We start from the raw sequence: 144,179 nt of genomic DNA on the forward strand, positions 1-144,179 counted from the left end.
ACTACAAAAATTATAATCTACATAGTGTCATATTTTCCCTAAGCGTAGAATGTGACCAATATTCTATAGTTCCGTGTATTTATAAACAAGGTTTCCGTTTATTGATTCAGTATCAGAGTGTTCTTTTTCTTATTCAAAGAATCAAGTTCAACTCCTACGGTCCTAGAGTTCCTGCTGAGTACCGGCCAAGTACCGGAAACACGGAGAACATGGTGTCCATTTTTCCCGGCTGGTCGCCAGGCACAGATGATTCCCTCCCCGCCCTAGGGATTTCTGCCAGTCAGCTCAGTCCACAGCGGAGGTGATTTTCTATCCTATTTTCAATTGTACGTAACTTTTTCAACTCGTAGTTAATCATTTATTTTGTTCATTCATTTCAAAGTCGGGTTCCAGTAATGAGTAAATGAACCTGATTCTACGTTGTTTCGCTCAATATTTAATTATTAAAGTTTTAAGTAAATAAATAATGGGTCAAATAACTCGAAACCTAAAACACCAAGGAGAGGTGTCATCGGAGAATTTTGACCCGAGTCCTACTCCGATAGACCCTGCTCATCTAATGAATATTAATTTTCACCTACCCAAAACAAGGAAAAAGATCTTTATGTACTATACCTATTGTTTTGTAAGGAGAGACCAGATAAATATTTTATAGTTGTGTTCATCCTAAAATCTACCATATGCACACACACACACACGCACACGCACGCGCACACACACGCGCACACACACGCACACACACGCACACACACGCACACACACACGCACACACACACACACGCACACACACGCACAAACACGCACAAACACACGCACGCACACACGCACGCACACACGCGCACACACGCGCACACACACGCGCACACACACGCGCACACACACACGCACACACACACGCACACGCACGCACACACGCACACGCACACGCACACACAAACACGCACACGCACACACACACGCACACACACACGCACACGCACACGCACACACACACGCACACACGCACACACACGCACACACACACGCACGCACGCACACGCACACACACACACACACACACATATATAATGTAGATGCACTCACTAGAGCAATATGACATTTGGACGGCACAATAGAACAGAAAAATATAAATAGAAAACACGTAAAAGGACACTCACATTCCACAGATATAGAACCTTCCTTAAAGAACTTTTTCCTATTTTACACGATAATGACGCTACCTCATTTCTATTTCCCCAATGTCCCTCTCTCATTTACAGATGACCCGCAAATTTCAGAAACATTCTGAGATCTATCAACCTTTTGGTGCACCCCCTGACGAATTTCCTCAACTTTTCCCTGCTTGCAACCGTCCCAGATGTAAAATACAGGGTTCGTCCGGAAAATAAGTGTACTAAGCTCAGGAAAAAAAAATTTATTACACTTTTACATTTTTTTTTTTAAGTTAATCTACCGGTTAAGGTAGGTTTTTGGATGGACGCAACTACCAAACAAATACTTTATTACTCCTAACAAAACACAAAATCCATCATCCTACTCTATATCAGGTCCCTCTTCATCTCTGAGTACTTTCTTCCTCCCTTCATCCCGTCCAACATCCCTATCCTGTTCCTTTCCTCTCCTCTTTTGCCCAACATTCTACCCTCTATCACAGTCTTCAACATCCCACTGCCGGTCAACACCCCCTTCATCCACTTTTCCTGCCTCCATAGGATTGCTCCCAACAAACCCCTCTCTTCGCCCACCATACCAAGTACTTCCTCACTTGTTTTCTGCTCGGACCATTTCACCTTCTCCATTCTTCTCCACACCCACATTTCAAAAGCCTCCAACCTACGTCTACCCTCCTGCTTCAATGACCACGTTTCCGCACCGTACATAGCTACGCTCCATACCAAAGTTTTTACGAGTCTATTCTTAACATCCTTACTCAAAGTCCCTGTCATCAACTCCCTCCTCCTTGTGAAAGCCTCTTTGCCTAGCGCTATTCTTCTCCTTACGTCCCTACTACTTTGACCGTGTTGGTCCAAAACACTACCGAGATACGTAAACTGTTCTACCTGCTCTAGTTTTTGCCCTCCTATTTTAATGTTAAGCTTGGCCTTTTTCTTTCTAGAAAATCGCATAACCTTTGTTTTATTAATATTGATTCTCATCCCATACCTGTCGCACTGAATTTCCAATTCACTCAGCAATGCCTGCAGCCCCTTGGCTGACTGACAAACTAAAGCTTGGTCATCAGCAAACCTAACTGATTTTACGAATTCCCCGCCCACTTTCATTCCTACCTCCAGATCTTCCTATGCCTCTTTGATCATTTCCTCTGCATACAGGTTGAACAGCGCCGGTGATAATGGGCAACCCTGCCTTACACCCCTTCCTAACACTGCCCATCCTGACTCCCCGTTCCCCACCCGCACCCGAGCAGTCTGAGACATGTACAGGTTGCGGATTAGCCTCCTTTCCCTCCAATCTATTCCTATCTTCTGCAATATACTCATTAGTTTTTCCCAATTCACTCTATCAAACGCTTTTTCGAAATCTACGAAACAGGCAAATACCTCCTGGTTGTGCTCTATATTCCTCTCGATTAACAATCTCATTACTGCAATGGCATCACGCGTACCTCTCCCCTTCCTAAACCCAAACTGATCCTCACCTAAGTAATCTTTTGCCCTACTCTCTATCCGTTTGTTTATGATCCTGAGAACAACTTTAGCTGCGTGGGATATCAAACTAATTGTCCTATAGTCCTCACATGACGTGGCCTTTACCTTTTTCGGAATAAGAACTAAAACTGATCTCACAAAGTTTTCCGGCCAGATTCCCTCCACATAAATACTACGGATCAGCCCATATAGCCTTATCTTAAGCTAATATTCCTCAAAATAGGACCCTTGTGAGTCGATACACTTGTTCCAGCGGCGTTCCCATTCCTGGAACGCTCCCGCGAAGGCATCATCGGGAACCTCTCGAAGACTCGTCGTCGACCTCTTCTCTGCCCTCCACGAACATCTTGTGCCACCGAAAGATCATGTTTCTGGACATGGCTGACTCCCCGTAAGCCTGGTTAATCATACCGACAGTTTCGGTAGACGATTTCCCAAGCTTTACCGCAAATTTGATGGAATAACGCTGCTTCGGCATCGCGTTCTGTGACGTGGGTCGAGCGTGGAGGTTCGCGTTAACAGAGCTCCTCACTACACCACAGCTCAGAGCCGACGGCCTTTTTCAGCGTCGCTTGCCAACATACCCCCCTCCAATCGCAGCCCGTCAGAGCGGTGCTGGGCTCGCCTGGAGCGGCGCGCCCAGCCCAGGAGTCAGTACACTTATTTTCCGGACGAGCCCTGTATGCTCGTTTATCAGATCTGCTCCCCTCTGCCTACATCCCCTCATTGTCATCCGTCATCCATTTCGTTCCCATGCTCATTGCCCCTCCAAAAATGTAATCTATCTCATGACATGCAATCAATAGTCATTACTCTACATAGGCAAATGCATTACCCCCTTGTCCATCCGCATGAACAATCGCCGATATACCTGTAATTCTGCTTGATTACTCCTATCCCTTCTCAAACGAATTTCCAAAACCTTTCTTCCGATGTTTCTCCGTAACAATCCTAGAATCCCTACCTGATTCAGCCACCAATGTAGAGGTGAGAACTCGCGAATCCGCGTTCGTATTAGAATTCCGACCCTTTGAGTTTCTCGGGCTCAACAGACGCCACTAGATCCTTACCGCTTTCCTCCCCTCTTTCCAGCACCCCCTGCGCTTCCCCCGCCACAGCCCTCGCATTTTCTGCGCCCGAAACCTTCCAGTTTTACCTGAAGGCCGAAAGCTTAAACTTTCTTAAATGTGTGAGTTTTCTATTTATATGTTTGTGTTCTATTGTGCCATCCAAGTGATATATTGCTCTAGTGAGTGATTCAACATCATCGATATATTTATGCATAATTAAATAAATAAATACATTTATTTAATCTCATATTTTCTCCTCTTTATAGCCGCTAAAATAGATCCGTTTTTGTTGGTAAACAAATCAAGATTGCCACGCTCCTTTCCGGCCCCAACTCTTTCTCTTCCACTCGCACATTATTCACCCTCCTCCCATTTTTAAGATCCCTCAAACTTCAGGGCCGTACCCTGGGCTGTCGCCAGCCCGGAAACTCAGAAGTCAACACGCACCTCTTACACTTTTCTCCCATTCATTTTTACAATTTTCTTACTCCAGCGAGTTCGCTATTTTTTCCCCCCACTCGTTCGGGTCACGTGACCCTCGTAACCTGCTCATGGCGTACGCGCCGAATCACAAAGGCAACGAGAATCCAGGCGGGAATAGCAGGGGGCGGGAAGGTCTTGTCTTCTTTCTTTGCGCTCACCCCCCACTCCCCCATAGGAAATCATTGACGAGACTCCAGTGATGATCCGCTTATGGGAGCGCGACGAATACTTCGAGGTCGTTACGGGCAGTTAGTGATTTTTTTTTCCTGTTCGGATTCGTCAAAGAGGGCCACAGGGATGCAGGCCGGATGCCAGACCGACGGAAGCAAACGTCATGCACTCCTCCCGCACTGTTTTGAGGAGGCGTCTCACTTCAGGTGCGATCAATCGAGACAGATCGGTCGGAGGAGTGTGTGATGCTGCAGACTGGGGTGAGCATTTGTGACCTTTTCATAATGCCACGCTCTGCATTTCCAGGGAAATTGCGGATAATATTAGGGGTTATTTTAATGACGCCGCCGAAGGAAAGTCTAAATGATGCAGTGATTACCTAATTTAGTCAGAGTGTTAACTTGGCGGAAATAGATTTTCAAACCTCTATGAAGGAAGTGTTTCTCATGTTCAATAAAAGATGTAAAAATAATTTACTTACTGCATACAGATAGCCCCACAAAAATCCTCAAAATAAATTATTGATGAGATAAAACACAATTCATAAAATTGCAACTCGTCACAAAGTTTCTAACGAAATCAACTTGAGAAATTAAAACTCATTATTCATAACAAAATCTGGTTTTGAAATATGTATTTGAATTGTTAAAAATATTGGCATTTATCGTGACTACAAGGAAACAGATCCAAAGGTTATATGCCTAATCATTTGGGTATAATATGTGTTCAAATCTCCATTTTATGTATTTAATAATTACAATGATATGTATTACTTTTCAAGCTATCATTACTAAATTAAAATTGTTTTTTCTTGTTTCACTCTATTAAGAACAAAATTTCATCTTTTTTAACGAATGAGGACTCAAAATCTATAAGATTAGCTCATTTAATAATGCATTTATGTAAATGTGTCTCATATTATCTTTCAATGCCGGTAACTTGGTTTAGAACGGCTTCAAAGATCAAGTATTCTTTAAGGTCATTGTTTCGGTCTAAATACGATGGAATTTTATGCAAAAATGATGAAATAAATCCGCATTTGTTAGACCTCGAAATGGCACAAATCAAAAGTCCCACAGTTTTTTTGCAATGCTAATCAATCATGATCATGACTACAAATAATTTCAAAGCAGTCTGATATTTATAAATTTCACTTTCAAGCTGAAGCATAGTTATAATATACGTAATTTTTATCGTGAAAACTAATATCAGTCAAATGAAAAATATCATTCAACTATTTACCAAGTTGTTTTAAAGAAGCTCCCTGTTGATTTACCAAAGGATTATTACTATTTCTTCGCCATTCATTTGATTGATAGACAATCTGGTTAGAGATAGTAAAAAACTCATCAAGTTCAATGCATAATATTTCTTATTGTGAGGATTTTGTTTACCTGGGCAGAAGAAAATTGAATGCAACGTTACTGGGATTAGAAAATATCCTTCACCTCAATTCATACACCAACACGTGCACACCCAAACCCTGATTCTATTATTATTTCATGATACCTTTGCCTTCATTGAACGCCGTTTCAATTGATATAATTAATCGAGGAATCACACCATCCATGTACAAAAAGGACCAAAACAACGTCCCTTGGCTGTTTAAATTTGCCAGTATTTGCAGAAAATTCAAATTCTGTGCATTTGAAGCGTTTCTTCACAATTTTACCTCAGTGCTAATTCGATATTTACGTGATGTCAGCTAACTTAAGATCCTACTTCTATTTCTTTCTATGTTTTCTCTTAAATTGGCTATCGTCACTGGTATTTCAAACCGAATTTGTTTGACTCCAGCCTCTTTCCGTTCTAATGTCAACTTCCTCCTTACCCAGCGTTAGACCTTCCGTTTAAACGTTTTTCTTTGCTTGGCTGCGACAAAATATTAAGGGATGCACAGGAGAGAAAAAAATTAAAGATATTTAAATGACAAAAAATTAACTTGATATTACTCAAAACTTATGTTTTTTTTACCGAGATTGTGTATCACCCATAACTTAAACCAGAACTATGGGTAAGCGTATGATTGTACTTCTATTTGTTTAACTATCAGTAATGTAAAAATTAAACATTGCCTAAATTGCAGTGACTAGCATACTGGATGAATCAATCTGAGTTTAAAAAAGATCGAGAAGACTGTGCATTAATGCTTACCTTTTATCTCGTACATCGTGATGTTGAGAGGATACTTTTTTTGCTTAATAATTTCCGAAGAACCCAAGTCTTCTTTGGAATTTTATTCAATTTTTGAGAATTATAAACAGGAGGCTAAACCCACGCAGACTCTAAATTGCTTTCCACTTTAATTTCCTCCTTATCTTTTTCGTGGCTCTCTGGGTAAAATATTTTTTGTCCAGGATACGAACCGCTGTTGGATTCGCAACAGCCACACCAGAAGCTGGAATTGAACGCGATCCGCAACATTCGGTTTACCAGTCGGGTGCGATACTCGCCACTTCAAGGATGCCTTGAGAAGGGAGTTAACGGTTTTGTTACGCTCATTCCAAAGGTTAAAAATTTAAAATTCCGTCCCTGTCACAGATGCATCCTGCCAGAGCCAACTACGCGGACGTTTCATTCCTCCTTCCAGGCCTCTTTTGAGCATGCCTCCTGAACGGCATATTTTGAATGAATTCCTCTTGAAATGCCGGAGATTCATCGGAAGTATCAAGAATTTGGTTAAGAGGGCACGGAATTCGATAGACAGGATCTCCGCTTGAAACATTCGATGGGGCGTTTTCTCACATTTCTTAGTTTCTCCGAGGAAGGCACCGCGGCGAAGTACTTAAAATACGCCAAAAAACTAATGAACCGCCAATTGAAGACCCCGATTCCTCGCTCGATCAAAGAATTTTATTCGTCATGTCGGAACTCACGCACACCAAAAACAACACATGCAAAAATCCGCTGGCACTGGAAAGTTTCTTTTCATGGACGACTTTTTTATGCGCTCTGGAAAGTCATCAGAACGGCAGCAGACAATCGAGACCGTGCCATCTTGTAAAATCATTAATAAACCTGATTGGAAAGGTACGTAGTGGTTGATTCGAGTTATAGAACGATTTCAGGAGTACTCTTAATGGACGTTTTTCACATATTGACGTTGGTTCAAAAATAATCCTGGTGAGGAGCTTGTAGGTCGATCGACTAGGCATGGATAAAGTCGTTGATTCGAGTTTTGCGGAGATCTGTACATGTTCCTTCAACTGTACATATCTTTTTTCTAGACAAAAATAGGAAATCGGATTTTATTTGCTTTTTCCATCCAAAATTTGGACTTAATTGGATATAAATTGGACTTGGGTATAAATATTACCTCACAGGGGACGTATAAAAAATGAGATGTTTATACTAAGTAATTTCATTTTTTTTGGTGGTATTCAATTAACCACTTGAATAGAGACAATGTGTAGCCACAGGTAATCCCACTTCATCCAAAAAAACATCCTTATTTTGTGTTTGACGTTGCGGTACTTCGGCTTCCCGAGATCATATCGCTCCAGAAACACCAATTTATCGAAACGCTGTTGACACGAAACGAGCCCCACGCTCAAACGGAGTTTTTAATTTTGCGATCTTCATGCTGACTTGGCGAGTACATTGCCCTTCACTCTTACCCATCTGGAAGGAGAATGAATATCCAGTCCAAGATGATCGACATGCCGCCTTTCTCATGAGCCTCCAGCTAGATTCCGAGGATCTTCCTCGTCCATCAATCTCACATTGGCCCAGAGGAATAAGTTGTACATTGATCTGTCTTATTTTCAGCCGCCATTGACATCGTTCGAAGACGCTAGGGATTGAGTCATTAGACTACAGTAAAATGATAGAGGAAACAGACAGCCGAGCATTGGTTTCCACGTCAGGCGTTGATCTCTTCATATTTTCGGGTTCTCATCGCGATCGTTGACTTGAATTAACAAGAATAGACAGTGAACAATATACATATATATATATATCGTCTTCGTAAGGTTATACGGGAACCGGTCAATTAGAGCGTAGCAACGAGCCTGCATAATGCTGGAAGAAAAAATTTGACCAGTGAAACAGACTTCCACATTCTTTTCCAGCCATCATTCACGATCTCGATACAATTAGATAAGACACGCGGATGCTCATTATTATTATTATGCAGTCTATTGTTTAAGGTGGCTTTTGGGTGGACACATAATAACCACCGAAATATTTCTAAGTCTCGTCGAAAAAAACAACCTGACAAACCACTTTACAATGAATCCCTCTTCATTGACGCTATTTTCTACCTCCTTTTATTCCATTAAACATGGTCATCCTTTTTCTCCACCCTTTATACTTGCCTAACATTCTGCAATCTATTATAATCTTCAACGTTCCATAGCCAATCAAAATGCTATGTATCAACCTTCCCTGCCTCCTTTTGATTTCTCCCAAAAGTCCTCGCCCATCTCTCACCATGCCTTCTACTTCTTTGTTCGTTTCCCTTTCCGTCCATTTTACAATTTCCATCATTCTCCACACCAGCATCTGAAAAACCTCCAATATACGCCTATCTTCTTGCTTAAATGGTCACGTTTCCGCACCGTACAAAACCACGGTTCATATTTAAGAGTTCTATCATCTTTTCTTAATATTCATACTCAACGAATGCTGTAACATAAAAACCAATGGAACGAAAACTTATATCGTTTTGAAAGAAGCTAGAGGAATATGTTACACTGCCAGGAGAGAAATCAGAACAAATGGAATCATTCAAATGCGTCGGAATCAGCATAATGTGAAATTGAAGAGGTTTGATAGACAAATTAGTTAGGTGTTCCGGGTGAGGCGGCGACTAAAATGCTTGATGAAGTCACGGCTACATAAAAGGAAGCAAACCGTGACAATTTTCGTGTTTATGGACCGGACACTCGGACGATTGGAAAAATTGGCAAGAGAAGAATGGGAGCTTTGAAAATCTGGTGCAGGAGATGGAGGGTGAAGATCAAATGAGCAGATTTAATGAGAAACAAATAATAATTATGAAGTCGAAGAGGCAAAGGAAACAAGAAGCATTAAAGAAAAGAGGATGAGATGGATCGGGCTTATCTGGAGAGAAGGAGTTGGTTTGTTAGGAACAATGAAAGGGAAGATACCACTTGGAAGACCATTGGCAAAGGATACGAGCCAATAAAGAGATATGTGAAATTGAAGAGCTATTATGACTTAGTGATGGGGTTATCATTAAAAAGGGACGTTATTGGTACTGAGATCAACCGTTCTTCGGATTGAGAGACATAAGATGGCTATAGAGTCTTGTTTGTCGACATCATGTTGACCCTCCCCTTTCCTTGAGCTCCGGCTATTATGTGCAATTCGTCGAGCGCACTTAATAGTTCGAGCAGGGCAAGGAAGAAGATTTTTTGTATCTTTTTCCAATTTTATCTCGACTTTAAGAAACCGATATCACATGGCTGTCGTCCCTATCCGCGATACGAATTCAGTTTTGCTGGGTTCGTATCGTGGGTGATTCGTGTCTGGATTCGCTCCTGCCAATACCAATGATGGTTACACCTTGTTCCCATTTGCGTTTTCTTTTCACAAGAGGTTACATGTTTTGAGTTCCTGAAATTACAAAATTAAATTCAAGCGTCCTAAAAACCTCGAAAACATGTCCTATGTAATAGCCCCAAGGGTATTACGCATGTACAAATAAGTATCTATAAATAAAAGGAAGATTCTTCTAGTATCTTACCAAATTATTTCTTAACGAAAGTGTTAGGCATAACTGGGAGGAAACATTGAAAGGTTTAGGGGAAACAAAAAAACTGCAAAATCCGCAATCGTGTTACATTGTTCATGACTCCGGTTTCATTTGCGAAGCAACGCTGGTTCAGGTGGGCCTTATATATTTTATGCAAACATCTCTTGTCTGTATGGAAGAACGTTTTGTGCAAATGTTTTTAACTCCGTCCCTCGCTCGGTGGGTGAAAACCCAATCACCTATTGGTCGGATGGCTGGTGAGAGTCAGTGGGTCGTGAAAACGGCGACGACGATTGGGCCGCAAACGGCGAAAACGACGATTGTTCGGCTTCTCCATGATGTCTTCCTTTCCGTATTCATTGGCTTCACCTTATGCATTAACGGCATAAGGACGCGTCAGATATATTTACTTCTACAAAAAATCAGTAGTGTACATCTGCGCTCTCACATCTCATATGGCTGCATTTTCCGAGACAGCCAGATTCATGTGCAGGCTTTCAAGATAATACTAAGCACGTATATTGAAGTACAGATGAGGTTCTTAAAGATTATTCCCCTAGAATTGATCAGAGAATACTTTGCGACAGTTTACTTCTGAGACAATAATCGTTTTTCATTGATCGTCGTTGCTGTCGGTAATATGGCTAATGTAAGCCGACCTATATACTACCTTGATCAAAAATTTCCAGGAATTTATTCAGAAAATTAAAAATACAAGTTTATTCATCTAAATCTATATTGTCCCCTTCAAAGTAATCCCCATCGACTGCAACACACTTATGCCAGCGCTTGATCCAATCCTCGAAACATTTTTTATATTCGGTTTTCGGTATGTCCATCAGTGCTTCCTGCGATTTTTCCATTACTTCCTCTCGGCTGTTAAAACGCGTTCCCCGTAATGGTTTTTTAACTCGATTGAACAGAAAGAAGTCACAGGGAGCCAAATCAGGTAAATTCGGTGGCTGTTGGATGGTATTTGTTGCATTTTTCGTCAAAAAATTACGAATAATGATAGCACTGTGCGACGGTGCGTTATCATGGTGCAGAATCCACGAGTTTTCTGCCCACATTTCTGGTCTCTTTCGGCGAATTGCTTCACGCAAACGTCTCATAACGCCCAAATAATACTCTTTGTTTACTGTCTGGCCTTCTGGCAAAAATTCATGATGCACTACACCGTTGTAATCCATGAAAACCGTCAGCATTGCCTTCTTTTTTGACTGAAAACGACGTGGTTTTTTTGGTCTCGGCTCATTTGGTGAACGCCATTCACTTGCCTGATGTCTGGATTGCGTGTCGTACTCATAAACCCACGTCTCGTCTCCAGTAATGATCCTTTTGATGAATGTGGGATCGGATTCAGCCTCGCAAATCATGTCTTTTGCGACGTCAACACGGTCTCTTTTTTGCATGAAATTGAGGTCTTTTGGCACCAACTTTGCTGCTACACGACGGAAACCCAAATCATTAACCACAATGTCTTGGGCGGATCCATAGGCAATGTTCAAGTCCTCCGCTATTTCTCTGATGGTTAATTTGCGGTTATTGACCAACATTTCTTTTACTTTATCAATATTTTCACCGACTTTCGATGTCGATGGTCTGCCACTGCGTTCATCATCTTCGATTGACTCACGACCACTTCTGAACCGCTCGTGCCACTGGTAAACGACCGTTTTTTTTAGAGAATCGTTGCCGAAACACTTTTCCAACATTTCCAACGTCCGTGCGCCACTAAATCCGTTTTTTACGCAAAATTTAATACAAGTTCGTTGTTGCAAATTTAAATCCATTTCTGCAATTGTAAAAAAATCGCCAACACACACAGAGATAGATGTACTCTTGGCTACGTAACTTTTGCAAATGTCAAGTTATGACACTAAGATTTAAAGGGAATATCAACAACAGATGTACCAATTTAACAAAAAAAACAGAACTCAAATCGGAACGATGGGAGCGCCACACGGTGGTTATTCCGGGAACTTTTTGATCAAGGAAGTATATAAACGAAAATATTTTGCCTATTTGTAAAATGGTAGGGTTCTCCAGTGAAATTGTACATTTATAATAATATTCGCCCTAATTTTTATTTGATCTATGTGTATTTGTAATTATCTTATGATTAATATTTATTTTTTAAACTGTATCTAAACATTTTCCCTTCTATATTCATTACATTTTCATTATTTGCACGATTGATTATATTTGAAATAATTCAATACCAGGAACATTTGTTGATTATTTAGCATATGAAGAGGCATTCTTCAGGAATCAAATAATGAAACTGACTTCATCATTGAATAAAATACTTTCTAACTTTCCACACTTCTCCGTACCTAGAGTGTGATTTTGACACGAAATTATGTGAAAACATCGAAACGGGTCAAGTGTCTTAATAAAGTGCGGAAAATTACGAGGTGTTTCTTTTTTTCAAAAATGAGTTAGTCAGTACTTATTCTATTGGAAAAAAATTTGTATGCTATATCTCTGAATGAGGGTTGGTCATATATTTAAAATTAATGCTCCGAAATCAGATCATGTGATTGATGGCCATTTATAAGCCGCCTATTCCATATAATTTACGTCAGGAGATAAATTAATATGTTAGAATTGAAACATATTGGTAATGAACATAAAAACACGTAAGCATGATAGAATAGGAATATGTTTTAAATCATGTAAGGAATTGTAGTGCTTTGAATTTGTAGTTATTTTTGCGCTCCCTTTAGCGATAAATTTTGTGCATGCGACTCTTTGCGGTAAGGAATTTATGAGAGTTGAGAGAGTAAAATGACGAGGTGCTCAACACAGAAATCCCGGCGTGTGATGAATGAAAGAATAGCGGTTCGGGTTTTCATGCGCGATGTAGTTGAAATTTTCAATGTGATATCTCAGGAGTGAGGTGTGAAAACGGAAGGAATCATTCAGAGCATGCAATAGGAGCGCTTTTAAGGATGCTCCGTTGGCATCGCGAACGGAATTTTATGCATTCACGAACGGCGGAATTTCCTTGAAAAAAACCCTTACGATATGTTGTAAAACTTATAAGCGGATCTATTTATTCTTTTGATATTTTTCAAGGTTCAGAGTGAACCAAAACAGTGGCCTACCGCTGACTGGGAAGTAAATCATAAACGACGGAAGTGTCTTATTTCGCGCTTTTTCATTTAGTTTGTTTGCGTGAAGAATCTGAAAGAGATCACGTGAAAGTACATATTCAACGCCTATTTTTTTACGGATATAAGGGTTCATGTCATCCTAGTTCTCGCCAAATCTTTGACTCGAAAGATAAAGTTACAGTTTGAAGAATGGCATTCGCATATTAAAATCTGAATATCGTATGGTTCTTTCCATGGGAGAGTTAATCTTATCTTTTTTTGCCAATGTATATTTCAAATAATTTACTGGTCCAAACTAAATTACGTTTGGGGAAAAATCTATTGACCGCGAACATTCAAAATGTATCACCGAACAATAACATTTCCTAATTATTGCATAGATTTTTGTCTCTTCATTCCCTTGATTAGGAAAGAGGGGTAAAATGTTTCACTCCAATTGTTAATTGGAACTTTAATTTTAGCATCAGAACGTATGCTCGGGTGGACTTTGTTTACTTTGAGTGCGTCATCTTCCTTCTTTGACCTCTGGCTATATTCGTCTTGTATTGTGAAGTAGGTAATGCCCAGGCCGACCGCGATTAAAGGAAGGTCGGAACTCCGAGGACCTTGTCTGCGGTCGCATCCTTAATTACTCGCATTTGAAAGGAAAAGAAACTTGAAAAGATGAGGCATCCCTCTCTTGATTCCTTCGCAGATGTTCTGTACAGTATGCCGGGTTTAAGGGAATCGTGACTCTTCGACCGGATTATTCCAATTATCCAACACTTTCTGCTGTTTAACTAACCACAGCGAGCGCGGAGGATCTCGTGCAAAGAAAGGGGATGTTGGTGGGTAGCTGAGCAGATATGGAGGAGGATTAAGTGAGAGAGCGTGGTAATTAGAGCGAGGAAATTGCGTGCCCGATGACGAGCCAGGTTCTAAAATTACTGCATGGTGGTCGAGTCAAACGTTCGATTCTTCTCCGCTACCTCACCGTTCCAAAGCCCCATGGTAAGGAACTATGGCCAAAAAAATACCTGAAATCGTAATATTGTGGTTTAAGCAGATAATTTCGTATTAGCTGAAAATTTTCAAACATTTCCAACATGTTCAAGAAATAATAGAAAACAATGAAAAGTCGGACGGTTATTTCTTGGTCATTCAAAAATTGAACCCTGCCAACGTTCAACGACAAGTAATTTAGTGATGTATGACGAATAATCTCTCCCCGTAGACAACACCTTGGACGAGGGCTTGCATGCTCTGATGATCTCCATGGCTGCGCTGATGGGAGTATTTGGTATGCACTTGCTCCTGGCTGGATCGACCATGCCATAGAGAGCCAACCGCAGAAGCCAGACGAAAAGTTGTCCCAGCAACGTCTGTTTCTCAGTGAATTTTTTCTACTTAATGATAAACTAGATCAGGTGGACCAGTTATCCTATTTTGGAATAGTTGGAACAAAAATGGTGTAAGTAATTGGGACATAAGAGAAAGAATTGCGGCAGGTAAGAAAAGCTGTTATAAGGAGAGGGGAGTCAATGACAGGGAAGTTTAGTAAGGACGTGGAGAAGGGAATAGTGAAAACTAATATGGGGCTTGGTTTTGTGCGTGGCAGAAACTTGGCTGTTGAAGCAAGATGAATATTGGAAGCTCTTAAAACGTAGGTGTGGAGACTGATGGAAAAAGTAAAATGGACGGAAAGGAAAACAAACGAAGTAGTACTAGGCACGGCAGGGTAGGGGATAGAGTTGTTGGGAGAAGTCCAAAAAAGGCAAGAAAGATTGGTGCAATGCATTTCGATTGGCAAGGAATATTGAAAACTAAGATAGGGGCAGGAATTCAAGCAACTGAGGGAGGAGGAGGAGGAAAAAAGAGGTTTGTTGGACGAAATGAAGGAATGCAGAATGTATACCGAATTGCAATATGGTTAACCTAATATTTAGAGTATTAGTATCCTTTTACTAACGATCAGAGTGTCCCGGGTTCTCATCCGAGCTTGTCTTTCTACAGCCGTACCTGTGCCATAGGTAGAAGGAAAGGGATTAAATTTGGGATTAGAGTAACCTTCTGGCTGCTCCAACGTAATGTGTTCACAGCCTTCCGCGATGAAAGACGTATTTTTGTAGTTCTGATGCCCCAGTTTAACGAATTCTCAGTTATCAAATTGCCAAATGATATCTTAATTACCAATTGCCCCCAAGGCGCCAGTGCTCCATCTGCTACTCTGCTTTCTCAGATATCGCTGCCGACGTCCGCACCAATCAAGCTGTATTTTTGACCTAACTTTCTCTCCGAAATATCTTCGAACGAGTGCACCTTATGTGTGGAGACAGATGAAGGGTAATTTGTGCGGCTTTTGTGGCGAAAGTCCGAGCGAGCGAGGATATTTCTGTTTCTCTCTAAGGGAGGGGGGGTTGGCCAATGGGAATATCAAAGTAATTTTTTGACGGATGATAGCCGGTTAGTGCGCGATGTTGTATTTGAAGGTCAGTGGTGTTTTCAGCCTTATGGCTGCAAGTCTGATCCGGTCAGGCACATCCTCCGATTCAGCCTTCGGAAGACATCTAAAAATGTATAATTATCCAGTTGCTGCTATGATATGTAATTTTGAGCAGATTATATACTTGTACTCTATCAACGAAAAAATAGAAAGGCTACGGGAGCTGAATACCACCGTCAGTTGATTTCCACTAGACTTGTCCCTCCTGGAGGTTGCTTTTTACAGGTGCAATTATACGATATTCGGGACAAAGGGGAGTTCCTTTCCCTGTGTCTACATTTGATTTACCAAGAATTTCCATTGAGGAGGGTGATTGCACAGCTTTGTAGTGTTTTCCTCAGATATTATTCGGGATTTGAACCCCGGACGCCGAATTATCGAAACTTTAATAAACTAAGCTGCCATGTCAACAGGAATCGACGAAAGGTAATTGGAAGAATTTCGCCATTTAGGTAGCAAGAACTTTAGCGATAGCAGAAGTAAGAGAAATGTACGTTGTAAGCAGAATAGGAATGACGAGAAGGTTTTCAATCAGAACCAACTAATTCTGATGCCAACTAATAGCATAATGGATCTATATCCATAATGGAGCAATTCACTAAAACTGTGGAGTGTGTTTTTTGCGGATGAGAGACGTGGGCGATAGGGGTGGCAGAGAAAAGAAGGTTGGAGGCGATGGATATAGTATGGTGCTACCGAAGAATGATGAAAGTGAATGAATAGAAGAATAGAATATGATGAAGAACGAATAGAATAAAATATGAAGAAGTACTGTGAAGAGAGGGTGAAGAGGGAAGCTTATGTGAGATAATCGCGAGAAGGCGAGATTCTAATCGCACATATAAGATGGCACAATAGATTACTGAAGATCATAACTGAGGCAGAGATATATGGGAAAGGTCAAGGATGAATTTTGAGAAGCAAATAATGGAGATTGTCAATTTAAGAAGCTGTGTGGTAAATAAGAGATTGGCAGAAAAAGAAACAGTTTGGAGAGCTATAGCAAACCAATCTTCGGATTGATGACCCGCGATAATTGATATTTAGTAAATGTGCAAATGGGGAATATTTTAATTGTGAAAGCCATGATCTGGCCCATGAAATTCATGAAAGCACTTACTTGAACCAACAAAACAAAGGTTGGACGGGGCTGGTATTGATTATAGCTGGAGATATTTCTCTTATTCACCGCTATTTTGACTTAAATAGTGCATGCAGAAGTGAGTATTAATTCATTTAAGGGCACTGTTAAAAACATGAAAACCTCAGACGATTCAATTTCTTTTGTTTCACTGCTTCCATATCAAAAAGAGATTTGTCTTCCACTTGTTGAATATGGGAAAGAATAATTTCGGAGTTAAGTATGGAGGCAGGATCTCCTAATTCATGAGCTGTTGATGACCTCAATCGTCTGTCCTCCGACCGCCTACTTCTGGTATATTGTAGTAGCTCTCCCTCCCTCTGAGGAACAAAACTCCATCATTTTTAGGGTTGAAAAAAAATAGTGCATAGCATCTGGTTTCACTACAGTCATCAATTTTACAAGGTGTTTTCAATCTGTTCATCGCGTTCATAATGGAAAGTAATTGATTCTGCAAACCAGGTCTGCTCCACGAAAATCCGCTTACGACCCGCTTGCGATGATTAATTAGTGATGCGGAATTCAAAATGCGTTTTCACATTTATTTCAATCTAAAAAAAATTCTAATTTTAAAATTTTATCAGGAAATCATCTTAACTTTCATACCATAGCCAGTATTACGATTTTTTATTAAATAAAATCAATGTCAAGTTGAAAGCCCTTATAAAACTTGTTTTGTCGCAAATTTTGAGGAACTTTGGAAACGATAAAAATCAACTTCGGTGCATTCTTATAAAAATTTATATTTTATCATTTGATTATATTATATCCCCACAGACTTCGATTTGGCGAGAAATATTCAAAAATTAATTTTCACATGTGAATATCAATTTAATTTTTTCTTTTTTTCCAAAAAAATGAAAATGGTGTATGTAAAATTTTATTAAAAAAACAATGAAGGATATTCCTTAAAATGGCTCATTGTAAAAGCGTAGGTTATGCAGATTAGGGGAAGTTAAGTTATAAATGAACCTAACCAAGCAAAGTTGATTACTTTTCATTTTACCAATTGGACGAAAATTCGCATTGCAGCAAGGATATTTAGAAACTAATAGTGTCATTTTCATCTATGCGTCAATTTTCATGTGAGCTTTTACACTCAGATTCCTTTAGTGGGCGTAAGGAGTCTTGTATAAGATTTACGACAGACTAACGATCATTAACGAACCAGGTATTCACAGATAAAATTGATTTTATTAACTAGACTTTAAGTAACTAGAATTGGTTCAAGTAACTAGAATTGATTTAAGTAACTAGAATTAAGATGTAGAGAAATGAATTTTAGAAGTTTTAATATATAAATAACAAAGCATTATTTAGTTCTAAATTTGAGTCATTGGGAGACGAAGGTGAGTGCAGATAGAAAGCCTTGGAAATGTGGATTAGGGGAAATAAGATGAAAATAAAAGGGGTACTGAGGAATACAAACGAATAAATTTTGTGCGAATTTGTACGAAACGAACGAATTAAATAAGTGTGGCAGGGGAAGAGAAAGTTGAGAATGGGGAAATTCGAACAAGGGAGGAGAAATGAATGGATGGGAAATCAAAAATTAATGGACTATTAAAGGCCATAAATATGGAAATATGGTAAAATATCACGTGAGCGAGCGAAAAGGAGGAAAATAAGGTATTTTAAGGTGGCTCCAACAAATTGGACCACATGGCTTCCAAGGCTGGAATGATCGTTACTTTTGTCATGCAATGAGGAAATTTTTCTCTTAAGCATATTACTATGAATACTATGGATTATTTTTTCCTGCAGGGACACTTATGTTTTTGCATTAGATATACACGTGGCTCCTTCAAATTCTCTCCAATCTGGCTCCGCGAAATAGATAGTTAACCGTCGCATAAAACTCGTGTGCCGATGCTGGAATCGCCTGGAGAAAACCGGAACTTTTGGCCTCCAATCGCCGTTTCGATTTCCATCCTCCGTTTTCCTCATTCATTAGCTCACATATTTTACCCTTCTATCAGATGATAACTATATGTCAATTATACATTAACCTCTTCCTGTTCGCGGGATCCTTTATCCTGTAGAGAAACACTGGGTCAAAAATCGCGATTATTTTTTCTAAACTTTGTGAAAAAGCCATTCTCTAATATTCTTTGTTGTTGTCTGTTAAAAATAATGCTTAAATCATCTTTTATCAAATTTATGCAGATTGTTTGGACGCGTGGACAACCGATAAACAGAGAGTTTGAAAAACTGTTACTCAATAAATGATAAATATGCAGTTCAGTATTTTGACTCATGTTGTTAAAACGCACCTGTTATTGCATTACCGTCAGGCATTAAAAGATTTTCCAGGAGATTTATTTCACTTTTATAAAGAATTTAGCAGGTTTTACTAGAGCTAGTAAGAATGCTAACACCGATAAAAGATGTATCATCGGAGTCACTTTAATAATTTTATTTTCGAGATTAAGAATATTGCTAAGATTATTATACCGGTGTCATTCTCAACCATACTGTCTATTGTTAAAATATGCATGAAAATCACTTGCAAGCGCAAGAGAATCATAACCGAGTATAACTACACATTTCCTGTAAAAAATAAACTGCGAGGATATTATAAGTAAATTTGACATATAATGAAACTTATAGAATATCAACACTATAATTGTAGTACTTCTTTGCCACAGTATAAATGCATAGATTATTTCTTATTCCCTGCGAAACTATGACAAATCGAAAAAATACTGTAGCACGCAAAAATTTCGAATAGTGCTCGACAGAAGGAAACCTTGGATGAGGATCGAGTTTCCGAAGCCCTTGAATTTCTCGAGTGCCATGTGAATTCTTCGTTTTATTTTTTCGTTAACTGCCCTGCCAAGAGTGACGGTTCCACTAACTCATATAAAACCTGAAATTTATTGAAAATAAAATTTCACATAAAATTAAAGTTTTTGAAAAAACGTTCATCGACCTTCGTTTATGTGGATTTTTTTTAAGAACAACTGCGAAAAGGTTGGTGAGAGAACAAGCCATATTGGAAGGGAAAAACTCTGAAGAAAGAATCATTATTTCATTCCCTACCAAGTCAAAGTGGACTGAAATGCCAAGGCAGTGTTGAAAAGCTCAGTGGTGAATTTCAATATTATCAATGAAATTTATAGATCCGCGCCACCAATCCAAAGGGGAATGGTGATGACCCACTGCTCTCACTCACATTCGAAAAGAAATGCACAAGCATCGAGCCCTCCCCGATCGTTTCCTAGCGGCCACCGTTCAAATCATTTCAAGAACGGGCAGGAAATGTAATACCGGCATAAAAGCGGACACGGACTAGGTCAAGAGACAAGTGTGTTGGGAAGGGATATGGGAGCTCTCACAGCTGGCAGCCGAACGCTTGGCTTTGCATTGCATCTTAGTTTTATCTTTTGGACCGCGACAGGAATATTCGGTAGAAATTAAACGATTAGGGTAACATTCATTCGTACAAGGATTCATGAAAACAAAACGTTGCCCTCGGACCTCCAGGCCAGAATCAAAATCGGGTTAGTACCTTGTATCTCCTCCACGAAATTCCCGATGAAAAACCCGCAAGGCAAAAAAACACTATTTTTGTTCATTGTATATGGCCGCTCATTAACAGCATACAGTCTTCTAGACTTAATAAAAAAAAGTACCCCGTAAGCGCTACAAAAATTTGCAAAATGTAGGATTGCGACGAAAACGGGCCGCTACAATTGACTGAACACCTTGGTTAAATCAAAAGAGATAGAGATGAAAGAGATTGCTTCTTCGTCAAAAGATTTACCTCTCCAGATTTAACTCGAAAAGATTTAACTCTACTCCAAACTCCTCCCATAGGAATGTTATATCCTGCGTGCATATCCTTGAAAGCTTTTCATTGCTGGAGAATCAAAATAAATGGTGCTGTACCTGGTATTTAAGGGATCACCTAAAATGACGGTGGTCAGCGAACCACGGGCCTCCAGCGTGCGCCGACCCAAACGCCGCGACACGTCGGCATTAGGATTAGTCGGTGTTAAAATCTTACAGAATTAGTTTAGGTTAGAAGGAGCGATGTAGTCATAGTCGTCAAAGCATTCAACACTATAATTAATAATTAAACGAAAGACCTGACCACCATGAAACTTCCTTCAGTGACTCAGTTACGTTTCCTCATCTACCCAGAATAATGTCATTGCCTACGCCGTATATTGTACATCCAATTTACGACCCAGAGGCAGTTGATGCGACTTAAACACTTGAATTGTGCTAAGCGGTTGGACAAACATGGACTTGTGTGCTTCATGCATCACGTGGGTATGTTAAAATATATAGATTCCGGACCTGTAGGAGTTTCGCTCGTTATGTATTACAAAACAATGACCTAAATGATAGTCCATAGGGTATAGTGTTGTACTACTGATCGGAGGGCCCGGGATCGATTGTCGGGCACGTCTCTCTGGGCACCCTCAGCTCCAGCCTAGCTATGTGATTTTTCGGCTACCAGATCGTCCTGGGAAACCATAGCCGGCGCAGGGAAAGGGACTGTCCCTCTACCCTGATGTGTGAATTTAACACGCCGTAGGGGTTGGTACTGGGTGAACTCCACCATCACCTACCAAACCGACCATCGGGTTTATTGCGGTTTGTTTTTTCTATAAAATCAGCTTTTCAACTAACCCATTCGTTGAATAGAAATTATTGGAAGTTGTCTTATTTCTCTCTCATCAAATATGCATTCCACGACTGAATGTGGATAATTTGGATGAATATGGCGTTTCATGTGAAAAAAAATTCAATTTTACCGTAAGTTCCTAAACTTCAAGAAGATATTCGTTAGAATATAGTAACTAACAATTATTGCAATCCCCAGAGCATTATTTGCCCATTTGACGTTTACTGCATCTCAAAAATATTCGATCCCTCAGTTTCTCTTGTCCCATTAGTACGACATCTGCTTTGCGTTCTTCAATTGTTCATAAATCCATTTTGTGCGATTCCTGAACTCATAATAGAAGCGTGTATTGCTAAATCCGTATAAGTAGCATGGGCAGACGTTGACGTCAGAAAGTAACTCAAGGTAAGTTATGACGACAAATTCCCAGTGTATGGGATAATTAATCGCATGCTGGAATTGGAAGTCTTTAATTCATTAATTAGTTCTCTCGTGGTGAAACAAATGGCCGAGTACGACATAAAAATGTTGACCCAGACGTTCAGACCCCTTCTTTGTCTGCAGCTTGTGAGAAATGTGCAATAAATTCATTTCCGAATCACAAAATCCGTTTGGAAGAAAGTTTTTTTAGTTACAGTCTGCTGCAATTGCGCAGAAAAATTATAGATTTCGTAAAGAAATCAGGTTTCCTTCAGGAAGAAGTTACAAGTTTTCGTGTTTGGGTTTATGTAAAAATTTTCGTGTGGCTTAATTGATTTGTTTAAAAATAAAATGAATATTTATTTCATATTTTAATGGTGAAGTTAACTTTTCGGGACATGGCTGAGTTTGAAGTAATAAACTTTTTCCGTTCTAATGAAAGAATTGCTCAAATCGACGCAGCTGTTAAAAGGTTTGTCGGCGTTTCATTTTATTATGTCTCTCTTATCTCTTGTAACAGATCTTGTGCTATGGTTGACATTATTTATTCGATATTTGTAGATTTTACTCGGCTGTAATGACTTAAAAATGTTAAAGAAGATTACTGTAAACAAAAATATCCGGCTAATTTTGCGATGGGAATGCTAAGGCATTTACGAGGCTCGTACATCTTTCCTTCCCATATGCCTCTTCATTTTATCTTCTAGTTGGTGTCTTCCACGAGTTCAGTTCTACTTTACTTCAATATCCGAAAATATAGAAAATTATTTTGCTCCATTAAATGCATACAGAAGTACTTTGGCCATCGCGAAGATGAGTAATTTCGCATTACCTAGGTTTTAACTAGTAGAGCTACAAGTTAAATAACCTCGGTATCTATTAATTAACATTGGTTCTTTAATTAAAAATTAGTACCTGGGCCATATAGACATTTTATAAGGAAACATTATATTGTGAATTGGTCAATAAAAGTGAAACACGTTTGTTAACGTCAATACGTTTGTTACACAGTAGCTTTGATTCTGAAGTTGATTCTATTTAATAAACTTTTAAATGATAATGATGCTCTATTCCCCATAGGCTGGTTCAGCATAGCTTCGTCATAAAACAAAAACATGCTCATCAATTTTCTTAGAATGCATCGTATTAAAAACGGTTATTTACACTACATAGGGATGTATTCGATGGTTTCTGTCAAAACTTCGTGGAAGTTCATGTTCATGGATTGAAGAACACTATGTATTTTTCCACTTTTCTTTATTTTGGTACTACTAGTTTCAACACTTTGGCGGATGATAAGGCGTAAGCTTTGAAACTAGTAGTACCAAAATAAATAGCAGCGGAAAATGAAATTGTGTTCTTATTTCCCCTACATAGAGATATTTAACGAAACAATATTTTAGACTTTTCTTTGCATAATGCACAAAATGTATCCACTGAGTGCATAGAGGATGGGAGGGAGGAGGAAAAGTGTTTGATGAATATAACTCACGTAAGAATTGTAAAATTGGTTCCTCAGAAAGGAACAGTGATGGACTGTAAAAACAATAATAAATGGAACAAATTCAAATAGTATTTTTCACCAAATTAACAGTTGAATACTGGTCAGTAGAAAAATATCAAGCAAAAGGGAATGTGTGCAAAAATTAGTGAGCTCAAAACGTTTTTCAGCAAAAATATAATGGCATGTAATTGTTCCAGAAACTCTTGCTTGAAATTACTCTATTAATGTAAAAAGAACAATATCAATTTTGTCATTAGAGAAATAGCTCCGTTCATTGATACTGAAAAAACAAGGCCTCTCCTCAAAATTTAAAAACATTATTTATTTTCTTAACCTTAGTCCGGAAACAGCACTTTACATCGGACTATTGAAAACAATGGTGACAATTACGAATACCCTAGCCTTACGTGGAGGAAAACCCACCCAGGCAGGAATCAAACCCGCAACCCTTGGCAGAGGAGGACGTTACCCTGCTGCCACTGAGGTCGCATTAGGTAGGAAATACGATTAGCGAGTCAGTATTAGCATGACCTTTCCCATCGATTACTACCTTGAGATGGTGGAAGGACTTGTGAGTTCTGATCACCCCTGGAGCTATGCTGGCAGAAGCGACGATTATTTATCCATGCTAGATAGGTCAAATGATAGGAACCAGATGAAAGATAGTCCTGGAAAAATGTGCTCCTCAGTGAGGTGACTGAAAAGGCAACTGTCACCAGTGGGATGACCATTGGGTGACGGTGTCCCGGCACCTATGGCACTCATCGTTTTAGAATGTGTGTCATGCCCAGAAATCACAGAGGCAAGGACTCAGCTGTCTTCATCTCATGAAATCCTTGTAAAGTAAAATGAACAGCAGCAGAAAGGAAGAATCCCAAATCAGTAAGAATAGGGACTTCGAAGGTTGGGACAATGTTCATAACAGGAAAAGTAGAAAATAGAAAGTGAGAGATGAAGAGAAGAAATAATGATATGCTAGGCCTTAGTGAGATGAGATGGAAGGTTAGCAGGATTACTGGAGTTACAGGGTAATATAAAGTGAAGGGATTAATAGCCAGTGAGAAGTTGCAATAATATTGAACAAAAAGGTTGAAAGAAGTTTAGTAAACATAGGTAAAGCAACTGGCCGAATTTTAATGGTAGAAGTAACAGCTAAATCAACAAATTTGGTCGCTGTTCAGGCCTACATGACACCATACACTCATAGGAAGGAAGACACACGATCAGTTAGAAGACATAATAGTGGTAGTTTCTGAAGGGAAACATGTAATATTGATGGGGGATTGAAATGCGAGCGTAGAAGAGATGCTAGTCAGGTAGGGGACTATGGTTTAGGAAAAGGAAAGACTAGTGGGGAATGCAAAAGAGTTTTTTCTGCAGATAAGGTTTAATAGTAACAACCTCTTCATTTTAACACAACAATAGGTGCATGTATGCATGGAAAATGTGCAGAGATTCAGAAGATATCATTTAAACTATAGAGGAAGAAAAAGATTCCAAAGATGAATGTGTGCCTCCTTCAGCTTCTCTTCCGGGGCGAAGGAAAACGCCACAGAGAAAAGGAGATGATTCCGGTGGTTACGGAAAGGAAACAAAACGAAGCAGGGAACCGACAAGAAAACCTAAACGAAATAATAATTCTGACTTTTCGGATGCAGTTTAGGAACTGAAGAAGTCTGGAGGGTCAAGAATATCATCTAGAAGTGACACAAATACCGTGGCTACGACGACACGCCGCGCGGGAGAACTCGAGGGAAATGGAAGGTCACCAGTTCGGCGGAAGATGATGATGAAGAGCCTGATGGGCAAATGTCAAATCCAAAAATAAAAGCATGGAAAAGGCCGAAAGAAATCTACGGAAAACTGAGGAGAAGGATGTGAAGCCGGAGGATGATTTTCTTAGCGTATTCTTTGTTTAATGCTGGTGACCTGTGCCATGGCAAGAGACTCTCTTCAGGAAACATACGAGAAGTCCACAGGAATTTTTTACGACAGCATAGGTGAAGCAGAGGTCTTCAACAGTGAGTGGAAGTTAGTTACTTATGTGAATCTAGCCAAATAAGAAGACAATGCTGACACCGCTATGAAATACGTATAGATCACGACTGACGAATACCAAAATTGACATAAAAATGCAACCTGGATACATCTCACGGGATGCAGTTCCGTAGTTTCTGGAGTGAAGTCTAAACTTCTTAAACTGGAAATAACACAACGAATGACTGCTCTAATTTCTAGGGGAAAGGTAAGAAGGAGGAAGGGAATTTTCAATTTTATAAGTGAAGTGAGCAAGGTACTCTATGGGACGCTAGATGAGGTCGATGCCTCTTTTAATACATGTATGAATAAGGTTAACCAGATGGAGAAGGAACGCTCTTAATTCCTAACTTTAGTTTAACAACATTTAATCTTATTAAATCAACCATCTCCACAGAGAATAGCACTTTATCGGACGTGGAAGCCAACAAAGGTATTTTGTCCGAGGGGTTTGGACAAATTGAGATATTGTATAAATGAATCAACCGCGGGACTGAAATTTCATGGTGCCTAGTTTTCACGGACATTGACGGCTAATGACCATCATTATCAATATATGATACAGGTATGACTCTATTAATCCATGCTGTAGATGATGTGATTCATAACTACGAGATCATCTTCGACTCTATTGTTGGTACACATAAGGGGGTCTAGCAGACACAGATAATTAGCCTTGACGGTGTGATTAATTTATTAATGAAGGAACAGCCAAATTTATCCAAAGGAATTTATCCAAATTTGCTACTACCACCAAGATCTGCACCGATAGGCTCGAGCCCGGAACCTTCTGCGCAGGTCGCCGCGACCTTCCTACTCGATCCCTCACTTTCCCCCGAATATGGTTTACACTAGCGCCATTGTAAAATTGTATACATTTGCAACGATTTCAGATCAACAAGGTTTTTCGAAGTTGGTATGTTGCAGATAATCAATGTAGTCCCTTAGTTTTGCGAACATCAAATTGTTGAATTAACCCAAACGATATGGGTACCTACCGGTTCAAGCGAATGGCTATGTGTTGCTCTCCAGCCCGAAAGTTTGATTAATTTATGTAACGAAAAGAATCCTTATGATATTGTTCAGCATGGACCGGGAAAATTGACTTTGGAGGAGAAACGGCTGTGATGTCTAATTACATTAATAAGGATTTCATTCCTCCTCTTAGCTTAAATTTTGATTGATGTGTTGAGGGACGGGAGCCTACGTTGACAAAACTAAAAGAACGATTACTTGTGAGAATTTTGGCCCGACAAGCGGCGGATTTACATGCAGCAAATGTGAAAGTAAACGATATTGAGAAGATAATTGAAAAGACAATATGTGAGAACACTCATTTAAATACTCATTTTTTTATCTCTCTGTGCTGGAATATCTCGTATATCTTTGCCTAGTCATTTGTTTTCTTGTGTATTGTTGTTTTTCCGGAAACGGGAGTTGTAATGGTTTTAGGAATATATGAATAATTTTCAAACCTAAGATTATCAGCGAATATCATGCTTCAAATTAACAAATACCCTCTTTCGTCGTTACGACTGGAGTAGGCTCTCATGCTGATGCCTTGGAATTATTATCCACTCTCCACCATTCCACGGGACATACCCATCCACAATCGCATCCAGCTATTTCTGGTAATATAAGTGGTAGAAGAAAATTAACTAATGTGTCTCTACCCTCTTAATTTGTAATAAGAAGGCTATGATATGATGTGCACGCATGAGTAATTAGGTATGTAATTAAATGTTATGTATATATGTGAAATGTTAAGCCGGGTGTCGCAATTTGTTATAATCAGAGGATAGTGTGCCATTACATGTTTGATGACAAGGGAAAAAATGCTTTCCACATATTCCTCTCCGGTGAAGGGGGAAATACCTTGTATCTGGGTAACAGTCATATGGTGATGCAAGTAAAGTCAGTGGTTGTGCCTTGATTGTGACGACTGATGGTATGGAGCGCTGTGTAACACTGACCAATGGCGTATCTACCAACCCTCTGATCATCGACCGGCCCTTATACCCAATTTACCAATGACTGAAGCCACCTTGGAGGGTAAAGTCAGTCGGGGACTCGTGATCGGGCGACTAGAATGGACTGGGCCCCTCTGGTGGTAGCAGATTGCAAAGGTTTGTGTTTATTCTAAATTTATTTCTGACCACATTAAAGTCTGTGGATGAAAACCGAGCGCCGTTTAACTACTTTTCCGACTCCTACTCACCGATACTCACCTGATTCAAGGCCCCCGTGAGGCAGCCGCTCGAATTTCTGAGTGACATTCAAGGTACCATGGCCTAAGGTAATAAACTCTAAGAAAACTAAGGAAATATTCAGGTTCATACTTCCCTCCGAGAAATAGTATTTGAAAATACACTTATTTACCGAATTCCTGATGAAACTTTCCTTACAGCAATTTATCGCCAATTAAGTTAGAACTTGCACATTATTTTTCGGGTCGCAAGGCATTAAATCATCATTGGGCTCATTTACTTGCATGTGTGTTACGGCATGTATTTGTAGAGTCATGGACAAACAATGAGACCAAAGTTTGGATTCACTGAATGGTCACACGATGGCTCGTTTAATGACGCGCGCGCATGTTTGGAGGGGCACGCAATTGCATTGTTGGCTGGTGGTCTTGGAGGCAGCTGTACCCACACTCGGCACTCAACCTTCCGGCGAGGAAGGGAGGGGTTACCTGCAGGACTCCAGTTCGCTCCAGTCCTGCCCTGCGAAGCCTGCGAAGATACTCGAAATGCGCACTTTCGGAATTGAAATGGGCTAGCAATTCTCACCGTCTCCTTTTCCATCGTCCCAATTCGATTTTGCTCTCTCTTGTGCGAAGTCTCCCACTCAATAAACACCCCCGGCCTCCCCCGCCTTCCCCCCAAAAACCCCCTCGCCGTGCTTGCCGACTTGCATTTGGTCTTGCCAGTTCGCTTTTAGAGCCGGGACGAGCCAGCCGGTCGAAGCGGATGGACTCATCGCTATCCCAGAGTTGGTGGAACCCGCGACTGCATATCGTCGAGCTACGAGTACTCTGTAGAAGACTAAGCGGTCGAAATCAAGGGCAGCTGTATATCAATGGTGAGTAGCGATCGCATACAAGCCCAAGTGCAAATATAAAGTGGTAGATAAGGCTTCTTCATAAACGTGCTCAGTGTATTAAGTTTCTAATTGTTAAGTTTCGATTATCTATATCTTCGGACCACTTTCCGAAATTGACGGTTCCATGTCGGAACGTATGTAGTCAGCCTACAAAAATTATTTTAAAGTGTGCTTTCTCTTGCTGGCATCCGTACATACGAACATGTACTTACACTGAGCAAAGGGCTGAAGTACGCGCTAAATCCGATCTTCAACTTGCCTCAGTTGCCGTTGGTTATTGTCCTAGGGATGTGTCAATGATGGTCCCGTAATTGTCATCACTGGGGTTTGGGATGATGCGGTGGGCAACGTACGATGAAGGTGCTTTGTGAAGAGCATTTAGAGTGAGTACAACGTCCGTCGTTTGGCACGTTAAACTGCGGACCAGTTAAACTGCGTCTTTCGTTAAGTGGGATTACTGCCGACTTTGGGTTTCTCTTCACCCTTGCTTTCTCATCCACCCCTAGTTGCGGTAATGACCTCCACTTTCGGCCACCTCCACAGGTTATCCAACAACATTAATAAACTCGTAGTTAGGCTTTAGTAAGTTAGCCTCTCCTAGTAATAAGCTGAATTTTTTGACATTCAATGATCAACAGGGTAATAATGGGGGCCTGTTCCTTTTGTGGTTTCCCAGGAAGATCTGGTACCCGAAAAATTCCACAGCATGGATGAAGGGCAGAGGGCCTCAAGAGGCATCACTCTGAATCAAATCCAGGCCCCCAGTGCAGTAAGCCAATGCGCTACCCACTGGACGTCCACACCCCCTGCTTAGTTTGAGTGTAATAGATTTTTCAATAAGTTAAGAAGTTAAGTTAAAACAAATTAATATAATTTCAGTAAAATCAGAATCTGCTATAATTCCTCACCTTAATTTAGCATAAGTATTTATATCCACTGTAAATGTCAAGAACTTGAAGAACTATGAAAGTTGATGAAAATTTTAATTACTCGAAATTATGTGGAAGTGTTATGTCCAAGTTGCTCTCATCATTTTTTCATCTTTTCTTTGTATTGAAAAATTATTTCAATAAGAATCACCTTTTGGGGGATAGATTTATTATTAATGTGTCAATTTTTGCCTAGTTCCTTCTTATAAAATGCAATTTGAAAACATCAATTGAAAAATAAATTAAATCACCAAAGGTTACTCAATTAAGTAAATTTTTAACCCTCTCATTTTAGGTGAAACTATCAGTCTCAGCATATACTTGTGTGCTAGTTTTTCAAAAAGGTCCTTGCATATAATCATGCAATATTGCAAGAGGATATTGATTTCAATCTCAACAAGAAACAATTATTTGTACATTCAATACCAAGGTTTTCAGTATCATGTTTAAAAGGATGATGCATAGAATATTGATGTTAATAATGTGTTCTGAACTGCACCCTATGATGTACTCTCTATTTTTTTCCTGAATAACAGTCCCTAGAGGTATTAAAATTCATGTATCTTTCTAGTTTTTGCTCAAGTGGAATCATATTGAATAGTGTTCTGGGGATCATCTGTATGCATGTTGTACAAAGTAAAATTTATAATCTTCTTACCACTGCTTCTATCTAATATATATCTGCCATGTCTTTCTTAACCGTACATAATATCAATTTTTTCATGCAAATAGCAATATTCACTCATTATCTGCTGGAAATCATAAAATCCACATAAGTTATCATAAATCATCAATTTCATAAAATCCTCAATGGTACTGGGTGTAATAATTTATAACAATACCAAACTGGTTTCAAATTGAAACTTGGGAAATTCCTTAAAATGAAGTGTTATTTTTTAAAGAATAATTTTTTAAATGACAAATAATTTTCGTGCTTGTCTTTGCATTACCAGGTTCCCCATCCGCGTTGGTTGTCTTTTGGTGAAGGCAGTTTCCCTGGTCATCCTGCCTGCATCTTCAGGGGGAAGGTATTTTTCTAACCTTACTTTTCCAAGACCAAGAAATATCAACATGGATGATGGATATCAATTAAACAATGTGTGGGAAAGGACTATCCAATTAGAGAGCTGTACAGATGAGCCCTATATAAAACAGACCAGAAAGCTTTGAAAAATACTATAAGTATATATACTATATAGTGTATATACTATATCCTCCTTCACTCATTTCACCATTTAAACGCACTCATCAACCAGGTTCTCTAGGGTGGTCAAATTTTTCCACTCTTTCATCCATGTCTCCCCCTCTCTCCTCGTAACCCTCCTCCCTTACATTCCCTCCTGGTCCCAGGTGGATGTCATAGTCTCCCATTGCACTTGCTTGCTCTCCACCACTTCCTGCGTCTACGTCTTCCACTCTTCATTCTGTACATTCCTCCATCTTGCCTTTTTGCCTGCATTTTTCTTTTGCTCCTGGCAGCCTCCTTCTCTCGAGCAAGTTATGAGTGGAGCTCTCTGGAGGCAAATGATTTTCACCAACTCTCGCCATCGATTTATATCTTAGTAATCGATCCGAAGGGATTTTTTGAAAGATGACAATGATTGTACAGCTTGCGATGAACTCTATTAGCCCACATGTAACTCTAGAATCCAATGAATGGAAACAATCAAATCATCTCTCTGTCCGATGATATGATTTTCCTCAATTTATGAATACCACATAATATTCCTAATTTAATTTCAGATTTCTCCAAATATATCGACCAGGATTTCATTCCGGGGACCACTTGACAGCAAGTAAAATTTTGGAGTTCTGGACTATCACATTGCATTATTCTATTAAGAATATTAATATAATATGTATAACAAATGTTTGGAGCAGTTAATTGGCAAGAAAAGATCAAGGCAGATAAGTTGCTCATTCTTTTCTCTTTTCAAGTATTTAAGTTAAAATACGTTCGGTGTGAAGATAATTACTCGCAGTCGAGTCATATATAGTATGTCATTTAAAACTGAAGCCACATAATTATGACCAGGTAAAAATTTCATTATTTACAACAATCGTTACATAATATTAAATTTTTAGAATGTTTTTGCATTCTTAGTTACTAACCAAATAACATGACATCCACGAAGGAGATAAGGTTGGTGCGGCAGCAAGTGCATTGGCTTACCATGCTGAATGGCTGGGTTCAAATCACAGTGGTGGCATAACTTTTCTAAGATATCCTGATCCCTGCTTGGGTGCCTTGCACTTTAATGGAGTAGTCTATCCATCAAATGGAGCATTAAACTGGGAGTCTATCCCTCAGCATTGACTAATGCTGACAATGTTGTCCTCTCTCCACCCCATTCCCAGATTTTAATCCTAAGGTATTTATTCAAGTATTATTTAAATTCGTGATCTTCTACCTCCAATTTTAGTCATTGAGATGAACCAACTCTGTGATCCTTTTGTTTGATTTTCTTCAAATGATCAATGAGGCTTAAAATGAAATATTTCATGTATTTCTATCAGGTCTGAGATGTATCACATCATGAGTGCCTATCTGTGCAAATTATGCAGCTTCTTTTTCACCAAAACTCTGTCAGCCCAAATGTATGTACCGAGTGATAGCTTGTATCATGGTTTGTACCATTCCACCATCCTTTTATTACTATTCACAAAGTATTTTCACATTATTATGCCATCTTCAGGTGCATGTGAGAAAGCACATATGAACAAATGTGTCTACTACTAAAGGAATACAGATGTAGATTCACTCACAAAATGTAACTGCAAGAAGTGCCGCACTTCAGTGTACTTGTTTAAGTATTTGGTAGTCATCTTGGGAAAGATTTTGTGGAAATAATTTTAATGAATTGATCATAGACCTGAGTAAATCAAAATATAATGAATTCTAATAATGTTGCATTTCATAGTAATTGAAAATAGTGTTACCGACAAGCATTGTAATCAGCATGTACTTCTTAAAACGTTTCAATGGTATAATACTTTAATTCAGGTATTGAACAATTTAGAGAAAAAAAATTCAAAACTCTCTAATCATACCCATCATATCAATCTGCATTCGAAAATCTTCCTTTTATTATTTGTCTTATTTTTATCTTGACCAAATTCATGCAGCCATCTACCATCAAGTTCTAATGCCATGTACTGAAAAAGTAAAAGAAATAATAGTTCAACCACTCAGATCCACAAATTGGGAGATATTTTAACCAAATTTCCTAGTTCCGTAACTTACTGTTGAATTGTTTCTTCATTGCCTTGACCCCCAAACTGTTCATGTGGTTGAATAATACTTTCTTTTATCACAAATTCCCGCATGCTGCCACCCTTCCCATTGTTGTACTTCTCTAAATTTGTACTTTCCATCTATAATTAAGATTGATGGACCTTAACTCTTACCCCAAGCCTAAAATGGACCTTACTTTGGAAGAAACCTTTTTGATGTCTGCAACATCTCCTATTCATCATCAGCATAACTTTGGTGTCACTATTTGTGTGCTCTCAACTAAAAGAAGCCATGCTCTGATGCAAGCTCGACCACATGTCTGCTGTGGCAGAAGAGGGGACAGGGAAGAGAGCAAGATTCACACCGTAAGAAGTGACTTAAGTTATTTTAAATCATCATATTTTATCCCTTCTGTGAAAATTTGGAGATATTTGATTTCAAGATCTTTGCAGTACTTAGAAGTAGTGAGCGTTTTATGTAGTAAGTGGCATGTCTCAAGCAAAATAGGACTATATGTTCTTCGATTAATTGAAAGCATTTCATTTTATTATTCAAATTTTGATTAAATTTTCTTTGTCTTAAATTAATCTTCCAATCGAAGAAAAGTATTTCCAAATCAATCTCATATTTCCCTTTAACTGGTTGGATAAAAGTCATCTAATGTGCTCTGTGAAATAGTTCTCTTTGAACCTTGGCATAAATTTGAGTTAGAGCACAGGTGTGGGCTGCTAAAACTACTTGCTTCCAACATTTGTGATGTGTCAAAAATTCCCCCTGCTATGATGCTAAAGGAAGAAATCAATTGAGCATATCATTGGGAGATGTGGCAGCACAGGAGTAGTGCTGGACTGCTGACTGGAGGGTCCGTCTTCCATTAGAAGTCATTTCTCTTAGGCACCCTCAGCTCCGACCAAGCTGTTTTTTTTTGGTACCAGATCTTCATGGGAAACCGTAACCAGCACAGGGAAAGGCATTGACCTACCTACTCTGCCGACCTTTTGCCGACCCCGGTGGCGGCGGGGTAACGTCCTCGTCTGCCATTCCAAGGGTCGCGGGTTCGATTCCCGCCTGGGTGTTTTCCTCCACCTAGGGCTTGGGTGTTTGTAAATGTGCCCATTGTTATCATTGTTAATAGTTTGATGTAAAGGCCAAAATGTGCTGTTTTCGAACTAATACCGAATAAATAAATAAATAAATAAATAAATAGACTAATAAATTAACACCCCATCGGGCTTAGTGTTGAGCGAGCTCTAACATCACTAACAGAACAAGACCTTTGAGTCGATTACTGTGATTTTTTGTGGTTTATATCCGAGTGGTGCCTAGTATCAAAGTATTTAGTGGTTTTTAATGACGTGGCTTGATTATTCCTTTGAATTTATAATTAATAAATTTATCCCTATTTGATGTAATCCAATCTTGAACATGAAGCATGTAAATAAAAGACTTTTCCAATCTATTTGTGGAGTGGTGAAATGTTTTTAAAAAATATTTAACAGGCAACCATTCATTTTTTGACTGCTAGAAACCAGCTGCAAACAATAAACCAAAAGAACAGAAAGGTAGGTAGATGCCGGTGGTTGAAAATATGAATTTCAGCTGATTAAATTGAAAGGTGATTGTGTTAAATTATGTAAGCTGGAAACAATATAAACAAACACCAATGAGTTTATTGCAATAAAGTAACCGTATTGAAGAATGTTATTGAGTGGCCCTTCATAATGGTCCTTTAAGATGCAGGAAACCCAAAGAGGCTTAATCACCCACTCATATGTAGATGGCTTACTTCTAATCGATATTTACTCCAAATGTTTTTTCCATTGATTAAGTTTTGAATTAACCTAGCATTATCCATTCCTGCGTTGAGTCAATTTTTTTGTTTTGGGAAAAAGGTTCCCAAAAGAATTCCCATTAAATAAAGATTAAAATCCTTCCACTGGTATTAAATATAATCTAGTACTTTAATTGACAGGTAAATCTGGTTCAATAAATTACTGTTCATTAACAGATTTGATAAAGTTAAACGATTCATAATCCTTTTTTTTGCTGTCAGATTCCATTTAATCAAACCTACTACTTGATTATAGTCATTTTATTTTAAATTCCTTGGGATCTTATTTTCATCGGATTACTACATTTTCCTATTCTTTAACATAGGTCTACTAATAATTATTATTATTATATTATCCTACCGGTAAAGGTAGGTTTTTGATGAAAACCGGCTACCAAACAGTACAGACACAACTTCCTTGCCTCACCTAACTAAAAACAATGTCCAACAGACCCCTCTTCAATTTATGTTTACCTCTTCATTCCATTCTAAGTAACCTGCCTACTCTTGCAACCCCCCCTTCCTCGCCTAACATTCTCCCTTCGATTAAAATTTTCAGCACCCCATTGCTAATCAAAAAGGTCTGCATCCACCATTCCTGCTTGATTATTCTCGGCAATCCCCTCTCCTCTCCCATGATTCATTGGAGCTCCTAGTTAGAGAGTTAAAATATGCTGTTGGGAAATTCATTGCAACTTAAATTCCATATGCCTGTGCAACTAAGTAAATGAATTTTTATTGGGTTTTTAATATGAATCCCATTGATAGGCAAAAATAAATAATTTTAGAATATCACTGAAATTCAATTTTCTGGCACAATTGAAAGCAGGCGTAATAATTTTTTCCAAGTTGTGGTGTTAGAGAGCAAATTATTCCTTTAACTTTTCGAGTAGATAACATATTCTGTGAACATTTTTCAATGTACTGCATTTGAATTTAGGTGACAGCCAAAGAAACTTAATTGGAGATGCAGTAATATTATCCCTGGAATATCAGGGACATAAGTTTTGCCCAACCCTGGGAGTCTTCAGAAAGAGTTCGGTTTGCTATAGAAGAAATAACTTATATATTTCAGACTTTTGTATTCTATAATTTTGACATTAATAAAGGTTTTGAATATATTCTTGCATTAATGATTCTTGTACATAATTGAAATAACCACTATGACTGCAGTAAAAAGAGTATGCGAAATTTGCAACCAGAGCAGTGGATAGAATTACAAACAACTCTTCTATACTTCACAACTTACAGATTTCATTGAAATAAAAAAATTACATAAATTACTGATTATGAACGGAGATATATGCAACCAATTAGGGTAGCCGCCCCATTTTTAATTTGGGCATTATCTAATATTAATCCAACTAATTTCTAAAAATTAACTCGTTAATATTTAAATATATAATGCAGTTTCATCACATTCTATCAGAAATTGCTCGAAGTAATCGGAAGGATGCGTCATATTTTACATTAACCTTGCCCCTAGTTCGCAGAAACCCCACTAGGCCAATTGCGAAATACACGATGCATTTGGTATAGCCACGTAAAAATTGAATTTCGAAAATACATGTTGGTTTCACTAGTGGGAAAAGGATGTATTAGGATGGTCTGGTATTTGAGGTTGTTTCAACTAGTGAAGGCATGCGCCATCTGTTGGCTAAATTTTCAACCAATCCGTTAATTAATTTTTTGTTCACTAATTTTCAGTAAATTGTCACCAGAGATTTTAACGGTAGGTTTAGGACGCCGCAGGAGATCAGGAAAAAAATTAAATATTGAATATTTTTGTGAGGAGGGCTGCCATTTTTTCCAGCCGGGCGGCGGGCGCCGGAAAAAATGGCAACCCTCCTCACAATAATATTCAATATTTAATTGTTTTCCCGATCTCCCGCGGCGTCCTGAACCTCCCGTCAAAATCTCTGGTGAATATTTTGTGCATATTAGCGAATCGAAAATATTTTGCGAAAAAAAAAATTTCGGCTGCAAAAGTGAGTCGAAGTAACATGCGCTATAGTCTCACCCCCACAATCCGCCTCTCATACCCTAGGCTACCAGGTTTCTTGTTAATTTGAGGTTCAAAACTAGGATATGTTCTGCAAAAGTACGGACTTAGCCGTTTTTTTCACAAAATGAATTCGAACTCGACAAGGCTCTCTCACTCGACGAATCCAAGGCATCTGCTTGCCTCGACACCTCTCTCGCCGGGCGATGGGCTCTGGACTTAGAATATTTTCGCTGGGTGGACTCGGGACTTCAGTATATTTTTCTCGTGGAGGATTAAGCACCTTACTTTGGGCCTCGCGGCACTCCGAGACGGCTCGTGAGCGGTTGGCTGTCGATGGAGCTACTCTTTTTTGAAGCGTGAGCCGGTTCTTGGAAAACATTCGATACCATGCTTTTTCGCATCTTATTATTGGACTATGACGTATTTTTGACGCGGTGCGAGCAACTGTAGCTCATATGTTTATTGTAACCACGAATTACACCATATAAAATAAAGAACAATTTTTCAGATTGCACACAATGTTGCTATGCAGGATAGGATAAAATTACTTAAGAATAATTTGGTAACATTTTAGGCTACCAACGTACGGATTAAGGCATATTTTACATATGCTACACATGATACAATCCTTTTTACAAATAGTAAAGCCACTACTTTTTATATTTTATGCTGACAATTAAAATAATGCCTTTCACGGTTTTTTGGTTTTCAAGCAATCATTTCGATAACTATTTGTTTCGAATATATATTTGCAGGAAATACCGTCATATCATTCAAGATCTAGTTATGTTTCTGTTTTAATTAATAACAAATTGGTTAACCCGCATTGCCGAATGCGAGTATGGCAGAGGGTGTAAATATAATCACGACTGTCTTGGAATATATTCATTTACAGTTACCTGTACTTTGTGACAATTCAAATCAACATTTTTATGAATGGTTAACCTCGGAAAATATTCTTGACTTTTTAGGTGAATTCCTGTATTTCTCCTTTAATTCTTAAGCAGCATATTAAGGCAAAATTAGTCATTCAAAAGTTACGAAAAGGGAGAGATTTAAAAATTAGACAAAATTCATTATGTTTCTTTCATCTTTATTGCTCATAAATACATTTGTTGAGATAGAATTAGAAATTGCATCAGTATTCCAAATATCCTTTTTTTAAACAAAACATTTTACTGAAACACCCTCATAGCCACTATCCACAAAGTTAGCCTCTGCTAACTTTGTGGATAGTGGCTATGAGGGTATAAGAGGAAGTTCATTCTATTCTGAGGCCTCATTTAAGGCTGACATCCACATGAAGTGCACTTCTTCAGATGCTGACAGCACTGTCCAACTTGGCACCAGCAAGGACACCTTCGTTCCTTGTTTCCTTCGCTGAGAAAGTATGCTGATTAACCTTTATTCCCATGGATGCTCCTCTTCTCTCACCCAGTATAAGCATCCAATGCTGGACCTGAGGGAAAACAATTAATTTGATGAATTTTAAGTTAATTTGGTTTTTTAAACTACTTTTATGATGTTTTCACCAAAAATATAAATACTTGTGTTCAAAAGGGCCATAGAAATATTTACTGGGTTAAGATTGGTTCCCCTTTAAAAAAATGGAAACTTTCACCCGAAATCTAAACATTTAACCACATTGAAATATCGGAGATATTAAGCTTTAATTAGAATGGAAATTAATTTCATACAAATAGCATTTTAGCGGGACATTCAATTCATCCACGACAATTTATTGTAAATTATTTCATTAATAACTGCTGCTACTTCACTTGATTTATACATTTGATTCATTTGTCCACAACTAATGGGTAGAACACCTTCAAATGAATATATCTGTGATAAACTATGGTTATGAATGGCTTGCTAAAATGAAAAAATTTAGATCACTCATAAATACCATGTAAGAATTTTGAATCCAAAATGCATTAATATGTTTGTACATGTTGATCAAATGATTTTTTTTAAAGCATTCATATTTCAAAGATTTCAAAATATTTTTAAATATTGTCACATTAATGTGGAAATTATAAGATTAAGTTAAAATAACAATGGAATCTCTTTCCTTTCGAGAAAAGGGAGATAAGGTACAATGGAATATGGAACGTATATTTTACTGTTTCAAATATGTTAATTTAATGGAAAATCACCTGGGCTAATAATGAAGTTCATAACAGTCTACCGACTTATTGATGGATTCATATTTTTTTCTGAAGTAGCTCCAACCACTGCTTAGCCTCCCCTTCCATCCTTCTCACCTGCCCGTGTGAGCTATATATCCCAAAAAGGTGACCAAATATGAACCAAGGAATGAAGAAGATTGGGATGAGAGGATAAGGACAGAATGAAAGTAGAGGAGAGTGTGTTGGGTGAGTCTAAGGCAGGAGAGGTGGGAATACAGTGAGGCTAAACAAGGAAATGTCTTGCCAGTTATCAATCATAATATCTGCCTTACTTAATATCCCTTAACAGAGGAAAGTAGCACTTATTTAAACAAATTGTGTCGTTATATTATCACTGAAAACCGTTGCTAATTCCAGTGGATAAGCATATATTGGAAGCTTATGAAATGGTACGGAGATAGAAAAAAAATCAAATGGGAATGAAATTAAAACTAAGTTTGCAGCATAGTGGGGTAGGTGGGAGAAGTTTTTTAGAAATAATTTGAAAGTGAGAATTATTACAGGGCATATTGACAGGAAAAAAAAATCAACATGCATGATAGAAGGAAGAATGCTGGGTAAGCGAGGTTGAAGGAAGTAAGTTTTATGTATTAAGGGTGCATCAACAGATTTTGCACCACTGTCCATTAATTTGAGAAAATGATGCTTATAAGTTGATTTAAAGGCATTGTAGATTAAATGGCAGAATGAAGGGAAAGAATTGATAATTTGGATGAAATTGAAAGTAGGTGTTAAATTTGTGTGGTCAAAAACCTGGCGCACAGTAAACATCGCAGCTTTGACAGAAGTGACCTAATGGGCATCACAGGAGGAAAACCACTAGTAAACATCAAGACCAGAATGTCTCCATCAGGGAAGAACACCATTCATAGGAGAATTATTTTAATCATCTGGTGAAATCACAAATTACCCCAAAAAAAGAAAAGAATGCAACAAAGAAATTGCACAAACAGTTGCTAAATGAATGAGTGGCCAAATAATGTTTTTAATACCCACCCATACCTATCACGTATGTCTTCAAATAAAGAAATTTACAAAATACATTTCGATGCTGTGAACATGCTTAAAAAAAGAGAAAAAAGTATGTAATAAAAAATATGCATTACAATTACTTTGTGCGAAGGTTTCCACAGTGTTGAATTGCTTGTATTTGCATTTCTGGGTTCTCCATCCACGTTGGTTGTCTTCTGATGACATTTTCACTGGCCACCCTGCCTGCATCTTCTGGCAAATATATATTAGATAGAAGCAGTGGTAAGAAAATTTTAATTAAACTTTGTACAACATACAGAGATGATCCCCAGAACACTATTCTATATGATTCCCCTTAAGAAAAAAGTAGAATGATACACAAATTTTAATACCTCCAGGGACTGTTATTCAGGAAAAAAATAAACGAGTACATCATAGGGTGCAGTTCAGAATACTACATTAACATCAATAATCTAGTTTTTATAAATATGAGAGTGCAGCACACCTCACAAAGGCCTAAGGCATGTGGGATTATAAAGTTTGACAGAATACACTTCACACCCAGTTGCAAAGGTGTTTAGCAAATTAGGGCATCAAGCCAAAATTAAGGAACTGAGATGACGCAGTTCATTTCCTTTGGCTGCCTGTAGTTTGCATGGATAACATCCTAAAAATATTAGAATTTCAGCGAAGATGGGAATTTTCCAAAGTCACTAGTAATCAGGGCTATCCCTTTGGAGTTAAACAGTCGTCCAATCCCTTGCCTACCACACCTCCCAGATGAAATAATTGCATACGAAATGTTTATCATTAGATTATGTTAATTTAATAATGAAATTTGAAAACGTGACTTTTTTCAATAAATGATAAGATATCAACGATCCTGCATCATTGGGATGATTACAAATTGGGCTTCTTTCGTTACTTTTCGGATCGTTTTTCCGTAAATGCTATGCATTCAACATGGGCTACTCTACTCTGTGAAAAAGGGTGAAAATATGTGGCAAATTGTCTCATTAGAGCCAGAGCAACCTTAAGTTATAAGATTTTACCCATATTTTCTCCTATCAGCAGCAGGAGGACATTTATTCAGGCGATTTTCCTGCAATAGGCCTAAGAGGAAATGAGGAGGGAAGCTTGACATGTTTCAGCCTAGGAGTGACCTCATCTGAAGGGTATCTGCAGAGAATGCAATTTGCAAATAGTATTTTTTCAAGACTGACAAAATTAAGGTGGGTAATTTCACCGAACTCCAACGAGCCGGACGGTTGCTTTGTTTTCCTTGTAGGGATTCCTGGGAAATACATTCCAGTCACTCGCAAACCCGACAATAGATTTGAGCGCACAGCCTCGGTGCTTGGATGGCGAGCGCGATACTAATTAGGGTGCCACCGTCGGGTACGAAGGAATGAACTACAAAATTCAGGCTGAATTTTAATTCACTTAACACGCGATCGAATCTGCAGTCCCCCCCATTTCGAATCACATGCCAAGCGAGGGGCGGACCAGAAGGGTAATCAGATTATAAATTGTGGATCGTCTACAATGACGAAGAATTGGACGTCGCTAATCAAAATTTCAATGAGTGTGCACACAAGAATTGACCGAGGATTGACAATATTTGTAATTTTAGGGGGGGGGGGCGAAAGTCGAGGCCATTAGCGCAACTAGAGGTGGATGAGAAAGGAAGGGTGGAGAGAAACCAGACGTCGGCAGTAGTCCCTCTTAAGGAAAGGCGCCAAAGGGTCCGCAGTTTAACGTGCCAAACGACGGACGGTGTACTCACTCAAAGTGCTCTTCACAAAGCACCTTCATCGCACGTTACTCACCGCGTCATCCCAAACCCCAGTGATGACATTTACGGGACTATCATTAATACATCCCCAGGACAATAACCAACGACAACTGAGCCAAGCTGAAGCTCAGATTTAGCGTGTACTTCCACCCTTTGCTCAGTGTATGTACATGTTCGTATATACGGACGCCAACAAGAGAAAGCACATTTCAAAATAGTTTTTATAGGCTGAATACATACGTACCAACATCCAACCATTAATTTCGGAAAGTGGTCCTAAGATCTAGATAATCGAAACGTGACAATTAGAAACTTAATACACTGAGCACGTTTATGAAGAAGTCTAATCTAACATTTAATATTTGCACGTGGGCTTGTATGTGATCGCTACTCACCAATGATATACAGCTGCCCTTAATTTCGACCGCTTAGTCTTTTACAGAGTAGCTCGACGATATGCAGTCGCGGATTCCACCAACTCCGGGATAGCGAGGAGTCCATCCGCTACGATCGGCTACCTCGTCCCGGCTCTAAAAACGAACTGGCGAGACCAAATGCACGTCGGCAAGCACGGCGAGGGGGTTTTTGGGTGGAAGGCGGGGGAGACCGGGGGGTTATTGAGTGGGAGACTTCGCACAAGAGGGAGCAAAATCGAATTGGGACAATGGAAAAATGAGACGGTTAGAATTGTTAGCCCATTTCAATTCCGAAAGTGCGCATTTCGAGTGGCTTCGCAGGGCTTTGCACTGAGGCGGACTGGAGTCATGCAGTTAACCCCTCCCTTCCTCGCCGAAAGCTTGAGTGCGGAGTGTGGGTACAGCTGCCTCCAAGACCACCAGCCAACGATGCAATTGCGTGCCCCTCCAGAAATGCGCGCGCGTCATTAAACGAGCCATCGTGTGACCATTCAGGGAATCCAAACTTTGGTCTCATTGTCTGTCCATGACTCTACAAATACATGCCGCAACACACATGCAAGTATATGAGCCCAATGATGATGCTAATGCCTTGCGACCGGGAAAATATCTTGCAAGTTCCATTTAAATTTTCGATAAATTGCTGTAAGGAAAATTTCATCAGGAACTCGGTAAATAAATGTTTTCAACTACTATTCCCTTGTAGGCAGTGTGAACCTGAATATTTCCTTAGTTTTTTTGAGCTTATGATATAAGGGCATGGCACCTTGAATATAACGGGGAGGGTGAGGAAGGGTTGAGGCGCTGGTGGAGCAGCATTGGCAATCTCGCCTCGGAAGTGCAATGAATCAACTGCGTCCCATCCGACGGACTGTGCATTGCACTGGGATATTTTTGGGTAGCATTCAATTCCTCTTTCGCGGTCACTCTCTCATCTCATAGGGTTGGGCTGAATCCCTTAATTCAAGTTCTGTTAGGATTATTTTGCTTCCCGTTCTGCTTTCTTTATTTCGGGGATGAAAGATCGCCCTTAAATCGTGGATGGTTGGGTTTGAAAATGAGCAGCCAGATTCGGTTTTTTTTTCTGGAGCTCAAAAGATGGAATTTAAATTTCGGTGGGAAAATAATATCCTAATCACTTGATTTACGAATTAAGTGACTTAGCGTACTGGCTTCCCACCCTGAGGGCGCGGGTTCAAATCCCGGCGGTGTTGAATATTTTTCAGAGGTATCTCGATCCCTACTTGCGGTGCTTTGTGGAGGGCACTTTGAGTGAGTACGCCGTCCGTCGGATGGGACGTTAAGCCGCGGACCCCTTGGCGCCTTTCGTAAAGAGTAGGCTAATGCCGACGCCGGGTTTCTCTCCACCCTTCATCCTTTCCTGTCCTTCCCCTATGGCGCAAATGACCTTAGCTGTCGGTCGCCTCCCCTCAAAACTACTACTACTAAGTGACTTAGAATAACCTTGAATAAGATTACACGTTCCACAATGTCATACTGATATTATTTTTATCATACTACGCACAGGAAAAGTATTACCAGATTCAATTTTTTTATGAATCACCGGATTAATGCTAAAGTAAATTAAATGTTCAACGCTGTGTTTTTTAAAGGACTTCTACATTAAAATAAAAGTTATTTCCAATCGTTAATATTCTGAGTGATTGTATTCAAATTACTTCCCAAGAAGATATCAAAAGTTTTCTTAAAGTAATATAAAAATAGCATAGGTCTTTAATATGTCAAAATATTGAATGATGTAAAACTGTGATTTCTCAAGATTTAAAAATTGAGCCGGCGGGCTTCGTCCGGACCTACTGCTCCCAAGCGGGCAGTGGTGTAACTATATAATCTGGTATTGACATTATGTTGAATTTATGAACCTCGTTATTGTGCAGGAATTACTTGTGAATAAAAAAGTATTTTTCATAGTGAAGACTTTTTCACGGAGGTTAACTATTATCCCCCGTAGTTTAACTTTCGATCTTATTGATATATTCACTGCGTCTATTGACCGACGCATTTACCTCACACTGTTAAGTATAGGTGGCAATACTTACGTAAATGTTAAAAAATACTCGTATTGACCATTCGGTCAGTGTGGATCAGTGAAAAAGTGAGTATTTATCAGCGAAATTAGCATTTAAACTTGTAAACACTGTTTGATCCTTGACCTTCAGAGTTTAGGAAATAAACATTGCCCGCACCTACTCAGGAGCCACCCTTTGAAATTTTGTATTTATCGTTAAGACTGTGACTTCATGAATTTTATTTCGATTAAATTTCACATTTTATTGATAAGAAATTTTTAAACATAACACCACTTATTCTAAACATAACGCAACATGTTTTCCCTGTAGTTGCGGGCGCTCTTCCTTATCCGCATGTGGTACTCGCGGTCACGTATCGATGAATCCATTGAGATCAATAGGATTGATTGTTGAGGGATTAATGATTTGCCTTGCCCACCATCAGAATTATGCGAGGGATTTTCGATTGTGCTTTTTTATTTCACTTTTGGCGCTAGATTAAAAGTGCTGCTAACCCTATTTGCCTTTTTAATTTAAACCGAATGGCTCGTAATTGATATTTAATCGGCTTCCGAGAAAAATGAAAACAATTTTTTTGCTGAATCGCTTTGTACCCGTAGTAAACGCTATAAACACAGCTGTCGCAATTTAACTTCAGCCAACAAAGCAAAATGTTTAGCATGGATAACGAACTTTTAGACATCCCCTGATGTTTCCATTGAAATCTCTACCCATGTAGAAGCGAAACCAGCTGATTCCGTATGTATGTCCTGTGCACACAGTCCTGTGAGGACGATACTTTTGAAATTCTCTAATTATTTTTTATTTCTCACATCAATTTGAGAGGCTCGTAAAATATACTCATCATTTTAATAAAAATACAACATTCGTCACATTTTACCAAAGTATGCCATTTATCGCATCTAGCGGGAAATCAAATTTTTTACATTTAAAAATATTTTCCATCTTTCCTATGGCACCCCAAGCATTTTTTTCAGCAGACTTTTTACCATTATATGTTCCAATTCAGTCTCTAAATATGCAATTTAAAGAATTTGTCACAAAAATTTAGGGACGAATAAATTAACTTTACTTTCCATTTGATAAGGACAAAAGTATATTTTGCAAAAATGCAATATTTGCATCATGCAAATATTGCATATGAAATAAATGGATACACAATGTAATACCAATATAAATAAATGAATGTTCCATGCTCACATAAAAAGGCATGTAATCAAGCATATAAATATTTCACCAAGTAGTCAAGATTATATCCATATACTCTTTATTGCTACCATTATTTTCCCTGAAAATCTAGTACATTTTTCTTACACCTAGTTTCCTCAAATTTTAAAAATTATTATTTGGACTACTTGGACAGTTGTGAACTGTTGACCATAATCTGATAATATAGGCATTGGAAAATGATGGGCTAAGAGTCAATAAAAGTAAATAAAACTAATTAATGTCATTTGCTTTAAACAATGCTGTTTTGAGGCTTGGCACCAATATTTCCATATTGTTTTATATCGTGATAATAGTAACTTGGGTTTTAGGTTATTCTAACAGCCAACAATTCACTAAAATGAGCACAATCTAAGAAAATTCATCTGAAAACCTAACCATTATATCTATTGGGGGTGTCAAGCCAAACTTGCTGGCAAGAGTACGGTCCTTGTTGGTAAGTTCAATGATTATTTAGTGTGATGAAGTTCCGTTATTATAAGAAGAACTTTCCCAATGTTGCACACTAATTTTTTCACTGAAATTGAAGAAAATAAAGTCCCATTTGGATATAGGGTTTGTATGATGGCTCTTTTGGTAAAGATTTGAATCCTGCTCAATGTCAGTTTATTGAGCTAAAACAGAATGCCAATGAGTTAATCTAATTTATTTTTTATCTATCTAATAATGAACTGAACACTGTAGATTAACCTCTCTGGAATACATGCGGTAATGAACCATAACACAATTTATAGTTCTAATGCTCAGAATATACCAACTCTTAATTTATGTCTCGGTTAAATGTGATTACAGAAGGGCAAACACTTATAGAATGTGACACATAAAATAACACCTATGTTCTTGGTTTACTGATGTACTTTTAGCTGTATGCTATTTACATTTTATGGTATTGTTTGTTTCAGGCTGAATAAAATGGAAGCAGTAAATTTGTGAAATTAGTGATATGTTCATGTTTAGCAGTGGTGTTAATTACCCTCTCATATAAGGGACATTATTTACACATGGACTCCAACCGATTGTCCTGTATATACCAAAAGTTTAGCCTTCGTAATAGCAATAATGTTAGTGGTAGCGGAAAGAAAGATGCTGAACGCAGTTCCTTTAGATCAAAGAGGAGACATCTTGACCTGATGACTGACTCGTCCCTTGATTACACCAGCAGTAGCAGTGACACTGATGGTGAAGTTTCCAAGTTGAGGGAAGAAAACAAGCGCCTAAAAAGGATGGCTAAGCATTACAGGAGGAAGTACCTTAACGCCAAGGAGAGGTACAAAGATGTCTCCAGCCTCAATATAGAGCTCCAGAAGAGGCTTTTTGGGATGGCCACCCCAGTGCAGGCAACCTATGAATCCACCTCATCAACTATGAATTATGCTATGCCACAGCCGCAGCCCGTGCCTGGGCAGCATTACCTTGTCAACCAAAACCATGACTCCGTGATGCAGTCACACTCCCTAGTGGTGGATGATCTAGAGCAGAGTCGTTCGCTTGCAGTGTACAGCAACCCTGATGAGGAGGTGAGAGATGTTCCCGAGGATGTGGACATGAAGGGGCATAGCATGTTTATGGAATTTGTGCCTCACACAGAGCCAGTGAGTACCATAAATTTATCCCTCTGAAATTTGAAAAATATTACTTGGAAATTCATTTGATCGAAGACACTTTGGCATAGTGGTCACAGGCAGTTTGAATGGTGGAAATCGCATGGTTGTCTCAGACTTCATTTTTAAAATAATCAAATGACTGCATGATCACATCATTCTTTTCTGTGGGTCTCTTCATTGAAAACTGATAGCTGGTTCTTCTCAAAGGTCATTTGCAACTCATTTATTATAATTCAACTGATTTGGCTAAATACTTTGCGTAACTGGTTCTGAATTGTGCTGCTTAGCATCAAATGTGAATAATGTCTTGTTGAGAGACTATCTCATAATGAATGCAAACTGCCACAGCAAAGCAAGCAAGACAAATGACAGTCTTTTAGCTCATAGAGGCGAGGGTAAACCATTTAGTTATAAAGGAATAATACATATGCCTTGTTGAGACAGCCAAGTTTTGCAATTTTACCAATACCATTACAATCTGAAACTGTTTTATTCAGCTCTTGTATTTCCTGGGAAGAGAGGGAGTGATAGTTCAATCCAATAAAGTTCTGACTGCTGTTTTTTTGGGTAAGAAGGATGAGTACACTTAACCCACACCTCAGTGCAGTAAAAAATAAATGGATGAATGCTTTAACGTCACTAAATTTTCTTCAAAATCTTCCTTTTGCTATTGATCAGTTCAGATAAAGAATTGGCAATTTAGTTTGTTTTTATAGAAAGGTACACCACAGAACTATCTATTGACATTATTTCTTCTGCCGAATTGGTGTAATTTGTTATTGAGAGATGTTGGCATTTTAGTTTACATGTAAATAGAGGAAGGAGAATTATTCAAGTCAATTTTTTTTATTCTTGACATGTATTAAAGTGCATTATTTGTAGTCAGTATGTGAATCGCACCCCACACTGCATGGAAAATCCATTAAAGTGGCATAACAGTTTGCATCACAAATTTAGCATATATTTTGGAGACTAAGGGGATTATGGGTCATGGACATCAGCATAGCAAGTTAATCAGTGTCAGTATTTCAATCCTAAGATTGCTTTACTGCAGCCCTCCATTGTTTTCTATTCAGTGCTACTTGTCTCATCCCCTTATAACTTATTTATATTAACATCCTTCTTAATTTGTCCATAATTCTTCCCTGGTCAACCATAGTTTCTTAGAATTTCCCCATAAGAATGTTTTGACAAACTGTTTCCTTATTTGCAAACTTGGGTTCTTGGAAAATCATTTCATCCAGGTGACAACCTTGGTGAGCGATGCACATGTTGAGTCGTTCAAAAAAGTTTTCAAAAACTCTTCTCAGCATTATTTTCGTTATTCCAGCGGTGACATCTGTAATTGCCTCCTTAAGAGCTTCCAAGGACCTTATTCAAACTTTGTAAACTTCAGTTTTGAGATATCTCCGAAGAAAAAAATCACATGGGCTCCAAAATCCAGGAAGCAAGGGGACAATGGAGTATCCCCTCGTAAGGAAATCAGGTAGCCGGGAAATGGTTGTTGCAGGATTTGGCATGAACGATGGGCAGTATGAGCCATGGCACCATCCTGTAAAAACCAAAAAGCTTCTGTGTCATATTCTTCGCCATACTCTTCCTTTTTGGGGAGTAAAACGTTCTCCAGTATCTGACAATAGCGCACAGAGTTAACAGTAACAGTTGAACCTCGAGATTCAAAACAGTAATGCCCAATAATGCCTATGGAGGACACAGCGCACCAAACAGTCACTTTGGGAATATGAAGAGGTCTTGGGTGAAGTTTGCAAGGGCTGTCAGTCGCCCTATAACGGAAAGTTTGCTTATTTACTGTGTCAGAGAGGTGAAAATGCACTTCATCACCAAAGCACCCCCTGCATCGCCACCACAATACTGTTGTTCTTAAAGAATGTTTCTATGAAAAAGCCTTGATGCTCACCAGACCACTGCATTGTGAATAATAAAAATGACATTGTTTTCTCCAGCTAAAACCACTTATTCCACTCTGCTAATTTAGCTGCACATTCTTCAGTGATTTTTTTGGAACTTGGGAGTCTATTCTGCCCAACCCTGGACTAGACATTAATTGAGATATCTATTTGTTTATGCATTATGTCATCCTGTGAAGCTGGTACGAGATATGCATAATTCAATGAATTTTACCTTCTTGAAATATTTTGATACATCCAAGCAAACCTATGATTGTATGAGAAATGTTTAACTATTTATTTGATTCTTGAAAATTAATTTCAAATAGAGAAATTAACCTTTAATATGTAACTGAACGTTGCCTATCTTTATCAGGTGTGTGAGATTTCACAGAATGATGACAGCAATAGTTCCATCCTCTCTGAAGAAAAACTCAAGGCAGCTTCCTGTGTGAGGAGTGGTCAAGCAGGAGATTCACTTTTTGTCAAGAATCTTGCATTAGCCATATGGGGGCCTGAGACACTCTCCTGCAGGAGTGTGACTGGGAAGAGATGCACAGCCATTCAAGATTCGGTGCCAAAACCTCCACTCTCCCCTAGGAAGTTGGATTACATCAAGGGTAAGATTTCTCCTATGCATTCATCCCTAGGTATTAACTATATGCTCTTATTCAAAGCAAATGTAATGAGACATTTTATTTATTCTTTGAAAATCCAGCAATATAGTTATGTGGGCAATTTATTTTTTTCCTTTTTAATGCCATTCATTTCCTTTAAGAAGTTTTAGTGAAAATACTTACCTACTTTGTTTTGTCATTCAATTCAGGCTAAAATGAAGACTAAAATGCCCAGCTAGACTAGTTAGCTTTGTTAGGGAGGTCCTATGGTAGTTTAGGTTATTCAGACTTGCAACGAGCGAAAAGACTAATTATGGTGGCCATAACACAAAGAAAAAAGATAATTTCAAGAATGGGCACTTATATACTTACTGTGTATTATAATTCCAAAAATTTAGTGCATTGCAATCCTGAGAGAGACTATCATTTAACCTAAGATTGAATTATTATTTAATGTATGAATTCCAAGACCCTAGACTTTGAAATTTATTGAAAAACCTAATAAGACTGATAATGATGTCCAAATGGGTATATTTATTCTGATACTCTGTATATCAACCCTGTTTACTGTAGTTGTTAACAATTCAATTTAAAAGTGACCTAAATATTGTGAATTAAACAGAAGCAAATTAATATTGGAAATATAAGATATTTACCTTTCCATGCTAAGTAATTAAAACCCTACAAACAGGTTTTTTCTATTTTATATCTCTTAATATTTATTATTTCAAAAACGTTAAGTAGTTTACCTCAGTGTAGGCGAAGAGTGATGCGGCAGGTTTATTTTTCCATCCCCTCCCATGATTCTTTCACCATATTTCAACACTGTGTCAGAGACTGCCATTGGTGCCAGATGTCTTCTCCAAATATGCACTCATTTGTATCCACTGATATATTCAGGTTGATTGAAAAGCACCCAATATATGCACCATGAATTGAATTGGAGCTTTTACTTCATCCAATGGGCTGCAGGTTTGTTTTCATCTTTTTCCTCAATATTTTCAGAAAAATTCATCCAGCGAATCCAACATAATGAGCCAAATGCAACCCAAGATGAAATCTGCAAGAGGGCCCAGAAGATTAGAATATATCTTGCAGACAAGATTGCCACACTCAACAGGAAGCCAAGCTACGTCAACTCATGATGCAGATACATGGGTATTGAAAAAAAACCCATCTTCATTGCCATCTGGGATTGTATTTTCCTTCTGATTCTAAGGTGCTATTACTGCGAAACAGTGAATAGTGAAACTTTTAAGTTTTGGGTGCATGTTAGTAAACAGAACATTAATTAACCTGCAGCTTAATCTGTATGCTACTGCAGTTTCACAGAGTCATAATGAAGGAAGGCAACAAATGAAGTTTTCCAGTCAGAATTATTGTTCATTATTTGTTTTTGTACAAAGATGCACCTGGATTGCTTTAATTTTTGCCGAGAGCAAAAATTTGACACTCATTATAATTCTGTTATATGTAATGAGAACTTTTATCGGGGTGAATTTGGGGATGGGAGAGAGAATATGTTTTAATGTTTATTTGCTGCGATACCCTCCCAAAATTTTTCATTCTGATGCAACTGTTGCATAGACCAGTTTTTTTTAAAGAAAATTGTATCTATTTTTGTTCTAAAAACGAAATAAATATGCAGGATATCTTTCCAAATTGACAACTCTCCTAAAGTTGGTAGAGTGGCAAGTGTATTTAGGAGTCACAATAGTTACTAAATGATTCTCATAGTCTTTTTATGATTGTGCAATAACAGTATTGGACTGTGGTGGCAACTGCTGATGCGAAAAGATTCCAGCCAATGAAGGTGCTTTCTGAAAGAGCCTACTGCCAATTAGTGAAACATTTTTCAGGGATGTGCTGCTTTTATTGTGCAGTCTATATTTGTGTTATTTTAAGGTGCAATGACTTTTTCCTAATTTCTAATGTAAGGAGGGTCATTATGTGAGTTGTTAATTGTGATTTAGAAATTTATTTGATAACTCGTGACCATTATAGTGCAATTATCCAGAGGTAAATCAACAAACTTGGGTAAAAACTGCCTCAACTCAAACAATGTAAAATAACTTCTTGAATGATGGAAATGTATGTTAAACTTCAATAATACTTTTTTAAGCTGAGGGGAATTAAATTGTTTTTTCCTGCCTCAATAAAATTAATTATTTCAAGCTATGGTGAAGATAGTTCTCTTCTAATAACAGTATTAAACTTAATATTATAGAAAATTTTGCAATTATTTCATATATTATTTCCCTCCATTAGAATATGAAATTGGCAATTCGTTCAAATAGAGACATTTATACAACTCCTTTGGGTTTGATGAAGATTTTTGGATTTTCTTTCTTTTAAAAGTCTTGTCAGGAACTCAGAAAGCAGCAATGAATACTCTTTTAATGACTACATTCAATCAGGATTTACTGATAGTGCTAATCAGTATTTACTAATTGTGCGAGGGTGGACCCAAAAGTAACGGGAATTGGGCTGTGGTGGGGAGCAAGAGTGCGGGAAGCCTTTGTTAGGCCGGTCGTACGTCAGGCTCACGCCTCCTGTGTCAGTATCCGTAGCGCTGTCGCTGTGACTGGATCGGTCCATTCTTGAGAGCTGTTTCAATGGAAACTTTTTTCATTACGGCAAAAAACGTGATGGCGGATTATCAAGAGCAACACGCTGCAGTGGAAATTTGTTTCCTGTTGGGGAAATTGGCCGCGGAAACTATTGTAATGCTCAAGACTGCTTAAGGGGAAGATGCCCTAAGCAAATCCAGAGTCTACGAGTGGTTTACAAATTTTAAAAATGGTGAAATTCAATAGAAGACCAACCCCGTTCAGGCCATCCTTCAGCATCAAGAACTGACAAAAACGTTGACAAAATCAATGCCCTCATTCATGAATACCATCACAGAACCATTCATCAACTCTGTGAGATGTCTGGAGTGTCATGGAATTCAATTCAGAGGATTCTATCAGAAGATTTGCATATGAAAAGGGTTGCAGGCAAATTTGTCCCTCACAATCTCACTCACTGGCTAATACCGCCCTCTCCGTGATGCAGTTTTTGACAAAAAACGGCATAACATCGATTGTCCACCCCCCCTAATCACCGGATTTAGCTCCCTGTGACTTCTTTTTGTTCCCCAGACTCAAAAGGTACATGAAAGGAAAGCGCTTTGACACTGTGGAGGAGGTAAAACAAAAATCGCTAGAAGGCCTATAGGAAATCCCAATAAATGAATTTCAGAAATGTTTCGAACAATGGAAGCATAGTTTGGAGAAGTGCATTGTGATCAACGGGGAATACTTTGCAGGTGAAGAAAATTTAATGTAAATATATTGAGAACTAAAGAATCTATGACAACATTCCTGTTATTTTTTGGTCCCCCTCATATTCTCAGCAGAAACAATGAAACCTTAAGTTTTTAGGTAAACTTATCACTAGGCAGGAAATCTTGAAAAAACATGCAGCACAAAATCCATTCTGAAATCACCATCTTCTGGTAATGCATGCCAGGCATTATGATATATCACAATTTTATCATTAAAATTGTACATATTTTGATGGTTTGCTGACAAATGTGACAAAGGACACCAGATGTCACTAAGTTATGGGCTAATTGCTTTTTCATTATCTTTTGAGTTAAGGTCCTGCTGTGGAGATGAGAGACAGGTTGGTTGGTTGTGTTCAAAAACCACTTTCAGAAACTAGCAAATTAATTTGCCATGACTACTTTTCATATGCAGAACCAGCACCAAGTAGAAACCTGTCATATCTTGGAAAGTATTTTAATGCCCAGATTTCTTCAGAAATTGGATGTGGTGGTTAATATAGCCTAATACTATCCAATTCTGTAAAAGGTAAGGTCTCTAAGGTCTGAGTTTAATATCCACAAAGGTAGGTTCAGGAAATTATGTTACTGGAATTTTAAAGAGTGATGTAAGTGCATAAACAATCACCTGGACTTAAAATGCATGGCACTGACATAAAAGACACATTATAAAAATTTTTCCAAATATTTGAATACAGAAGACTTCAGTGAAATTACTTTCACTGGTTGGCTATGGGCTGTTGGGAGGAGGCATATAATGTATGACAAAAGGTAAATCATGACTGCTGATAGTGATGTCGATCAACCATAGACGGATCATTTGTATGCACTGACGGCTGCATACACATAATTACACTAAAATTATACCTATAATGTAGATGAAATGGGTGAGCCCTGAAAATCCACGGCAGAAAATTTGTAAAATTTAAGAATGGGCTCCGTTTTTGGATGAAATATCGGGAAAAAATGTGTATTTATACTTAGTACAATTGCTGATCATATCCACAAGTTGAAGAGTTGTCATGGGATGATATAAGACTACCTTGAATACTGAAGAGCATAATGAATGACCTCCTCTACCTAACAGTAATAGGAAAATCCATGCTTTATCAGAGTTACCATTATGAGTAGGCTCCATAATCATTTCTTCCACTTGGTCACAAAATTCTAAATATATGCTCTGGGAAGTCCTCAGGAATAAATAAATTTTTTTTATAATGACCAGCGTTAATTGAAAATTCCAATCCATTCATTTCCATTGAAATAATACATCAAGGCTAATATAAACAAATGCTCTAGCAGCAATAGTCATCAGTCAGTGGCTTATTAACTTTGTTAACAACATCCATCTTTAGAAACTTCCCTAAAATGAAATTTAAGTAGTGTCAAACAAATTGTGATGCCACACCAAAGAACATTAGCCGTAATATTCTTATACAGGGTGAAGCGACATAACTTCCTTTTTTTCAAAAGCAAAACCCCTTTAAAAAAGGAAGTTATGTTGCCACACCCTGTATTTTAGCAACAACAACCAACTATGTGAGTAAATATATTATAATGGAAAATGGTGAAATTTAAGTATGCTGGTGAATAGCAGGGATTTTGCATCGCATAATTACAACTGAAAATGACTAAGAAAAACTGGTACCATTATCAAAAGCAAAACTTCAGTTTTAAAATGAAAAACTTAATTAGTCAACTTAATAATTGAAATTAATTCGTTAAATGAGATCTTTCAAATAAGTACTAGGGTTGTTTTTTTGAAGAAACTTATTCAACTGAGTATTTGCCCTTTTAGTCACTTATTCCTTATTTCCATATGGCGTATTCAACTTCAGCATTTTTTTAAAAGACAATGTGGATGACTATTTGTGCAAAATATGTTTTTAAAAAATGAATCAATGCATCATCAACAATTATTACAAGTCATTGTCAAAAATTATTAGGAATTATCTGATATTTTGCGGTAGAGCCCCATGGAATGCTTTCTGCATTCAATTCACTTGGAACAGTGGAGTGGGCAGCAATAGACATGGCAGCTGCAGCTGTTCCTGCTGCCACACACTCCGACTCTGGCAAATTTTTTAGCATTCCAGCACCAACACCAGCTGCAAAACTAAATAATAAGTTTTATTTTCGCCACTGCATTTATAAAAATGCTAACCAAAGTTTAAGTGCTTGCATGTTTGTGTTTATATATATACATGGTTTTGGATGAATATAGATTATACAAAATAATTTCTTTGCACCTAACAAGAGACACGCTGAAATCTGACACTATGTGACGTACCTATTACTGAAATACAACACATAGCTATATTTGGCCAAAAGTATCCCCACAACAAGGGTCTAATGAAAATGAAAAAAATCCAAAGTATGAAGTTGTGGTCCATTGTCATTATATGACTCCGCATGGATTAACATGCTTTATGCCATTTGAGATTGAACTTCTGACTGAATGCATGATATTACATAACCTACCTCATCAACAATGCCTAGGGAAGATTTTTCTTTCAAATATCAGATTTCAGTACCATTAGATGACATTTGCATAATTTTTATAATAATATAATGTTGATATTTCCAACAAAATTGGCAGTTGTTTGAGGAAGAACCTCTAATGGGTAAACTGGTAGACTTCTATAAAAAAATAATAGTACATAAAATTATAATTCTGTCGAACTGAGGTTCTCACCATACATTACATGTGCCCAGAATCAAGGAATGGCAATAGGTGTATCCTCTCTCTAATTGGATTATTGTACTAAATGTGGTATCTAATGAAAAGAAATGTGGAAAATGTCTCCTCTACTTATTTATAAGCTCTTTACAAAACCATTTCTGGTTTTATATGAAGGTAGAATTATTAAAAATTATGTTCCCGACATTTGCTTGTTTTTAATTATATACCTACTGCTCATGAAATATTAGTGGCTGAAACTTGAAAGTTTTAGCTAGGTTAAGAGCAATACATATAGATAACTGCTTTAAAGTGGACGTTATATCTATGACAGTATTAATGGCGGTAGGTACTGACCAGTCACCTGCTCCAGACACGCTCACGAAAGTTGATACAATTGGTGGTGGATAAAGGCGAGTTGTTGCACATTTGGTGCTACAGCATTTTATCAAGGGGTCATTAATGCTCCCTTTACTTGTAACCTGAAATGCAAGTTAAATCAATAGGATTTTTAATGTCATTCTGTTTTGAAATTTTTAGATATTTGTAATATGACTTATATACATATAAGCTAATATTTCAACATAGAGTTGAATATTTTTGATCTTGTTCCTACATTAAGTCCTTATTGGCATTACATTAAAAAAACTATTGAAGAAGGCAATGGGATAAATTGGTGACATTGGGATTTGATTAAGACAGGGGAATTATGTTTGAATGAAATATCAAAATAGGTCCTGGAAACTAAAAGACTTGATCTGCAGCCTGAATGTAGAGCCTGACAGCAAAGGATGCAAGGCCTCCACAGCTTTCACCTCACAAAACTTTTGCACAGCCAAGTGGATGACAGCAGACAGGAAGATAGGGAAGAGTAACACCATTATGGACATTGGGACTGGGAATTTTAGGATGATGCTAAGGTCAGGAAACTTGGAAGATATCAAGTGAGAAATGGAAGGAGGAAATTTAAACCTGTTAGAAATGTGTGAAGCAAGATGGAAAGGATCATTGGAGTAATGTTTCAGAGTAATGTATAGGTGAGGAGAGGCAACATGCGGTAGGTACAGTACTCATTAAAAAACTGGGAAGAAGGCTATTGAACACAGAAATGGTAGAGGAAAATATTATTTTAGAAATAAAAGCAAAAACAGTCCCTCCAGTATTAATCCAGGCGTGCACAGCCAACCAGCAATCATACAGAGGAAGAAGTACATAGTTTATATGGTCAGTTTGACAAGATGATTGTGAATGCTCCTGGAAGAAAACACCAAATAGTGATATGGGATTTGAATTTGGTAGTAGGCAAAAGAACCAAATCATAAGAAAAAGAGAGCTATGAGATTCCCAAGAAATAAGAAGGCTAAGATAAACTGTAAAGTAGGGGGAAATAAACAGGCAGAAAAGTTGGCTGGGGTAGGTCATTGCATGTCCTTGTATAGCAACTATGGTAATTTTGGTTGGACCTGTACTGGGAAATATTACCCTTTGCATGCAAGATGACCTTAAATATATATATGCAGGGTACTGGTAATAAACCAAGTCTTTATATGAGAGGTTTACATGGCGCATCACAAGGACCATTGCTGCTAATTCGTGTAATCCTCTTTTAGAGTTTGAAGATTTAGCCCACATGGAGAGAGGCACCCCAGAAGAAGAATCTAAAAGTAACATGAGAAAGGATAGAGATGAAGAATAATAAATGGAAAGAAGAACCTCTAAATATACAAAATGTCAAATATTTCTTATGAGGAAGCATAGGGAACTTAACTTTTTATTTAATTTGAAAATGTGTTCCTCCCAGAAATGTTTTATGCAGGATAACCCCCAGGAATTGGGTGCTGCACCGGCTGCACCTACTGAGATTGCAGTGGACACTTCGTTTTCATATGTGAAATAAATCAGGCTGGTTTGGTTCATAAGGGTAGGACGTTAAGAAAACACTATTCATTGAAAATCTATGCTGTTTCAGCTGTTCTTTCTGTTAAACCATCCACAGAGGAGGCTGACACAATAATACTTGTGTTGTCAGTATATAACAATGGGTCTATTCCCTTAATGGACTAAAGCTTATCTGATAGATCATCAATATAAATTCAAATAAAATAGGGCCAAGTACAGAACCCAGGGAAACACCCAGTGTTACTTCTGCACTAGGAGAAATAAATTTGGAGCCATTTCTTGAAAGTCCCACATGCTGATGCTGTTCACTAAGATATGATTCAATCAATTTGTAGGATGTGCCTCTTATACCATAACGTTTCAGTTTATACAAGAGTAGTTGATGATTGAAGAAGTCAAAAACTTAAGTGAAATCAAAAATAAATCCTTAAGTTTCCTATTATCAAAACCTAGATGAATTTGATTTACTATTTGATATGTGGCTATTGTAGTAAAGTGGAGAATAGGTTATGCATTTCAAGATATGATACTAGATGATGATAGAAAACTATTTCAAACATTTTCCCCAACTGGATCAACAGGGCTATTGGTCTATAGGAATTGGCACAATTTTGGCTGAGTTTAGAGGGCTTGGGAAAATTCCCATTTTTAAGGATTCATTAATTAAGTATAACAGCTAATCTTTAATTGCATGAAATGACCTTTTATGACAATCCCTCAGATGCCATCAAATCAAGGACTAAATTTGTTAGGGAATTAATTGATAATGTTGGTCTGTTCTATAGCTGAACAGGGGAATAGGTATAATGAATTTCATGTGTTTGGAATGTGAAAATAATTAGCTGAATTGACCAAAACTGTGGGATTTTGATGGAATAGGTAGAAATCATTCAGAATTGAGGCAATTTTCGAGTAATCTGTGATAGAATTCCCGGGCAAGTCATGCAGTTGAAGAGAGGTTTTTGGGAGAAATTCAAAGAAGGAAGGACAAGTGAATGCAGGAAATACTGTGGGAAAATTGGATGCTGAAAGCAGTAATAGAGGGTAGACAGGGTCAATAGACAACCAACCCTAAGCTGGTAGACTATTGCTAATAATAATGATTTATTAAAATTATGATAAATGATCAAGGCCAGGTTGGAAAGATAGTAGATACCTATGTACCCTATATTCTAAAGTGTGAATTGTAACATATGTATTAACTTTTTCTAGGTAAATAATTCCGCATATGGATAACAAAAACAAGAAAATGTTAACATTCTTGTATCAGTCGAAAATATTATAGTTTTTTTAAACGTTGCACATCATGATAAATGATTTATCTTAGCTTACAGTGTTATTGTATAACATTCTTATTTATTTTACGTGCTTTATTTTTTAAGTTGGATCAATTGCTTTTCAAAATGTTCACCCATTTTTAATGCATATGATAAATGAAAATACATATTTTTATTAGAGCCAAGGATTTACCTTAGATTGGAGGCTAAAATACAGACCTTAATATTTCTCAAACTATCACTGGCTTAAAGATATATCAATAGAACTTAGCTTGTTTTATTTTTAATTAACAGACATTAGTCACCACACTTGAAAACCACCTTTGGGCCTGTGTCATGATCCTTCTAATGATTACTTCAATTAACACACTACTCTAGGAAATGCCTTAGCGTTGTGCTATACAGCCACTACACCCCTGAGGTGACTAGCAGGACCTAATGCTGTCTAACATACTTGTGTAAGGACTGTAGTAGGTATATGCATTATAAAAAAACAAGCCCCTACTTCCTGCCAAAGTAACCATAAAGTTTTACATTGACAAATAACATAATATGTTATTTAGTAACAAAACTTAAAACCATCTTAAAAATTATTCTTACCATGACACCCAATTTTCCCAGAGTCACAAAAAGGGTATTCACTATGCTCATAGCCATGTGGCTCAATTCAAACGCCTCTTTCAATATGGCAGATGGGGGATCTTCTCTTGGAGTTAATTGGCTTTGAGAGGCACCTTAAAAAAATGATTGATTAATTATTACTGGTTAGAAAGATATTTTAAGAAATTATGGAATTTCACGGAATACCCACCTTGATTTTCCATAAGAGTTCTCAGTTCATTCAAATTTGGGGATGCAAAGTCAATAACATGGCCACTTATAAAAGCTTTATAAGCCTTCTTGGCATCAGTTGGTTCAAACCAAACTGAAAAAATACACACAGATAGTATTAAATACCGGATTTTAACATAAAGCTGGATACTAGCACCAACCTTTAAAGGTTTTCATAATATATCAACTCAAGGTAAAGATAGCAACAAATTCCCACAAGGTATCTAGAGGAAAATTGCTACTAACTTTTCTTTATTGTGCTTGCATTCCACTACATCACGCCTGATAGTACTCAATTTGAACTCAAGGAAATCATAATATTGTCCGAGAATGAAAAGTACAACATGGCAAGAAGGAACCTAATTTATTATGGTAGAACCGCATATAATATCATAATTTACAACGAGGGAACCGCGTATTTTGTAAACTTAGGTAGTGGTTACCGGTCTTTGAGAAGATAGATGGAGGATGTGAATAGGAAAGTGAAAAGAATGGCGAAAATTATCAGGAAAACTTAAAACCTGCCTAAGTGTATGTATAAAACGGATGCACCACACATATCTATTGGAAAATTCGGTGGTATGTTTGTAATGATAATTGCCAAAGAGGACTTCAATCCAGTCTTACTGCGTGACCAGAGCTGCCAGCTGATTTCGGAAAACACACGTATGACGTTATAACAGAAATTTATTTCGTTAAGTTCTCAGGTACTAATTATTTGTTTCCTTCCCATTTAACTGATGGGCACGTTTAAATTTTTATTGTATTCATTTATCATTGGGATGAGGAAAATAAACCGAAAATGGGGTTATTTTGGACTTAGCTCTTGTTTTCCTCAGAAATAGTTTTAAAAGACCCGGAAAACACACAATTAAAATTAGTAATCCCTCTATTAACAGCCATTTTAACCACAAACGACAAGTGAAGATTCAGTAGCGGAAATCGTCGCATCCCGCTTGGGCGTTAAATAAAATGGGCTACAAAACAAGAAATGGATTATGTGCTCTGTGTTTTTCCTTGTTTGGGTTTCTATTTGTTTTCATAGCATTTGTGACTCCATGCTGGTTAGAAACTGATGGGAAATTGGAAAATCCAAAATTTATCAGATTAGGTAAGCGATGTTTAATTTTTATAGGTGTGGCCGAATTCCACATTTAAATTTGAAAGTGGACTGACTTAAAAATTTAATGGCATTACATTCATGACTCTAGCTCCTAGAAAGTTCATTTTTAAATTCAGAGGTGTAATTTGCACCAAGGTATGTTCCTGAACAAAATTTTAGAAGAGCATTCATTTGCGTAAACAAATATTTGTAAATACGAGGTGTCAATATTAGCACAACAGTACTCAACGTTAACAACAACAGTTGCCGACTTGATATAATATTGCAATTGCAATAAATGGGATTTACTTGATAATGAATATCAATGTTCGTTTTAAATAGCTTTTTGTTATAATACTCATCTAGTAATATCATTTATTATTAGTAGTATACTGAATCATAAAATGTTAGTATGGGCTCTGAAATAAAATCCCTGTGATGCTTTTAAATATTAATCTTTATTTTAAATTCATGTAACTAGGATGAATCAACTTAAAATGGCTCATAAAATACTGAATCCGATGTGGTGCACATTACAAAGGAGGTACAAAGTAATAGGACAGTTAAAGTTTCATTGAACATAATAATTTTTATTTTATAAGGGCTTTGGGAGGTGTGCCTGAACAATTTTGAAGATCAACGTCATTGGTATGACACCAAATTTACCGGCTGTATGTGGATATTTGAAGAAGAGTACTACATTCTTCATGACATGCTCATGCCAAGTAAGGGATAGTGCAAGCTGTTGTGTACGAACAAATAATTTTCTGATAACCCCTGTAAAAAGATGGTTTTCTGATCTCCTTTTTTAGATTTTTTTGTGGCTACTCAGTTCTTCTTCACCTTGTCCTTCACGATACTTCTGGTGGGACTCTTTATGATCGCTTTGTTTATGTGCTGCAGCCGCGATCATGAAAAATTTGTGTTATTGCTACTCATGATCAGTTCTACACTTTTAGCTGCAGGTAAGTTATTTCACTTATGGCTTTTTTATTAGAAAATTCATCTAGGCGCAGAGATCCTTGAGTATTATTTTCCACAGTGGTTAGTTTAAGGGAAACCTTGTGTACTCAAGGAAGAGGGTGGTTAGTGACAATTTACCTGAACTGTTTTTAACGGTGGAGCATTTAAATTTTTTTCTGGTAATATTACATTCTAAATGACTTATGAACAGGCAAGTTTAAGGTGTTAGCAAAGATAAATGCTAATTTTAAATTAATTATCTTCTTGAGCCATTAAGTATATCAATAAATGGAAGCGTTTTTAAATAGATATTGTGTTATTTTGCTGAGAGAAATTGGGAATGAAACTTTTTTACTAAGTATTTGTCCGTAGCAACTCTAATTAAGGATTTGGCATAATTATCAGTTATGATAACTTAATGGATGTTTCAAAACCGATTTTCATGTACCAGTTGAACGACAGCTCAAATTTTCAATTATCTAGCACATTTAAAGTTTACATATGTAATGGTTATGTGGTTGGATTTACCATATTTTTTCACTTATGTAAGTGCATGATGGATTGCATTCAATCCTAATGAAAAGGAATGACTTTTAAAATATGTTTATGAGAAGGTAAAAAGTAGGAGCCAAATAAAAGTTTCACTCCTGAGTGGAAATCACTAAAATAGGTAGTTGTAAATGTACCATATGCAATAAGAATGAAAATTCTAAATTGATGATAATATATTTAACCTACAATTAAATTGACAGAGGGAGAAAAATCTGAAAGAGACAAATGTGAAAATACTGGGTACAGACAAAAGGGAAAGGCCAATGCACCATAGATTAGCTCGAAAGAATTTTCATATGGGAAAAAAAGAAAAAACTATCATAAAAATTTCATGATTTAATTTTTCATGATAATTGCTGGAAATTCACTTTCGTTTTGTGTTTTCAAAATGTTTCATTTCTACGTATTTTGAAAATCACCTTATTCCTATTTTTTAAAATTCAATATGCTTTGAATACTTATTAACTCTTTGGTCATGGAGACGATGTATGTTTTAATTTAAACTATTTTTATTCTAGTTTGTAATTATCAAATATTTAAAAAAATTTTGGTGTTTAAAGTGCAATTACTAATGCATTAACTTATCATAGTCATTACAGTTTAAAAAAAACTACCTGCATATAGCATTAAGTGTGAAATAGTTGTTATGTGTAAGCTAATGCATATTGACCTGAATATTAAAACATTTACTCCAAGACCTTTGAAAAATAATGATCTATCTGAAATTCCCAAACATGAGAGCAAAATATTCCCGTCAGAGCTGCATTAAAATAACATATTATTTGAGTTTCAAATGGAAAATCAATTTTTGGTGTAAAAAGTATTGAATTTATGTTTTACATTTTGCAGATTTGGTGAATTTCATAACAATGAAATTAAAGCTAAAAAAAGAAGTAAATTCCAAAATAGTACTGAATGATATATTAATATTATTTGGGTGAAGTGTTAATAGTTGCTATAGTGGTGAGACTCAAATGCTAGCAATTTTTAAATATTCATTGAAGGGTCAAGTAAAGTACTATGAGTATCTCCTCCAGTTTTTTTTTGGAATTAGTTCTTAATTTGCTTATGTGAAGTGAATTCATTGATTGATATTTATTTTCAAATGAACAGCAGTGCTAAATAAATGTCACTTATACTACTGTTTTTTAAAAATACATTACAGCTGTATCTGGAACAATAGCTGTGGTGACCTTTGGTGTTCGGGGTGATGGGCGGGATTGGATGCCCAACTGGGAGCACAACAATATGTCGTGGTCGTATGCTTTTGCTGTTTTTGGGGTATTATTTTTGTATACAGCAGGATTTCTGTTTTTAGTTGAGGCACGGAGATTCAGAAGGCGGAAGTTAGATGCTTTAGCTTCTCAAGCAGCGTACCACATGGAACAGCACCACCAAAGAACATAAAAAGCTTTGAAGAGTCAGCACAATTTGATTTCAATTGGAGCCATTAATTTTTGTACACTCATTTAAAATAAGTCATGTTACATCATCATTAGGAGGCAAACTCCTCGTTAAGGGTATCTCAGACCATTTTTTTAAAGAAAGTATTTCTTGTTCAAAGGTGTATTTTTTGCATCATTTGTTTATGATGGAAATGAACTGAATGCCTTGATATTTCATAATCTCACTTGTTAATTGTCATCGTTTTAATCTTTTGGGTATGAATGATACAATTATATAGTATAAATATATCAGTTAAGTTTGATTTTACATAGTTTTTGGATATATGTATTTTACAATGAATTTCTCATATTTAATTGAACATCAATGAAAGTGGAAAAGAAATCAATTTTCAATATTAATTTGTCATGGAAGTGTCTTATTTTCTTTTCATCACATCATTGATGTATTGTGGTTACTAAGTGCAAATACCCATGTCATAATGGAAAATTCTTTGCATATACTTATCATTAAACTTACTTAGTTTTTTACTAGTACTTGTGATGCAGAAAATATTTTGCAAAAAATGAATTTGCTATTAATAGCTACTTATATATACAGCTATTTTCAAATTACTCTCTGCATTCCATGTTATTTATTTTTGTGTTACACAAGATATTTTATACTTTGAATCTCAGAACCTTTTTTTTAGCCCTTTTGAGATGCATCCCGTGCATTTGTCTAAATAATGAATTGAGATGTGTTGGAATTGTCACAAGTAAGAATGCTTCATATTCAAAATCCCTTTGGAGTATTGCTACCATTAGAAGATATGTTGCTTCAATTTTGGCAATAATATTTTGTGATTTTACAGCTTATTGCTAGCCCCCGTACAGATTTTCTATGCACTAAAGGGCAATTGCTAGGCCCTTTTTTCATGGTAGCCATGGTTCCCATATTAAAGAAATAATAATGAGGAATGCATGCCTTTTATAGAAATTTTTTTTTATTCAGTGCCTTTTAGTAAGTAAGTTTGAAGTAGTCCGTCCATAAGAGAGGTGATATTATTGTTTATAATGTAACAAGGATAAAATGAGTGAATACTTGGAATACATTGTTTAGCTATTTTCCTGTGATTTATGCAAAATTTAACTAGACCGGCTTGTCTTTTTATAGATGGAAATTGGAGCAGTATTGAATTTATTTTTGACTCCCTATTTTATGATTGAGTATTAATTATATTTCAAAAGTTGTAAGTTCTTATTTTGTATGTATTTGGCACAAATGTAATAAACTATGTACATTTCCTTTGCATATTATTGAATAGGCCCCTTCATTGCCGTCTGATTTACTTTATAAGAAATCCAATGGTCCTCTAATATTATTAAGTAATCTACTTGTTAAAGTTGGTTTAAATTAGACACAACTACCAAATAAATATTTTGTGGTTCCTAACAAAACACCATCCAGCAACCTACTCTGCATCAAGTCCCTCTTCTTTTCTGAGTACTTCCTTCCTCCCGCCATCCAGTCCAACATCCCTATCCTTTCCTTGTTTGCCTTACATTCTCCCCTCTATTACAGTCTTCAACATCCCACTGCCGATCAATATGCCCTTCATCCATTTTTCCTGCCTCCATAGGATTTCTCCCAACAAACCCTTCTCTTCGCCCACCATACCAAGTACTTCATCATTTGTTTTCCTTTCGGTCCATTCTTCTCCACAGCCACATTTCAAAACCCTCCAATCTACTTCTATCATCATGCTTAAGTGACCACGTTTCCGTGCCATACATAACTATGCTCCATATAAAAGTTTTAATGAATCTTTTCTTAACATCCTTACTCAACATCCCCGTCATCAACTCCCTACTCTTATGCCTAGTGCAATTCTTCTCCTTACGTCCCGACTACTTTGACCGTGTTGGTCCAAAACACCTCCCGAGATATGTTAACTTTTCTACCTGCTTTAGTTTTTGCCCTCCTATTTTAATGTTAAGCTTAGCCTCTTTCTTTCTGGAAAATTGCATAACCTTTGTTTTATTAATATTGATTCTCATCCCATATCTGTCACACTGAATTTCCGATTCACTCAGCAGTGCTTGCAACCCCTTGGCTGACTGACAAATTATTTATTTTTAAACATTATTCACATACAGCAGTAGGGCTTACTTACAGTGACAAATATAACAAACATGAAAGTGGACAAAATGCAAGAACAGCATTACAATAAACAACGAAAAACGAACATGGAAAGGGGAAAAATTGAATTTGTTGAGAGGTGGCATGAAGCTTGGGTGGTGAGCTTGGTCATCAGCAAACCTAACTGATTTTATGAATTCCTTCCATCTCTCTTCAATCTTTTCTTGTCCAATTATTATCTTACCTGATTAAATCTAACTGTAAGCACAGATATTCCCTTCTTACTTCCTTAACCTTGCTGTATGGCGCACCAATGTCAGCCTTACTCTGCAACCATTCCATATCCTTGCACTGTCTCTCCCATCGTGCTTCTTTTGTTGCCCGTCTCAATTTATTATTTAACTCTTTGTACTTCATTCTGCCTAACTCTGTGTTAACATTCCTCCATTATCTTCTCTCATCCATCTTTGCAATCATCTCATCCATGATTCATGGTTTCCTTGTCCTTTTTCTGTTAATGGTTCCTATAGTGTCTTGGTGGCTTTCGATATCCCTTTCTTCATCTATTGCGATTTTTCAATAGTACTCAGCTCCTTACGTTCCTCCATGGTTTTCTCTACAGCCTGCTAGAACTTCTTCCTTGTCAATTCATTTAATGCTTCTACATTCCATTTCCTAATCCACCGTCCCTGCCTTATCTTTTTGAAATGGATGCTACATTTCATTACAACTAAATTGTGGTCTGAGTCTGCATCCGCTTCCGGGAAGCTGTGCGACCTGGCATTTTCCATGTTTACCTATGCCTTTTCTGGTATCTAAATTTCTAAGTATTGGTGATGACTAACCCCCGTCTCCCACGGAACTCAATTGCTTTCTCCCCGAGGTCATTCCTCGAACCTAAACCGTAGTCCCCCACAACATCACCATCTCTTCCTTTGGGTATCATCAGTAGTGGGAATTTTTTTTAGAGAAAGGCAAACATTTCACACACAAATAATTATTGATTCAGTACCAGAACATGCATATAAAATGAATAACATTTTAACTAATGACATTACAAAGTTCAGGTTGGTTTTAGCTAATAAAGAAAAGATAGTAACAATTTTCCACTAGATAAGTTTAACAGTACGACCGGGTTTCGATGTATCACATCATCTTCAGGTTATTGGTTGTAGATGTTCTCTAATAGTATGACATATTTTGGAGTTCAAGCACTCGAAAAATACCTTTCAAACTAAATTATTTTCTTAATCATCACTGACCATTGATTGTTATAAGCTAGTTCTCCACTCAGCCAGCTGATCTCCTCCAAGCATACACATTTCTTGTATGACTCTACATTTCATCTTAAGTTCCTATTCTTATCGTCACTTGGTAAAACTTAAAATTCTCTGTTATACTGAACTCAATTTACAACCATATTTCATCTAACCTTCATACTTTATTTGCATTATGTACATCTGTAGTTCTCTTTTCCCACAATACCCTGAATAGCCACATCTCAAATGCCCATTACCAATGATTTACACTCATATAGATTAGAGGAATGTAAATTTGTAGAAGAGTGTGATGATTGCAATATTAAAGAAACCAAGCATAGATAAATGTGAAGAACACAGAAAATTAACCCATACATCTCAAAAATCGACAGTATATTGGATAATTAGTTGAAGAATATATGAAAAGAAACATGAAAAACTAACTCCCATTCAGGAAAAATCTATGAGCAAGGGAAGTAATGGCTTGACACTGGAAGCACTTGGAATGGAATAGGATGACAAAAGCATAATCCATCACTCTAAAAAAATTAGGAAACCATGCAAATGGAAAGTAGAAGCCAAAATAGATAAAGGCGTTTGAAAGTATGTATATCTATAATAGGCAACAAAAGAAGCACAAGAATCAGGTGTCAAGGCCTCGTTTATGGAAGAGGAACAATGCATTTTTCAACTCTTCTTTATTTGTGCTGTACTCTTCCTTATTTCAATGTGCTTTACTTCATTTCACTGCTATTTATTTTTGTGTACTGTTCTTTATTATGCCTAAGCATTGAAACTATCAGTACCAAAATAATGAACAGTGAAAAAATACATTGTGTTCTGCATTTAACGCACATGAACTTCCACAAAGTTGACCCAGAAACCATCAAATGCAAGAGAGCAAGTGGAATCCATCCTATCTCGGCAGTAGTATGACTTTGGGTGGAAGATAGATCAAGTGAAAAATAGCTGAAGATAAGGTGTTCATGAAGAAGATGATACTACTATCTCAAAGAAGCTGAGGTTGCAAACATGGAAAAGTGCACCAGCAAAAACAGAGAAACTATCAGGCCGTACGGGAATTAATACTGAACTGAGAATAATAGAGGGTTGCAGTAAACCACTGAATTGATAGTTTACAGATGGAATCGAAATATTAATGATTGCAATGGCACAATTTATTGGTTCACAGACTGAAAAGGCCAGAAACGAAAACTCATAACCACAGCTTCAATGATCATCTTCCAGGGATCCCCTTCAAATGATATTTCAATGGCAAATGTCTTGAGCTCTGTTGTTGAACGGTGCTGCAAAAGTAGGTATTCTAATAAATTAATATGTCATGGAATACTGCAAAGCTGCAACAGAAGGACTTTGTTTCCCCTGGCAATGCTAAGGGTAGACACTGAGCCTAGGGAAGTAAAAATCCACCACAAATTATTTAAGAGTAAGAACAAGCTCCCAAGTGGCTCTATCAGGCCTAGGAAAATGTTATTATACAAAATGAACTTTATATTCTTTTGTGTGCACATGAGTATCATATGTTTCACGCAGGAACTTCACATTGAAGAAGGATACAGTCTATCATTAAGTACCCTTCACAAATTAGTCTTATCTCAAGGTCATGTGCGATTTTGTGTTTTTGCAAATAATGAGCTGCAAATCGAGGAAACAACGTAAATATGTAGATGTTATAAATAAAAAATTTGGATCATACTTCTACTAGTATCTGTTTAATGTGCAGCAACATACTCCACTTCATTAGCTTGAAAATCATTCATTCACGGCGGTACTCTACATTGACAGAATACAGTACTTCTTCAATAAGCAGAAGTCAATACGTAGACCTAATGATGACGTAAAACGTAGGTCGTGTTCTAAATAAAGTGTGTGGAATCACAGAGTTACTTTTTTAATTTCAATATGCTGAGTTCATTCCATTAATTTATGCCGGAGGCAACAAACCTGTGTTCATCTTCCTCACCAGAATACCCTGCATGAAGCTTCCAACACAGCCCATTGTACATCTACAAATACATACACATTTCTATCTCCTATAAATTTCCTCCTCTTTCACTGTGTTCTGTTGACTCCGTCCATCTTATTCTAACTAAAACCATAATATCAAAATCTGTCATCTATAACCATCATCTTTCCTCAAATAACAGATTTCAGCGTGCCAAAACTCATTCCAATGAATGTATTTTACTGTTTCCTCCTTCCATAGACAAGTGCTCATCACACCAATTCCCTCATCGTAAACGCTTCCTTTCCCATTGAAAGATTTAACCAATACCCTTACCACAACGCCTAATTTCCTCAATATATTGATAACATGACCATTTTTTAAATTTCCAACAGTTATCCGTTTTGAAATCTAATCTAATATGAACGGGGTAAGAAACATCCAACCTTAACACAACAAAATGCGGGCTTTAAATGAATAATTGGTTTTAAACATTTTCCATGGAGGAATAAAATCAAAGATTAATCTAATGCTACCTTCAATTAAGTCTCTTGCTACACTATTCACGGCTTAATTACTTTTATAAGTGCTGCACTATGCGTATGTTACGACACAAGTCTTCCACCAGTAATTTTCAAACGAAGAAGACAATGAAAATTTTCTGATTGTGTAATTCCGTGGGAATTTTCTATTTCCCACGGTAAGCTAATGTGGTCGTTGATGAATCACACACGGACAGCATTTCCAGGTCAGGGGCGAGAAGACGTTGAGAATAACTTAGCACATTTCATTTCTTGCACTTCTTCAGTATTTCCATAACCAACGCAGCGGAGGAATAGGCCGCTTGCTTTCTAAATTTCCTTATTTTTCTGAACCACGCCCTTCTATGATTTGAACAGAACAACTGACAGCATACGGCCGTCACCATAAGTATTGGACGCCATACAACAGGTGGCACTTTCCAATGGAGTAACGTTTCGCGACAATTGTATTATTTAGATTTTGGGCGTGGACAAAATATTTTGATTGTAGAGTGTTGTGTAGTCAATGGAGTAGAGCACTGAGAAAGAAAATATTGCGTCCCTTTCGTCCGTAGTGACTTCACATTTCTGTATTGGTATGGACTTGAGATACTTTTTCCTTTTCAGCGACTTCGCTGTTATTGCAAATTGGTTTAATTTGTGTTATGCCATTGTTAACAACTGGCGCGTATTTTTATTGCCTGACAGCATCTTTAATTCTTATTTAAACGTTTATGTATCTGAATTACTCTCGAGACTGTGTGAATGCCTGATTAATTTCATTCCCTGATTTTACATGCCTTCTAAAGATTTAGACTTGGTATTTATTTACTTCAGGGCCCTGACGTTTTCAACATGAAGAAACGATCCCTGGCCGGAAATGTAGGTGTTGGAGTTTTTGTTATTGTACTAGTTTTTACTGTGGTGGCCTTTTGTTCACCCAGTTGGTTGGTGAGTGACTATCGCATCACAGGGGCTAAGATGGAGAGACTTGGTCTCTGGACTCATTGCTTTCGTTCTCTGCGTGACCCATCAAATTCGGGTGTGGGACTATTCTTTGTCGGTTGTCGCTGGGTTTATGATCCCTTCACGTATGGGTATGACAAAATTCGTGTTTTCATATTGCCCCGTAAGTATTTTGTTATTAATTGAATGACAATAAAAATCATAGTTTGCCAATTTTTGCTTTAAGACTATCGTTTTATGGCGCTAATTATGCATAAAATTTGTCTTCCAGCATTTATGATCGCCACCCAGTTTTTCTACACTGTCAGCTTCCTGTTGGTGTTAATTGCCTTTGTCCAAATTCTTCTCTTCTTTTTATGCTGTGGCCCTGATCAAGGAAAATATACTCTTCTTATTTCTTTGATTGGATATGTTTTGCTGGTAGCAGGTTAGTGAAAACTTAAATGATATGGTTGGATGATTAGCAAAGATATTTTTCTGGTTCATTTAAGTTATTTATGAAAAATTCCTACCCTGAGCTAGTTTTTCCATGCTGTTCCATCCTTGTATGCTTCTTTCTCCTCAATTACATGTATATGTTGTTTCTTACATGCTCTTTTATTCCTCAGACTAATATTCCTAATCTTGCTTGCCTCTTTGACCACATTCACCCTAGACTGTCCAGCCCTTATCTCTCAAACCATTTTCTCTATTGTATACGTTCGGTGATTCTACTCTCATCCAGCCATCATCAAAGTTCTCCATTTTGACTACACCCTCAATCAAGGCAATATCACGGCTTCATTCATATTTGCACTGATGCCTTCCTTTGTCCCGATTACCCATTTCAAGGACTACTCATTTCCTTTGAATATACTTTGCATTTTTGTTTCATTTGCTATTTATGTTCTTTTCTTATTTTCTTTGATGACATTTAAGCATTCATATTGTTCTTGTATACTACTGATGCTATCTTATGTGCTTCTTTGCCGTTGGTTTCCATCATTCTATAACAAGTCTATTTCTTTGCACCCATTGCTCTTTGACCCCCAAGTCCCATGATATTTCATTATACTGATCACAGTTTCCATGCACCTTCAGTCATTCCTTTGAAATGTTTCCAAGCATTAGTCACACTTGCCTTTTTGATGTATTTTTTTCCTATTCCGCCTGATTAGAGGTTATCTTATTCTTCAAGTATGAATTTGCACTGATATGTAATTTTTTTGTCTTGCAGCTTTTCAACTTATACGGTCGCATGCTTTTGTTTTGTAAATTTCCTTGTTACCCTATTTCTCTCCAGATCTATCTGAAATCTGTGTGTGATCTGTTCCTAATTCAGAACCTTTCATGTCCACATATTAATCACTAATAGTCTCATCATATGCAATAAAATAATGCTCCTTCAATAATCCCTTTGCTGTGTTTACAAATGAAAATATTTTTGCTTAAACCATGTATAAAAGTCAAATGATGATTATAAACTTAATTTTACTCCATTATCATCCACTTGGGAATCACCAATGGCTGTATCACCATTTTAGAGGCATTCTTTCTGCTATCAACCCAACCATCTATGTTTCATTTGTAATGCTAGTATTTCTTCACGAGTATTACATTCAAAGCGTATATCAAAATTCACAGTACTCACATTGATACATTATTATTATTGGTATTCTATAGTTAAAGATTTTGGATGGATACAGAGTATGCAATGGTACAAAAAGTGCATTTATTTATCTCTCTTAACAAAACACTAACTGGCATCTGACACTTTTGAAATGAGCAATGAAAGGGATGACTGAAGAGAACCCAATTGAATTTTTCCCTTCACCTGTAGCAGCATCAAGTATAGTGAAAGCACGAAATTGTACTTTTTTTGCTCTCTTTGTAAAAGACTGTAAGCAAAGCCTCAATTTTTATGTAAAATCTCATCATTCCCATGGAAATGGCTCATTGATTTTTATTATATTTTCCACAGGTTTCATTGATAGTTACATTTTTATGTTAATATTTTGATGGGTATTAAAGGTGTGTATTAATTGATTTTTTAAAGGATAATCAGACAAGTGTGCACTGTGATCTGAACTACTCAAAACTTAATGGTTTTTTTTTCTGGGGGAAGCATTTTTGTTAGGGCCTCATTGAATGACGTTAGGTGCATGTTATTTCTTCTTAATATTGCTCTACAAAGAGTTTAAAAGTGAAAAAAACAATCTTAAAACTTAAGCAGGAGCTAGTAAGCCTGCTGGAAATATACACAAACCTGAGAACCTTCGTGTGTGAGAAGTCATGTTTCCAATTTTTCAGTGTTAGAGCCTGTGTGTTTAAATTTATGGCATGAGATTGAGAAAAACTTGTATATATTATTTATTTTATTATAATCTTTAGAGATATTTCATGTATAAAACTGAATAATGATATTTAATTTGCCATACTTCCCCCAACTTCAATGCAACTTGATTTTTTGGAACTTTTTCACTGTTTTCTATGCAATAATTCCTATTCATAGAATGGGGTACTGTTGCTATTGTTTTTCTCTATTTTGCAAAAAATAGAACTCATGTCAGTTAAAGACAACCTGATTGTGGTGTATTTGGAAAATTTGTGATTAATTTGGTACTCTTTATGGAAAGAAACATTCTGAATTAAATAGTAAAACAATGGAGAGGAAATGGACTATTGCCCTATGAACAGTCTCTTTCCTACCCTATCAGACTTGCCCATGGAGTGAGAACTACGTGGCGCTTGTGTTATTCAGTTTTGTATCAAATTGAATTAATCAGTGAATAGAAAGGTTTGAGGCGTCACTTTGTGGAAGCAATTCATATTGGAAAAGAAAATACTTTGTTCTTCCACTTATATTTTACAGTGCACGACTTAATTTTTGATTCACAAAGTCATCATCAGGTGAAGTACAGAGGACACAACTTTATATACTAGTCAGAGAAGAGGAGGGGGGAGTTACTGGTTAAGTGGGAGGAAGGGAAAGAGAATGGAAACTGGTGTGTGTATAGGAGGAGGGGGAGAGGGCGGTTGGGTATGCCATCAGGGGGGGAGAAGGGCTGTGGAGCCGAGCAAGGTCCAGGATGGGGGAGTACATTAGGTCATTAACCAATATACCCTTATAGTGACTTCCAAATTTCCAAACGTTCCAAGGCATCTAATCTTAAACCTTTCTTCTCCAAATGTAAAATCTAAGGAACATAGTCACTTGCGTGATTATTGTCCACTAGGTGCTTGGGCCTGTGTACTTCACCTGATGATGGCTTTAAAACCTAAGTCATGCATAATAAAATACATGTGGAGGAACAAAGTATTTTCTTTTTCGATATGAATTCATTGGCTTTAAATATTTAGATTGAATATTTTATTAATGTTATATGTTATGATAAATGCCCTTTAATAATTTAAATTTCAGGCATATTTGGAGGAATTGGTGTGATCATATTTGCATGTTTGGCCAATGGAGAGGGTTGGATGCCAGATCACCAGAATACCTTTTTGGGGTGGTCATTTGGATTGGCTGTTGTTGGCTCATTTGCTGCAGTAATTGACTCAATTCTCTTTCTAACCGAAGCCAAGATACAAAAGAAGAAGAGTGGTAATATTAAGGATTCTCAGACTCAGTTCTCCATGGAGGAGAGTAAAGCATGAGTGAAGGCGGGCACAGAGTATACTTCTGTGCCCACTGAGCCAACCAAAAATGAATTCAGTGAAACTCAACTCTAAGAAGTCACATAAATTGAACAAATGTCATGCCATGGGTGAACAAGAAATGTTTACTTTCTTTGCAATATTCAATGATTCAACGAATCATTGTTTACTCTTCAATCGTGTTTAGTTGAGCATTTTTAAAAGATATGTTAGGATAAATGCTTTTTAAATTTTACACATTTTTAATGATATTATGTTTTAAATTTAATTGTTCCCATTATTTTATCTTTGAGTGTGCTTCACTCAGTTTATGCACTTTGTTATGTTTTTCGTCCATCAACATCGTTGTTTTATATTATATTTTTAGTGAAGTGATGTATTTTGTTTGAGAACTTGCGAGAGAGGTAGTGTGCACCATATTGAGCTCAATCCAATGGAATGTATCCATATTGGGGAAAGAAAAGTGGTAATTTCCTACTTTTTAATAGACATGCATTTACAATGGATTTCAATATGCACTACCATTGTTACACTTTTGATGCAAACGAAAATTAATTATTGCAATGGATAGAACTTTTTGCTGAAGTGCTATTAAAAAAAGTGGACAATTACCATTATTATTCTGTCTGAACACAAATGTTGGTGAAAAGTGGCACTATTTAAAATTTCCTTGTGTTGACACTTTATGGGTGTAACAAACAAGGGAGCACTGGACCAAGTAGTGAATGATAATGTACACAGTAAAACACACATCACAAGAATAGTTGTTGTCATCAATAGAAGTATTGTTCACCCTATATAACTCAATTTAATTCAATTTAGGTGTCATAAAAGGTGAGTATTTTATGTATATGTAACTGTTGCACAGGTGAACTATCTAACTCTAAAAAAATGAGTGAATCAAATCAGTGATATAGCATCAATTTTGTAATTATATATACTGCTTAAGTTTATTGCCATGGGTAGGCATCTTTTAAACCACGTATATATGTGCCACTTTGAGTCAAATTTGAGACATATTACATATTTTGGTGTGTCATCTTTATTTAATATGCATGGTTGCAATTTTTTCATATTAAGTACTTCAATTAAGGAAGTACTGACTTCACACTATTTAGATATAATGTAAGCAATACTGTGCACTATTAAGCACGTGTTGTCATAGATATTATTTTTTTAAGACAATGATCATTTTGTACATGTACATATATTGGTTATGATGCATTTATTCAGGACCCATGAAGCACTTATTTTGAAATGGAATCTCTCATTAACTTTGATATCCTGTCTCAATGCATTTATGGCAGTCATTTTTACTATCTATTTTTGCTAAAATATATTGTTATAGTATAATCCGTCCATTTAAGCACTATTTCCGTCCAATGAAGTGTGAATTAAAATTTTTTTGAGCATGTTGTTAAAAGAAATATTATCTACTTAGCATTATACCACTGATTGGTAGAGGTAACCGAGCACCAAGCTAAAATAAGTAATTAAAATAGGCTTGTTTCTGTAACCTGTTCCCTAAAAGTTCCATGTTCAACTGTTCACAGCATGAAAAGAAAAATTTCACAGTCTCATGAATTATTTGCTATTGCACGCAATTTTGTAAAATGCTGTGATAAATGAGAGAAAAATGTCAAAATGAAAACAACTTGAAAGCTTGTGTAAACTGAAAATCCCGAGTGGTGGGACTAGTAAACATTTTTCAAAATCATGGTGCTCATCCAGCTGTGAATATTCAGACTGAAAATATTTTTTGAAGAAATGCCCTGCAAACCACATGGCATGCTAGTATTTTTGTGAGTGGGATTAAAAGTAAAGCTGAAAATAAATTTCACAATAGTTTAGCCACCGATATTAAAGACTAGGTGTTTGTCTGCCCTGTTATTGTGTTGTGCCATCGCTCAGTGGCTATCATTCATGTGAATAACATCAAATGAAAGCCATTTTTAATCTCTTACTGGCATAAGGCTAGAAAAATTTAATGCATATCTATTTCAATAAAATTATGTGTCCCAGTGGGTAGAGTGCTTGACTATGGCTCAGAGGGCCTGGATTTGAATCCAATTGATGCCCCTGGACACCTTCAGTTACACCCACCCTGTAAGATTTTTTGAGTTGCAGATCTTCCTGGGAAATTATAAGGAAAGAAACTGAACCCCTAACATTGATTTGTGAATTTCACACACTCTTAGGTTGAGGGCTGGGTCAGCTCTATCCTTGCCTATCAAACCAACGTTTTGGTAGATTACTGTGGTTGCTCATTTTAATTAATCATTTATTTTCACTGAAATATTTTATTTTCTTTGATTTGTATCATTTGTTATTCTATTACAAGTATGAATTTTTACTGGTAGCTTTGAAAATAAGGGAGTCCCACATTTATGTACAAATGAATTCTCACAAGGTTCTAAGTGTTTATTGAACCTCGTCCAGGTGTCTTTGAAAAATGTAGTTTTTAAGTACGTATGCATGTGAAAGTATGGTATGAAGACCCCGGAACACTTTTGTGTGAAGTATGTTCCCGCACTGTTGCTTAATCCAACAATACTGATGTAAATATTTCAAGAACATAGGGCACTTACTGATTTGGGCAGTCATTAAAATCAAACAATTTGGATATTTCGGTCTTAAATGCTCCAATAATTTACAATTTAGTCCATTGGAAATTTCTCAGTGCCTTTAGTTAATAGTATTCCACTTATTTTTTGGTCTCTTCTCCATTGTAATTAATAATTAGATGGTCATTACCATTATAGATAAGGATTTCATGCATGAGAAATTTAAAATTGTATACTTAATGTTCAATTACACAATAATGTTATTGTAATAATACCTAATAATACTGTATAAGTTAAAAATCATGCTGATAAGCAGATTGGCTGCTTGTAAGATAATGTATTGGCTCGTTTTTTCCTTTGCCAGAAAGATATCACGAGACCAAAACTTGCACATATTATTGAATACTTGTATAGCATTAATACTATTAGTAAATTGTATGCCTGCATTTTGCTGGATTATTTAAAATAAAATAATTAGGTATGTGTTGTGAAATGAGCCTTTCATTTTCCCCATTCTCCTCAAGTGTTACACAAATAGTAGTCATGACCCCTTAACTACATAGCTTTGAGTCCAACATACAGAATTTGCTACAGTCACTTCTTTGCTAGTCACTCCCAATCATTATGGCAAATGAGGTGTGTACCATTCCTGGACTCAACAGTTCACATGGTATAATTTGACACTTGTTATTTATTAACAAAGTCGGGATGAAATGAATGCTGTCATAAGGCAGTCAAAATCTACTATTAGGATAGACTATGCCAGTACCAAGCTTTCCTTGAAGAAAACATTTATTTATTGTTCCTAGCCAAATTTTGTCATGGAGCTTATCATCTCAATTATGAATAAATTTACCAGATATTTTGAGTATAATATCAGATGTAGATGACTGAAATGCAGGATCACAAGAGGAATGTCCGACACTTTACAAGGATGATTTAAAATTTTACTCATTTTTGTGTGTACTCGCAAACACCTTTTTTCGCTGTATGGGAGATTTAAGAGTCAACATCCCCCTAGATGTTCTTAAAAAAAGGACATGCCCACCCAGACCCTATTCATAAACAAAGCTTGAAGCTTTTAATATTTACCCCATTCCCAAAAATAGAGGTTAAATCCGGAGGTCTTACTTAACAACCTTGAGGTCTGCTATTCTTTCATTTGCATGTAGATCTGCTACAGCCCTCAATGGTTTTTATCATGGGACTAAGCATTGATAATTTTTCAGGGGCCATCATGAAACTAGGTACTTACAAACATGGTAGACTACTTCTAGTAAACCCTGGAGCAATGATCTATGATTAAAAATCTATCTTCTTGTGCAACAAGTTAATTTTTACTTGTATCTTACTATAACTGAGGATTAATGTTCAATTTTCAATACACATGCCTGACATAATTAATTATGACACTCTTGAGAGCATTTGAATTTTCAGTTCAAATGGTCCAATATTTCATTAATTTTTACCAAAATGCGACAGTATCTAAGTGAATTCCTCTTGTGTCACCATCCTCCTTATTTGCAGGAGAATTGAGCTAAATACAAGGATTCTGAACCAATTTGTTTATTTAGAACCTTTCATCATATTTTCTATCTTTTCATGCCATAAAATTCCTATTCTTTTACTCTAATCCCTACAGTTTTCTCTTCATAGCTGTCTAAATTAAAAATAAATAAAAAACGTATTTATAATTGTTATCCGAGCATATGCCTGGAGTAGGGGTGAAAAATAAAACATAATAAAATAGTAACCATCCGTTTGCTTGGAGAATTATTCTCCACGATTTCCATCTACTTCACGAGGGTCACATAGAGACATTAAGTCTGATTACTCTGCTAAAGGATCGCATAATTAACCATAATGGTCAAAGAGCAACATTCATAAACGTATAGTATCCACCCAATTAAAGTACCTGATCAACAATTTACAGGGGGAGTGTAGGGCAAATTCCATTAAATGATTAACATTTGGATCCATCACAAACAAATTTGCATTACAGTGGATATTGGAAAGAGAGCAATTCATTTGCCACATTTCACAACTCGTCAGCTGTGAAACACATCATTGCAGCTTCAATACCGAGGCGTTAACAATGTATATCAGAGGTCTCATCGAGTTCGTCAAAAAGTATTTCATACATGCAAATTTCTTCAGGTTGCGAATAAATTCTTCTAACGAGGAGATATTAAGATCAAATCATATTCAAATACATGAGCTGTATAGCACAGGTAAAACTGCATGGTGCCCATTAAATATACAAATATGTATTTGTCTTAATGGTCTGGTTAGGAATACCACGCTGCATTGAAGGACGAAACTTATTTATCGAAGTCCAGGAATTAACAAAAAATGAAAATGACACTTATGTAGATCACTGTAAATGAATGACTTACAATAATTCATATCAGACGACTTCCTCAGAGTTCATTACCAGATGGATAACGACATTAAGTATTAACGAAATACTAGCCCATGCCTTTTCTGTACCATCAATTATTCTTCCCCTCAACTTTCAAAATCAATACAATTCACGCTCAACTAACAAATTGCGATTCTTAATGTTCAAAATTTTAAAAATAATTTTGCGCTTAGACAATTTTACTTTCATCAACATTCAAATATTTTATTATTGAATATATCTCCAAATTTTACCTCAATAGGAAAATAGCAATCTTATCACAATCTCAGAGGTCTAATATTCCAAATAATAAATACCAAGCTCGCAACTTTCGAAACTTCAAAATTGTATAACATAACCGAAACGATATGCGATATAGGCGTGGTAGGTGCGATCCAACATGGTGGATCTGTTTTGAGCGGAGGAATTTATGGTAATCGATGACAACAGCCTCTAAAACTCTGCAATATTAGGCATTCTTCTTAAATCAAGTTAAATTATTGGATAAATATGTCAGTGGACGGAAAACAGGAGTACCATAAGGCGTCCAGTGAGTATTTAATCAATTGTACCTAATATATAACTTTCCTGGATTCGGAGGTTAATTTCGTATTGTTTACCATAATATTGTTTGTCATTTCAGATTCCTTGGTTTTTGGCGGAATTCTCACATATATATCATGCCTTCTCCTCGTTATGGCTTTTGCCAGGTAAAGTTTATGGCCTTAGAGGGCTATTTGAAGACTATTTACAAATTCCAGACCCTTAAGTTAAATTTAATTTTGGCTCATTTGCCTTATTTTTGTAGCCCGTATTGGATTCAGTCATATGAAGAAACTTTCAGCGACTTCAAGCACATGGGGCTTTGGGAGTACTGCTTCGAAGAATTCAGATATCCTTTTTATCAGTTCAATACCCTCTTTGATGGATGTCATTACATATTTAGTGAAAAGTATTACGTCCTGAGAGAATGGCTTTTACCTGGTTAGTACGAAGATTGTGTACAGTCTAATTCTCGTAGATAATTGGTGGTTCCATTTAACATGTTATTCTACCAACTCATTATTAACTCCAATCATTCATTTTAGGATGGCTTATGGTAGTACAAGCTTTTGTAACTCTAGCACTGATGTTGTCATTCTCCTCACAAATTATCATTGCACTCGAGCTTATTCGATGGCCTTTGGAGTTTGTTCTGATGTATGAATGGCTTCTTTCTGCCACCGCTTTCATTGGAAATGCACTTGCTGGTAAGTTATTGTTGTATTAACTAATGTGAGCTATTTTAAATTCAACCACGGGTGAAGATGTGAGACGAGGCTCACGAATTAAAATCATTCACCTGCTCTTTACAATTTTTTTCAGCGGTATTGCTTTTCTTGGCTGTGTCAATTTTTGGTGGAGAATGCTGGAGAAGAGATTGGCTGCTCTATCCAAACTTTAATTACTTATCGTGGTCTTATGGATTTGCTGTTTGCTCTATGTTTTTACATGGAATTGCTGCGTTCCTCATCTATATGGTAATGCGATACATTATATCATACTTTTTCTTAATGCCATTGGATTAAGTACAATACTCCTTCTTACTCTGACTTGGTGGAGATAGTTATTTCCTGAAGACAGGTTGCCTGTACATATTCTTTGAGGTTATAATTGTAGAATTATTGTACTGCTTGTACTCCCTACTCCCTGAGGTTTGTGTTCATGTTTGAATGAGGATATTTTTCATGGCAAAATATTTACGCCAGGTTTTTTTCTGTTCTCTTGGGCTCCAGTTAGTTGCTCAACCAAGAATTTCATATCTTAAAGATGCAATTTCATAGTTTCTGCTAGTATATAAATTCCCAATTAGAAGATCATTATGTTATAGTTGTGTTCTATCTCAAGTCCGGGAGTAAAGGGGTATGGAATTTTCAAGGAATAGACACTACACTTCCGAGCTTAAGCTTTTATGGTACAGAAACATGGTCGTTGAAGCAAGGTGATAGACATAGACTGGAGGCTTTCGAAATGTGGGATGGGAAGAATGATGGAGAAGGTGAGGGGGGACAGAAAGTAAAAAAAAACAAAGTGCTAGGTATGATGGGGAGGAGGGAGAATTTTTGGGAGAAAACCGAAGAAGGCAGGAAAGAGGGATGCAGAGCATCTTTATTAGCAATGGGATGTTGAAGACAGACTGAGAGGGAGGATATTAGGTGAGCAAGCAAGGCAAAGGAATAGGTTAGGGATTGGGCAGTGAAAAGGGGCTTATTGTAGAATTGGATGTTGGGTTATGTTTTGTTAGAAGAACTAAGGAAATTGTTGCTGTATGATTTTGGTAGTTTGTGTCTATCTAAAACCATCCGTAACTGGTTGATTACTTGACAGAATAATTGTGTGTGATAGCATGGTTAATATTGTTCTCCTTTGTCATACCCTCTTTAAATATGTTTTCAATTTAAATTGGGCTTTATTTGGCGGTAGTTTTATTTGCTATAAGACTCTTTGTTCCTTGGATTATTCTGGATGGATATATTGTTACACATTGAAATTAATTGTTCCGTATTTTATACTCTTGGTTTATTCGGCATAATTTTCCATTCAATCTGAGAGAATGCTGACTTTTCAAGGCTAAAAAATATCAAAAGGAGATGACTAGTAGTATGAATAACGATTTTTGTATTTAGTTTTAGATTTCTCATGCATTATTTCAGGATGCAAAGAAAGGCTGGGAATATCGAAAGGAGAGCAGGAATTTGGTGGTCCAAATGCATCCCAACCCTGGCCGAAATGGATACGTGTGAGAGATGCTGCAAATTATGTAGCCACTATTCCAAAGGCTGCAAGTAAAGGACTGCATGAAATCCTGCTTGCATTTTTTTGTATTCTTACCATTGTAGATTAGCCAAGACGATTTGATTCAAACACTGACAATGATATTATAATTCCAGCACGTAATTTAAAATGTTATTGAATTCACTGTAGATAGTAATAATAATGAGCTTATATTGAAATTTGTGAATGTTGGATTGAGTTCATCAGGTATTTCCAGTATAAGAAGACTTTTCATTTGTTATTTCTTCGCCAAAAGCATTTATAGAAATACCTAATATCTGGCTGACATTTTAACATGGAGCTTGTAGTAACATGACAAGGTATGGGATATTGAAAACAACTTTTAGTAAATGGTGCTCATTGTGATGATGTTATCTCAAGGAGTTTTGTGATGATAAGCATTCCTTTAGTAATAATGCCTCGTGGCTAATTTTTGTCCCTTAAAGTACTGATCCAAGTTATCATTCTATATGATCTGCTGGTAACAAAATTATGTCATAAGCAGTTGGAGCTTATGTGTGATGGAATTCTCATTGTCCATCTTTCCTCTTGCCCTCTGTATCCTCTTGTTTCCAGCTTGAATGTACTCATTCATTCTCCTTATCTCTTATTAATCAAGGTTTTATTCAAGGAAGACCTATAGCAATTTTTATATGGGTTCATTGCCGTCAGTGGTCTTTCACATGTTACATATGGTGCCTGATATTTTTGTTAGGGTTAAAAATATTTCTCGAATGAAAGCAATTTTTTTCAAACTCAAGGAATGCAATCAGTGTTAAACGAATCTTTTTTCAAGAAAAGTAAAGTGCAATTCTCTAAATGTTTCTTGAGAGTGTGTGCATTGCGTTAGGATGCAATCTACCTCCAGTTTCCAATTGTTTGGTAACAATACCATATTTAGATTGTCAATCATGGCTTCTCGAGAAATTTTTTTTCATGGGGTTTATTTATTTGGCAGTTTTTAAATGGCCTAAAAAATAGTGCTTTTGCAATTGCATATTGGAGGGTTAGAGAATCTCAGATAATGTTTTTAAATTGGTGTGCTGTGGTAATGTTTTGATATTATTTTCAGTTTTGCAATGATTTTTAAAAGCCTGTAAGCACAAATTTGCGAGAGGAATTTATAAACAATGCAGGGGATGGAAAAGGGTGATAAATTGATGACATGTGAAATGTGTTCAACATATTTCAAATGGTTCAGGATTATTTTAGCTAAGCATTTCAGATGTGTATGCCATATCTTTTTCATTTTTATCATTACTTATATATACATAGCTGATTTTTTTAAGATATCAGTATTTGATGAGATATTACTTTCCTATTAGCTGAATGTGGACCACTTATTTTGGAATGTTTCCGTCCATGAGTCTATTTTTCAGAAATATATGCCATTAGTATGTTTCCTTAAGAGTAGCAGAAGACTTTTTATAATGCACTTAACATGATGACTAATCAAGAAAAATAAATGTGTTTTTAGAAGTGTTTTGCTGCCATACCTTGGTATTAGATTTATAGCCTATTTGGAGTTTTATGGTTAGTGATATTATTGCACCTTTTGAATTTCTTTTTGTTATAAAATATGTTGCTGTTCTTTTTTATATAGTTGAATTTTGAAGTTCGTGTACAATATTTTATTGGTGTTTTATTTTTAATGGAAGGAATCAATGATGAATATGTCTACTCTGGTACATGTAGATCACCATTTAATAAAGGAAGTTGTTTGAGTGCCCTGGAAGTATCTCTGTTTCATTTCAGTGATGCATATTTCATTAGGATACCCATTACAAGGAGAACAATAGAAAAAGATTTGTACATGTTGTCAATCTATATTTGTAATGAGGGATGACTGAATGGTGTATTTCCTATTGATGAAAAATGTGTAATAGGTGTATGAACAGCAGATAGAATCCAATGTGAATGTTTCATCAGTAATTTGGCCAGAAAATGGTGCTGTATATTATGAATGAGATCATATTAGTTTTTGTTAAAATATTGTGGAATTCTGATCTACAGTATTAATGCATTGAAAACCATAAACACAGCAATCAACCTGAAGGTCAATTTGGTATGTGCCAGTAAAATCCACCCAAATCTAAGCCCAACGGCATGTGAAATGTACACATCAGGTAGGGGGGCCAAATCCTTTCTGTGTGCTACCTTTAATTTCCCAGGAATTTCTGGTACCCAAAAAAATCACACAGCTCAGATGGCCAGGATTCCAATACTACCCCTGGACTACCACTACCCCATTTTTCATAAAAGAACATTTTTAACTCAGTATTTCCTTCCTTGAACATGATGAACATTTTTAATATGCACAAGTTACTTTAGGAGGAAACAGGCCTAGTAATTGAATTATTCATGCAATTCAGATGCAGGCAAAAGGGAAACTTGAAATTTCCCAAATGACATTTATTCAATGAGAGAAATATCCTAATCCTCACACTAATGTCACTAATGAATTTTAAAGCAAAGTCCAACATCTCACCAAGGGTGTAATAATCCATTGCCTCTCATTGGTAACTAAGTGACACAATGACAGCTATCTTTTGCTCTAATTTCGACAAGACTTTTGTTACAATCCATTTCCATATTTGATGGCATATGAGACACCCTCATGTCAGAAGGGTGTACACAAGAAGAAAAGGTTTCAACAGTCCCTAATTTTTTACAAACAAATGATGCCACTCAGCAAGGAGAGCACTGTTCTGTTATAATCAGTTCTGATAAAATACAATCAAGTTTATTCAATTTTTTGCTTTCACCTCTTTCGACATCACAGAAGCAAACAACATGATATTCGTGTCACATAATATTGATGAGCTAAATAATAGCAATCCCAACGGCAACATTCTATTAAATAATAGAATGCTGCGGTTGTGATTATTGATAGCACACCCTTTCATCCTCCCAAATATATAAGTAAAAATAGTGACCTAAATATGATATAATCAAATAGGCAGTGCTGACCATATTGGTAAAAATAACATTTAATATTGAACGTGAACTCCTGCAACCTTCTCATATAAGATGTGGATGATATTTTGAAACATAATTTTGGAAAAAAGGTGCATCTTATATGCCATCAAATACGCTAGATTGACAGGAGCACCTCAAATTGACTTTAGCGTTGCAACCGTGTACTTGGACATCAAGTGCATAAGGCTGATTGTTGCTGAAACGGAAACTTGCATGGATGAAAGGTGAAAATTTAGAATTTTCATCTTATATTCACCACATTTGAGCTCTCTAGAGCTTTTGAGTATTTGAAAGGTGATTAAGAGATCAGGAGATTATGAAATCTCATTGCATCTTCTTAAGATGGTAACAATTGAGAATTTGGAGAATTTTAGTGACAGTCCTCTCCCAGCTGTGCTCAATTTGCAAGTTTCACAAAACATAGCATGGTGCCACTGTTTCGGTCTGCCTACATCCTATTACTCTATGGTCTATTGCCTGTTTCCCACGACCTGGCTCCTCTTAGTTCTTGTTGGGGTTTGATTCTTGTTGATTATTTGTTTTCCATTTTATGGGATTAATAATTGATCCAATATTATCCCCTTTCCTGATTTTTACTGTATTCCTCAGGGTGCATTATTAAATTAAATAGAGCTCACTTTCTGCTATTTCTCCCCCCTTCCCCAGTAAGGATCCTTAATTTATGAACTCCCAAAATTTAGTGTAATTATCAGTGCCTTTATTATATCCAACACACCTTTTTGTAAAAAGGGGAAAGAAAGCTCATTTTTCACCATGATTATGTACCATTCACTCCCATTTTGTGTCTGTAGTGGAAACCATCTCAGCTAAAATTAATGAAACCTTTTTTATAAGTTGAGTGTTATCAGAAGTAATTCCGTGAAATTGAATCAACATTTTCAAACTTAAAATGGTTGATAAATGCTTGAATAATTTCAAAGCTATAATTTCATGAGTGAGCATTAGTGCAATTTGTTCTTTGGTGATCAAGGGTAGTTAAAATTGTCTATGTACAATGTCTGAAATAATGCAATCTTGAACCATATGTGGGATCCTTCCTGAAGCCCCCTAACTTCAGTAAGGAATTGTAAATGAAAAGGCACACCTTTTTATCCTCCCAAAAACTTTGCACAATTTGAATACAGTCCCTTGGGCACCTATATTTTTTAAATATATATAATGAAGTCACCAACACCTACAACAAATAAATAATTGCTGTTAAATTGCACATCTCTACTACTTTTTCATGTTTGCTGGTTTAGTTTACACCAATGGACTTCACTGACACATTATGATCTTTCTTTGGCAGTTCTTGTTCCTGCATTAAAATATTACTAATGGTGATGTATATGTGCCATACTTGGGTAAAAATTATATTCTTATTTATTGCCTTTGCATCTTCATATGCACTTTATAAAGTTTGTAATTCTTTTCCACAGAATCAAAGATACCCATTTCTCTTCCTACACCTCTTAACTAATCTTCATTCCATTTGACCATCTTCTGTGGCTCAGCAGATTACTGCTTAGTGGCATCAGAAGTTTATGCATTTTCCTGCAATTCTTCGTAGCTGATAATAGCTGTGCTCTTTTATAATTCTCTTCCATACAGTCTTGCAAAAATATTCTTCATAGGATATTGTCTTCCTTTTTTTTACTAAGAGTGAAGCATGTGTATATAAGTGTTTTGCCCTTGTGGATATACAGTTTCCTCACAGAAACTCCTTTTTAATGGAAAAACCTCTGTTTTAGTCCTAGATGTCAGTACATTCCATCATGTTTAAGTCTTTAATGGTTGTCAGAGGGCTTTCCAAGGTTTCTTCACTGCAGGGCATTGGCAATGTGCCAGGCTAAGCCCTCCTTATCTGAAAACTACGGGCATTCTTTCCATTTTTTGTATGTACTTGTGGTGTGTACTTGGGGTGGTTGAGATTCAGTGAAAGAATTTAAATGTTGTGTGACTAGGAGGAAAGTGGTCGGTATGGTGTGCTCAAGGAATAGGAGCAAACAGAGAAGGTGGCTCATCATTGTTCAAGTATCTTTCAAGAGATGAAAATTTTATAATGATTTTTGCACTGTAATATAGATGAATTTTTTTAACCTAATAAAAATTCAGTTTAATAAAAAAATATCTATGCACATAAAAGATAAGTTTTGGACAGTTGGGTTGAAGATTGATTCTTCAGTTAATATAAACACATTTTTGAAGAAATATACTTGACTTATTTTTTCCAATTCATGTATGAATCCATCCAAATAATGCTTATTTTTCTTAATGTTCATTGTGTTTTGTTTCTATGGTTCTGAATGAATTCAATCAATTACCAATAAATTTGGCTTGCATGAAATATTTGTAAATCTCTAGCATTTCATAAAAACCAATATTCTATCAAATTTTGCAATCAACCAATATTCCCTCCTTGAGTTTCCATACATTAGTTAATAATAAGTAAAAAAATGATTCCTACCTGGTATTCCATTTTGCTTTGCAACCCGAAGAATGTAATCCATTGTGTCCTGAGGAATGTTCCCGTCTATCACAAAAATAGGGCAGTTCTCAAGAGTTGACTGGAATTTTTGAACCTAAATATAATTCAAATGTTCTAATCAATAATTAGAAATATTAATGTATGCTTTATTAATGCATTATTTATATATGTATGTAAGTCTTAAAAGCTAGAAACTACAAAAGTGTAAATTTCCTCTAGTATTTTTTGCAGTAAATTCTATTGAAAAAAGATGTACTTACATGCTCTGCAGTAATTAACATATGAGCTGCCATATCACCAATTCCCATGAGGCATTCTCCTTTTTTATCAATGATGCCTGTATAGCTGGCTGTCGACTCATCTGATGAGATGAGGACTCCTCTTGTGTCCTGAAATGAAGTCATAGTATTTGTTATGCATGATTTTCATTCTAACAGAAGGTAATGAAATATTCAAAAGCGCATTAAATAAATATCACTATTTTTGGAGGATAACATAAGGATTGTTAAATGAAACCAAAACTCAACTATGAGTTTCATTCCATAATAATTTAGATGTATCTTTTCTATAACTTCTTTAGTTTGAGTTTGGAATGAAACTCTATGCCTCATGTAGTATCATTTAATTCTGGTATTAAACTATAATTGGAATGAAACATTAAATTTCACAAACTTTTCTGAAAAAGTGTTGGTTCAAGTTGGGTGGTAATAGATTTCCAGTTCACTGTGAACATTCCAAAATGGACTTCTTAGACTTGTCCTGCAGAATGGAACTTACATATTTGCATACAGCTATTTCTTTGCCTTTCTTACTTTTGTACCACAGACGGTTAAACGTTAAGTATTTTAAGAAAAATATGCTTCTTGTCGAGCCATTTTTGGATGAATGGCAGAGAGTGCATTGTTATTCAAAAGAGGATAATACTCTAGTATGATGGAAATATGGCAAGTTTACGAGAGAAGAAAAAGACCTTTTGTGACAATATTTTAATTTCTTAAGTACCGAAGACTAAGTAATATTGAAATTTCACATTAATGCTTACATTTTGCACAATAAATAACCCAGAAATTGGATTATTTGAATGAAATATTCATTCTGTCACAGTTGCTGAATCATTTTCTAGAGTTTCATGAAGAACCCAAAGGAAAAACAATTTCTATAGCATCCTTTACAAAATTCCACAAAAATGAAAATGAACCTGCAAATGAAAGTGGTTCATGAGTGAAATACTTATCCAGAGAAATCTGAAATCTCACCATATGAAACTGACGCAGTGATGTATTGATTGGTCAGATAAAGATGAGTTTTAGCCCTTAGTTTTTTATAAATTGCCCTAAAAAATTAGATAATTGAAATGGATTGTTATGTTTCGCTCAGTAGTGACTTATTTTAACATTCTTTAAACAAGATTCATTTCCAAGTGTCTCAATTAAGTTCTTTAGAGCTCTTCTTCTTTTTTGAGATAACCTGGCACTGACACTCATTTTCTGTGGATACTGGTATAAATCCTCCTACTAAATTACGTGGATGTAAATGATGATAACTATACAATATATTAAAGAATAAGAGCAGATAAACCATCATATTACAAAAAATATGCAAGGATGTCCATAACAGCTGAAATATTTAAATGACTGTGTCAAATGAAAGCATGGAAGGTGTAGAAATGCCTCCCAGGTTTTTATTTCAATCGGAAGGACCCCATGCAAGCTACCCTCAGAAAACTATAAGCCACCTGCAATGGAAAATCTCAGCTCACAAACTAAACCAAGGTACGGAATAAGCAAGAGTGTACAATGAATCCTGATGATGATAACTTCACCATCGTGCTGTACTAGAAGACAAGGAAACATAAAATCTTCCCAATTAAGCATGGTGAGCAAAAACGCGAGAATGCAGGCAGTCTCCGTGCAGCTATGAGAACGAATTACATGTATGTCAGTCGTTTGGCGTAAGACACTGCTAAAAAGGAAGTGAGTGAGCATATAAAAAGTTCAATGTTGTGTGTGAATCCTGCAAAACAACTTCAGGAAAAAGTTCCCATGGTGCCTTCAAGGCTGGCATCGATCATGCTGAATTACAATTAATTTGTTAATCCTCTCCCTTGGCCAAGTGGTGTCATCATAAATAAATTTATCAAGCTCAGAAATGAACAAGAGACCATGTGACTACATTCCGTAGACAGGAAAAGTGCCCCAAAGATTTTGCATTTAAACATACAGTTTATACGTTCTAAATGAGTATTCTCGAACTATTTTCAATCGATCACCAGCCCAATATTGTTTGCATTTGAGAGCATTTATAATATTTGTGGTGAAAACCTTAGCAGGGAGATTTATTTTGAGTTTTGTGGTTTGCACTTATCATTTGATGATATAAATGTGCATATAGAGGTCACCTCATGGTGACTTTTCTGTCTTTATGGACCTTTTTTGCAAGACCTTACATGCCATTTCCAAGGACTCAGATAACACCATTATCTGTGGTCACTTTAATGATGACTTTGGTTCTCTCTCTACGTGGAAGAATCATGTATTGGATACACTAATGACTTTTGACTTAACCTCTTCAATTAGCGAGCCCACAAGGGTTACCAGTTCCTCCTCCACAATCATAGATAACATCTTCTCAAACATTGTACTGAGTGAAAGTCTAACCTTGTATACTCATTTCTCCAGCCATAAAACCCTATTTTCAAAGTTCCTTTTCAATGGAGATACCAGCACTATGCATAATAGGATTCAATACAAGCAGTATTACTCTTCCTTAGCTCAATCGCATTTTGAATGCTTACCACGGGAGCAATCCTGGGAGTGTGTGTTTACAAATGGTGCTAGCTTTTTCATGGAAAAATTCAACAACTTCCATGATATCCTTGCATTGTTTCAATGCATTTTACCCTTTGATACCGGTAAGCACACCCATTCTCCATAAAACAAAATGTAGGTAAATGGATAACTGAAGAAATTAAGGCTTCTTCTGCTATTCTAAAAGAGGTTTCCGATAATCTGAAATCAAATGATTCTGTGCCACTGAGGGCATACTATAGGTCCATTAAGTAGTAACACAATAATTTGGCAACAAAGACCAAAAGATACTATAATGTACTCATCTTAAAATCCACTGACAATCATAGTAAATATGCCTGGAATCTCATTAAAAAGACTACTCAGTCCCCAGAATTTCAGATGTTAAATATAGATGCTGTTTCTCATAATTAATGTTCTTGTTACCAACTAATACAATATTGCCAACCTATGCAATGAAAATATTTTCAAATTCAATAACAAGACAGCATAATAATATAACCAAGTCCTAATACACTATTTAAGGGTATGCCCCACCATACTCCTACAATCTTTCTTCATCCTGCTGATGACAAAGAATCAGCAGTATAATTAAAAAGATAAATAAGAAAAACTCAGCTGAATATGATGATTTACCATGCTTTCTGTTGAAAGGAATGGTAAATCCTTCAGTAATCCATGTCGTTACACATTTAGTCAATGAATCTCTATCCTCAGGCATATTCCCCAATAAGCTAAAGGTGACCAAAGTCATCCCTACATTTAAAGGAGGTGATCCACAAAATATGAATGCCGATCTGTGTTCCCAGGTTACTTGAACAAGTAATATATTATAGATTGCCGTGCTTCCAAAGTAAATTCCATATCCTCTCTGATTCTCAATTAGGTTTCATTAAAACAAATTGACTGAAACTGCTATCAATAAATTTATTCATGATATCCTACTTGAACTTGATAAAAAGAATAATGTAATTGGTGTTTTCTATGACTTTAAAAAGGCTTTTGGCTCAGTTGATTGTATAGTATTACTGAGGAAACTTGAGAAAAATGGCATCTCTGGGATTGCCAACCAATGGGTAAAATATTTTTGCTAATAAATCTTTGCTCACAAAGACAGTTGACTCAAGAAATGTAACAAACTTTTATAATAAAATAGAATTATGATGATACTGTTCACAAAGTATTTACTCTTCTTTCTTATTGTCAGGAATTTTGAAGTTTGTTTTCCTTGGGACTAATAAATTAGGAAATTGATTGGGGAATAAATCAATGACTGCATGCCTATTAATTTCTTGAAATAGCTCAAAAATTGAATGAAAATAGCAGTTTAAAAAATACATTTGCAAAATTTGGGTACAAAATAAACATACCAGGAAAATGAGTTTAAAGGCATAACTATTGTGGTTGTCCTATCCCCTTACACTGATGAGGCATCCCTCCCTTGGATATGACATAAAGAAATTTACTAGGAAATTAATATATTGATAATCTAATTAATCATTTTTGCAAATTGGCCTGTAAAAGATGCATGCATCTGGAATAGAAAGCTTTTCTATGCATACCAAGTGCTTGAGGTTTGATAACAAAGATTCTCCAGTTGAATCATTCCCAACAGCTGATATGAATAGAGGTGGTGGATGATCTCGAGGCATCAGTCGGCCTAAAGCATCGGCCACGTTTCTCCCAACACCCCCATAGGAGCGGAATGCACAGGCTGCATGAGTCCTTCCATCCAGCTGAAAAAGTAACAAGATCAATATTCATTAGAAAATAGAAAATCATGCCCGACAGACTAAATTCACATCTTGAGGTGTACTATAGATATGGGCACATAAATTGAATAATCAAAATAGCTATATTCATTTTTCAGAAGACTGCCAATGCGATAATTCGATCTACTGATTTATCCATCACACTCCCAAACACCAAATATAAAATATGGCAAAGGTTTTATATGGACCTTCTACTGGATTTATGCTTGTCGATATTAATGCATTTTAATAAGCATTTCCATGCCTAAATTATTGAGATTTTCAAATACATATTCATATTTCATTGCTAAATGTATCATATTGTACTGCAAACTCATATTTAGTACTAATTAAATACATTGGATATATTACCACAAAGAGGGTATATTTTTCTCAAAAGTGAAATATTTTAGGGTGTATGTAAACATATTCTCAATTAATGAAATTTTATTCTGAATTTTAATGTATCCATGTGAATAGTGGCCTAAATCAATCAAGTATATTCCAAACAGTTGTCATAAAACCCATCTGTTCACATTTCTAACTCTTCTACTCCTTTCACACCACTCCCACCTATACTATATTATGTTTTAACCTTAACCACATTATCTTTAAGATTAGGCCAGTGTGTGTTGGAATTCACGACACCACCTAAGTAAACCTTTTTAAGAGAAACAAGTGTTTGAAACTAAGATGTATGATTTATCCACTTGATGATTGGGTGGATAGCAAGAAATGCAGGTTAAGGTGCAGAAAATGTTTATAGAAAACCTAAAAAAAAGTGAATGTAAAACATTTCTTCCTTTCAAGAATTCACAATGAAAATCATGTATGGGTTGACCAGACGAAGTTCTAACAAGCTCTGCACAAGATCATTTTTCTATCACCTTATTTTCATACTTAACATGTGGGAATCAGAAAACTCCAATGACTAACCATATTAAAAAATATCAATATGCAAACATTAAATTGACTTAATTGTATTAAGTATTTTTATATTTGGTGAGATTAGAAGAAGACTTGATTTATGCACAACATCAAAGATTTAGAAGTATGTATGTATTGTGTAGGTATCACTGAGCATTCATAAAAGAGGTACCTGTAAATTGAAGACTAATTCTAAAAAAACCTCTGAATTTTAATTCTTTAAGTGCAACTTAATAATGCATTTTCAACGGAAATTTTACCATAATTTTTTTTCGCCTACATAGAAGATGCAAATCAACATGACGAATAATTAGGTCATTTTCTCCCTCAATGCAATATATCTTCTCTAAGATAGTACGGTATTCCCGATTCTTCCCCACTGAACGACCCTTAGACATAAGGCTGTCAATAATATCTCCAACAAAGAATTTGTATACTTAGACTAAATTAAAAAGTTTTGTTTTCCAGTACGTATCATATCTAAAATGGTAAACAATTCAAGCAAAATATTACAATTTATGGATACGTTAGATACATTTGACACAGCTTGATACACACAGAAATGGATGCAAACTGTGCCTAAATATTTAATAGCGGTCGCTTTTTCATGGCATGCCGACGGATGGGCACTACATGGTTATCTAAACGCTTATATTACCGCTACGATAATGACCGGGAAGGCGAAACATCTGTAAAGTTGGTTTGAATAAATGAAAAAAGAGCGTAACTCAGGGGAATAAAGCCTGAAATAACACGCAGAGAGTTCTCATTAATTTAGACCCTCGAAGAAAGGAGATCCCGACGGCAAAAGGTTGGCTACTCACAACGACAAAGGGAGGAGAGATGCCATCATGAAAAAAGGATGAAGAGATGCGTGAGAGGGACAAGGGTGTGAGGACGACGAAGGAAATATGAGAGAGGGATACCATACATACGAAGATAAAAGGAAGTGACGGAATCAGCAAACAGCCTTAGACGGTTCCTCATTCCACATCGGACCACGGCAGAAAAAAATTGGAAAAAAATATTTGAACGGCGAAAAATATTTCCGCAAAAACAGAATCGTGACGTGTTTTGCAGTCTCTCAAAAATTCCATTTTTTAACATTGAATGGATAGAGAGAATCCTAAATAGAGGATATAACGAAAGAGAGAGAGATGAATAAAGGGATCGCACGCAGTCGAGGACGCACTTTTGATGTAGCGGGGCAGGACTCACGGGGAATGCTGTCACAAAGGCAACATATTACGGTTCCCATGACAAAGCAAACACTGTTTTCCCGTCAACAAATGCCAACGTCCCCTCCAAAGCGAATATCTTTCCATCTCATCCCACCAACACCATCCCCTCAAACCCGTCCCAGGCCTCGTCTCTTGCTCATCCGACAAGCTTTGACTACTTCAGCGCACAACTTCTCAGCAAACACTTTTTTCCGAGAGTGTAGGGAGAGATTGGGAGGGGTGTGTGTGTTGGGGGGGGGAGAAGTAATTCCGTTATGCCACTGGACCGTCAACTGTAATACGACGTCGATGACATTTTTGATTTGTAAGAAACGTTCGGTTCGTCGGGGATTGACGTTTTGGTCCCCAGCGCGGAGGAAACCATTCCCCTTCCCAGAAGCGCTAGAGAACACACGGAATACGTAATGTCATTTCCAAAAGTCCGAAAGTCTACAGGCAGTCAGAGGCGAGTATTTGGGAAAGATGAAAACGTTTACGTAGGCATTCAATGACTGCCAACTACTCCGACATCGTGGAACTACGAAACTACTATCTCAGCCAAAGTACCTGCTAGCTACTGACTGCCAACATAACGAACGTTAGCACTCGGTGAGCCCATGATTGACTGCAGACTTTTGTAAATGCCAGCCAGCTGCAGCCAAGACAATGGAGAAAGTTGTACGAAGTGTGGGCGATGGAAGTACTCCATGGAAAGCACTTAACAGAAGAAAGAAATGAACTCCTCGAACATTCTCTTCAGGTACGATAGCTCCCAGTACACTTGTATAATTGCTAATATGGGGAAGAAGTACAAAAGAATGATGCAGTAATCAATACAAGAGGTAGTTACTAGAGGAAATAGGCGTGAAGATATTAGAAAATATGAAAAAATACTGCAAATGTTAAAAAAAACATTTCCTGTAATAACAAAGCGATAAGATCTGCAAAGATTTTCTGAAGGAATTTGCTTTCAGAAAATACTGGAAGCATATAAGCATTGGTCTCATTCAAAAATACAATGACTCACTTAGCATGGTTACCGACGTTGTAGAACGATATAGGAAGGTTCCGTATACGCCGCGAGAAAAATCTATTGAAAGACAAATATTAATACGTGGTGGATGGAAAAGCTTACAGATTGAGGAGTTGGGTGGAGGGCTATTGCTAAGAAGGAATTCAGTTTATAATTTCTCATCTATAACTGGGTTCAATAATATCATATACTGACCATAGACCAAGCTTTAGTTTGTCAGTCAGCCAAGGGGCTGCAAGCATTGCTTAGTGAATTAAAAATTCAGTGCGACAGGTATGGGATGAGAATCAATATTAATAAAACAAAGGTTATGCGATTTTCTAGAAAGAAAAAGGCTAAGCTTAACATTAAAATAGGAGGGCAAAAACTAGAGCAGGTAGAACAGTTTACGTATCTCGGTAGTGTTTTGGACCAACAGGGTCAAAGTAGTAGGGACGTAAGGAGAAGAATTGCGCTAGGGAAAGAGGCTTTCACAAGGAGGAGGGAGTTGATGACGGGGACGTTGAGTAAGGATGTTAAGAAAAGACTCGTCAAAACTTTGATATGGAGCTTAGCTATGTACGGCGCGGAAACGTGGTCATTGAAGCAGGAGGATAGACGTAGACTGGAGGCTTTTGAAATGTGGGTGTGGAGAAGGTGAAATGGACAGAGAAGAAAACAAACGAGGAAGTACTTGGTATGGTGGGCCAAGAGAGGGGTTAGTTGGGAGCAATCCTATGGAGGCAGGAAAAGTGGCTGAAGGGGGTATTGACCGGCAGCGGGATGTTGAGGACTGTAATTGAGGGGAGAATGTTAGGCAAACGAGGAAAGGGAAGGAACAGGATAGGGATGTTGGACGGGATGAAGGGAGGAAGAAAGTAATCAAGAGCTGAAGAGGGACATGATGTAGAGTATGATGTTGTGTTTTGCGAGGGGCACAAATTATTTAATTAGTAATTACGTCCATTCAAAAACCTACCTTAACCGGTAGATTACCTAATAATAACTGACCATAGACGCTTCCCCTCTGCTTGGCATTTTCCCGGGATAATTTCACCATTGGTACAGAAATCTGAGACACCAAATTGATGGCATCCCCCCGAAGGATTTATCTGCTGGAAAATGATGCGGGAGCCGCCTAACCCCTCTCAAGAAGCGAGTATCACTCCCCCTGTGATCCCTGTCTCAGAGAGACATCAACCTGTTCCCTCTCAAATGACTTCCAGCCAGTGATTCCAGAATAACGGAAGTTTTCGCCTTTTCCCTAGACTTAGGGGCGCCACTTCATACTTTTGAGACTTTTCTAAATGATAGCACACCGTTTCGAGGGTGGAACAAGAGCACGGAATTTCGATGCGATACTTTAATCGCATGCATGCTCTTGGAGCAACTTGCTTTTCACCCGCACGCCTCTTTTTTCGGTCTGGTCTTTCATTTTGAGGACTGAAGATCTCGCTCCACATCATGCCCTTGTTGCCGGCCGCCAAGTGATCCAGTGGAAGGGAGTGGGGTAGGGTACGCGGGCCCGGCGGCTGCTAGATGTTATGAATCTGCTTTATTGATTGAGGAATGATGGATGAACCATGAAAGTTAATTTTCACGGAAAAAATATGGGCTTTAAGAATGACAAAGGAAGAAATAACGTACTGTTCCTCAGAATTTCAATGTATCCAATGATGTAGGTCGCATGTTGCGGCGAAACGCGTCGCAGTAAAAATAATCTGTGAAAAAGTACGCTGTTCCCTCATATGTTGTGAATACTAATTGTCTTGTACATACAACTTCTAGTGAAATGAAGGATGGATCCATGAAATTTAGGATTTTTCAATACACTTTACTCCTGCTGAAGGCTGTTTTTTAGAGAAAAGAACGTTTAAATAAATAAATCTATTTATCGGAGCGGGAGTCCGTTTATTTCGTCCATGATCTACTTTGAGCCTAATGTGCCCATATAATGTGAGGTTTTAATTATTCCTTCAGTGACAGGGACAAATCCGAGTGCCCTGCTGTTTTCTTTGGTCCGTATTGATAGTCGCTTCTTAGCTCTGGGTCTCTTAAGAGTCTCTAACATCAAATATTCATATGAGATTTCCGACGTCTTGAGAGCCCCAAGAGACTCCTGAACACTGGGAGATGTCTATTAATACCGTCCTAAAATTTTTCGTTTAGTTCTGTCACTTCGTGACTCAAGGGACCTCTAGCTTTCCTCATGACCGCATTTCGTCAGCTTATGTATTTATTTTTTTCTTATTAATTACTTGCTTGTAGGAAAATAAGACAACAGTGAGAATTTGGCTGCTAATACTGCCATATCGCTTTTTAATATCATTTTTGCGGCAGAGAGGATGCCAGAAAATCAACTATACAGCTCTCTACGGCTTGTTTTAAGGGTCATACGTCATCTCTCCGTATCTTTGCCACTTCGTAGCACTCGTACGCTCAGATTGCCCTCATTTCCATCACGAAGAAAGCGATGAACCGCAAGGGTGCAATTCAGACTCAACTCCTGATCGACTCCTATTGGCTGCTGGGTTAGACGCTACAGAATTTCAAAACGTCTAAAACGATTCCTTTGTATTTGACACTCCACGCTAAATAATATGGACGACAACGGATTTCTCTCAGAAACACAGCTAAATAATTTTCGTTAAATTTCGAGAAATTAAAGGAAGATGGCAGAGGTGAGCGGGGGAAGATAAAATTGGATGGATTCATATGGATACAAGCCGTTATTCAAATATTCCAATTCATTTTGTCCTCTTAATTTCCAATCGATGGAAGGAAGTGAAAAGACGAAAAAATACCATGTTTGAAGGCTGAATCAGAGGCTGTCGAGACAATGGGGAATTTTTTTTGCAAATACGTTATCCCGAAATAAAAAAAATGAAGGTGATAACTCAAAGTTGAAATATGAACGAAATAAATGAGAAATTTATTTTTATCCAAGTTGGTAGTAATTAATCCTTCACATTAAATTAATGACGATGCCGTAATTATGGAAGTTCATTTTTATTTGGTAGATTTCAAGACATATTCTACTCAAGATGTTGACACATTTATCCGAAGAAAGCTTCGTATCCTAACATGGTGGTGGGGAAGGAAACTGCACTCCTAGCTCAGCTGAAGGTCTAAAAGTTCATAATCAGTTTCGGGCACCTTGAACTTTCCAGGTGGGAGGAACTTTCGTGAAACTTACTACGCTTTTCACCCACATTTTGTCTCGTGTATTGGCCTCTCTCTCGAGAACTTTTCTTTTTTTCCATAAATTTCAATGTAAAAGACACCCATTGTGTGTGACTGGAAGTGACCAATCCACCCATTATTTTTTTCTACTGCCAAGCCTTATTTGTTGCCGACTAGGGGTTCCGCGTTGAGTGAGACTTTTATATCCTTCGTATCAGGAGAACTTCTCCTTGTCCGGCAACAATTATTTTCTTATTAACTTCCTAGCAATTCTATCTGCCTTCATACTTTCAAGAAAGCTCATTTCCTTCCTCTATACCACTTACCAAACGCTCTTTCTTCTGTCAAGACCTTCAATATCCTTCTACCTTTCAGTACATTCTCCCCCCCTTTTCACTACCTTTTTCGAATTTTCTCTGGCAACCTGCTACCTTTTCCCATTCCATTTACAAGACTGCATAGTTTAACTTTCTCTCTGTCGAACTTATTTTCTACATTGCTCACCTAATCCACATACTCGTAATAAGAATTGCGCTGGGCTAAAAGGCTTTCACAAGGAAGAAGGAATTGATGACAGGGACGTTGAGTAAGGTCAAACAGAAAAAATAGGGAAAACTAAGATAAGAAGCGTGATTTTGTACGGCGCGGAAACTTAGTGACTGAAGCTAGGCTTAGATAGTAAGCTTTTGTGATGTGGGTTTGGCGAAAGATGAAAAAATTTAAAATGGATGAAAATGAAAAAAAAAGATGGAGTAATAGTCATGACGGCGGAAGAGAGAGGGTTGTGAGAAATCCGAAAGAGACATTAAAGATTGATGCAGAGAGATTGCATTATGATTGGCGAGAAAATGTTGGAAACTGACAGAGGGAGAATACCAGGACATCTAAGTAGGGGTAGGAAGAGGATAGACAAGTTGGAGGGAATGAAGGGAGGAAGGAAGTATGAGGAAATGAAGGGTTAGTTGTAGTGTAGAGCTTCAGGTTGAGAGCTAGTTGGGCGAGATTTAAAATGTAGCAGCGATCGGTATGCGTTCATCCAAAAGCTACCTTAAACGGTAGGCTATCAAATATCGCAATACGTAATAAACACTGCTCAACGTGTAAACAGTTAAAAGGGAGTAGTACATTTATCAACATAACCGTATCTTTCGCTCGAAACTAACGGGTCGAAAGGTTATGAAATCAGAGAGCCCTGAAACAAAATGGGCGAGAATTTTCATCCGGCACGTGGAAATAAATACCTCCGAGATTATTAAACTACGAATGAGACGGTCGAGCAATTACATTCCGCCCCTTCACCTTTCACGCTCTATGGCGCAACCTCTCACCGGCGGCACACTCGTACTTCGTCCCATGGGAGTCAAATTAAACGTCTCTGCTTTGGTTTCATGGACGGAGGCCACCGTCGTTCGACCGTGCAGTCAGTCGCTTCGCCCCCCCCCCCCATGGGAGAGCTCAATGCGCAAACAGCCCGACACAATTTTAGAACGCAAACAAAACGCGGCCCGTTAAGCGACCTCTTGATGGGAATTTCACCGCTGTGCGCATCGGACTAATGAAGCCGACCTGTCTCCGAAACGATGATAATATCGATCAGGCTCATTGATGACCTCCGATGATGTTGCGGAGCATTCGATTCGTGGCGGATTCGCGTCAGTGAAAAGTTTCACCCGCGGATTTCATGATTGTCTTTTGATGCTGTCGTGTTGGTGACGCGGGGAAAGGTGGAGGGGAGTCAAACCATGTATTAGACCTGATTTCCGAAGAGTTGAATCCGGATTTTTAAATTTGAAGATGACGGAAAGATTGGATGGAGAAGCCATGGCGAGGCAGCGGTATGATGAAGGTTTTTTGCAAAAAAGGAGATTTGGCTGGTTGAAAAAAACGAGTCCTAGGAGGAAAGAGATTTCGGTAAAGAACTAACTGGGCATAAATTGTAACGAGCTAAAGAAGAAAATTTAAGTACTTTAATATGGTTTAACGCAACTGAAATGCACTGCGTACAAGAATAATTGATTTAATATGGTTTACGAAATAATAATAATCTCTCAATCATAATTTCCCAGAGTACAGTTTCAGCTATTCAGTCAAGTTCAGGTCAAATATCGTTTTTGTACGCACAGAGAGTAATCTTTGCGTTTGACACACGCAACTGGAGAAGCCAACTCAGTATGTATTGATTTTACCTTTCCGCTGGCACGCTCCCATTATGATAGAGTTACTGCTTATTTATAAAAAACAACGAGCTCCATAGAAAAATGAGCACCCCGTCTATGTTTTCCGACGGTAGATAAATAATAAATATCTCATGGGTCAATACGGGAAGGTACCACCGCCTTAGCAAAAATCATCAGATTGATTCGGCATTAAGGATACGCTGCCTCTACTGATTTTTTTTCTCCATGCAGCCGTCAGACGCAGGTTTTTTCTGGACCCCGGGAAAATAAAGAGGGCCACACGCACGTATAAAAAAATATCTTGAAAGTAATAAAGAAAGTAGAGAGGAAAAAAAAGAGAAATAGAATATAAAACTATGACTAAAAAGCTGTCCAATACAACCTCCGTTTTGGGCTATCATGGCTATTAGCCTTTCGAATATAAGTAGATTAATTAATTGCCAAAATCGAGTCTTTTCTTCGGAAATTATTATGATCGTGGCCGACATCATTCACACGTGCATGCGGTACAAATATAGGTTACTCATTTAACGAGTTATGATAACTAAGTGATAATTGGTATCTGCTTCCACAGGGAATTATTTCAGACTATAAAAAGTGTAACAAACGAATGATCGCTGCAAACATATGCGACCTCAAGTGAGCTGATAACAAGGAATGAGGATTACTATGGAGGAGTGGATGCTGCAGAAAAATCTGGTCACCACATCATAATCTGAATACATTGATGTGACAAGTATTCATGCTCAGATTGACAAAAGATTTGATTTTTTCCGCATGGAATGCAAGAAAGAACAACACTGCATTTTGCCTAATTAATTAGCTTACTCCGTGAAGAACCAGGGCCGTGGATACCTGGTGAAAGTTCATTAGTAACTTGTCCCATAAAAGCAGTACCAGCTTGACCAGTTTGTTTTCCAGCGTGACTGTTCAGGTCTTTGAGTGTCGATGTATGAAATGACTTTATATCAACACCTTATTCAGTTTCGAGGCAAGAATAAAATTAAAATTATTCTGTTTAGTGCCCTGAAAGCCCGTAATCACCCCTTGCCACACAAGGGTGTGTGGCTGGGGGTGATTACGCACCAGTATACTTTTGACCCTAAATACTTCCTTCCCTAGCCCAGTCGGACCAGCTTGACCTGATCCCTTAACGTTCGTGGAAAAATGACATTTTAAATCTAACTGCTTTATCTCTGATTTTATTTACATGATCTTTCCTACCATAGTACGATGGGGCTAATAATACATTTCCAACATCAGCGCTACAGATACATCAATCCAATTTATGCAAGAGATTTAATTTGTAATTTAACCTTCGCTCCGTGGGTGATTCCTAACCTAGCTCCTCTAATTACTTTAATATGCTACTCAGTTTATCATAGCAACATTTTAAAAATCTATCTCCTCTGAGCTGCACGCGATCTAATTCGGTAATCAAACCAAAACGATCCGAACCCAAAACCATTGAAACCAGTGCAATTGAATGAATTTCTAAGGCACGGATTGATGAGGGAGTAAGCGAATACACGGGACGAATCGAGCCACGCTCAAAATCCATTTAACTAAAGATAAAGGTCACAACTTCGTTGAATATTAGTGTTCCAATTCCTCGATTCCGTTACCAAGCACCAAAATTGAATATGACGAGAATATTATGAGCATCTTATCGTAAAATTCTGATATTTTTCTAATGAAGCAATTCATGATACGTACTCACGAAACTTGAAATGAGAAACGTGGAAGTACAACGAAGAATTGAGGATGAAAAAGATATGCATGGATAAGAGGAAGCAGAAAATTGTGAAGAGGTAGATTAAGATAAATAGATTTCTTAGGGGCATGTAAGATAGGAAAAAACAAGAAGGGTTGGTTAGGTATGTAAAAATTAGGTCAAACCAGGTACGTTCGTAAGTATAACAGGGCGCTAAAGAAAGCAAGGAAAGTTGAAGGAAGAATGGCGGGTTGTAGTCAATCAATCTTCGGAATGAAAGATATAAAGGAATAACACAAACATGTTTCTTTGCGAATGATCATCTCCAAGTGGAAACTATTGTGCGCATTTATTTTAAATAAAACATATTCATATACGTACTACGAAACGATTGCGCAAAGGAAAACCCGGAAACAACAAAAAAACTAACTTGAAGCTTTTCAAATTGGAGTCGGATCATATTAACTTCTCCTTCACGGTTCGCTGGCGGCCAGCAATGTTCGCAAACCGTGCGAAAGCCCTCGTTACAATCCGCGACGAGAAGAATATTCCTCCATTTACCGCGCGGCGATTGTTTTATGCTTGCCACGAGCCGACCTTGGAGACTCACTGAAGCGGGCATTCCATTTTTGTGTGTCGGCATGACTATCGAGTCTTCGTAATTTGCTGCATCCACTCGCGTTTTGGCCCCTATTGCATAAGGACCACTCACTACATTTTCATGAGCGTAGCAAACTTTTTCTTTCCGCATATTTAAGCACGGGTTCATACTTTTCGTGAAACAGGAAGGCGAAGCAGCATGCTGACATTGATGAAAAGGATGCACAGTTAAATTGCAAGAAAAAAAGGTATGCATATGCATATTCTTAACTGCAAGGATAATGAAAGTTATCTCCATTGAAATTTTTGCTGAATTGGGAGGCAAGGGTTATATGAAGTAGTTAACTAGTAAATGCAGCGAGTCGTAAAGGCTCATGTAATTGTTTTCCATTCTCTCAGAATTTTCCAAGTCTGAGAGGTGAATTTGCGGAATCTGAATACAGACCCAATTTTAGGGGCCATTTTAATGTACTTCTATTTATAAACAATTTGTGTGCCTTTCATTATTTCATCATTCTTAATATCTACGCAACTATCATATATGTGTCATTATACGTAAGAACGCTCAACATCTGATCAGAGGGTTTAGGGCTCCAATTAGGGTGGTGCCTTTAGGACCCATTCACAAATGATGACTGAATAAACTTTCGGTTTACAGTTCTAACTGAAAAGTATTGAACAGCATAGGGCAATCAATAATGGACCGAGAACTGGTAAATTCAAGAATTCTTTACTCAAACCTATTACTAGAGCAGAAAATTTCAACAATGTAGCCGGAGATACTCGGCGTTGGTCTGCTATGCCACAATTTTCATGATTATGGTTTAAAGAAACCAAATGTTGGTAAAATAAGTGAATTTGTAATCAAGCCAACTATAAAAAAGTGGCGTAATCAGGTGCTAACATAAAGGGGGACGATTGGAGAGGGGTAAACGAAAAACTCGCCAATACACCTTCCGTAAGAAAATATTGGATGATTTTCCCTTATAGTACATACGTTTAATGAGTGCTTAAAGTAAAAACACATAATTAATGCAGATTTACTAGCGTAAGTTTATGAATTAAAATGATTTGGCTTTTCAATTATGTTGTTAATTCATGTTCATCCACACGGAGTCGCATTGATTCACGTGTGCGTGTGAGCCTGGCAGACTGTGAGGCGTAAAATCGTGAACTCTTTCGATCTGCTCAAAGATGATTGCGTTAAAAACGAGAAAGAAAAAAGGATAAAACAATCTTGTTTGGGAAAAGCACTCAATGAATCGCATTCATAGCAATTGGGAGAAAAAATAAGCGAAGACCAGGCACCCTTCAAAACCTTAAAGATGCCGGAGACGGATGCTGTAGATTAAATCGAGAAACGAGGAGGTAAGCAGAAGATTAAAAAAGTAAAAAATGAGGAAAAAAGCCAATGAAGTGCTATAGTTAAAACAGGAACCTGATTGGCTGGATAAAATTGGGAGGGAAAATAATAACCTAACGCTTACACACTCACTCTTTGAATTTACGCTTTCCTGTTCACGTAAAATATTTGATGGTCACCTATTGGACCTAACTTGGGGAAGACACGTATGCAGCGTGGCATAGTACCACCTTGAATAGACCGAAACGCACAATAGGAAATTAAATCGCTGAAAAGGTAAACAAAACAAATTGTTACTCGTTGGTTAGACCCGACATAGAATATACTACGAACAATTGAGATCATCCATGAAAACGCTGATTCGAAAAATGGACAAAGTGTAGTAAAAATCAGCTGAGACTATGACAAACTGCCAAGAAAGAACAGAGAACTTCATATTATTAACACGTACCTTGGAACGACAGCCTGTGGAGTTAAAATCATCCACTATGTTCCAAAGGAGCTATTTTACGCTGAAATTGATGACACACAAGGTCGTAACAGAAGCCTCAGAGCTCTTCCATACGTGTCTGGTAATCAGGGTAAAGTATGAGATACATCGTACATGTAAACTGCCAAAATAATATGTCTCAAATATTAATTTTCCTTTGATAAAGCGATAACAACATATAAAGACGCATTAACATGGGGATAAGAATTATACACTACGCACTTTTTAACTTGAAACTTGTGGAAAGACATTACAATTAAGTAAAATTTTAGAAGATATTTATTTGGATGGAATTTTTTTCAACGTTTATCCTTCATTTTGAGGTGTTAAAACAGTGTGAAATTTTGCTCATTTGTAATATTTTTAGGAAGAAAAGGATAGGCAGGGTAGAGGAAGGGGAAAAATTGGCTGTTTAGACATGATCAAGTAAAGACGAATTTGAGTAAAAACAAAGAAAAAAAGTAATATCAGTAATTTCATCGTGGGTGAGGTCATTTGCGAGGAAGAAAAAAAAGTAATGCAGAGCAAACAAAAGGAAGTTTTCGTGAATGGTAGAAGATAATTGTCGTAAGGGACCATAAAAAATATACTCTTAAATAGGTCAAATATACTGAAATGCTTGATATATCTTTCCACTTTCAGAATTGAATTTCACCGGGCCAAAACTTTACAAGAACTTTAATTTTTCCTTGCTATTTGCGGATGGTCACTTCACATCCGCAGAAGATGAAGACTATTACTCATACATGATGAGGAAGCTGAATGTAGAGCATATACTTGGAAAGATGACTATAAGTCAATCCTCAGACAATACATACCACGCGGCCGGATGGGAAAGAGGAAGAAATAATATTGAAGGACGGCTATAGTGAGAAATTTTGCCTTGCAGGCCTTGGTTTTATGATTTCACATAATCAAGGCTACTATAATGTAAAATAAAGCACAGAAATAGAAGGGAAAAAGGTGTCACTTGGATACACATTGTAATAAAGAGCAGAAATACGACAGAAAAGGTGGCGAGAACATTTTGTTCAAAGTAAGTGGACATTATTATAATCTATGAAATAAAGATGTGGGAAGTAAGTGAAAGGAATATAGGAAGACTTGTAGAAAGGAAATAATTTCAGGAGGCGGAACTTCGGTCTTATATACGTGGATATGGTGCGAAAAAAAGAAATCGAATGGTATAATTATCAATGTAACGGATATCGTAGAAGCAAAGAGAGAAAATTTGCGCAGACACTCGAAGATAATGCAGGAAAACAGTCGACCTTTTAAAACATATCGCCAAATTCCTCCGCGACAAAGAAAGAGAAATAGAACAAGAAAGGCATAGAGTGATGATAGGAAACAGACCATGCGCCGGAGAGAAATTGCTGAGAATATTTGGCAAGATAGACGGAAGGACGAAGACAGTATTGAAGGAGAGCCCGCACGGTGCAGCCCTAGACGCAATCAACAAAAACAGTGATTCCGTACTAAGTTATTACCAATCACAGGAGACTTCCTCTGTTTTTATAATACGAGGGTGGTCTGAAAAGTTTCCGACCTCAGAAAATTTCAGAAAAAATGCCTTGCATCTTTGATAGGTCGGAAACTTTCCAGACCACCCTCATAGCTGGTATCCTAAAACCCCTTGCACCGATGTAGACCAGTGTCATAAACATATTCAGAGGGTAGTTCCGTCGTGAGAGATCAACGGATTAATACGTAAATCATATAAAGGAATTTGTCAGAACGAGGATCTAAAAGGGTTTGAGTTAATATAAACTCTGGGTTGGGAGGATGGAGGGCTGCAGACATCCAATCTTTGGGTAAGGGAGACCAGTCCAGTGATGATGCAATTTTGTACTGTGAACGTACCAAATCGATTATACGGCTCCATTTTTGGAGGATGTGCTGAGTCGGAGGGACACGACTAACTTCCTAGTCTGCCCACCCCCCCCTGGATACCATGTTAGCGATCTCACATTCACGTGGGGGGTGGGGGGAAAGGACGACGCCGGATAGAGAGAGAGAGAGGACGTTCGCGCTCGACTGCTCGCCCCAGCGGCGCGTCTGAGACAAGCGAGCCCGCGCAGACCTCGTTAACCCAAGGCCATTACGGGGAGGCAGCTTGAAATAAAGAATTAATGCGGATAGGTACGTGACGTTAATGCGACGGTAGAGATGATGCTTCACCGCTCTATCGCGATAACCTCCACTGCCGCCCCTCCGACCGGGTCTCCGACCGGAAATTGAAAATTTTTCCAATGATTCCTGCCAGGCCTTTCCCCCGCCCCACCCCCAGACGGGTGAATGAACGAAACAATCGTTGCCTCTGACGAGCTCAAATATTCATTGGCTTGCAATGAAGCCTCAACGGGTCCTTTCATTCGTTTTTCTAGCGAAGAGCATCACGACTGCTGATCACTCTCGGTAAACAATGATTGGCGAAGAGGTGAAGGTGATTGTCAGGAAAGATTAAAAAAGGGTTCTGATCGACATATTTATGTATGCACACTCACTGTAAGTATCCTTCCTATTAAAAGCAGCTTTTGAAGGCTACCTAATGACTGTTTACTACTGCGTATCATGAAAACTTCCCAACTTCTTGTTTGCCCAACATTATTTTTTTATTCCTTTCTCCCAATACCCTGATCACCAAAATATTCTCCCTTCTTTCATGGCCTTCACCATTCCACACTTCCTATCAATATTTCCTCTATCCGGTTTCCTCATCATTTTCGACTTTACCCAAAAAACTTCCCTTCTTCGCCCACCCTATTTCAAACTTAAGCATTTACCTTCCCCTCTGCCCAACTAATGTTCTCCCTTCTTCACCAAGTTCACGATTCAAAATCCTGCAATCCAGGCTCGTCATGCATGTGTTGTTATTGATAAAATAAATCACCAGTCAAATTTGGTCAGGTGTTAAGATAAGGTGGAACAAAATGCTAAAAATATTACTCGCATAGGAAATAAAAAATATGATAAGCATGTTAGACGGAGTGAAGGGGGGGGGGGAAGAGGAATGCGGAATAGGAGAGGGTTTATTGTGCTGTTGAATGTCAGATTGTTTTTTGTTTGGAGAAGCGAGGAAGTGTTTCGTTGTACCAATTATTGTTTGTTTCCATCCAAAACATATCCTAACCGGTGAATACCAATGGTTATAATAATGTACAAATAGTAAATATTGAAATTAGTATTACAACATAAAAAATAAGAAGGATGCACGCATTATTTTGCGTCGCTACAGTAATTCCATCTTCTTCAATCGACGAAGAATGATAATATTAGAGTAAAAGTGAGAGGGAGTCAGTTTAGTATATGGACACTTCATAGAAGAGAGGTGGAAGCGGGGAATGGTAAATACTGATTGCTAATGTGAATAGTTTAGCCTGGGCGATCCAAAATTTCCCCGCATTACAGCCCGGTTTCCTACCCTAGGCGCAATGGTCACCCTACCTCCCAAACTGACCACGAAGTGGTAAAATTTTCCCCTGTGCCTCTGGTCGGAAACGATCTCGCCCATTTATTTAAAGTACTCTCCTTTGCAACTCGTACTCCAAAATCAACCACGTGAATATTTTCACCGACGTCTTAAACCTCTGGCTTAACCTACGATGGTGGGCGTTTTGGCATTCACAAAAATTTTCCCTTCCTCGTCTAAGCCATCCCATTCAACCATCCTATAGGAACATACATTTAGCCCTTTCTCAAAAAACTCTTCAGCAATTCCTTCCTGATATCCCTAAATCCACCCAAAGACCGTACCCCTCATGAATCATTTTCCCTAAAAATTATCCTCCTGCAACAATGTTATATTACTCGTAATGAAACATTTTAAAGAGTCATCTCTTGTAATGCTTGATAAAAAAGATTATTTCTCAGAAGCAATGCGCCAATCACACAATCTGTCATTTTACACTCACTCACCCATGATCCCAATGCACAGGATCCAAAAGAAATCCTCTCTAATCTTTTAGAATCATGACCCAATGAAGGACTCTCCACAGGAATCACCTTTTTCTCTCGTCCTCACCCTAAGACACCCCTAATTCTACATGCTTGCAAAATTACATGAGACCAAAAACCCCCGACGACCTATTGTTATAGCATTAACTCTCCTACAGAAAGTACGTATATCCGCACCAGTTGACCATTGCCTACAACCCATTGCCACGTCCCTTCCCTTCTTCTTTAAAGATTCTCACCGCTTCCTCAGCCTCTTACAACCCGCGCCAATTCTTCAAGACACCAACTTACTTATAACCACCAACGATGCCATTACCCTCTATCCCCCACTTAAAAGACCTGGAATCTCTACGCTATGACCTCGCTCAGCGCCTCACACCGTGCACTCTCTCAACCGACTTTCTCATCCGCCAGGCAGAATTAGTGTTAACGAAAAATGCCATCACCTTCAATAACAAATTTATCTTTCACATAAAATACACTGCATGTTCCCTTCTTACGCTAGCCTCTCAATGGACCATCTCGAAAATACTTTTCTCCAAAACCAAAATCTCAAACCACTCTTTTTAGCCAGCTACAGTCCTTCTTTGACTGCAAGGACATGAAAATCGATAAACTTTTATTTCAACTCTCTCCTGAATCTTCTATCCCTCTGTTTACTTTGGCGAATATATCAACATCTCTTCATTAACAATCATCACCACCCCACAATCTCTCTAGCATTCCTCAATCGTCATATTGCTCTAATTGGCTGTAAAGTGCTTTTATCGTATAGATGCATGAATGTTTGTGAACTGCATTCTGAGAAACATAACTTATATAGAACAATGAGGCCTTAGCCCGTTTGACGTACTCCCGTTGGAACCTCACGCACTTATCCCAGCGTCTCTTCCACTTTTCAAAAAAATCAGGATAGATGAAAGGATATAGAAAAGGATAGGAAACACAAAAGAACAAACACAAGATAAGTGAGTGAGGTGGGGTGAGAAGGTTTCAAACAGAAAGCAAGTTTCTGAATCGGGAATTGAACCACGGACCGTCTGTTTATCACATCCAATCACAAATTCCTGGCTCAATCCTGGTTACTCTTTGAAACCCATTTCCTTCCAATTTTTCCGCTGATTCTCTGTTTATCCTTTTGTTTCTCCCCTATACCTAGATATTTATGTTATATATATATATATATATATATATATATATATATATATATATAAAGATGGATGCAGAGTATTTTCATTGTCAATGGGACGTTGGAGACTGTGATAGTGGGGAGGATGATAGTCAAACGAGAAAGTCGCAGAAATAGGACATGGATGTGGGATGGGACAAAGGGAGGAAAGAAGTATAAAGAATTGAAGAGGGGCTATTATAAGTTTGAATGTTGGGTGGTTTTTTGTTAAGAGAGAGACAAGGGAGCATTCGCTGAGCCGTTTGGTAGCTTGAATCCATTCATAAATTACTACATATATGAAAGTCATAGAAAAACTAATCATCTTACAAGGACACGCATCGAGGCCTCATGAATTAGTTAAAACATAATAGAAATGATCTTAAGCAATTAGATGGCTGAAAATGCATCTAAAGTTGTTTAAATGGCAAATTTATTCATATACTATATCTCTGTAATAATGCTACGAATAATTGTGCAAGAACTTCCCTTATGCCAATTTGTCATTTACGCATCATACGAATTCAAATGCTACAGTTCTATCGCTGGTAAGATGGCTGACGTAGAAGAGTTTTAAATTGGTGAATATTAATTATTTACAGATAAAAATCCTCAAGATAAAACAGAGGTGAAAATTATGGAGCAATTGAGTTGAGAGTTGAATTGAGTTGAGTTGAGTTTAACAATCACTTCTATTGCATCTTTAAATATAACAATGGTTGACCCAATTCTTCATACTATGCACACGAAAACATCCTCCCCATCGTCACCAAAGAAAAAAGACCACCTCTCTCTTAGCTTTTCTGCCCGTACGACTCATGCCCTCCCAACGCCAAAAACTCTCATCTCGAAAACCAACGATCCACATGATTCCTTCTTTCCTCAAAGTCAGCGTTTTTGAGCAAGCGGAAGGTGCAAAAAAAACCAAAATCACACTCCGTACTTGACGTGAAAGCAATGAAAAGAGGAAGAGAGGGTAAATGGAAGTAATGGTGAAGGGGAAGCCATATTATGTTCTCTCTAGGCGATGCGTGAGAATCTCAGGGACACGCGTGCTGAGGTCAACACAAACATTCAAACAAGCGAAGTCGTGCTGCCGCAAAGAACCGCCTTCTAGTTGGTCAAAATGATATTTCGGACTTAAAATACGTTGAAACTCTTTTTCATTAAGATTGGCAACATGCTGATCCTTTCAGGTACTGCGTATATTTTTATAAGGGGACGCACAATCAATTTAATCCAATCTAACTGTGTTCAAGTAGTTCTTAGTTTAAATGGGTTCAAAGATTTCAATTACTTTTCATCGTTAATAAAATGTTAAACATTTAAATAAATAGTCGAGAAGGATTATGATGAACGATATAGATAAATATAACCCACTAGGGATTTATTCCCTATTATATGTATAAACGTTTGTGTTAAAAGCATTATTCGCGGATGAAATGCCGAATACAAATGCATTCAGTGTGCGTTAAGTGTCTACTTATAGATAAATCTTGGACATTGGCAGAAAAAATGGTACATGCATTTAAAAAAAAATATTTATCTTTTTCAATATTTTGCCATCAACATCAAAAGTTTATTTAGTTCTGGTAATGCATGTCTATTGAACTTCTTGAATGCATTAATTTACGACGAGGGTTGCCCAACGAAGTTTAACTTTTTAGAGGAAATCTAAAACTTTCATGTCTCAACGAAATTACATAGTGTGGTATATTAATTTTGAAAACAATAAACTATTACTATTATTAATTGACAGCGTCTCTGCCAAAAATTTATATGAAGGAGCTAAGTTGTTCATATTACCACGATGAAAATTTCGCAGCATGACCTTGACCGTGATTCGAACCCAAATCCCCAGTGTACATATGTATAGGCAGTTAACCTACTAAGGCGGTCGCTTATATAATGAATGTGCGTAGAATATCGTGGGATTCGCGCTCGAATCTTGGTCAAGACGAAAGATTTTTTTTTACGCTTTGAAATTCTCACATTGTGAGCACTTCTGCGGGTGATTCCGCCTATGCTACCACTTAAATATTCCCCGTAGTTCCTTTGCATTTACCACAATGAACGTTAAATAGGAAATAAATGTTTAAACATAAGTTGATGCTGGCAAATACGTCGATTTGTTTATTTACTTCAGTTCTAATATGATTTCGGCAGTACACGTGTGTGTAGTTTTTCTTTTTCTATTTGCATGAAGCCTATATTGCGGGTGATTGTTTCCCGTCTTCAATCCTTGAAATTCATTGATGCTGGGGGTAATTTTTTTAATAGAAGACATTATTTTAACTACGTAGTTTTTGCTTGCGTGAAATGACGCCGTTGCGCTAACCTCACGATGCCTCCGATGCACCGCTTAAAAAGCTTCGGAATGTACTGCTCGCGGATTCCGCGGAAGATTTTCCCGTTGAATAATTTCGCTTCCATCAGCTTTGTCCGCTGCGGAGAGCGAGAGAAAGCAGAACGAGAAAAATAATCACCCTCTCATACTCACCTCGGATGACTTTGGTCTCTCTTCCAGGCATTCACCTAAAATTACTTAACGGAGCTCTGGTAATTCCTCACCATCTCATGATGCTCGCGACTTTCGCGACGGGAGTTCACGTGAATCCGGTGCCCCAATTGCTTTGATCAAGTTCCCTCCTTCCCCCCCCCCCTAAACTGTTGGATTGTCTGGCGGTGAATGCCGTAATCGCTGGATGGCGCAGAGGTCGAGGGCTCTAATTCCTCTTGGGACATGATTGCCGTGATCTGAGATGGCTCGAAGGCTCCAATGACTTTAGTCCATTAAGATTACGCTATCACTTCCCCTTAACCCTTTCTTCTTCTTTCCTGAGAAAATACGCGCCAGACCGAAAATTCTGCCAGACCTCTTCGCAAAAATTAGCATTCTGGGACTCCTGCGATACCATCCCATGCCGTATGATATTTTCGAGACGCTAAACTTTAAAAACGTTTTACTGCACATGTGTCGAACTGGAAATCAATGCCATTTACTCGATAAATACATGTTGGATATCGTGCTTTTCATGCGAAATGTCAAATTAATGAGAGTCCAACATTAAGTTTGGACACTTCTGACTTGGTTAAAATTATATTCGATGTGTTCAGGCTTAACTTTGTGGAAATCCATTATCACTAAAGTAAAAATACCAATGTATCTTTCCACTACATTTTCATTCGATACAACTAATTCCGACGCATCGGCGTCATCCTCAGTTACAAAGATACAGGTAGATCGGTTATATAGTATTTATATGATGGAGGTGAAGAGGGGAAAGAGGTGGATGAAATCGATTGAAGTTTGCGGGGGTGGTTGAGGGAGGCAGGGGCAGTGGGCGGCGGCGCATGGGGAGGGTAAGGTCCGAGGGGAATGGAGGTGGTCAAGAAGAATCACGGTTGGGGGTCACGAGGCATTTTCTTAATGAGAGAAGGTTGTCATCAGTGGGGAATATCTTTGAAACACAATGTCATTAAGGATATGCCCTTTTTCCACTTGTCTTCTTATCTCCAGCTCTTCCAATATGTCCATTCAACTCCCTTTTTCGACAAGGTGTAGGATGTCAGGGTTGAAGTTGCTAGCGTGTTCCTCCTTCAGCAGATGACTCGCAAAGTGGGAGTGGGATGGTTTCCCGTGATGGAAACTCCTCCTGTGTTCCAGCGCTCTCGTTTGAGAGGATCTCCCGGTCCACCCCACGTATGTGGCGTCGCAATCACTCCAATTGTTTCCAATTTATCAGCCCGGACACAGGAGTCCTGTAACCTCTTTACCCTCTTCACCCCCACCATATATATATATATATATATATATATATATATATATTATATATATATATATATATATATATATATATGTACGAGGGCTGCTTTTTATATTTTGAGCCTTGACAACACTTAGTGCTTTAGGCGCCGTATGACGTTTCCATCTGAAGGTTTGACCCTTTTAACGCTAACTCTCTTCAGATTATTTTGTTGTTTGATCATCACTTGTGTTGTTTATAGTGGCTCGAAAATTTTGTCTCAGCGAAAAAATAGAGTCAACTCGGGAATAATTTCTTGCGATGATTTTTTTACGACTTTCGACGTGAATTATCAAGACAGGAATGCATCGACGAACATACTATCACTTTTGGCGACGAAGCCCCATCCTTTACCACTGTGAAACGCTGGTATAACGAATTCCATCATGACTGCCGCTCGCTCAGCGATGAAAGTTGTGAAGGTCGTCCAAAATCAGATTTTGTGGCAGAAAATATTGATGCTGTGCAAGAACTAGTAAAGGAAGATCGTCTTGTAATTTATCGTGAGATTGAAGCATCCTTGGGGAGTAGTAAAAATAGAATCAATAAGATATTGCATGGACATTTACTATGAGAAAAAATTGTTCCCCTTGTATCCCGCATAATTTAACAAAAGCTCAAAAAGATGCTCGTGTGAATTGGTGCAAAGAAATTCTCAAGAAATACTATCGCGGTGCATCAAAAGCTGTTTATAACATCTACACAGGTGACGAATCTTGAATCTATGCGTATGAACCGGAAACTAAACAGAAATCCACCGTAGGGGTCTACCAAGACGAGCCAAATCCGACAAAAGTGATTCGCGTGCGAAGCACATGAAGCAAATGATCGCCTGTTTCTTCAGAATAACTGAACATTTGGGAACTATACTCTATAGCAGCGTAGAACCGTGAATTCTGAATGGTACACGAGGATTTGTTTGCCAGAATTGCTTGGTGAAATACGGAAAAAAAGCGGCAACAAAGGATCATTCTTCATCATGACAATGCAAGCTCTCACAGATCGGCTGAAATAATTACCTATTTGACCGGCCAAAACTTAGAATTGATGGGTTATCCTCCGTATAGCCCTGATTTAGCACCAAATGATTTCTTTTTACTCCCGTTTAACAAGAAAGAATTGCGTGGCCAACGTTTTTCGGCGCCTGAAGAAGCCGCTGATGCATTCAAAAACTATATTTTGGAGGTACCTCAATCGGAGTGGAAAAAATGTTACGAAAATTGGTTCGAGCGCATGGAAAAGTGTATTGATTATCATGGAGAATACTTCGAAAAACAAAATAGCCATTTTTAACAATAAATTACTGTCTTTTCATATTAGGCTTAAAATATAAAAAGCAACCCTCATATTTAACCGATATGTACGTGTAACTTTGTACCTGAGGATGATACAGATGCATCGAAACTAGTAGTACCGAATAAACATTTAGTGTAAAGATACATTAGTATTTTTACTTCAGGTGGTTGAACTTAGTTCATTCTTTTACTTTTTGTGTCTGAAAAATGAACTATGAGAATAATTAGATCGCTTTTAAATTGATGTCATGCATGGAAAAGACATTTTCATATAAAATAATTACTCACTGCATTTTATGTTATCTAATATGTTTAACTCCTGTGTTACATTGAAGGAGGTACTTAAGAGACCGAGTGATACAATTATTCCGTTGTACGAGAATGACAATAAGTGAAAGATGAGACGGAGCAGCATAATATAGGAAAATAAAAATACTCTCAGAAGGCTTAATATGTTGAAAAATTCATCCGTTATTAATGAGACTTTCCAACGCTTCCGTGTCAATCCCAGTCGCCGGAAAACAGTTTCGCAGTCTCTCCGGATAGCTTCTCGAGGTCATAAGTGACCTAAAGTGAGGAAAAGTATACTGTCAACCCCGGCAACATTTGAAATATGAAACGTGAAAAATATTAAGCTTGCAGAAGATTAGAAAAACAAAAAAAACAATCGCGAAAAAACAAACTGATGGACTTAGCAAACTCCAAGATACACCAAGGTAGAAAATGAAAAGGAATGGAAGCTAAATATTTGGGATGACAATTGTGAGTAGAAAAGGGAGAAACGAGAGAAATAATTTTTAATGGCTGTCGGTTAATCAAACTTCACAAAAACAGCGAAGAAATAATACAATACATTCTGAACCAGACAAAAATGATAAATGTTGGGACAAATACTTAGAAATCAGAGGGATAAGTGTAAAACTACAAGAGCTTTGAAATTGATTCTTAGCTTGAAGAAACTAGATTCACATCATATGAGAATGCTGAATTAGGGAGAGTAGAGTGCTGTAATAAGCCATTCTTCAGAAAAAAGAATAACGCTAATGCATTGCTTGAACTTGAATTGTATACTTTCGTTGAAAACTTTTTAAATAGTTAGGACACTGGAAGTGACTATTAACACTGAAGTGGAATGGTTCACTGGAAGTATCACAAAAAAGTTTTCAGCTTCCAATATTTTTCATAATGGAAATATGTTCAAAGGGACAGAGATATGAAAGAGATGAAGGCACAAAAGCCAAGATACGTTACATTAGGTTACGAGAAAGGAGAACCGGAAGGAGAACAGAGCGAAAAAAGAATTTGATGACTACTGCTCATAGATATTTTCACCATTTCAACATCAAATACATCTACATCCTAAGTTCAACAGATTCAGGCTTGGGGTCGTGGAAGTTCATCATAATGAAATAAGGACAGTTTGCACTTTTCTACAGTTTATTTAACGTACGACGCGTTTCAACTCACAGAGTCATCATCAGGTACAAGACAAACTAAATGGTAAGGAGTCCTTAATTATATGTACAACAGATGTGGATGGGAAGGGAGAGTCGAGTAGGGGGGAGGAGAGGCGGAGAGGTTATTAAGAGCGAAGAATGGGGGGTTAATGACAGGAAAAACCGCACATCCACTTAATACCGCCCAAGCCGCCGCAAAGGTGTGTGGCGGGGGGTGTTAGGACACCACCCGTAATTTAGGAAAATACCGCAAGCAAAATCCTCAAATGTATAGAGTCCACAAATAGAACATGGTATACATTCATGCAAAAACCCTTACACCCCACACACATGTAAACACTCAAACTACCAACTAACATACACATGCACATACAAATATACCTAATACCTTTGTAAAGTTTAATTTTGTCCCGACTTGTAAATTCAATATTTTTAATATTTTTAAAGTGACTTCGGTTTCTTACTATCATGATTTCTGATTGTTCGGGGAAAGAATGAGTATTTGTGTCCATCTGTACTGGAATCTATCTCCCTTATTTTATCTTTGTGGTCTGATCCACCTAAGTAGTGTGGGGCCATTATAATTCCTTCGCGTCATATTTAAACTCGTTTATTCTGAACCTTTCTACAAGTCTAAGTCTCGCTTGTTCTCTTCGAATTTCAAGTAGCCACCAGCCTAAATCTTCTAAAAAACCTGTCACACTTGTGTTCTTAACATAACAATTTTAACGAATCTGGCGGATTTTTTCTGGACTATATATGATTCTTTTTGCCAAATTTTCTCCCAAAGATCCAAAATACTTGCGGCATAATCCAAATGAGGTCTAACTAGAGCAATATTACACCTCTCTTTAGCTTTGTCATTACATTTCCCCACCACCCGTTTAATGAAGCCGAGTTTCTCTAAAGCGGATAGGCATATTGTCCTGATATGTGCTCCCCATGAAAGGCGTAGTTTTAGAACTACCCCGAAATATTTAACTCAATTGGCCGTAGTTAGCCCTCTACTTCATAGTTTATGTCCTGTTCGTCACTTCCTATGTTCCTAAATTTCAAAACTGCGCATTTGCCTATATTAAGCATGAATCCCCATTCCTTGCATCAATCCGAGATTGAGTCTAGGTCTCTAGAAAGTAGCTCGCGATCGAGTTGGCTCTTTATTTCCCTGTATACCACCGTGTCGTCAGCAAATATCCTCAGATTGCTATTAACGTGTGTGATTAAGTCATTAATATTAATTAAGAACAGAAGAGGCCCTATTACCTGAGGCCCACTTCCCTGGGGGACGCCCGAAGTTACATCTCTATCCATTGAGCACAACCCATCTATGATTACTATTTGTTTGCGATTTGACAAGAAGTCTCTAATCCAATTAATTATTTTCTCATTGATTCCATAGTATTTAAGTTTATGTAACAATTTATTGTGTGGGACTTTGTCGAAGGCTTTTTTGAAATCCAGGAATACTGCATCGAGTTGTGTGTTGTTTTCTCCCGATCTAAGTATATCGTGAATGAAGAGACCAAGTTGTGTTTCGCAAGATCTGCTTTTCCTAAATCCGTGCTGGTTGTGGATTAGTATTTTCCTACTATCAAGAAATTTCATAATGTTAGTGACAATAATGTGTTCCAATATTTTACAAGAGATTGATGTTAAGGAAATGGGTCGGTAATTGGTTGGTTTATCCCTATCGCCGCCTTTGTAGATGGGAGTTATATGGGCTAGCTTCAAATCGCGAGGTACTGAGCCTTCTTCTGTCGATTTTAGAAAAGCAATTTCCAAAAATGGGGCAATGTCTTCAGCTAATTCCTTTAATATTCTAGCAGGTATTTCTTCCGGACCAGGTGTTTTTGTTTGCTTTGATACTACGGAGTAGATGTTCTATCCCCTTCTTGGTCATCTGTATACTTGGACGTGTACATAAATAAGCCCTTGGTTTTATCTATCATCTCACATACAACCAAAAAATTCTCTCTACAACAGTGTTAAGCAGGCAATGCCTCCTCAAATTTTCTCCCGACCGATATGAGATTAAATTTGCTAATGAATAATAATACTTGGAATAAAAAATGATAGAAATGAATTAAACTACGAACAAAATAAGTTTTTTCATCGCAATGGTAACTCGGTGCAAGGTAGAAGGGTATGAATAAAGATTAAATAGGGAAGGTAGAGAGATACAATATAAAATACTCCATCCCCGATCAATCTTATGCATAAAAATGTATATTCTAGGATTTATTCTAATAGTTTCTACAAGGTCTCTGGGCACACGGCTGAGCGTGCGCAACATTTAGCGGCGGTCGTATTCTGCATAGACTTCATTAGTGACAGGAATCTCCGCCACCACTCTGCGGCTGGGGCTTACACAGGAGAAAGGTGAACCTGAATAAACTGACATTCTTGCCCATTTCGGTAAAGGCTCAGACTAATATTTGCTGATATCCATCCATCTGTTATTATTTCCTTCCGCTGCCCCGAGATTCTGGTGGTTCACTAATTAAGACCCTCGATAACCACCTTCCCCAATTGATCGACAACTTCAGCGAGTAGGCAGAAAGTAGTATTAATTAATGAGAGATCATTCACACGCATGGACCGGGGTTCCAACTATTCCTTGCAATTTTGCGCGTGATACCCTTAAAGGTGATATCGTTCAGCCTGCTTCAATTTTTGTTGGAATTTTTCAGTGTAATATGCGACGCGTAAGGAATTATTTTATTAATGTACGAAAGCGACAAACATGTAATTTATTTTTGTAAGTCCGTATAGATTTATTGCAAAAAATAAGATTTTAAATATCGCTGAACTTTTTTTCTTTATTTAGCTGTTTTTACGTATTCATTTATCAAGGGAAGACCAATTTTAAGTGAGAATCATTCACGACAACTCATTTTGAGAAAGTCGCCTGAATATTGTGGATATGATACCATTTCTTTACTCTGTTGCGGAACACTTCGGTCAAAAGTGATTTTTTGTCAAAACTGTGGTTCCTGCATAATTGTCCGGAGCAATGGACGTCATATTTATTTTATCAGGAATTGATGCATCATTAAGATTTTAAACTGAAAAGGCATCTTCTAAGAATATGATGACTTAGAGCAATCTTCTTTTTCAAAATTGGTGGAATTAATGCCCACTGGTGAAATAAGTTTAACCGAGAGAAAAACTGACGACGAAGTTTTATAATTAGTGGGGAGGCGTAGAAATTGCTAAAAGACATTCGAAGAAGGCAAAACAGTTGGCAGAAGAGAAAAGGAGGAAGTGAGATATGAAAAACATGATAGATGGAAGACTGTTTGATGGGAGAAGAAGAGAAAGTAAGAGCATTGTTTTTATTGAGACAGAATCAAGGAACAAATGACATTTAAATGAAGACAGAAATAATAAAGGGAAGACAATAGAAAGTCCACGTGGTATAAACAATACAATAGTTGATAGAAACCATCCAAAATATGGCTCATATATATATATATATATATATATATATATATATATATATATATATTAATAATAAATTGGACAGCAACAAACAATATAGAAACACATAAAAAGATCACTCACACGTTATTTATTGATCATTTCGACGGAATTCTGCTCCGTCTTCATCGGAAGATAGAGAAGTAAGCATTACCAGTATATAAAATATTGCTGGAAAATGAAGTAAGGGAACTATGGGCATTTTAGCCCATTGTCATTATCAGTAGTATATATATATATATATATATATATATATATATATATATATATATATATATATATATATATATATATATATTTACTACTGATAATGACAATGGGCTAAAATGCCCATATTTCCCTTACTTCATTTTCCAGTAATATATATACTTTTATTCAATTCCTCGATCACGTATGACTGTTCCACGACATATTTTTCAAAGCTCCGTGAAATTGAAAACATTCTTTCGGTTGGATATTTGAAAAAGAAAACTGTTACATTTAAAGGGGTCATACGTTTCTAAATGATGAAGATTTATCCTTGAATATATTTCTCCAGTACTATCGTTCCCGGAGGAAAGGGCTCCAGACAGTTACCCATTACGTATATACTTTACGTTAGAGGATCTACGGTATGCTTGTATGTTTAATTTCGCTTACACCATTAGCACTCATTTATGAATTTGTCACTTGGAATTTCCTCGCCTTCTGTGGAAATTCATTTTCCTCACGAAATATTAGCGGGGAACTCTTGATACGAACGCCAACCTCAAAGCTACAATTTAACTTAACCGGAGATAGAGAGATTTTAAGTGCCGAAAGGGAAACAAATTATGTTAAAACGCAGCTCACTTAAATAAATGAAAGCGAAATTACTCGCTACTAAAGAACCAAAGAGGAAAGCATTTTCCACACGATTCAAACGAGTAATGTATCACTCGGGTTTTAAAGGAATTGCATTTTAATTTGTGTAATGAAAGGTTAGAAACTCGCGTTTCAAATCCCAACATCAAAAATCTGATTTTTAGAAGAGCTGAAAGTTGACACAGTGAGTGCCGCGAGGGAAATAAATTACGCTAAAGCACGACTCGCCGATACGAGTGAAATTGAGAATTCTCTTTGGCAAAGAACGGTAAATTGGAGGATTGAAAACACTTTCGTATGAGTACAAATAGAATGTAGGATGGATAAGTTGAAGAGAATTTGGTTTTAGCATTATCCACAAATTTTCTCCGAGAGAGGTCCCATTGAAACGATAGGAAGAGACTGATAAAATGAGAGAAATGAGCAAACCAGGTCTTAGTGAAAACCACTTTGGGGACCGTTTCGCTCCGAGCATTTCAGGTTTATCTTGCACCCACATGGACAAAAGATCACTGAATAAACAGGCGTGCCAACCCTTACACGGCAAAGTACATGCAAGAGATTGGTCGACAGCCTACGTTAGCCGTTTTCCCTTAAAAAAAAAATTCCCGGCTCCGTCTCTTTCACCACGACCCGACGCTTTTCATCCTTTCGCTTTCCGAACTCAACGCGAATAAAAATATTGACGGTGAGATTACTTTTATCCCACGTCTTTATTTCAACACCAAGAGAGGGCGGGTGAGCGAGAGAGAAAGAAGTATTAATTACAGGTGTGACCGCGAGGGGCGTGCGGGTGGACGGAAGGATATGACGTAAAGGTCACTCAGTACCCTTATCTCTCTCAGTACCCTGGAGGGTGGGATGAAAAAATACCAAATGAAATAGCGGACGACTGCTAAAGCAAAGGTGCTGGCTGACAACGGATGACTGCTCAGTGACTGAGAAATTACCCTTTTGCAGCAAGACTTTAATCTCTCCAGTTTCTCTCTCCCGGCCGGCCCAATGCACTTTTTTTCCTCGTCCCGGCACACAAAGAGTCCCATTACGGGGTTGCAAAGTCCTAATGCAACCCCGCCGTAATTGCTTGCACAAAAGATGAGCCACCACTCGCGAGCTTACTCATAATGAGATAACGGCGTGATTATGTTGTAGGCACGCACTAAGAAGTGAAGCCGCAACACATGAATGTGTCACGCTGCATAATAAACAAATCTTGGCAACTGTTACTCTTGTATTATTCAGAGTGGATCATATATGCTATGCAAAGAAAATGACAAAAAACAAAATAAAGGTGGCATTTATAAGTTTAATTGTAAGGACTGTAGTGTTATCTATATAGACCAAACGGGAAGATCATTAAAAACACGAGCGGAGGAACATAAACACTGTTTTAGGAAATGTGACCTCGCGCTATCTAACTTCGCCAAGTATCTGTGGGAAGAAAATCATGGAAGCGATTTCAACCCGGAACTTATACACCAAATGGACGAAGGAAGGATGATGAACAAGTGAGAAGAGCTGGAAATCAGAAAGAAATTGAAAAAGGGTAATTTGGTCAACAAATTATTGTTTGAACACCTCTACCTAATCCTGGAAGCATCCCTTTCCTTCACGGAAAGACCTAACTACCCTCCCTCTCCACCCCCCCCCTGTGAACCTTCCTAATCACTTTTCCTGACGCTTAACACCCCTCTCCTCCTTTCCATCAACGACGATCACAACACTTTCTTTTCCCCCCCTCTTCCTCTCCCCCTTCCCCCATCTCACCCACCCGTTCCCCCATAAGAATGGTATATAAATGGACAGTAACTTGACAAATTTGTACCTGTTGATGACGCCTAAGCGTTGGCACTAGCAGAACCACAATAAAGAACAGTGGAAATACATTGTGTTCTTCATTTAACGAAAGAAAATTTTAATCCATGATGCATGGAGTGAAAACGCAAATTCCTGAAGCAAGACGGATTATTCTTCTCAAGCATTGTCATAAATTACAAAAATGAATTGGAGCTCGCCTTTTTAAAATTCAGTTTCACTACTGAGGGAGTTTATTTTCCATTCTTTTTGTTCAAAGATTTAGGGAAAACTTTAATTTTTTACGGTATAGTAATATTTAAAAAAACATTTATGTCAGGAATTTATTTATTTTACGGTCGTTAACGATTCCATTTCCTGTCTTCGTCAAAAAAGTCGGGAGTTGTGATTTGAAGATAAATTAAGAAATAGAATGTGTATGGAATGAGACAGACAAAGAAGAAAACTAGGCCTGAGGTAAAAAACTGCCTGCGACGTTATGCATATTATACTTAACTCAACCACGACCAAAGTTTTGGCCTATCTTACATGGTGCAGTTTACTAATCGCTTTTTTATGGCAGCAACATGAACGTTCCTACGTCTAGCTAATGGAATTTACCAGAGAAATCAGAGAGCTCGCTCAGAAAAACAAAGAATTCTTCCCCTATTGCTTCCAATTCCAAAATGACTTCATCATGGTTGTTTGGATTCTGATAACTTGTAACAAATATTTCCAGATGAATATTACTAAGATAAGTATATTAATACGATCGAACATTTACGATAGTAACCTGAGCCAAATTAGAGAACGTAAAATCACGGGCTAATTTATTTCACCTCCAGGAAATAAAAAATGTTAATTAAATAAACCAAATAGATTGGGGACCATTGGGGGAAAAATTATTAAAGTAGCGAAGCAAAAGATCCCTGGAAAGGAGACAATGGTAAAGACAAACAAAATATTCTTAGAAATACTCTTAAAGATTTAAATAGTCCTTTTTGACTGAAACCTTAAATATATCTATCCATGCATTACACAATTTGCAGGAATACAAATGGGTAACGGTATTGATGAAACCATTCATCTTGCAGCAAATATTTAGTCAAAAGTCGTTTATTTGTAACAAATAAATTTCAGATAATTCATTATAACCTTTGTGTCTTCCATGAAAATGCAGTATTGTGGCAGGGTTATGAAGATTAAACGAAGATAAAGCAATCGGAAAGCAAGAGGAGAAATAATTTTTTTGAAAACGAAGCCGAGACGAAATGATACACTCTTTGAACATCCTCAAGTCGTAACACTCTCCTGGAGAAAATTCAGCCTAAAAAATGTCTGAGGGTTACTACAGGAGAAGACTTAAAATGAAAGGCATCAAACTCAATTGAATGGAAGTAAGATTATGAAGAAACAAAAACTTCAACCGCAAGAAGAAATAAGGGAAAGGAGCCAATTGATTGAAGTTACTACCCTTCGAATGAACGCTACAGATTGTGAATTCCCATGCCTGATTAATAAACAATTATTTTCGTCGGTCTAGTCAATTACACTAAATATTATTCTCTAATCAATATAATATAGGGTAGTTGGGATGGTGCGGCAGCTAACGTGCTAGCTTTCCACCCAGAGGGTCGATATTCGAATCTCGGAGGCAAATATTTTAAAGTGGTATCCTGATCGATCCTTACGTGAGGCGCTTTGTGGAGAGCGTTTTGAGTGAGCACGCTGTCCTTCGGATGGGACGTTATGCTGCTAACCCCTAAGCGCCTTTCGTTAAGAGTAGGATAATGCCGACGCCGGGTTTCTCTTCACCCTTCAACCTTTTCTGTCCATCCCCTATGGCGCAAATGATCTTAGCTGTCGGTCGTCTCCCCTGAAACTTCTACAATCAATATAATAAGGAAGTTTTCATTGATATCAGTGTGGCAAGACGGGGGAGAATTAAAAGTGGTAGGTAATAAAGGGGAGGATAATTGAAAGAAACATTGAGATAATGGGATTTTAAATTATTCAATTATAAACAAATATCAACAAAAAGTAAAAAGATTTGATTAGCAGATCGCGGCTTTAAATTCACTCTAGTTATTGACGTTTTTCGATCGATACTATAATTCGAGTTATCGCTACGAATTTAGAATAAAAACGATGACAGAAGTTAATTGCGAGCTGATAGTGCGTGAGGTTTGTTCGGATTAGCATAATTTAACTTACAAAACCGCAAAGGTTCTTCTCTGCAACTTCTCTTTACACCCAATGCTGTGGGAGCGTTTACCGTTAATGGCCCATCTCTCCGCTTCCCTCGAACTTGGTCCACGCTTAACTCATTTACGACCAGGTTTATCCTCACAGGGCTTGACGAAGCAACGGGGGTAATTTTCTCTTCGCTCCCGGTAATATTCCCACAGCAATGCTGGAGGTTGCCAACTGATAAACGTAACTTTCACGCGTTCGTTAACTTTGTCCTTTTTCCCTCCCTCGCACTCTTTCTCTCCCTCTTCCCCATTTCCGAAGTCTCTTCTCTCGGCCATCCCGCAACGCTTTGACTTCACCACCAGCTGTCTCTCATTCACTCCCTTGCACATGCCTAAGGAGACTTTATTTCCGACTGACTATTCACGAGACAGTTTGGCCGGGGAGGGTTTTGGGTTGGAAGGGCTTTATGAAGAGACAAACGTAAATTCGAGAAAGAAGGGTTTCAATCAGAAGATACAAATTATGAAGGCAAATGGTGCAAGTATAGACATGAGGAAGTATTCGTTAAAACTATAACATCGATTGGCAGAATAACAAATGAAGTGTTGAAGAGTGTGTAAAGAGAGAAGCTAATATATGGAACTTACAAGAGAAGGAGGTAAAATAACTGTGCGATCCTGAGGCACGATGTTATTGAAGACCATAATTGTGGGAAACGTGGCGGGGAAGAAATGCAGAAGAAGGCCTAGGATGACTGTAAGAAGGAAGCAATAAAAATGTCGGTAAGAGGACCTATGGAGAGATTGACTATTTCGATTGGATATTTTGGGGATGGAACAGGAATAATATTTAATTCAGAGCATTAATTAAAATGGCAATGTGGATTAAAAATATCTTAATTGGATAACAAAAGATTTGCTAAAGATGAAAATCTTATGTCACACAGAGAGTAATAAAGAACAAATGGACTGATCGAATAATTAACAAAGGTTTTCTACAAAGAGAAGAAGAAGATTAATGAAATCTAAAGAAAACTTGGAAAAGAAAATAAAGGTATCAACCCTACGGGACTCATTATGTGTTGTGGTAAATTGGTGAAGACAATCGTCGTGGGAAAAGTAAACGGGAAGAATAACATTGCAAAACTTTGAGATGCGAAAAAAAATGAAAACTTGATGTCAACGAAATATTAAAGAGGTTAGCAAACTTAAGCAGAGCTACGTAAAACCATTATTCGGATTAAATAACAGCGATTCTGATGGATTAAATTACATACCTATTTCTACTTCTGACATTTCGTCAAGAGTTCTTGTAGGTAAGTCAATAATTAATACCTTTTGACTCAAGCATATGCTGGTTAACATTTGTATTGGAGGAGACAATTAGAACAGTAATACATATGTGGAAAAGTGGAAACCGGATGCAAGATTCATTATCTCAAGTCTTTGATGTACTAAATCACCTCCAAGCTTTTCCAACGATGAAATCAGCCATTTAGGACATTACTTTTGCGTGAAACACTGCCGAATTATTGATGTAATCCTTTCGTCAATAATTGAAACTATACTCAGGAAACCAACTTCGACATTTACTTACTATTCCAGAAAATAAATTGTATGAACACTCTTGAAGGCATGTTTAAATTTTTCAAACGGATAGGATTTCCAACAGCATAGATTGCTGGGGTATACTCGAAGCCTTTTGGGGTCGTTGGTGATACACGTGTTCTTGGGACATCAAAAGGCATCGGCTCTCCGTCGCGAAGGCAAAATCGTGTTAACGTGATGGGGTAATTCACTTATCTGATAACTCAAAGGTCTAAACATCTAATCCAGTCCTGCGAATACTAATCGATTGATTTTCATGGTTGAAGCGGCTTCCGGATCCGTAGGAGTGCCTATAAAATATGCCATTATTAAAAACGAAAAGCCTATCGTATGCCGGTACACTAATGCTAATAAAAATGATATCCTAAATAGCCTTGGCAACTGTTAAGTACCAGAGATCTATAAGGAGATTGTGTCACGTAAGTTGGGGCTTAGGAGTTCTGCGGTGTGTATTTCTAAGGCCAATCAAAAACCAACCCTTAGTCGGGAGACTAACGCTATTCATTATAACTACTACAGAAGTGAATTATTGTATATGGAAGCAGAAAAAAATTGTTAGAAATTCTACTCATTCCTACATTATTTAATAATTGTAAATATTCAGTATGCCAGAATTAGTATAAATGTTGACTGGATCTGAATGGACTAAATATTGACTGGATAAAAGAATTAGGTAGTTGAGGTGTGTTTTCGGGTAAAAATATACATGAATTGGATATACCAGCAATACAAAGGTATGTTAAAGTGTACTATACTGTTACAAGGGAATAGATCTGAGTGGAATCGCCCATTAGATGTATGAGAGAAGAGATGGTTGGTTTGTGAGGAAAGCCTGAACCAAGAAAGCTTTGGGTGAATGCGACCGAAGAAGCTCGCTGGAAAAGTATCCTACTTAAGTCTCAAGGGCAAGGTGAGTTATGGACGTGATCGAGAAGAATTCAATGGTATAAAAAGTACGCAAATGATACATGAAAGGGATGATTTCTAGAAGTAGTTAAAATGAGCGTTTTTGAAATATGTTTACCCCGAAAGGTGACACTGTGATCAGCAGTAGAGCAAATACTAACGCTAACAGCATTAATCAAATGACCGAGGTTTGAGAGCAACTGCTTTCTGTCACATATCCACTAGAATCCAACGACTGGGTTGACAAAGGTTTGGTTGGTCACTACATGATAGAGTTAGTTATTTCTTTCAGAACGACCTAATTAACCGCTCAATCAAATCCATATTCAATACATCGTACACGTAAAATTCATTCAATGCCTTGTCATTCGGTATTGAAGGTTAGTTTTAGTCATTCAGTAAAACCAATGTGTTTTAAATTGAACAAATACGTTAATCCTTATATTAAGAGAATGATAGATTAATAATTTTATTTGGCATTATAAATATTCGTGATTAAAGAGAGAGAGACAGGTAATAGGAATAGGCTAAAAATGAGATTTATATCTACTGAATTTTTATCTCAGAAGAGGGAAGCTGTCTGAGCTAGGTTTTGAATAAAACCATAGCCTTAATATAGTAATCTTAGAATACGTTAAAATTGGAAGGTTCTTCACTTTAGTTTTGTACTATCTGTTCACTGAAAATTTGAGAACGTACTATTTAGATTAATAATGTTAATAATAATTACTTCACTAAGCGGTGAAAGTATTCGGAAGACCCAAATGATGTTTTAATCAACTTCCTGATGAAAGGCCTTTTATGCTTTAAAGTTGAGACAAAGTAGAACTACAATTATTGAAAAATATATGAGCATACTTAAAAGTATTTCAAACGGAAGCATTTGACAAACGCTGCTGTATTATTACTTATTTGGAGCTAAACTAATACTAATACATCATAATTACAGAGAAGCGTTACATTTGAAGATGGCGACCTCTACTGGTTGAAAATCATTAATACTACGTAAAGAATATACGAAATCGTATAGTATTAGGTTTATTTTTGTATTTTAATGATTGAAGTCACTGTTTAAAATAGACATCATCCAACACCACTAACGAATATTTAATAAGAGCCGTAGTTTGTATAACAATGTAACCAAAACTACTACTTTGTCATAAGGATATACAAGTATACATTTGTTCCTCTATCGCCAGACTCTCTCTATAGACATGGAGAGCATCTCGTTTACCTCGTAGACAGTCAATGCCAATTCATGGAGTGGAGGAACTAAGAGGAGAGAGAGGGCGAGGACAAGGTGTGACTCAAGTTCGTCTTTTATCTATTCACTGATTTCTACTTTAACATAACTAATTATAAGCCTTTACTCACCCTAAGTTAACTATTTTACTCAGACATTTTTGTAGTCTATTGGATATTTTTTACGTTATTTCTTATGCTCAATTGAAAAATTAGCTTGGATTCAAAGATTTATGCTTTTCTTCCTGTCAATTACATGACATATTTGTAATCTTCTTTAAAACTATACGTAAATTAACCAAATGACCAAAAAATATTAGTGAAAAAATATAATTTAAATTATACCAAAGGATTTAAAATATCAAAGATGAACCAGTGTGCAATTATTTTGGATTTTTGTGGAATATATTGGTACATTCTGAGGATTGAAATGACCGATTTCATTTGCAAATCAATTTTTTGATAACGTCCAGTGCTAGTCTGAACGTTTTCTACATTGAATTTTTATTTCAGCCATAGAATTCTTATTAGAACTTTTAGATTTAAACTGAGCCATCATATGTCACCAAAAGATGATTTTTTGTTTCGTAGAGTTGGCACAAAGTAGTAGTAGTTTTAGGGTAGTTGACGGACAGCTAAGGTCATTTGCGCCATTAGGGATGCGGGGAAAGAGGAAGGGTGGGAAGAAACCCGACGTCTTAACTAAAGGCGCGGATGGGTCCGCAGTTTAACGTCCCGTCCGACGGAGGGCGCACTCACTCAGAGTGCTCTTCACAAATCACCTCAAGTAGGGATAAATCAGAATACCAATGAGAAATGTCTGTCACCTCCAGGATTCGAACCCGGGCCCTCAGGTTGGGAAACCAATACGCTAGCTACCGCAACAACCCGATCCCCTGAGAGTTGGCACCAAGTACCATTCATATAAAATATTTTATGAGGCAAATAAAAGCAATTGTAATCAACGAGAGAAGCACGAGTAACTAAGGGCTTAAAACGCAATCTGAATTGTTTATTGTGGGCCGTAGTGCCGTTGAAGAAGACGTTTGACATTGAGTTTGAGTTCTTAAGGTCAGCTGTTAAGAAATTTTCAAAAATATAGTATAATCCTCTAAAATATGAGGACTACCAGTTATTAGATTTAACTGAGCATGAATGAAGTACCAGACAAGGATCTTCATCGTCATCATAATTAACAAACATATAGTGAAGAACGAGGCAAGTGACCACTTAGGTCATGAAGAGCTAAGGACTAGAAAGCGGAATTTAACGCTTTATGTCATAATTGTGATAAAGACACATCAGCAAGAAGAATGTAAAATTTATTAGAATGCATCCATCTTTGTGCGCCTCGTGGATTTATAAAATGTTGTCGGGTCCTTCTCCATAAATTAAAACCGCATAAACGACGATAGAGAATGGAGGGTTGAAAAAGAATGGTTAAAGATGAAGAAGTTAAACCGGGTTGAAATGCCGCTCTTTGCACAAATCTTGAAGAAATATTTAGGTGATCATAAGGAAAAAATTAGGTGGAAATAAAACTGAAATGATCAGGTGATTAATAATTTTACAATTGAAAAGTTGACTCACCCAACGGTTGCGTTGATGAAGTTAGAGAATAGCGACATTAAGAATCTCGTAATCATTTTAGCTACCAAGGTCTCTAATCAGATTACTTCGTTGCTGGAGTAGTGATCACCGATGATGTCACTATCCTCCACTTCAACAGTATACGAAGCTCCGGGTAATCATTACGCCGATTGATGATAATTGTCGATGACCCTTTCACCAACGTCACGAGTAACTCTGAAGCTCTACGAGACAATATCTGAGGCACTGGCTTCCAGAATAGAGGACGAAGGTATCTATCAACATTTGTTTCATGAACGAAGATCTACGATGAAGGTTTTTGGAAGAATTTACTTTAACAATTGTCAACGCTCCTCTTTTACCAAGTCACCTGGGGTCAACTCCACAGGCATTATCAAAGAAAGCAATGAATGGGAGAAAATTGAACTAGTGTACGCGTATCTGGGTTCTTAATGAACACTTCATGAAGTGATTGATCACGCTTTTGGTATGGAATGTCAAATTATTCGACATAGTAACTTAATAATTGTTACAAACTGAATAAAATTAGAATATCGAAAAGCCTTTCTATAAACGCTAAAATTTAGGGAAGGTTCACCGATAGACCAAAGTCTACTACTGAAATGGAGGAATCTAATTTTTATACTTTATACTTACATATAAAGCGTAAAATGCGATAAAAAAGTCACTTGTTGAAACTATTACGTACTTAAGAGATTAAAAAAAACCAAAGAACAGTAAGCGTGGTATGAATAGAACTTTGTCAATTATCTCCCGCTGATTTTAAATAAGTCATTCCGCTAGTGCATAATATTGCACTAAATAAAAAGTTCAATAAGCATATATTAACATCACCTAGAAATGTATTTAAATATCATAATTTCGACCCAAATCGCCATCTCATCATATTAATACTTCATATTGTTGACTCTAGTTTAATTCAAACTCTGGGTGCTCAGAAGTAATACTCCCTTCAGTTCCGCCCGGAGTACGGCGGCGAACTTACTCCGAGATGAGCCTCAAAAGAGAAGTTCTCCCATTAGGACGTCTCGTGGATTTCGAGCTTTGACAAATTATGCCATCCAAAACGCCAAAGTTGGGCAGCAATTTTCCCTTTCCGGAGGACAGGAGTGAGGTTTTGAAGCACGGGCCTGCTGTTTTTTTTCTCTCTCTCTCTTTGCCCCTCTCCCCGTCATTGCGACCCGCTCATCGGCTTTCGGCGAATCTCCAAGAGCACCCGAAACCTTCCTTCGGTCTCCTCCCCCCAAAGAAAAATAGCTGGTCGACAGAGGGTGGAGTTTTTGACAAAGTGCATTCGACCCTAATTCTTTATATACTCGATCGTATATATGTATACATTTTTTACTGCGATATCCGCTTCAGAAACAGACCGCTGCCATCAAAGGTGATCCTATCCCTGACTCCACGCTCACGTTCTCTTCCCTGTGTCTCTCGCCTCCTTTCTCTCCTCTTCTCGCACGCTCTTTCTGGTCAAAATATTCGTCCCAGCCTAACCCTACTCATTCGGTCCATGAGCTCATCCTCCCATACGTACCCTGCTCGGAGAATGGTGGGAAGCCCGGAAGCGTGCACACCATTCTTTTACTTTTTACAAACGTTTCATGAAACAAATTTAAGATACACTAAGGCTAGCTATAAAGAGGCTAACCTAAAAAGCCTTCTTTGCCATACCACAGATAATTTCAACCCGTTACCAAGTAGGAGTATATGGGCTTCACTGTAGTGACTACAATGGGGTATACATAGGCCAAACGGGAGGAAAGATAGAGACAAGAGTATAAGAACACCAGGCGTGCCACAGTAAGAACGATTCCTCATCCCTCTTCGCTAAACATCTCATCGAATGCGGCCACTGAAGTGACTTCTCCCCAGCCATTCTACATGCGGAGAGGAAGGAACGCCTGGGTTCTCCGGAACAGCTAGAGATCCTGCTTTATGAAAATGTCGGAAAAGATATATTAACCAACGAATTTTTACATCCCTCTCGCTTCACTTTATTATATTTCCCAATTAATAACCCTTTAAAACCCCCCCCTTCACCCATCGGCCGACCAGCCCATCAACAATCCTTCATAAATCTGGCCATTAATGGTCTCCCATAGTCCTCTACCTAATCACCATGCCATTAACTGGTACGAGGGTCATCCGGAAAGTAGTACCCGTTCGTGCCGCATGAAGTGCTGACGACGCGAGTAGCCGCTGGACGAGGTCAGATAGCTTCAGTGGCTTGTCTGCCTTCTCTGAGCCAAGTTGCGTGACGCTAGCATTGCCTGTGTTGTTTCTGTGATTGTTTACAATGTTTAAAAAAATTGAGAACGCCGCCAGTTGTGAAGTGAGGGCAGTGATTAAATTCCTCAATGCAAGAAACGTTCGCCCATGTGATATTCATCGCCAATTAAAGGAGGTGTATGGAGACAATGTAATGGACGAGTCGTCTGTTGGGCGGTGGTGTCGCAACTTCAACATGGGGAGGGGGAACACACACGACGATGAGCGTTCGGAGAGACCGTCTGTCATTACAGACCAACTGGTGAGCTCAGTTGACGAATTCGTGAGGAACGATCGGCGCGTCACAATTGATGACATCTGTGAGCATTTTCCCAATGTTTCTCGAACAATTGTTCATGAAATTGTTAAACACCATCTGCATTATGCAAAAATTTGTGCAAGATGGGTCCCTCGCGTATCTCAATGAGCTGGCGGCGAAGGACTATGCAGCAGGAATACAGAAACTTGTCACACGTTATGACAAATGCCTTAATTTGCTTGGAGATTATGTTGAGAAGTAGTTTAAAGTATCCTCTTTCAAATAAAATTTTTTATGTTTGTTAATATTTACTTTTGTGTCTTTATTTCACGAACGGGTACTACTTTCCGGATGACCCTCGTAGATCATCGTATAACATTCCTTGAGCCTTCCTCCCTTCACTCAACCTTTTACTTCCCTCCCCCGACCCAGCCTTTTCTCACTCCCACTCTCCTCCAACTATCCTCTAGTTGTTCTCTCCTCGTCCCCTCCCCTCTTCACCAGCATTTGGATATATATGGATGTGTGTGTTCAGGAATTTCCAATTTACCTGAAGATGTCACATTGTAACGAAACATAGTTTGTAATCAAAGAATTCAATGTGGAAAAGCAAAATGTCTTCTGTCATCATACATTATTTAACTTTATTTTACATCAACGAAAGAATGGAAACTTGGGGGAACTGCTGTTAGCAAATCGAAACAACGAATTACATTTGTAGAGGATATAGCTCTGGTAGCATAGCATAGCATAGCACTCTCAAGTGCAGACAAAGACTGGTCCACTGTCATGAAATCTTTTCTTAAATTTAGCGTAATGTTAAGCAGTACTAGAAGATTACTAAGCTCCAATAAGGTACCGGTACACTAACAGGTTATTGTAATAATCAAAGGCTCCACTCGATTTATCACTATTGATTCTGATACATATAACTCACTAGAAAAATAGACGCCTTAACTAACTTAATATTTTAATGCTAGTCGACCGTTGAAGGTAGATTTAGGATGAGTACACATACTAACCTCATTTAAATTTCTAAGCTCACCCAACACGACGCAACCTGTTATCCTAAACCAAAATAAACTAATGTATGCAAATACATTAGTTAAGGTAAAAATTCTTAATGTATGCATGTTCTACATCCCTTTTATTGCGTCCAACATTCCCTTCCTCTCCCACCTTGCTCGCCTAACATTCTCCCATCTATCGCAATGTTTAATATTCCATCTCCAACAAAATCCGTGCATTTAATTTTATTACCTCCTTTGAACTTCACTCAACATATCCTCTCAACCCTCAACTAAAACCTTTTGGATTTTCCCGAGGAACAATTTCACGCATCAATTGCGAATAATATTCTTTACAATATTTTCACGTTTACCATTTATCGTATAACCATTTTAGCTTGCATCTATGGCAATATGCTGGAGATTAGAAGCCTGGGAAGGTATGCAGATTTCAAAGTGCAGTTTTTATGCGCCAAGGTGGACGTGTGAGCTGAAGCTGTTAGCTGAAGTTTATTGCATGATGAATAACTGCCTTTGATACTTTAGAGGAACGGTGGAAAATTCTACCACGGTAAAATTTACGTACTCTTCTCGATCATGAGGATACAGATTTGAATTCAAGGCAATTCAAACTATTTTTAACATTGAGAAATACGTGTATTTTGGTACACATCAATGGATGACAGTGTTAAAATAACTGCCAAGCTGGATCCCGCGTTTATTTGTAAAAATGACCAAACAGTCACATTTTGCATTAGATATTTTTTTTGATTTTATCATATGATCCTCATTGGCATAAAAGATCCAATTTCCACTGTAAAATGAAACACCTTTCCTCAATTAAAGGAATAGCTAACGACTTGATCCTTGGGTTTACAATGCATTCTGTTAATACCCACGATACTATTTTCGGCGGAAAAGATGCCTAGCGATTATTTTCCTGTCATTCTCTTTAAAACCCTTTGATTTTTCTCGGTTAACCTATCATTTGATTCCTGGTGTTTTCATGCATTAAATGTATTTCCATGAAATAATTCCCATGGTAAAGCATGCTTTACCTTCTTGTCACTTAAAACGACATGGCTTTGCAGATGTGGCATAGCAACGTGGATTATATGCACCCCTCGATGGTTTCCAAAATTCGAGATGTATTAAAAAATTGGGACTAAAGTAGGACAAAATGGAAATTTTAAAATGGCAACTGCCTATTATCATCTATAACTCTATATAAATATATAATATATGTATATGTATATATACATACATATACAGGTAAGTAAGTATATACGAGATCTGTTTAAAGGTAGCGCGAATTTTGGATTTTCGCGGGTTACGTATATTTGGTTTTCGATCTTTTGTAGCGTTATATTGGTACTTATGTTTCTCACTTATGTCGAAACTTTCGGCCATTTCGAATGTTCAGTTAATTGTTGACAGCTGTTTTGCTTGGACGTGTTATGGCTAGTCTTCAATTTTTGCCTGTTCTAAAAACTGGAACAAAGAATCTCTATCAAATTAGGTGTGAAAAACGAAATTAAATGCGCGGATGTATTCCGAATGTTGACTGTAACATATGGAAAAGCTATCTTGGACCAAATCAACGTTTATCGGTGGTACAAAATGTTCTCAGAGGGCTGAGAAGATGTGAACGACGAAGAGCCAGCCGGACGCCCGAGCACGTCAACAGACGAAAAGATTGATGAAGTGAAGAAAATTGTTTAGGCCAATCGTCGAATCACCGTTAGAAAAGTTGCTTAGGACCTAAACATATCGATTGGCTTGTACCATTCGATTTTTACCAATGATTTGGGTATGAAACGGGTCACCACGAAATTTGTACCAAAGTTGCTCAATTTCGACCATAAACAGCAACGCATTAACATTGTTAATGAGTTGTCGGATTCTGTAAGCGACGACCCAAATTTGCTCCAGAGGGTCATAGCTGGTGACAAATCATGGGTTTATGTTTATGACGTGGAAACTAAAGCTCAATCATCCCAATGGAAGTTGCAGCACGAGCCAAGACTGAAAAAAGCGCGTCAAGTTCTGTAGAATTTGAAAGTTTTGCTTACAGTTTTCTTAAATTCCAGGTACGTTGTACATTATGAATTCTTACCACAAGGTATAATGGTAAATAAAGTATATTATCTGCAAGTTATGTGAAATTTGCGCGAACTAATCCGCCACAAAAGCTCAGATTTGTGGAAGAACAAAAAGTGGCTTTTGCACCATGACAACGCCCCTGCTCACACATACTGTATTTACTTGTGCGCGAAATTTTGGCCAAAAACAACACATTACTGATGCCGTAGCAACCGTATTCCCTAGATCTGGCCCCCAGTGACTTTTTCTTGTTCCCGAAACTGAGGAGGCCTATGAAACGAAGACGCTGCGCTACGATTGACGAGATAAAGACTGCATCGAAGAAGGAGCTGAGCAAGATAAAAAAAATGATTTTTTGAAGTGCTTCGAGGATTGGAAAAAACGTTGGCACAAGAGTATAATATCTAATGGGGATTACTTTGAAGGGGACAAAATAGATATTCATGAATAAATCAATAATTTTTGAAAAAAACACAAAAGTCCCGATTATTTTTGAACAGATATCATATATACTATACTTTATACATTCTACTTTATTTCGACGGCTACAGCTTAATCGAAATTGTCGCCCTCAAAGTACATGCATTGGCTGACAACACACCTTTGCCAACGTTCTTTTCAGCTCTCGAAGCGTGCCTGGTAAGCCGCGTTAGGGTTCCTCTTCAGGTTCGCCGTACAATAGTTTTAATACCCGGAATAATGTCGAATCAGCGCCCTTCCAAGGTTCATTCTAACTTTGGATACATATAAGTGTCTGATGGAGCCCCGTCAGGAGAGTAGGGTGGCTGCAGGATCACGGAAGTTCCGGTTCTGGCGAAAAACTCAGTCACGATCAGCACCGTGTGAGCCAATAGTGAGTATCTATTTCTATTTCTTACAATACACTCAATATACCTTTTCGAAATCTACGAAACAGGCAAATATGTCCTGATTTTATCATATATTCCTCTCGATTAGTGATCTCATTACTGTGATGGCATCACAGCGCCTCTGCCCTTCCAAAACCCAAACTCATCATCCCTTAAGAAATCATTTGCTCGACAATCTATCCTTTGTAGGGATCCTTTAAATGATGTAGCCTTTACCTTTTTCGGAATAGGAACTAACAATGATGTCACTTAGTCTTACAGCCAGATTCCTCCCTCATAGATGTTACGAATCAGTCCAAATAGACTCTTCCTCCGACATTATCCTAAATCTTTTTAGTAGTTCTGCAGGAATGTGGTCTAACCCACGGTTTTCTTTGATTTCATCTCCCTTTATGCCCTTTCTATCCCATTGTCGAGTATGCCTAGACCTAAGCTATCTTCATCTACGTCATTTTCTCTTTTTTTATGTCTAACCTTGTCGGCCTAAGATCCTAACCATTCAGTTCTTTTATATATTCATTTCATCTCTCTTGAATGTTTTTTGTTTCCAATGTTATAAAATATGTGAATACATACGTTCACACCTGACTGTGAAAATATATATGCACTCTTTTTCATCCATTGCCTAAATAAAACTTCTGTTAGGTTTTTGCTTTTTCTTTCTTTTATATCTTGAACATAAAAACTCAAATTCTGTTACAGAATGAAAGTACCTAATTCTTCCTTACAAAGCTTGTTTTATAATGTGTCCTCGTCTGAACTTCCAAGAGAATATGGCCATATATCAAAACCAACCCACGCCATATCAATTGGAAAATTTAATACTAGACATCATGTACGATATCCTCTCCAGAAGTTGAGTTTAACCAGACGGAAACGTTACGGTTTGGATACTGCCACACTAAATTTTACATTGGATGTTGGCAATAACCTTTCCTGGAACCCTCATTTTTCAAGTCGGACTTTAATGCACTTAATGCCTGCTAATACTCGCCAGCCACGATGGAGAAGGCGGTGGAAACATACACCTTCCTACCGGTTAGAGAGTAAGGTCGACTTCATCATTAGAATGAGCATCGCCTCCTTAGAGAGTGTGCGCTTTTATTCTCGAGACCAACTTTCCTTACTACTTTTTGCACAAGTTAGGAAACTTCCCACTTCGTAAAAATACGCCAAAAAGGTATCCGGAGAACTCGTAAAATTATTTAATGGCCTAAGATACTAGCATCTAGATAAAGAAATATTCTAGGGAATGGATGTATTTGATCACAAAATTATCGATGGCCCTCAATAACAAAAATTAAGATGCTTTTACATGATATAACATATAAAAGTAAATTTCAACACCTTAAGAAAAACACGAGAAACAAAAGAATATAATCTTAATTCTACACTATATCAGCAGGCCGGAACTCTATGGTAAAATTAGATCGATAAAATATGGAACAACAGATTCAAATACATTCAATAATTAGTTTTGATCCAGCGGAATTTAACATAAAACCCCAGGGATAGCATACTGACAAGTTAATTCCACATTTCCCATTTTGAGTTTAACTTAAAAAACTAATCCACTTTCATGATAGCGGTAAGCATTCTAAACCACCTGACACACCAACCATCAGCACACACGGTTTATTGTAGATTTGTACATCAATATACTTTAACCTTCCCAATTTTAATCTTACTTTTATCTCTTTTAAGCTTTCGTGTGGAGCTATTTTGGTAATAAGGAAAAAGTGCAATATAAAAAAACGACTATCACTATCCCAATGCTGATTTTAACGTCGACAGATTTTTTTAAGGGTTAAAATTAACATTATCTCTCATTCACAAATTTTAAAATAAGAAAATAAAAAGAGAATTAAGAAGAGCAAAGAACGAATAATTTGCTGTAATTCAAGTGAAAAAAATTGTTTCACGGCAGAGAGGAGAGTTGGAAGCAATAATCCTAGGATATAAATGCAAAGAAAAAGAGGTTTAGGGGTCGGGGCGTGAAAGAGGGTGGTTTTGGGACTGTCTATAAAATAAGTAGTGAAATTCAAAATAACGTTAATTCTTCTAAATTGCACAATAGATGTTTTTAAATATTCTACAGTTTCAACATTTTCTAAATAATCCACCTTAACCCTGCCCGTCATTCATGCGAAAAACTTTAAGGATAAAATCCCTCCGGTGGCCAGCTTCCACCTGGTGTTCTACGGAGCATAATGTGACTCTTGGGACGTTATAGGCTTTTTTTACTGGAACTATTCCAAGAAGCGGAGATTAATGGAATATTATTTTGAAGATCGAGATAGGTTTTTTAATTTTTTTCTACGCTTCTAGTAATAATCTCCAGATGGTATTGTAGACTGCATAAACGGTTTAAATTGGTACGTTTAAGCAAATGAAAATGTTATACTGTTAAACCCACTTTACACAAAAAATGTTTAAGAATAAAAAATTCAAAGCATCCTCGGAAGCAAGATAGTTGGTGCACCCTTAAATCCAAATACCAATATTAAAGGTGTCTTCTATGTAAAGTCAACCAGCGAGAAAGAAGTACGTGGTTAAAATTTAACTTACATGAGGTACCGACAATTGCAGTCGAATTTCAATCCATATAATCCCAATATAATACCCAGTTCCTTATATTTTCCAAAGATATTTATTTTTAACGCCTGCTAAATAATGTCAGGCAACTTATAGTACATTGATGTACCACGTGTTGCAGGTATACACGGGGTTAAATTAATTTTGGGCAAAATGGAGTGAACAAAATCTGGTGTCTTTCAGTCATTTATGCTGTACAACTCAATTAAATTAAATATTAAAAGAAATTCTAAGACGGTTTATTAGCTAGGTCGATTAATTTGAGAACCATTAAATGTGGAATTTGGACCTCTAACGATCAAGCATATATTTCGCCTGCAAGGGTGACATTTTCGATACAAATATGAGACGCAAATTGCATATTCAACAGGAATAATAGATTTCGTGAGAAAAAAATGCGCTCAAGTTCAGTTCCGAAACGTGCTGGCGAATACAGATTTTGTCAAGTCATTCAGCTATCCAATAAGATAACGAAAACACGAATTTACAAAAGACGGCTTTCAAGATAAGATCTGCCGGTGATTGATTGTGACATGGGTTACTCGTGCAGATGCTGTTGAATTATCTTATGCTGAATATTATTACAATGATATATACCATGGTAACTAAAAATTCACTCACCCAGAGCCGAATTCGGACTACTCTTGCTATATAACTTTAATCAGATAAAAAAGTAAGAATCTCAACAGGAAATCAATAGGTATAGTTTTCTGTGTTAGTCAGTATAACACACCAGTCATAATTGGTCGCTGAAATTTGGAAATTCTTACAACCATAATCTGGGTTAGTCAACATTTTACATTTAATTTTAGCAGAACTTTTAATCTATGAGTAGTAGTCTTAGAAAGATGTAGTGCCTATTTTAGAAACCATGTAATGTAGCATGTTTTTGTTAAACCTCAATGCGTCTCTTCTTTAATAGTTGTCCTGAAATATTTGATTTATTTCATTAAAGTTTCATTTACGCATTTAATTGTAGCTTTTACTCATTGCACCGAAATATGTGATAAATTTGATTAAAGATATGCTCAATAAATTTGTATTTTTTATTGACCTATTTGAAAAATAATTTATCTCATGACACTAACCGGGCGCTTAGAGTTAAGGAAAATTGGAAGCAAAATCAGGGAAGTCACTGGTTTGCGTTGTACGTAATATTGAAAGACGTATAAACATGGACAAAAATACCATTCATCCGTGCGCTGAAGAACACAAAATACTTAACACAGTATCAAATTTATTGAACTTTTTGTTTTTAGTGTATTTCATATCATCATCCGGTGGCTGTCAATGCGTTAGTGTTTATGCCAACATTATTGCATACTTCACAAGCGTATTTGCAAAAGCTCTAATTGTCCGCTAATTAAAAATCTAAAAGATTAAGAGGTTAAACGTATCCTTTGTGTGGTTTACGCTCATGAAGAAGCATAAGTGTGAATTTCGGGAAACATTCCAGGTGAGTTGCGTCGGGATAATCTTTCTGTCTTTCATTTATGATTTTTTTCCACTCTAAGCTCAAGCGCTGGGGGTTGATGACGTCCAAGGGGACGAAAACCTGCATCCTCGGCGTCGAGGACATCGGACAGCTTGCGCCGATCTTCCTGTTACACACATAACCCTTCCCCCAATCCATTTCAATCCATTCACTGACCCACAAACGCTTCGGAGCGCACACGACAGAGGGAGGACCGGGCGGCGTTAATTTTGGCAGTAAACCCTCGCACGCCGCTTCATCCTCGTACCCTCCAAGCACTGACCCTACCGACACCGCACACTCTCATCCACCCACCTCCCCCGGGGACCCTCCAAATCCCAGTGTGCCACCACCCCAGTGCACCGCGTGTGGGGGCTCGGAACGAATGTATGGGATGAGGGAACGTTGTTCTGAAAGCGACGACCCTACGGGACCCAGGCCCTCACCCTATCTCGAACGTCGCACGCCGCGGCAGGCTGTGGGCGGGACGATCACAGGGCGATGTATGGAAAAGGGGGGAGGGGGATAAAGACCCTTGGTTGCTTCGCGGGACGTCGGTTGCCGGCCATTTTCCTGGGATTCGGGCCGGAAGTTCGAAAAATTTGGGGGTGGAGAGGGAGAGAGAGGGGGATCGAATCGGAGAGTGGGGGGGTCAGTGGGGAGATTTTCGGATGGGTCCCCCTCACGCACGTAAGGACCTCTTGCCATTTAGGTGGCCAGGGAATCGCCCGAATGAACGGCGACAATGGGTTCGTTGTCAACCCTGTACGTGGACCAGTCCTTCCCCACCCGAAATCCCTCCCTCTCCGCTCACATTGTCCCCCCTCTCTCCCCGTCGGCCTAATTCTACCGTGTTCCCGACAGGAAGAACGGGGAGGAGCCCTGAATGGACGTGGAAGGGGGGATCCACGGTGGAGATCCTCTCCATGCATTTTTCATCGCGTCGGGAATAAAATGAGAAAGGCGCAAATGAATGGATAGGCGAGAGGGGAAAAATGATGCATAGGGTGACGAAGAATAGGCACGCTCCATAATAAAGAGCAAGCGCCGGGCGGGCAGGTGAGGGAGGGGAGAGGGAATGAGGAGTGCGGGGGTGAGGGGGGATGAGAGAAGGGGATGACGGTGACAAGCCGAGGGCGATATTGCAATATGAGCGCCACGTCGACTGCATTCGAACGTGGCAAACAATGATAGTTTTATTAAAACGTCCGATGCCTCCCGTCATGCTGCAGAGAACGTTTCGGGGATATGTGCTTCTTGTAAATTATCCCACTATAAATAGAGGGTCAAGCTATTCATCGCACGGTCTTTAAAAATGCCTAGGACGAGTTGGATGGACGTTTAGAATGCAGTTCGAATGAAAGAGAAAATATGAACTAATAATCGACCGATGGGAACAAGATCTTGGACCAGTCCAAAGTTAAGTATATTCCAGCCTCATCCAAATGCGTTTAAAAGACACTTTAGAAGAAACATCATCCAACCTTATTAACAAATGTCAGATGTTTTTAAATAACTCTCTAAGTATTAGGGAAAATAATGAAGAAAGGGCCACATAAATCTTTGAAAAATTGTGGGAAATCAATTATCGTTAAAGACTTTGCTATGTTTTTCTAAAGTGCAACAGAATTTTCGGCAATGCGAAGAATGGCAAAAAAATAATTTATCACCGTAAATTATTTAGGAAATTCTATGGGTCACCTGGTCGTTTAGTGGTAACTTTTAGGCGTTTATTAGTAAATTTTCTCTGCATTTCTCGAGTAAAAAAGTTTATCTTGGAACAAAGAGGATATCATTGTTACGGAAAAATTTACAACAATACACTCCAATATTTCGTCACATGTGGGACCGAAAAATTCATTTAATTTCCCCGTTCAGTGCTTTTTAATTGCTCCTCTAATTGACTATGGATTAAGGAAGAGAGGAGATAGTGACATTTCTGAATCCACAGCAAAATTTAATGGTTTTCTTACGTTACATATTTAAGAGATAAAGATTTTAGCATTAACAAATATTTTTGCGGATTTTCAGCAATCGATAATATTAATATTTTAAATTACTCTTGCCAATTCAAGCGTAAATAAGCCATTGTCTAAAAATGCAATATTAAAAAAAGAAATTTCTCAGATAAACAGTTATATACTAGTAACTCTGAAGGAGTTTGCAAACCCCTTTCTGCGAAATCTTGCCTCAGAAATTTTCCTTTTATTTAGCGCCTCGACAACTGGTTTACTGTTGCATCTTTAACTTGGGAATTTGGTTGGCTATGTATTTATGCAGAAACCTTAAAAGAGTATATGATGACTTTTAGCATCATTGTGTTTCACGTATAAGAAGTATAACTCTGTTTATGTTCCTTCACGTATCTACAGCAACTGGTTTAAATCATGGCACTTAAATTTTTATGCAGGGACTATGGACAAAAATAAATGCACTACCATACAATAGCTAAGAGACGTATAACCAAATGTATTCTCTCATATTACTCAGAAAAACGTCTTGAGCACTGAGCAGAAAAATGCGACACGTTTTTACTGTGAAAGACCAAGAACATTCGAGGGTGAAAAGTACTGTAGCCGTGATGGCCTTCTACTTTATGCGAGCTTGATATACTGTATGCCAAAATGGACTAAAAATCCAAACTTTTAATAAATAAGGAAGCAATGTAGTGTATAAACGAAACTATTTGAATAACTTAAAATATCATTGTAAATTGTTATATTTTTTCAGCCTATCAAATCCGGTCAGTAATATTAAATTCAAAAGAGCTTAATTAAGATAACATATCAGAATTTTTTTAATACAGGGAAAAATTGCCCTTCGCGTCTTTTTGTGACTTTAAATACAATAAATAGTTATTAAACGTAATTATTTCCGCTAAAACCTTTTCCATAGAAACAAAGTACTATAAACCGTTTTTTGTTAATGGAGCATATTAAACTTCCATACCGCCAAAAGTAGATTAACCACAAAAAAGAACCAAGAAAATATATTCTGTCCCTTTGGTTTAATTAATGCGTCGTTGAAAATAATAATTACCAGTAATTAAATGTTTTTCTACATGCTACAAGCTTTATTTCGATTAAAATTCTCATTTCCCCAGTAGAAAGCCACCTCTTGTTACAACTTTACTGAACCACCGATGGACAATTGAATACACATCCACGTGCGTAAACTTCTTGGAGTTAGTAAGCCAATAGTTAAACAGAGCGCGGATCGACGGAGAAAAAAATGAGGCACCCTCCTGTTGTGGGGAGAAATTATCGGTTTTCTTCCCCATTCACTCCTCTCTCCCGGACTTCACGCGAAGAAGTTTTAATCCGCCTACGTTTCCTCGAATCGTACGGAGACGAAGCACGCAAAGACCCGCAAGCAAGGCTCTTCTGAATGAGGGATTATTTGTTCGGAAAATCAACACAAAAGTTCCAAACGGCGTGAGAAGTATCAGTCGTGCCAACGCCGACTATGTACCTACCGAAATAACAGGAGGGGGCGAAGGGGGAGAGATTCTCGAGCAACTGCGAATAACCAATTTTACCTTTAAGAACAAACAAAGCCATGGTCTTGAACTTTCCATCAACAAACGCAGCAACATTCTCTAACCCAAGAGTACACAATTACGCAATGTAATACAGACTTTCATGATTTTTTCGATTAATATATACTTGATGGGAAGAATAAATTAAACTTCTTACGGCCTCTTAACACCATTCTCTTTTTCTGGTTTTTACGTTTTTTAACCTTCCTCCTTTATTTTTAATTTCTTACTTTCTTTTGATTGTATGGTGTTATTCCCTGCCATTTTCTGTTTTAACAACACCATCCAGTATTTTTTTTACTTCATACTCCCGAGTATTGGTATTGCTTTGTTGTAATACATAAGTGAGTGAGTGTGAGTGTATTATTCCCCCGA

General features: G+C 37.5%; 5 protein-coding genes and 1 long non-coding RNA gene across 7 annotated transcripts; 4 read left to right on the forward strand and 2 right to left on the reverse strand.

Annotated features, from left to right (window-relative positions):
- Window positions 1-37,827: 37,827 nt before the first annotated feature.
- LOC139700849 (uncharacterized) lies at window positions 37,828-42,034 on the reverse strand. Its single transcript, XR_011703897.1, has 3 exons — window positions 41,908-42,034; window positions 39,858-39,969; window positions 37,828-38,015 (listed from the first exon to the last, which is right to left on the reverse strand). It is a non-coding gene; the product is annotated as an uncharacterized lncRNA (long non-coding RNA).
- A 1,913-nt stretch (window positions 42,035-43,947) lies between these two features.
- LOC139700851 (BEN domain-containing protein 5-like) lies at window positions 43,948-51,529 on the forward strand. Of its 2 annotated transcripts, none has more exons than XM_071599280.1 (4): window positions 43,948-44,044; window positions 46,109-46,798; window positions 49,094-49,337; window positions 50,340-51,529. In XM_071599280.1, the coding sequence occupies exons 2-4, from the start codon at window positions 46,208-46,210 to the stop codon at window positions 50,477-50,479; spliced, it is 975 nt and encodes a 324-aa protein (XP_071455381.1). In that variant the 5' UTR covers window positions 43,948-44,044; window positions 46,109-46,207; the 3' UTR covers window positions 50,480-51,529. The 2 variants fall into 2 exon arrangements, with proteins under 2 accessions (XP_071455381.1, XP_071455382.1); XM_071599281.1 differs by lacking the exon at window positions 43,948-44,044 and adding an exon at window positions 45,530-45,642.
- A 2,806-nt stretch (window positions 51,530-54,335) lies between these two features.
- Window positions 54,336-91,577, reverse strand: LOC139700853 (uncharacterized). The gene is made up of 7 exons (XM_071599283.1): window positions 91,455-91,577; window positions 87,346-87,474; window positions 87,065-87,179; window positions 59,330-59,443; window positions 59,119-59,252; window positions 55,700-55,824; window positions 54,336-54,778 (listed from the first exon to the last, which is right to left on the reverse strand). Exons 1-7 carry the CDS (start codon window positions 91,542-91,544, stop codon window positions 54,595-54,597), a joined length of 891 nt encoding a protein of 296 aa, XP_071455384.1. The 5' UTR covers window positions 91,545-91,577; the 3' UTR covers window positions 54,336-54,594.
- Window positions 60,299-64,655, forward strand: kune (claudin kune-kune). Its single transcript, XM_071599282.1, has 4 exons — window positions 60,299-60,460; window positions 61,054-61,176; window positions 61,264-61,416; window positions 63,132-64,655. Exons 1-4 carry the CDS (start codon window positions 60,322-60,324, stop codon window positions 63,371-63,373), a joined length of 657 nt encoding a protein of 218 aa, XP_071455383.1. The 5' UTR covers window positions 60,299-60,321; the 3' UTR covers window positions 63,374-64,655.
- sinu (claudin family member sinuous) lies at window positions 69,401-76,862 on the forward strand. The gene is made up of 4 exons (XM_071599570.1): window positions 69,401-69,833; window positions 70,075-70,366; window positions 70,475-70,630; window positions 73,604-76,862. The coding sequence occupies exons 2-4, from the start codon at window positions 70,093-70,095 to the stop codon at window positions 73,837-73,839; spliced, it is 666 nt and encodes a 221-aa protein (XP_071455671.1). The 5' UTR covers window positions 69,401-69,833; window positions 70,075-70,092; the 3' UTR covers window positions 73,840-76,862.
- Window positions 79,197-83,353, forward strand: pck (Claudin superfamily protein pickel). Its single transcript, XM_071599572.1, has 6 exons — window positions 79,197-79,354; window positions 79,448-79,514; window positions 79,613-79,788; window positions 79,893-80,054; window positions 80,170-80,324; window positions 81,498-83,353. The coding sequence occupies exons 1-6, from the start codon at window positions 79,315-79,317 to the stop codon at window positions 81,585-81,587; spliced, it is 690 nt and encodes a 229-aa protein (XP_071455673.1). The 5' UTR covers window positions 79,197-79,314; the 3' UTR covers window positions 81,588-83,353.
- Window positions 91,578-144,179: the final 52,602 nt, after the last annotated feature.

This window comes from Hetaerina americana, unplaced genomic scaffold (genome assembly GCF_022747635.1).
Source record: "Hetaerina americana unplaced genomic scaffold, ioHetAmer1.1.p SCAF_11, whole genome shotgun sequence".
Taxonomy (NCBI): Eukaryota; Metazoa; Arthropoda; class Insecta; order Odonata; family Calopterygidae; genus Hetaerina; species Hetaerina americana.

Coding starts and splice junctions, on each gene's coding strand:
- LOC139700851 (XM_071599280.1), top strand. CDS start 46,208: ATGGACTCCAACCGATTGTCCTGTATATACCAAAAGTTTAGCCTTCGT. Junction 46,799..49,093: donor TTGTGCCTCACACAGAGCCA/GTGAGTACCATA, acceptor TATCTTTATCAG/GTGTGTGAGATTTCACAGAA. Junction 49,338..50,339: donor GAAGTTGGATTACATCAAGG/GTAAGATTTCTC, acceptor CAATATTTTCAG/AAAAATTCATCCAGCGAATC.
- kune (XM_071599282.1), top strand. CDS start 60,322: ATGGGCTACAAAACAAGAAATGGATTATGTGCTCTGTGTTTTTCCTTG. Junction 60,461..61,053: donor TCCAAAATTTATCAGATTAG/GTAAGCGATGTT, acceptor TTATTTTATAAG/GGCTTTGGGAGGTGTGCCTG. Junction 61,417..63,131: donor TTCTACACTTTTAGCTGCAG/GTAAGTTATTTC, acceptor AATACATTACAG/CTGTATCTGGAACAATAGCT.
- sinu (XM_071599570.1), top strand. CDS start 70,093: ATGAAGAAACGATCCCTGGCCGGAAATGTAGGTGTTGGAGTTTTTGTT. Junction 70,367..70,474: donor TCGTGTTTTCATATTGCCCC/GTAAGTATTTTG, acceptor TTTGTCTTCCAG/CATTTATGATCGCCACCCAG. Junction 70,631..73,603: donor ATATGTTTTGCTGGTAGCAG/GTTAGTGAAAAC, acceptor TTTAAATTTCAG/GCATATTTGGAGGAATTGGT.
- pck (XM_071599572.1), top strand. CDS start 79,315: ATGTCAGTGGACGGAAAACAGGAGTACCATAAGGCGTCCA. Junction 80,055..80,169: donor CATTGGAAATGCACTTGCTG/GTAAGTTATTGT, acceptor AATTTTTTTCAG/CGGTATTGCTTTTCTTGGCT. Junction 80,325..81,497: donor CTGCGTTCCTCATCTATATG/GTAATGCGATAC, acceptor GCATTATTTCAG/GATGCAAAGAAAGGCTGGGA.
- LOC139700853 (XM_071599283.1), bottom strand. CDS start 91,544: ATGCCTCGAGATCATCCACCACCTCTATTCATATCAGCTGTTGGGAAT. Junction 59,444..87,064: donor AAAGCAAAATGGAATACCAG/GTAGGAATCATT, acceptor GTATTTTTTCAG/TTTGGTTTGAACCAACTGAT. Junction 54,779..55,699: donor GTGTCTGGAGCAGGTGACTG/GTCAGTACCTAC, acceptor CTTATTATTTAG/TTTTGCAGCTGGTGTTGGTG.